Consider the following 144,179-nt stretch of genomic DNA (forward strand, 5'->3'; position numbering starts at 1 on the left):
ATTGCTATAAATAGCATTTCAGGATATACTCCAACTCTGTTGGAAATAGAAAAAAATAGAAATGCTAAAAATAGCATTGCTATAAATAGAATTTCGGGATAGATTCCAATTTTAATTAGTCCCTGAATTAAAATTGAGAATTAAAATTCGAATTTGGTCTTAGCAACTGTTTGAAAAATAATTAATTAATTCATCTTGAGCTAATTAGTTGGAGAAAATCAAACATGAAGTCTATGTGAAGACATGCAACAGTTATCCCTTTGATTGAGGAAGTTATCCCTTAATTAAGGAAATAAGGATGAGTTTTATTTGAGTTGTAATTAGCTAGCTCAGTTAACTGAGTTAAGTCCAGTTAAATTAGTTCCAAACAGTTGGAGGAACTAATTGTGAGTTCAGTTAGTTAATGCATGCATGCATGCAACTAGTGTTCTCCAGATAACTGAATATTCTCTCATAAATAACTCATGCATGTCAGTTTAGAGAAAGATCTAGTTGAGATTAAAGGAAGGAACATTGTACTATCAGTTAGAGGAATTTTCCTATAAAGGAAACTCATCCATGAAGAAGGAATTATTTCCTTCAATATTGTGCAGTTATTTTAGAGGTCAGAGTAGTGTGTGAGGTGATTTACACACAGGTGGCAGCTTGAGGACCCAGGAGAAACTACACAAGGAAATAGGAGGCTTGGAGGATTGAAGGAAGGCATATGTGTTGTCTATTCTGTCTATGAGCAATAGTGAGGGATTGTACTGAGAGTTGGATAGCTTGTGAGCTAAAGCTTTGTGTAATCCGAAGATATTTTCACTTGTATGATAATACCGATAGCAGGGTTTTTTAGTTGAGGTTTTCCCCAAAGTATTTTTCTGTGTTTCATGTGTATGATTTCTTCTTCTCTATTATATGTGTTTTGTTTGATCTTGCTCAAAATCGATTAAGCTTCCGCAAGTTTGATAATAGAAGTAGATCAAGTATTTTGCTTTAGTTACATTGCATTATCAGATGATCTACAATGAGAATTTCTACATGGTATCAGAGCTAGGTTGATCTACGATGAAATTTCTACATGGTATCAGAGCCAGGTTGATCTACGGTGAAATTTCTACATGGTATTGGAGCAAAGGTAATCAAAGCAGTGAATAGTATATGAAGAAGAGAATTCAAAGTAAAAAAAAAAAAAAAAAAAAATTGGGCTGCGAGTTTTCAGAGTAGACACAAAAATTTTTGTGCAAAATTTTCAGAAAAGAATAGAAGATCTGGATTCCTTGTGGAAAAATACCCAAATTCAAAAAATAAATTGGCTAAATCGGAGTTCGGATGAGGGAGATATCGCTGATTTAAATTCGGCTCTTTTTCTAGAAAATTTTGTGACAGTGGGAAAGATGAAATAGATTGGTGTGCTAGCCAAGAACTTGTATGCACTTGAGGTACAAGATGCATGCAAAGCCTTGAGGAGCAAGGAAAAGGTTAGATACTTGGTGGTTGAGAGGGAGAGTAAATTACCTCTCAACATGCAGTGCTAGAAGAAGTCTCAGACAATTGTGGAGGAGCCACAATTGGTGAAGCAGCTTCAAGAGGTTGTGGAGTAGCCACAATTGGAGAAGCTGAGAGGAGACCGAATGGAGGCATCCACTCATGCAGAGACCTCTAGTAGGGGGGAATTTCAAGCCAAGTGGGCAGAGGGATCACATGCAGCCATACCTCCAGGTGTGAGGTGGGGCGATGTGAAGTGATAGTCCCAAGAAGGCTGAAATAGGGGCAGAATCCTTGAGGTACCCAACCTCTTTGATTATACGTTGCTACGGGAGCCCTGACAAGGAGTAGCAGGACTGGCTGAGTGGGTAGAGATAGATGCAGATGGAGAAACAGAGGAAGCTTTAGCATCAAAGGGTGTTTCTAGCCCAATAGGGAGGTAAATTGGGAGATCAGTTACTTACTTCTCAGTAACTAAGTTGTAGTGCAACAATGGGTAGCATGATGCAACATGATGAGAGGAGATGTAGTGCGGATGCAGTGCTAGGAGATAGGACCAGCAACAACACAGATGCAATAGGAGGAATCAGTGTGATTGATGCAGTCAAAGATCAAACTGACAGAGGTTAGAGAAGTCAGATATTGAAAGGCATAGAGGTGTAGAGTTTTCAGTTGATAGAGGCAATAACAGTTAGAGACTTTGATGACAGAGGCATCATTCTAATTCAGGTTGGATATTTCTTGTTTCAGGGTTGTTGGAGCAACAACACTAGTGAGAAGTGTTGCATGCAGAACATTCCAAAGGTTCAGGATTGGGTTCGAGTTGAATGCCTTTCTTGTTGAGAGGGAGTGTTGAAAATAGCAACAAGAAATGCTAAAAATAACATTGCTATAAATAGCATTTCAGGATATACTCCAACTTTGTTGGAAATAACAAAAAATAGAAATGCTAAAAATAGCATTGATATAAATAGCATTTCGGGATAGATTCCAATTTTAATTAGTCTCTGAATTAAAATTGAGAATCAAAATTTGAATTTGGTCTCAACAGTTGTTTGAAAAATAATTAATTAATTCATCTTGAGCTAATTTGCTGGAGAAAATCAAACATGAAGTCTATGTGAAGACATGCAACTGTTATCCCTTTGATTGAGGAAGTTATCCCTTAATTAAGGAGATAAGGATGATTTGTATTTGAGTTGTAATTAGTTAGCTCAGTTAACTGAGTTAAGTCCAATTAAATTAGTTCCAAACATTTGGAGGAACTAATTGTGAGTTCAGTCAGTTAATGCATACATGCATGCAACTAGTGTTCTCCAGATAACTAAATATTCTCTCATAAATAACTCATGCATGTTAGTTCAGAGAAAGACCCAATTGAGATTAAAGGAAGGAACAATGTACTATGAGTTGGAGGAGTTTTCCTATAAAGGAAACTCATCCATGTATAAGGAATTATCTCCTTCAGGATTGCGCAAACTCATCCATGTAGAAGGAATTATCTCCTTCAGGATTGCATAGTTATTTTAGAGGTTCGAGCAGTGTGTGAGGTGATTTACACACAGGTGGTAGCTTGAGGACCTAGGAGAAACTGCGCAAGGAAATAGGAGGCTTGGAGGACTGAAGGAAGGCATATGTGTTGTCTATTCTATCTATGAGCAATAGTGAGGGACTGTACTGAGAGCTGGAAGCTTGTGAGCTAAAGCTTTGTGTAATCCAGAGATATTTCCCCTTGTATGATAATATAGATAGCGGGGTTTTTTAGTTGAGGCTTTCCCCAGAGTATTCTTCTATGTTTCAGGTGTATGATTTCTTCTTCTCTGTTATATGTGTTCTATTTGATCTTGCTCAAAATCGATTAATCTTTCGCAAGTTTGATAGTAGAAGTAGATCACGTATTTTTCTTTAGTTACATTGCATTATTAGGTGATCTACAGTGAGAATTTCTACAAATTTGAGATGAATATGCTATTTTATGTGAAAATAAAAATTCAGATTACTTTTAAATCATATCAGTGCTCTTCTAAAACTAACTACATCGATGCGTTAAAATAATAAATGCACCAGCTTCTGAGATTTTGAAAATAAAAAAGGAATTCTACCATATCGGTGCATTAAAAAAATTTAGCGCACTGACAAGTTATCTTAATCACTGTGTGTTACTATTAAACACACTAGTGCTTTTTACAATGAAATGCACTGATGTTTGAAAAAATCAAGGAGAAAAAAATTTATTTTATTTTTTTCAAATAGAAAAATGAGCAGTAATTTATTTTTTGAAATCTAGTTTCATAAAGTCTTATAAATAGTAAGAAGTTATTCACTATTTCATTATTTTTCTAAAAAATTCAAGGGAGAGATTTTCAAGAGAGACATATTGGGAGCATTGTGGAGCAGAAGAATACTTTGAAACAACAAAACTATTCAAAAGATTGGAATTTGAATGGTATGATAATTCACTCAAAACCCTGCATAGTAAAAAAAAAATGACTGTTGATTTCAATAATATCTTTTTTACAATTTCTTTTAGATTTAATTAAAATTCAGAGAAAAATGAAAACCCTACATAGTAAAACTTCTACTATTGATTTTAGTAATAAAAAATTAAATCTTTGTTCCTATTTAGATTTAATTAAAATTCAGAAAAGAAAAAAAAATAAAAATTAATCAACACTTACCTTAAACCCTTGTTACTTCTTGCTTATGTGACTGCAAAATGTCACCTTAGGGCTTAACTCACTCTACCACTTCATAATTATGGCTTTTCATTTTAGGAATTTTAGATTTAATGGGTTTGTGCTACTATATATAAGGCATTTGACATGTAAATAAGGGGAATCACTTATTCAATCAGATCCAAACCCTATCATCCATGTCTGATTTTTTAAAAAACAACTTCTATTTATCGATGTTCCCTGTGTAATACAATGAACAATGTGCCTCTGCCAAATAACATCATTAAGTACAAAAAACTTGTGTTTAATTTTTTATGTTTTCATTTTTTACTGTGATGATGGTAATTTTATCATTACATATCACATCGTCAAAATTTAAAGTTATTTAAAAGAAATACTTTTTGTTGTCAGTGATAAACAATTAAATGCCCTAGTGTGTTTACTAAATTAAACACACCGATGCGTTTATGCACATAACCACACTGGCTACCATACCTCTTTTTGGCTAAAATTAAGTGATTTATTGATAAAATATATTTAATAGTTTTTGTATTGAATGGTACATGTAATATTGGTACAAAAATGCCTGAGAAGTTTTCAAATAACAAAAATATTGATCGACACAGTGATAGCACGTTCAAAAAAACAGAAAAGGCGTGTTCTTTGTAAATTCTTTACAAAATTAATATGTTCAAACTATATGTAAGTTTAACTAATATGTGTGCGTTAGTGTTTTTCATGTAGAGACAAAAAACGAGGAAGCTCGACAAGGTTCTTTCTTATCTCAGTGCAGAAGAGTGTAAAATATTGATAGAAAAATTGCAGAAGGATGAATTAGATGAATAAAAATATACTATTCAATATGGGTTTTTTTTGTATGAATTTTCATTAATAATATACTTAATATTATTAGATAACATGTTTCAAACACTCCATTAATTGACATATGTTTAATGTTCTATAGGGACCAACAATGAAGGAAAATAATTTTGTTATAAGAAAAAAAATCATAGAACATGTAAATGACGATGAATTGGTCCTTAGCTCATCTCGAGTGGTGTTGTAGGTTAATGAAAGGGAGGGGACTTTTACAAAAATAAGAGGGATATAGTGGAATGAATTTATATACATACTTTCCACTTACAATACAGAAATCAATCCAATGATTTTAAGAACCTAGTTATATTTAAACTACACAAATCATTTCCAGAGCAATGGTCAATGAGGCCTGTCAGACTTACAATAGAAAAATCATACAATAACAAAAAGACTCATTCAGAAAGTATTAGTCTTAATTGAAATGCTTTTCTATAATTAGATGTATATATTACTACAAATAATTCATTTATTAATATCAATTTTGTTATATGTAGTTTTCATATATCAATATAAAAATAGTTTATTACTTTTTTAGGAAGATTATGAAAATCCAAAAGAATCAACGAGCTGATATTTGAAACATGCCAGGAGGAATTCCCAAAAAAGCATGCAAGGAGATGGTCAAAGAAATGGACATAATTGCATCATAGGAGGAGATATCTCAACGACAATGTGCTTCAAATGTATGTAATCATTGATTTTTTCTATTAGGTACATATAAACAAATAATTTAACATTAAATATTAATTTTCAAGTATTTTCTTGCAGAAAATAAAACAAAATGGAACTCAAGAAACACATAAATTAGGACTACAAGGAAGAAAAGGGTTGATATCAAAGTTTGTGAAAAATTGTTAATATTTCCCTATAGCAATTTAAGATTTCATTTTTGTATATTTTAAGTTGTTTTACAGCAAGCATCCTTGAGTTTCTTCAAATAGGTGCTAACATACAAAGAAGAGCCATCAAAATAATTGATTGACATTGGGTTAAATATGGGTTGTGAGTATATGTTGGCATATAAAAATTTAATTATGGAATTTGTAAGTATCTATTTTGGTTTACTTATCTGAGTTTATAATTAATATAATAAAAAAACCCTTTATATTAAATCTATGATTTATTATGGGGTATAAAACTTGTAGGAAACAAAGTATGGAACCATGCTGATAGAAGAGTTGTTGAAACAATCCATGAGATTTAGTTTTGAAAAAATGTGTATAATTCAGGGCTCACTTCTTTCTATGGCACATTGTTTTTCGATTTATATTGATGTATATTATTTATTTCAATTTTCATTATTCTCACCAATGTAGATACACTCATTACACTTTATTTTTCTGTTCATAGATGGAACTTGAAGAAGACAAAAGTAATCGATTTAATCCAAAAACATTCATCCAAATAACCTAAGTCACAGAATTAGCTCGAGCATTGACAATAGTTCTAGCAAAGAATGATGATATATTTGGGTATCACTGCAAGTTGATATATTTTTTGAAATAATTGTCTGTGAAAATCAAACACTTCATTTAATGTAGTGGACAAAATTTCCCAATTCAAAGACAAGGGGTTACCATTAATTATCCCATTTTGTATGACAAATGGTCTCTTATTCATATATAATAAAATACATTTTAATTTATTATGTTGTGTTGTCCAATGTCATTTTTAAATGTTACACCACTGATTAAATATATGGATGATTAAATATTATAATGAAGAGATGTGAAATCTAATGATATAACAAATCAATTCAAACATCATATACAAATGCACTAATCAAAATTTAATTTATATGAATATTGTTACAAGATATATGTTGATTTTTCAATGAATAACAAATCTAAAAAATCACAATAATTGCATTGTCACAGGTCGATGTTTCTAAAAAAGAGAAAATGGATACTGTGACACTGTATATTAATGTGCACTGCTCTGAGTACGAGTTTTTCAACAATAATGTTTACAATAATAAAAAATGTTATCTCGATGCATTTGTAAAATAAACGCGCAACAGGAAGATATACATTTTACGCATCGGTGTGGTTTTCCTTTAATGCATCGGTACATCGTTACCTTTAATGCACCGATGCATTAGATTACGTAAAAGCACTGGTACTACAAGATTTTTTCACTTGCCCTAGTGCCTTTTGTAAAAAGTACAACAGTGTGGATTTTTCAAACACATAAGCACCAGTGTTGTTTATAATACTCATCAGCACCAGTGCATTGGAGAAGATAAAAGCACTAGGGCTATAAGATGTTTTTCCCTATCTCGATGCCCTTCCTCAAAAATACTTCCAAGGACATTTTTTGGAATACATAAGCACCAAGTCCATATACTTTTCAGGCAACAGTGTTGTTTGCATTCAACACCTAAATGCATGGTATCATATATTGTATGAGCCAGTGCTTTTTTATTATTAAAGCACTGATTCGTTTATAAATTTAATGCACCGAAGCTCCAAATGTTTGTTTCCAATCTCAGTGATTTTATTTAAATTTACAGCACCTGTGCTTTTAGTAGCACACTGATGCAATGTTGCCAGTAAGCACACCACTAAGAAAACATCCACTAAAACCTTCAACTTCCCATATTCTTTTAGTTGTGATGAAGTTTCATTATCAGCTCTGTTAAAACATCTGCTGCCACAAATGGATGTTGTATCAGAGGGATTTTTTGACAATTTTTTTCAATTTTAAAACACTAAAAACCTTTTTTATAACCTTTGCTGGAAGGTATTTTCCTTGTAGTTTTTTCCATCAATAACAACACATTTCTAACATTCTCCCCCTTTGTAATTGATGCCAACACCATGATTAAAAAAAACATCATCATGAAGACAAACCAAATATGTTTGTGCTCATAACTCTCCTTTGGATGTTTTTCCTCCTAAAATGCACTTCTTTTGTGTTGTACTATTGTTGTGAAGTTCTTCTACCTTTTATTTGAGAACCATGAATTCTTTAATACTTCCCCTCCTTTTTATTTTTGTGGGTTGAGACACTTCTTTCTTGTGTTTTATCACTATGATTTATCCCCCTTTGACATCAATGGAAAAGACACTAATGGACTCCACATGAAATTTTACTTCTTCTATCAACAATCTTCCCTAACCTTGTTGATCTTATGGACTTGATAGCTTCATATTGATATGTTGAATATTGTTAGTTGTCTTTCTTCCTCTTGAAGGAAGTTCTAGTGGAGGGATGTGAGAGGAACAACTCCTAGTCTCTGCCTCAAATAATTAAATTGATCTTGTGGGAGCATTTTGATGAAAACATCAGCAACCTATTTTTTTGTATGAACATACTCGGATTCACAATCTAATGGGAAAATTTCTCTCTCAAGAAATGGTACTTGATTGCAATATGCTTTGTATTTTGAGTGAAAAACATGACTCTTTGACATTTTGATGGCACTTGTATTGTCACAATAATGGGAATAGGTTTATCATAAAACACTAGTACATTTTTCCAATTATGCCTCATCCACAATAGTTGAGTGCAATAAGAAGTTACTACAATATATTCTACTTCAGTTGTAGATAAAGAGATTGAAGTTTGCTTCTTGCTCAACCATGAAACTAGACATTCTCTAAGAAAGAAAGCACCACCACTAGTGCTCTTTGGATCATCTAAGTCACATACCTAATCAACATTAATATAAATAGAGAGAAAAATATTTAACTCTTGGGTACCAGAGTCCATAATCCATTATGGCTCTGAGATATCTGAGAATCCTCTTGGCTAGTAGAAGATGGATTGTTGTACGCAACCCAACTTGGTACAAGTTTTGGCCAAAGACTCCACATTTTGAGGAGTAGAGCACATGGAGTTGGTGAAGTTGTATTCATCGCATAGTGTTTAGGGGCTTTGGGGTCGATCAAAGTCCCTTATTTTGTAATGGGTATCAGGTATTAGTCCATTGTTTTTTTTTATCCATGGTATGTGGACCATGGTCTTGTAGTAAGGAAAGTTATATAAAGAATCCAGGTGGCTCCAAGGACACACACAGGACAAGGAGGACTTAGGAAATCTCAAAAATCAAAGTGATCAGAATTCTTTCGAACAAGGACTATATCGTAGACCTCGTCTTCCTGATTGCGGCAGTGCGTACGATTCATAAAAATGAGTCTGTATGTGAAAGTTAGAAGCAGTAAAAGTTGGGTTGACTTTTTGATGATTGGGCAGGCTTAAGGAGGGCACATTTTGGACTTTTTCCGACCACCGAATTCCGACCAGATTCCAGGCGAAATTGTGGGGTCGTTAAAATCACTCCTACGGCTAAAAATTCGAATTTTGTAAAAATGGATATTTTGTTATTGAAAACAAAAAAATAATAATAAAAAGGGAGGTGGGGGCCACCCACCCCACCACCCCCAACTATGCCATACGTATCAAAATTGGTGAGGTCGGTGGGAGCTGAACCTGCCCGACCACGTGGGTTGGCCCACCGGGCAGCCTCATGAATCATAACCAAAAACCTTAATATGGAGCGTACACCTCATCACACTCCATTAACACAAAGCGAAATAGCGAGGGAGGGTATGGGGGTGGGCCGCCCAAGGCGGTCCCAGCCACCTGAAGCTTTTAATAAAAAAACAAAATTTTGTGTAAAAAAGGAGGTGGGGTTTGATCGCCCAACCTCCTCCCTATTAAACCTGATCTTAACCAACTACACTAACCAATTAACATTGATTAATCCGCCCAAATTTTTTATATAAACCAAATTTCTTCAGTGCACAGGCAGATGGAGGAATGAGGATTGGGCACACATTTTGAGGCGGTAATTTTAATTATTTTTTTATATAGGTAGAACCATGAATTTTGCAGGAGCGCTGAATTTTCACTTTGTCAAAATTTGACAAATTTTATATGGATTTAACACCTCTCATCGCCACGAACGCAATAGCGATGTCCGTTTCTCCATCATAGTTCTGCATTTTTCAGACATTTTCAATATGAGGGTGGAACCATGATTGCTGCAAAAATAGGGAGTGAAACCATGAGCCTTGAAATTTTCCCGAGGAGGTAATTTTTCTCCATGTCAGAATATAGTCAAGTTTATACTCGTTTTTCACAGTTTTCCATAGGGATTGCAATGGTGAGGTTAGATTCACCTTTGGACATGTAGATTTACAGTCCACCCATGGAGAATAATCTTTGAGGAATCTAGGGTGAATCTAAAATATTCCTTGAGCCCAGATTCTCACCTTTTCAAAATTCAAATTTTGGACTGTCAATATTGCACTATTTGACGCCACAAATCTGATGGTTCATTCAGATTTCTCATTCTCTAATTCTATTCTTCATCCATTTTTCAAAGTGGAATGCAGGTGTCAACATGCAGGGGTAAGCAGTCATGCGATTGATGTCATGAGATCGACGGTCCGAGCGGCTTCAGAAATTTGACATCCGCTTCTTCAGATGGCCCTTGGTTGTGAGGTATATGATGTGTTCATGTACTTGTTCTTTATGCAGTATGCTGCATAGATCCTTGATTGATGTTGATGCAGGATCTTGTTTATTACATGTTCTCATGAGTCCTTGCTTGATGTGATGCGGAATCATCTATGTGATGTACTCACTGTCATGATTCATCATGTTATGTTTTGAGATCCCTTTGTTGTATGTTGCTGGGATACTCTTGGTTTCATCATGCATGTTTTTGCATTGAGATCTCTTTTATACCATGTTGGCGAGATGCTCATCATGCATGAGTTTTGTGTCATACTGATAGGAGTCTTTTGACTGAGAGTTCCTATACTGGAACATCTCTTAGAGCCACTCCTGCGTCAGGGAATTTTCCTTGTATGATCGGAACATCATCTCTTGTGTACATCATCACTATCGACAACACTTAATGCAACAGCCTACACCATCTTGACACCGCGGCCCGAAGACGTAGTCCCTCTTGGACAAACTCCGTTATCAATGGCGTATGTTTTTTATGTTGCTGATGATTGACATGTTCCTCTTCTTTACAGCATGCAAATGTATTCATTAAAGTTCTTTTAAAAAGGAAATTTAACACATCACGAAAGTAAAAGGTCTTGGAAGGGTCCTTCATCACACCTGGACCTAGATCAAGTGGTATCAGAGCGGTCTTTGCGTTGATTTGAATTGCAGCGTGAATAATGGAACGTGCAGCGACAGAGGATGAAAGAGCGATGTACGAGACCATGCTCAACATTTCTAGAAGAGTGGAAATCATGTATGAAACTCTACAGGAAGAGACAGAGGAAAAGGAGCAATTGCAGCTTGAGTTGTGAGCCATGGAAGAGGCCCTGGAAGAACTGAAGCACAACAACCAAAATATTCAAACAGAGAATGCTGAATTGAAGATGCATCTACATGAAGAGAAAGAGGACAAACATAGTTTGCTACGACAACTACAAGCAAAGTACTAGGCCTTGGAATAGCTGCATCAAGACCCATGTGAGGTAAAAAGTAGTTATCCATCTTTATGTATGTTTCTTGATGATGATTTCGTTGTTTTTGAAAATCATACCACAGGAATTTGCTCCAAACTGTTGAAGAAAATGTGGTATGAAGGAAAAATCTTGGGCATTAATGCCCAAGGCATTGTCAACCCCATCAAAGTAGAGGAATTACCATGTCGAACAGGACTTAGGTATGTCAGAAAGGAAGTTGGGGAATGCGCCACGACAGTTAGCAAACCACCAACAATGGATGATGAGAAACCCTCATCAGTTCTTTCCAAATCAAAAGAGGAGGTAAAAGATGTTGATTTCCTTTCAGTTTCGTCTTCACATAGTATGCTTTCTATTGGAGATTTGGAGATCCCAATTACAGTGACAAACATGAGGCTCCTTACCAGGACGAGACACGAGAAGGAAAAAGAACTTGGTGTTAATAACCAATGCATAACTCAACCATTGGAGGTTGTGTAGAGATATCAATTTGCAGGTTCGAGATACACCAAAGGAGAATGCTCGAAGGTGTCAGATTTGTCTGAGACATCGTAGAAATGATCAAGGAAAGAGAATGATGGGAAAACATCCCCAACATCCCATCACAGTTTCCATTGCAGGGAAAGAACCAAGGCAAGCTCTTATCGCCATACTTATGCCAGAGACAGCAAGGAAAGGTATAACCACTCTCAACATTCAAATGTTCATTTTGGTTATGATCATGTTGTTAATGATGAACGAAGAACATGGCATCAAAAAACATGTACCTTTTGTGGATTACAAAACCATACATTTTCTAAGTGTTGGAAAAGAATGGCAGCACACAAAAGGATGAGGCATGAAAGACCCTCTCAAAAGCATGTAAAGAAACAAGTTAAACAAATCTAGAGGAAGAAGATGTATTGCAATCATTGTGACAGAAATGGACATCAAAGAGCCACTTGTTGGAGGCTCCATCCAAAGCAGCACCTTAAAGACAAAGCATCGGTGCTTGAACCAGGTGAAGTAGTTGTTAGACAAGAAAAGTTGCCACAAGGAGGAGACCCATTCACATTGATAAGTGAAAAATGGTTTCTAGAAATGTTGTCATTTCATGGTCATGCTTTTGTAAATCATTTCTTGCATTTTAAAATGTAAAAGTGATGATGTGTTTTCCATCACTTGTTGAACAACAATGATGTCTGGTCTTATTTGGTGTCACATGTTAAACAGTGAAAGTGATGTTATGTTTCCATCACTTGTCAAAACAATAGTGTTTGTTCTTATTTTTTTAAATCATGTGTTGCAGTGATGATGCATTTTAATCACTTGTTGAAGGAATAATGATAGGTTGGCCTTGTTGTCATAGCTGAGGTCTTGCGTCCATCTTGATGTAAACTTGACCAGCGAATATGTGTTATAAACTTGTGGCAAGTGTGGGATGCTTGGGTTGTTAGTTGGTCAGTTAAGATTGACATGTAACTTGAAAATAATGTACTATAGGTTGCAGGTGTCGTCTCATTGCTTAAGGCTCTGAAGAACAAAGGTGAAAGAAATGGAAGTGAGACCTTTTCAGGACGCCTATGATGTAGACATGGTATAGAGAATTTGTAGATTATTTTTCATGCTTTTGGAGAACCAAAAGCTCCTCAGTGGGGAGGATTGATCCAGGTGGCTCTAGAGACACACACAGGACAAGGAGGACTCAGGAAAGCTCAAAAATCAAAGTGATGATAATTCTTTCGAACAAGGATTAGATCGTAGACCTTGTCGTCCTGATCGCTGCGATGCAAATGGTTTGTCAAACCGAGTCTGTTTGCGAAAGTTAGAAGCAGTCAAAGTTTAGTTGACTTTTTTATGATTAGGTAGGCTTAAGGAGGCCACAATTTGGAATATTTTTGGCCACCGGATTCTTGCCAACTCCAGCCAGATTTCGAGTGAAATTGTGGGGTCGTTAAAATCACTCCTATGGCTAAAACTTCAAATTTTGTAAAAATGGCTATTTTGTTATTGAAAAAAAAAATAATAAAAGAAAAAGTGGGGTGGGGGCCACCAACCCCACCACCCCAACTATGCCATACATATCAAAATTGGTGAGGCTGGCAGGAGTTGAACCCGCCCGGCCATGTGGGCCAGCCCACCGGGCAGCCTCATGAATCATAACCAAAAACCTTAATACAGAACGTACACCTCATCACACTCCATTAACACAAAGCAAAACAATGGAGGAGGTTACTGGGGTGGGCCACCCAAGGTGGGCCCAACCACCTGAATTTTTTTATAGAAAAACAAAATTTTATGTAAAAAAGGAGGAGGCAGGGTTTGACCACTCGACCTCCTGCCTATTAAACCAGATCTTAACCAACTACACTAACTGGTTAACATTGATTAATTCACCCTTTTTATATAAACCGGATTTCTTCAGTGCACAAGAAAATGAAGGAACCATGAGTGGGCACGCATTTCGAGGAAATAATTTTTAATTATTTTTTTATGCAGGTGGAACCATGAATTTTGCAAGAGGGCTGAATTTTCACTTTGTCAGAATTTGACAAATTTTATATGGATTCAACACCTCTCGTCGCCATGAATGCAATGGAGTTTTTCATTTCTCCATCAGAGTTCTACATTTTTCGGACATTTTCAGTATGAGGGTGCAACCATGATTGCTGCAAAAACAAGGAGCGAAACCATGAGCCTTGAAATTTTCTTGAGGAGGTAATTTTTCTCCATGTTGGAATATAGTCAAGTTTATATTCATTTTTCATGATTTTCCGCAGGGATCACAATGGAAAGATCAGATTCGCCTTTGGAGTTGCAGATTTCCATTCCATCCATGGAGCAGGATATTTGAGGAATCTAGGGGAATCTAAAAGATTCGATGAACCTAGATTCTCAACTTTTCAGAATTCAGATTTTGGACAGTCGGTTTTGCACTATTCGACGCCACAAATCTGATGGTGCTTTCAGATTTTTCATTCTCTAATTCTATTCTTCATCCATTTTTCAAAGTGGAATGCAGGTGTCAACATCCATGTGTGAGCAATCATGCGATTTATGTCGTGAGATCGATGGTCCGAGTAGCTTTAGTAGTTTGACATCCACTTCTTCAGATGGCCCTTGGTTGTGAGGTATATAATGTGTTCATGTACTTCTTCTTTATGCATTGTGCTGCATAGATCCTTGATTGATGTTGATGTAGGATCTTGTTTATTACATGTTCTCATGCTTTCTTTCTTGATGTGATGCAGAATCATCTATCTGATGTACTTACTATCATGATTTGTCATATTGTGTTCTGAGATCCCTTTGTTGAATGTTGTTGGGATACACTTGTTGTCATCATGCATGTTTTTGCATTGAGATCCCTTTTATGCCATGTTGGCGGGATGCTCATCATGCATGAGTTTTGTGTCATACTAATCATAGTCTTTTGACTGAGAGTTCCTATAGTGTAACATCTCTTAGAGCCACTCCTACGTGAGAGCATTTTCCTTGTATGATCGCGACATCATCTCTTGCGTACATCATCAATATTGATAGCACTTAATGCAGTAGCCTACACCATCTTGACACTAGGGCCCAGAGACGTAGTCCCTCCTGGACGAACTTCGTTATCAACAACTTATGTTTTTTATGTTGCTGATGATTGACATGTTCCTCTTCTTTACAAAATGTAGAAGTATTCATTAATGTTCTTTTAAAAATGCAATTTAACACATCATGAAAGTAAAAGGTCTTGGAAGGGTCCTTCATCACACCCGGACCTGGATCAAGTGGTATCAGAGCGGTCTTTACGTTGATGTGAATTGCAACGTGAAAAATGGATCGTGTAGCGACAGAGGATGAAATAGCGATGTACGAGACCATGCTCAACATTTCCAAAAGAGTGGAAATCATGTATGAAGATCTACAGAAAGGGACAGAGGAAAAGGAGTGGTTGCAGCTTTAGTTGCGAGCCACGGAAGAGGCCCTGGAAGAACTAAAGCACAACAACCAAAATCTTCAAATAGATAACGTTGAATTGAAGATGCATCTACATGAAGAGAAAGAAGAGAAACATAGTTTGCTACGACAGCTACAAGCAAAGGACGAGGCCTTGGAAAAGTTGCAGCGAGACCCATGTGAGGTAAAAAGTAGTTGTCCATCTTCATGTATGTTTCCTAATGATGATTTCGCTATTTTTGAAAATCATATCACGGGAATTGGATCCAAAATGTTGAATAAAATGGGGTATGAAGGAAAAGGCTTGTGCTTTAATGCCCAAGGCATTGTCAACCCCATCAAAGTAGAGGAATTACCGTGTCGAAGAGGACTTGGGTATGTCAAAAAAGAAGTTATGGAATATGCCATGATAGTTAGCGAACCACCAACAACGGATGATGAGAAACCCTCATCAGTTCTTTTCAAATCGAAAAAGGAGGTAAAAGACGTTGATTTCCTTTTAGTTTTGTCTTCACATAGTATGCTTTCTGTTGGATATTTGGAGATCCCAATTACAGGGACAAACATGAGGCTCCTTACCAGGATGAGGCATAAGGAGGAAAAAGAACTTGGTGTTAATAACCAATGCATAACTCAACCATTGGAGGTTGTGCAAAGATTTTAATTTGCAGGCTCGAGATACACCAAAGGAGAATGCTCGAAGGTGTCAGATTTGTCCAAGACATCATCAAAATGGTCAAGGAAAGAGAATGATGGGAAAACATCCCCATCATCCCATGGAAATTTCCATTATAGGGAAAGAGCTGAGGCAAGCCCTCACCGCCATACTTATGCTATAGATGGAAAGGAAAGGTATAACCACTCTCAACATTCAAATGTTCATTTCAGTTATGATCATGTTGTTAATGATGAATGAAGAACATGGCATCGAAAAACATGTACCTTTTGTGGATTACATAACCATACATTTTCTAAGTGCTGGAAAAGAATGGTAGCACACAAAAGGATAAGGCGTGAAATAGCCTCTCAACAGCATGTAAAGAAACAGGTTAAACAAATTTGGAGGAAGAAGATGTATTGCAGTCATTGCGACAAAAATAGCCATCAAAGAGCCACTTGTGGGAGGCCCTATCCAGAGCAGTACCTTAAAGACAAAGCGTCAGTGCGTGAACTAGGTGAAACAGTTGTTTGACAAGCAAAACTGTCACCAGGAGGAGACCCATTCACATTGATAAGTGAAAAATGGTTTCTAGAAATGTCGTCATTTCATGGTCATGATTTTGTAAATCATTTGTCGCATTTTAAAATATAAAAGTGATGATGTGTTTTCCATCACTTGTTTAGCAATAATGATGTCTGGTCTTATTTGGTGTTGCATGTTAAACTGTGAAAGTGATGTTATGTTTCCATCACTTGTCAAAACAATAGTGTTTGGTCTTATTTTTGTAAATCATGTGTTGTAGTGATGATGTGTTTTCATCACTTGTTGAAGCAATAATGATAGGTTGGCCTTGTTGTCGTAGCTGAGGTCTTGCATCCATCTTGATGTAAACTTGACCACCGAGTATGTGTTATAAACTCGTGGCAAGTGTGAGAGACTTGGGTTGTTAGTTATCAGTTAAGATAAACATGTAATTTGCAAATAATGTACTATAGGTTGCAGGTGTCATCTCATCACTTAAGGCTCCGAAGAACAAAGGTGAAGGAAATGGAAGCAAGACCTTTTCAGGACGCCTGTGATGCAGATATGGTATAAAGAAGTTGCAGATTATTTTTCATGCTTTTGGAGGACCAAAAGCTCCTCAGTGGGAAGGATTGATCCAGGTGGCTCTAGAGACACACACAGGACAAGGAGAACTCAGGAAAAATAAAAAATCAAAGTGATCAGAATGCTTTCGAACAAGGACCAGATTGTAGATCTCATTGTCCTGATCGCGGTAGTGTGAATGATTCATCAAATCGAGTCCGTATGCGAAAGTTAGAAGCAGTCAACGTTGGGTTGAATTTTTTATGACTGGGCAAGCTTAAGGGCCACAATTTGGACTTTTTCTGGCCATCGTATTCTGGCCAACTTCGGCCAAATTCCGGCTGAAATTGTGGGGTTGTTAAAATCACTCCTACGACTAAAAATTTGAATTTTGTAAAAATGGATATTTTGTTATTAAGAACAAAAATATAATAAAAAAAGGGGGTGGGGGCCACCAACCCCACCACCCCCAACTATGCTATACGTATCAAAATTGGTGAGGCCAGCCGGAGTTGAACCCGCCCGGCCACGTGGGCCGGCCCACTGGGTGGCCTCATCAATCATAACCAAAAACCTTAATATAGAATGTACACCTCATCACACTCCATTAACACAAAGTGAAAAAATGAAGGAGGGTACGGGGGTGGGCTGGCCAAGGCTGGCCCAGCCACCCAATTTTTTTTATAAAAAACAAAATTTTGTGTAAAAAAGGAGGAGGCGAGGTTTGACCACCCGAACTCCTCCCTGTTAAACCAGATCTTAACCAACTACACTAACCGGTTAACATTGATTAATCCGCCCAAATTTTTTATATAAACCGGATTTCTTCAGTGCACAGGTAGATGGAGGAACTAGGAGCGGGTATGCATTTCGAGGCAGTAATTTTTAATTATTTTTTTATGCAGGTGGACCCATGAATTTTGCAGGAAGGCTGAATTTTCACTTTGTCACAATTTGACAAATTTTATCTGGATTCAACACCTTTGGTCGCCACGAATGCAGTGGCACTGTCCGTTTCTCCATTAGATTTGTACATTTTTCGGCCATTTTCAGTATGAGGGTGGAACCATGATTGCTGCAAAAATAGGGAGCATAACTATTATCTCTCTAGGAAACTCTCCTAGGTTGCAGCTCGGAGATGCCTGGTAACATATAATTTTCAATCTTGTTCTTTGAACTATTGGAATGAATGATGGTTTGGATCAAGCCAGATAACCATTTCAACTCTATTCTCACTCAAGACATGCATGAACACCCTCAACAATACAAGGCTTTAGACTACTAATGCTCAATAGTTTATAGATTCAATGGATAGATGGAGAATATTGACAGTACCAGCAGATGCATACATAAACATATATGAATGGCCAGCGACAGGAAGCAAATGAAATTTTCAAGTCTAGTTTATCAATACAAAGATGAGATGACAGTTATCTGGCATTAGACACAACAGAAAACATGAATATCCTATTCATGTGCAAACATAGAACAACAGAGAAACTGGAATTAAACATGTAACAACAAAAGAAGCTTATATTGTTAGAATGAAGATGAGAAGCTTGAAGGAATAGAGTAGTAATAATCTCTAGAAGTTGAACCTCTATTACATTTTGCTTTCAGATATTTATAGCACTTTACAATGCTCTCAAGCCTTCTTAGGCTCGAAAGGTCTTAATCTATCCTTATGTCTCTTCAACAACTTTGATGCCCTGACTCGGCAAGCATGGCTCAGAGGTTCCTTCTTCTCACAGCAGAATAACCTCATTATGGTATTTTTTAGTGCTGGCAGGGAGCTCTCTCGTGCCAAAGATACTCCATGATGTTTGTTTTGATGAGCTGCACTAGGCTATTGATGCTCCATGATCATTTCTTATTGTGGATGTGTTGCATTGTGGCCCTTTTTATTCTCTTTCCAGCTTTCTGTCTCTGTCTTGAAATGGCTATTCAAGCCTTTTTTTCCCTTTAACATGTTTAATAATGATCGTTTTCTGTTTTACACAAAAAACACTGCAATATTGTAAAATCCCGCCAATATCTGTTCCTTTCGGACTTCAAAAGTCCTTAAACATGACATATATATCTATCAGGTCTACCCTTTGGGTCATTTTCGCCTATTGCAAGTGGCCTAGCCCTGTGTTTCCCTTTGTATTGTGAAATACTTAAAAACATGAGAAATACACTAAAATATGGCTTCTTATGGACTTCAAATTTTATAGATTTCATTTTCGAACCCTTTAGGGTCTGGGACTCATCACAATCAGCACTGCCAAGCTTCCCTTTGTATTTCATTATATAACGAAAATAAATGAAAATACATTAAAAACGGCCTTCCCGCGGACTTGAAATATATGCATTTCCCTTCCCGAATCTTATCACATATCGCAAATCCTTGGCTCCCTGTGTCTTTCGCTAAATAACAAAAAGCATTGAAAATGCATTAAAACTGGACTTCTCACAGACTTGAAATATTATGTATTTCATATTTATAATGCCATCGGGTCTGGCTTATCGGGTCGCCCATATGGATGTGTAAAGGCTCTGCCCCTTGGTGTTGCTCTGTTGCGATATAGCGATGCGATCTGATCGCAATCGCTTATCGCTTATGCCCAGGGCCCATGTGCTGGTGCTCTTTGTTTTTTCTGACTGCGATATCGTGATGCGATGTGGGCCATCGATCTGCGTGCTTGATTGATGGTCCATGTTGAATCATCGATCGCCATCACAAGTTCCACCTGGTCTACGCTGATACCTTCTTGTTTCCTTCATCGATTGTGACCCGCCGATCCAATCGTCATAGATCACTGATCGGCGGTGCCTTCTGCCTAGCCTGAAGTCGTCTCTGCTTGCCGATTTGTGATTTGCCGCTTAGATCTGGGCCATTGTTCGGCCAGATATAACGGCTGCTATGCATTGCTATGCTCAAGCCTGTGATTCATGGTTTTTCTTTGTTTTCCTTTGGTTTTTTCCTCCCGATAGTGATTTTCCGCCCTTCCAAGGGCTCTTAGCATGCGACTAGATTTTTAAATGACCCTTAAGTGAATTTCGAAGCCTTCAGTAGTGTTTTGGCTCCTTTTTTGGGCCAAATGCTTCCAAGGCTAACACTGGCTCCTTCTGGGGATGAAATCCTCCCTGTGAGGTTTCAAGAATCACAAATTAATGCCTTTCCTATAAAAACAAAATCAAATCTTCCTCCTAGTGTTCCATTGGGCATGGAGTCTATTTTGTAATGAAAATAAAAACTGGAAAAAACATATTTACAATAACAAGGCTTTAAAGCCTTAAATGAAATATAGTTTCAAGAACCGCCCATTGACTGGGCTACCAAAATTATCTCCTCCTTCCAAACTATGCAGAATGAATGTATTGTTCTGCTGAATTTGAGCAATGACAAATGGACCTATCCATAGGGAGTAAAACTTGCCATGATTACCTTTCTTTTCCTTAAATGCATCCCATTTAAGCACCCAGTCACCAACTTGTAAATTGTCCACTTTTCCTTTCTGTCAAAGGTTTCTTTGATTTTCATCTGATGAGCCTTTGACTTCTCAACTAGCTGCTCTCTGATCTACTATAGTTCAACCATGTTGTTCATTCTTCTTGCCATGTCATTCTCTTCATCTTGTTCTCCTTGCAATAATTTAGCCATAGGGAGGATCAACTGGATAGGGACAACAACATCAGCGCCATAAACCAACTTAAATGGAGAATTCCCTATGGACTTTTTGATGGTAACTCTGTCAGCCCATAGTGCAAACTTCAACTTGGAATCCCAGCTCTTTTTGTTGTCCTCTAACAGTTTTTTATTACACTTACCAGAATCTTGTTAGATGATTCAACGAGGTCGTTGCCTTGAGGATAATATGAGGTAGAATGCACCACTTTAATGTCCACAAATTCAGTCATGTCCACCAATTCTTTTGCCATGAAAGTTGCTGCATTATCAGTGTCTAGTTTGGTTGGGCAACCAAATCTAGTGAAAATATTCTCATTCAAGAGCTTTATGACAACTTCATGATTGGATTTCTTAGTGGGTATAGCCTCAATCCACTTGGTGCAATAATCAATGGCTACTAAGATCCATTTGTGTTGGCCACTGGAATGTGGGTTGATCTCACCTATAAAGTCAAAACCCCACTTCTGGAAGGGATCATTGACATGTACTAGCTTTAGGGGCAGAGACTTTTGCTGTTGTCTTCCTACAAACCTCTGACACTTGTCACAAGATTTCACAAAAGAAAACACATCAGAGAACAGAGTAGGCCAATAATACCCAGCCCTCAGGATTTTATGAGTTGTGGTTTTCCAATAATGATGCCCTCCACAGATGCTAGAATGAAACTGGTGTATGACTTCTGCAAATTGTTCTTTATCAATACATCTCAAGAAGATTCCTGATGGGTCTTTCCAATAAAGCCAATTTTTATTAATGAATAATTTGGTTGATATGAGTTTAATGGCCCGGGCTTGACTTGAGCTAAGCCCTAGAGGGACTTCTAGTTTTTGCAAAAAATGAACTATGCTGGAATACCATTCACAGGTGGCTAGATTTTCAGCCAAAGATTGATTCTGCTTTTACTCTTCTCCTACTCCCTCTGTCTGCTCATCATTTGAATTTAGACCCATGCAATTTATGTCTAACAAGCTGCAATTTTCTTCATCCATGAATTTAGCCAAGCCCTGGCCTTTGACAAGCTTAGTGGGCTTCACCTCTATGTTAAACTCTATGAATTTGGCAATCCATTTAACTTTCTTTCCATCAATATCTCGTTGAGTTAAGACATCTTTTACTGAGGCTGAAGGTACATATGCAACCACTTTGGAATGCAGTATATAAATTCTAAATGCATTTAAAGATTTTATGAGAGCATAAAACAATGTAAACTTTGAAACGAGAACTGATACTGTTACCTGTTTCGTAGAGATAGCAAAAAAGTGACCTCATTTTGAAAAGGGGTGATGCAGAACACACATGTTTTTTTAGAGCATAGTTTTTGGCAATTTAATTTCTTTTATGTACATTGCGTTTTAGAATGGTAGTGATTTTCATGCTGATTTAAAAAAGTGGTAATTCTGCATCAAACCCTTTTTTTAAAAGATCTATTTTTTTACTTTAAATTTTCTAATGTATGAAATGTAAATAATTATTTTGTAAATTTATAATTTTTGAAGTGGTCGTTTTCTTCATATTTTCTTGTTTTTATTTTAATTTTAATTTTTTTTGTAGTGAGGTTTTTATTGTTTTTCATTTTTAAATTACAAGGTCAATATTTTGAATTTTCGATATTCTACATATTTATACATTCTTAATTAATTTTTCAATCCACATGAAATAATTGTTTCTAAAAAACAATATTTTTTAACAATGGACATAAAAATAACCATTTTTAACATAAATATAACTAAAAAACTACACGTTTTGATAATTTTTTGCTAGAATTGACATGTCAAAATCACAATTTTTATACAAAAATTTTAACTAAAAATGGTTAAATAATAGTTTTTTATTTTTTTTATTTTTTTATTTTTTATTTTATATGAATTTCATGTCAAAAAAATAATAATAATCATTTTTTTTCAAAAAATAATGATTAACTTAAAAATTAATGCGAAAATCACATATTACAAATATTGAACGCATAACAGTATCAGTTCTCGTAATCAGAATCGAATAACCACTACCCGACTGCCATGGGGGTGGCTATCCGATTCTCGGAATCGGATAGCCACCGCCTGGCCACCCCCACGAGCGACTGAGTGGTGGCCATCTGATTCTAAGAATCAGATAGCCACCGCTCAGCCACCCCCACGGGTGGCTGGGCGGTGGCTATCTGATTCCGAGAATCGGATAGCCACCCCCATGGGCAATCGATCGATGGCTATTCGATTCTGAGAATTGGATAGCCACCCCCACGGGCATCTGGGAAATGGCTATTCAATTCCGAGAATCAGATAGCCACCCCCATGGGCAGTCAAGCAATGGCTATTCGATTCCGAGAATCAGATAACCACCCCCACCGACGATCAGGCGGTGGCTATCTGATTCTCGGAATCAGATAACCACCCCCAGACCGCCCTTGAGGTGGATATTCGATTCTAAGAATTGGATAGTCACCGCTCGACCGCCCCCACAGGCAACTGAGCGATGGCTATCTGATTCTAAAAATCAGATAACCACCACTCGACCACCCCCACAGGCAGCTGAGTGGTGGCTATCAGATTCCGAGAATCAGATAGCTACCGCCCAACCACCCGTGGGGATGGTCGGGAAGTGGCTATTCGATTCTCGAAATCGAATAGCCACTGCCTGGCTACCCGTGGGGGCGGTGGCCAATAAAATTGTTTTTTTTTAATAAAAAATAAATTTTGTTAAATATGTTTATTATATATATATATATATATATATATATATATTTTAAATGTTTTTTTTTTTATATATATTTTAAATATTTTAAATTTTATTTTAAAAAATATCAAAAATATATTTAGTTTTTTTTTAATTTTAATGTTTTTTTGAAAATGATATTTAATTTGAAAATATGTATTTTTTTTAAATTTTAATTGTTTTTTGGGTTTTTATTTTATTTTTAATTTCAACATATTTTTGTTTTTTAGGGTTTTCTGAAAATGTTTTTAATCTTAATTTTTGTAGTTTTCTAATTTTTTTCATTATTTTTGTTGATGATGATGATGATGGTAGTTAACGTCCACTGAGAACAAATTTGTCTATCGGACCTATAATTTTCTTAGTTTCTAATTGTCTGGCTCCTCATCTTTCTTGGCAAGATTGGTGTTATAGCTTTCTTTTTTTCTCTACGGTCTTCCAACTTTCTTTATCTTGCATCTCCTTCATCTCTTCTGGTTCTTGAGACATTGGTGTCTTAGCTTCATGATCTACTGTGTTCATATTTTTTAATATTGTTGGAGAAGAAGTCTGGTCTAGGAGATCTGCTTTGCTATTAAATGAAGATTTATTTTGTGCGGTATTTGAGTCCTCATAATTGTTGATGCTTGAGGGGTTGTCAAGTTCACCCTTTTGTTGTTGGGCAGGGCTTTCCCCCTGCTTGTCTTGAGAGTTGTTTCTTTATTACCCAATTTCTTGTGATTCAGAGTTTTCTCGAGAGTATTCCTATTTGATGACAGTGTAGTGTTGTTTTTGTGCTCCTTCCCACCATGTAGATCTGTGGTGATTTTTTCTAGCAGAATTTTTCTGGGAGGTTTTTGGGCAATTTTTGGCTAGGTGCCCTGTCTCAAAGTAGGATCGACACCTGAAGATGACACTTTCATAATCGAGTTTCTGGTTCGACACATAGTCTTTACTTGTTAGGTGTATTTCAACTAGGAATCTGGCACTGAAGTCCATTTCCACAAAAATGCGTGCATAGGTGGTTCTGGCATATTCCTCTGTTTCTGAGCACCTATAGTAAAATTTTCCAATTGCATTTCCAATGGCTTTTAGTGAAGAGAAATTCCAGAGATGTAAGGGTAGGTTTGGCAATCTCACCCAAACTGGTGCTGAGGTTATGACTATTGTTGAGGGATCGAATGATGGGTTCCATGGCCTCATGAATAGGCCTGATTTTTCCCAAAACCAAGGGCTGAAATCTAGAATACATTGTCTGCTTTCAAGGTTTTCAAAATCTACTATAAAGAAACCCTTAGCACAGAGGTAGATATTAATTGCATAAGGGATTAGAGGCTTCCATACCTCCGAGATCCAAGTGTGTAGAGTTGTCAGCCGCGACCAAAAACCATTGAATCGACAGATTAGAGCACTTTCAGAGAACTTCAAAGACTCATCGAGTGAGGCTTGGACCACCTGAACAGTGGGAGTTGGGGCTTCACTGACGATATGGGCTGGAGCTTGGCCCCAGAGGTGGACAAAACTGAGCCAGCAACTATTTTCGCGAAGCTAGGAGCCATCTCGAGAATGCTCTCCTGTTGAGTACAAAAGATTGTCGAAGAGAAGGCCACAGGAGCTAATTAAATCTACGGTGATCTGACATATACTACAAATCTGTCCAATAACTAAATTGTATACAACAACAAGAGCCGCAGATCTGCTCATGCGAAGATGGAAGAAACAATAGAAAACACCTCCAATAGCTAATAGCTCACAGATTTGGGTTCTTCACATGCATATCTAACCAAATCTACGGTGATCTTGCATATAAATGCAGATCTGTCCAATAACTAAATTGTACAAAGTAGCAAGAGCTGCAGATCTGGAGCCACAGATCTACTCATGCGGAGATGGAAGAAACCGCAGATCTGGAGCCCATGCATTCTTAGTGCCCACGTTAGAAGAATTTCTGGAACCGTAGATCTGGAGTCCACGCGTTCGCAATAATTTCTCCAGAGGAAGAAAGCGTTAAAATGCATCTATAGTCGATGGTGTGAGATTATTGCCAGAGTAATCAAAATTTTGAAGTGTTCCAAGCTCAGGCACTAATTCGTACTGCGCAAGATCCATCAGAATTAGAAGATACACATGAAGTTGAAAAGAAGCTTCATGTTATTTTTCTATTTTTTTAATCTAGTTTGTTTTTAATTTTATTTTATTTTTTTAGTTTTTCTTAATGTTTTTTTTTTAATTTCTTATTTTTACTTAATATTATAGTTTTTTTTTTTTTTTTTCCAATTTTTTTTTATGGTTTACCACACTGAAAAAAAATGTTATTTTTTTGAAAATATGTTTTTCGTATTATTTATTTCTTTAAAAAATTTTAATTTTTTAATTCTTATATTTTATAGGTTAATTTTGTTTTTTTTTTTACGTTTTTATGATTGATTTTTTTTTTTTTTTTAATGTTTTGTTTTTAATATATATTTTTATTTACATTTTGGTATTTTTTTTTAACTTTTTTTTTTTTTTTTTTCATTGTTTTTATTTCTAATTTTATGTTTTCATTATTTTTTTGAAATTTTAATGTTTCTCGGAGTCATAACAAAACTTTTTACACCATTATTTCAAAATGTTGAAATTTTACCCAAAAAAAAGTGTTATTCGAGCATCAACACTTTTTGTTTTGAAGGTGTTTTTTGCACATAAAAATTTAGTTTTACTGGCATTTTTTTAAAATGTTGAAAATTACCCTAAAAATAAAATCCATCGTTCCATTATTAGCACTTTTCATTTTCAGGCTAGTTTTTTCACAATTTTTGCACAAAAAATTTGTTCTCATTGCCATTTTTAAAACATGTTCAAAATTGACCCTAAAAAAAAACATCGTTCTAGTATACACACTTTTTGTTTTTAGCACTGTTTTTCATGTTTTTTTGGGGTTTTTTGGGCAGAGTTCTCGTTTTGAGTTTATAGTTCCCGTTTCAAAGTTTACATTGTTATAAGACTATTTTTTAATAAGGTCATACCTCAGTTCAACATCCCTTAGAGTTTTGCTGAAAAAGGCCATGGGGTGTTTTACGCCTTCATCATTTTTCTGCAACAGAACTGCTGCAAGTGTATCATAAGAGGCAAAAGAGAAGATAAAAAACTCCTTAGTGTAATATGGGCTAATTAGAGTGGGAGCTTCCATGATAGTGTTCTTGATGGCTTCAAAAGAGCTTCTTGAAGCATCTGTCCATTTTATTTCTGATCCTTTCTTCAGCATGGAAGTGATGTGCTTTATTAACTCTGCAAAGTTTGGAATGAATCTCCTTACAAAGTTAATCTTACCCAGGAAGGATTGAATATCCCTTTTTTACCTTGGGATGGGCAATGTTTGAATGGCTTGAACCCTTGTTAGATCAATCTTCACACCTTCAGCAGAAACAATATGTCCCAGAAGTTTGCCTTCTTCTAGAGAAAACTGTGACTTCTTTGGGTTCACCGAAATTCCAAACTGTCTACATTTTATGAAGACCTTCTTCAAATGCTGCAAATGGTCTTTGTTACTGTTGGAGAACACTGTTATGTCATCAAGATAAATAAGGACAAACTTGTCCTTCTCTCCCATGAAGGCTATGTCCATGGCCCTCTGAAAAGTAGCCCTAACATTCATTAGTCCGAAAGGCATATTGGAGTACATGAAAGTGCCCCAAGGAGTAGTCAAGGCGGTCTTTTCCCGATCTTTTGGATGTACAGCAATCTGGTTGTACCCTGAAAATCCATCTAAGAAAGACATGACTCTAGCCCCTGAAACTCTTTGCAACAAGTGTTCCATCTTAGGTAGGGGGTAGTTATCTTTTTTAGAGCACTTGTTCAAATTTCTGAAGTCAACACAAAGCCTGATTTCTCCATTTTTCTTTCTTACTACCACAAGGTTATCTATAAACGTTGAATACCTTAAAGGAACTATGATTTTGGCATCCAACAACTTCTTGATTTCTTTCTCAATCAAAGGCAATAAAAGAGGGCTGATAGGTCTTAATTTTTGCTTAAAAGGGATGGTGTTATTTTCTAGTGGAATCTTATGCTGAATGATGTCTGCGTCATAGGTTTTAAGATCGTTGTATTCCTAGGCAAAAATATCAATGAATTTCTTCATGAGGGTGTAATACTCGGAATTTTGGGCAGAGGACAAATGAGTGGATAGATTTATGTATTTCAGATGGGTTGCGCTCCTTATATTGTGTTTATGAACAACAGACTCATTTTCTCTTTTGGAATGCTTATAAGGCACATCGTTATGATCAAATAACTTCTCTGGAGGCACCAATCCCTTTGGTATATGGTTACTAGGCAGTTGGACAATGCTTTCTCAGCCGATCTCATTTTTTAGCTTGGACTGGCTGCGTTCTTCCATGGTTTCATTTTTTTGGTCGATGTGCGCTTCAGAAAATTCCTCAACGACTTATAAAAACCTGTTAATTTCATCGTCATCTTCAAACACTTTCCAGTATTTGACATTTTCAGGTAGAGACGGTCTATATTTAACCTGAACTTCATACGTCAATTTAGGAGGCAAAGGAGGAATAAACGTGCTAGCGGACACAACAAGGGAGTCAACAAGCTAGTTCTTCATTCTCAGAATGTAAGAAATGTTGAAATTATTAAAATAATCCTTGAGCATCCATACCTCATCTCTGTATGCTTTCAGTCTTGGATGCTTTGCTTGGAAAGTTTTATTGACCTGTTGAATGATGAGGTTTTCATCTCCAAACACTTTCAGGCCTTTGATGCCCATTTCTTTAGCAGCGCTTAAGCCCAAAATCAAAGCTTCATACTCTGCTATGTTGTTTGTGACCTAAAAGGTTAATTTGAAAGACAAATAAATGTATTCCTGTGTGGGGGACACAAGGACTACACCTGCCCCTGTAGCTTCCTTAGAGCAAGCTCCATCAAAGAACATGTCCCAAATCTTTGGGCCTTCTTCCTCAACGATCTGGCGAAATGGTTTTTTAAGCTGTGTGGATACCAACTAGGATTTTTCAATATGAAGAATACATGCTCCAAAATCAGTGTCAACATCATAGATGGGATGATTAGTGGGATTCCTTTCATCGTTGATAGCCAACTGAGCTTCTCTATATAATCTCTTACTCTCACCTTTGAAAACTGGGACAGTAGCATAGGATAGATCATTTTTTAATGATCCACCTAATCTCTTGATCCAACCTCTGGAAAATAACACGCCAAACTTGGGGGGTACATTTTCTACCACTATATCCATCATCATGCTCTTCATGGGCAGCTAAGACAAAGTGATGGCTAGGTCCTTGATTAATCCCAGGCATTTCACTTTTCTAGAGTCAAAAGAAAACAGGTCATGATAAGGCTTGGTAATGTCAAGACCCAACTCATCCATGACAGCCTTGGGCATTAGATTATGGCTGGCTCCAATGTCTAGAAGGTAGTTGTGAAGGATTTTATCATGAATAGTCAGAGAGACATAGAATGATGGGGAGTTGTCTTCACAATTTTCAATCATTAGGCTGAGAATAATAGCTGGCTTGTCATCTTACAGATTTACATAGTTAGTGGAGGCTTGGATGGCTTTAGGCTCAAGGGCCTCGAGGATGGATCTTTTGAAGGACTCATTCTTCACTAGTTCAATCAGAGGCATAGGTATTCTTAGCTTCTGAATTTCTGATTGAAAATTGAAAGGAGAAGGAGACTTGTCAAGACCTCTTACCTCATGAGCTGGAGCTTTGAGGATGATAGGATCAACTGTTGGTCACTTCTGCTTATTAGCTTGCTGTATTGCAGGGACAATAGCTCTTTGAATAGGGGTTTCCTTGGCATTATTCATCTTCGACCTTAGATTATATCTTTGCTAATCTTCAGTTTGTAGAAGAGCTTCACCATCCCATTCTTGGTTAATCTGGTCATTGAATAATGACTTTTCATAGGCAGCTGAGGTCAAAAAGGAGGCATTGCCTTTGTCTTCCAGACAATGGATCTCATCGCCTTCTTCAAATTGCTCTTCTTCCATGACTACATTCTGGAAAGGGGTCTTCACCCTTTGGTCTTCATTGGCATCTTTGCTTCTTTGCAAAATATGCAACTGCTCATTAGTTCTTCTATATGGATTTGGATTTCTAGGAGAAAAGGTATTAGGAACTCTTCCTTTCTGAGGGTGTTGTTCAACTTTTAATTTGGAGATTTCAGAGGCTAATGAATCTATCATCTTAGTCATTTTATCTATCTTGGGATCTGAAGATGATGAAGACTCGCCCCTCTGTCTTCTTCTATCAACATTTCCCTTGAGCTTCTCTGCGGCCATGATGTTTGATTCCACTTCCAAGGCTACATCCTGCAAATTAGCCAAAGTAGCACATCGCCTCTCCCTGAATAGTAGACAGAAGTGAGAATCAAAAGCACTGGCATAGGTGAGTTTAGTAGAGGTATGGTGGGTTTTACTTCAGCTGGTATCTTACTGTACATGTAGTTAAACCTCTTATTAAAATCAGATAGCAATTCACCATTTTCCCTCTTTAAGTTCCCAAACTCAGTGTGGTAATAGAGGAGATCCTTCTTATCCCCCCAATGCTTTAGGAATGCATCATCTAAAGCCTCAATATATGCTATAGATCTTGGGGTCAGTTCTCTGAACTATTTTCTAGCCTCTCCATCTAGGCTTTGGATAAAGACTCTCATCTAGACATCATCTTCACTAATGTCTAGGTTATCAGCATAGCTATAGAATGACTCAAGATGTTCCTTAGCTGTAACACCTTCAATCCCAGTGAACTTAGGCCTATATTTCTAATATTCTCTAGTAGGCATGGCATTCAAAGGAGTGGGTAGTATTATAGGTCCATACCTAGCATCTATGATTCTTTCCATTTTGGTGGGTGCTTGTGGTCCTGCCATAGCTGTGGTGGCTATAAGAGAACTGACAATCTGAATGATAGAGGGCTAAGGAGTGACCGACAAGAATAAAGGAGTATGATGGATAGGAGGTGAGGTTTCCTTTGGGCTTACAACAAGAGGAGAACCTAAAGAATAAGGAGCTTTATGGATCTCTGAGAGCTTTTCTTCACTGCTAGTATTAGATGCTATACTATCAACATGTATTTGTTCTATTGCAGGATTTTCTTGAAGAGACATAGAAGATTGTTTAGGTTTACCTGAACTTGATGCTCCTTTTTTCAATCCCTTCCTTTCTCTGATGATATTTCAGGATCAGATACTGGATCAACTTGTAGCTTTTTAGGATTTCTCCGAGTATGCCCCACAAACTGAGCCAGAACTATGAAGTGGAGTCACCAAGAGTTTCGTCCTTCAATAGAGTCGCCAGATAGATGATTACAACCAAAACACATGCCCAAACTTTGTCTATCATCAAAGCTGGATCTGTGTCGTCTCCCAGGGAAGCTGGGCTTAAGTTTCCTCTCCCCAACAATGGAGCCAATTATGTTATCACTCCAGGAAAATCTCCTAGGTTGCAGCTTGGAGATGCCTGGTAACATATAATATTCAATCTTGTTCTTTGAACTATTGGAATGAATGATTGTTTGGATCAAACTAGATAACCATTTCAACTCTATTCTCACTCAAGACATGCATGAACACACTCAACAATACAAGGCTTTAGACTATTAATGCTCAATAGTTTATAGATTCAATGGATAGATGGAGAATAGTGACTATACTAGCAGATGCATACATAAACATATATGAATGGCTAGCTACACGAAGCAAATTAAATTTGCAAATCTAGTTTATCAATGCAAAGATAAGATGACAGTCATCTGGCATTAGACATAGTAGAAAACATGAATAACCTATTCATGTGCAAGGATAGAACAACAAAGAAAATGGAATTGAACATGTAACAACAAAAGAAACTTATATTTCTAGAATGAAGATGAGAATCTTGAAGGAACAGAGTAGCAATAATCTCCAGAAGTTGAACCTCTATTACATTTTTCTTGTAGATATTTATAGCTCTTTACAATGCTCTCGAACCTTCTGAGGCTCGAGAGGTCTTAATATATCCCTGTGTCTCCTCAACAACTTTGATGCCTTGACTCGGCAAGCATGGCTCGGAGGTTCCTTCTTCTCACAGCAGAATAACCTCATTCTAGTATTTTGCAGCTCTGGCAGGGAGCTCTCTTGTGCCAGAGATACTCCATGATGTTTGTTTTGATGAGCTGTGTTGGGCCGTTGATGCTCCATGATCATTTTTTTTGTGGTTATTGTTAGGTTCCTATACCAATAGGTGTCATATTTCATGATTGATTGTTAAAATGCCAAATATGTTTATCCTTTCCATGCTGCAAAGGTTCCATATTTTCAAAAAATCAAAAATTAAAAAAATGAAAAGAGGGTATGCCATAAAAGAAAAATCAAAGGGCAAAAAGAATGAATTGGTCAAAAAACAAAGAAAATGAACCCCAAAGAAAAGACCAGGAAAGTGTGCTGGTCAAAATGCCACTACTATCCTATTTTTTGAAAAGAAGTCCAAAATATGCGATCAAAGACTTCTGTCACACTTGATGGATGGCCCAACAGCTCAATCTTGGCCTCTCCATGTTTAAATTTCTTGTTTCAGAACTAGAGAATAAGGTCTATTCAAACAGTTGAAGCTTGGCAGATCAGTAGTTAGGTAGAGAAGTAAGGATGCTCAACAGTGAAATCTGAGCGCATAGAAGAAATAATGATAGACTTAGATAGGAGAGCAGCTAAAAGAAAAGAAGAGGGTAAAGGGTTTGCTAGTTCAATTGCACCCAATCAAAAAAGAAGAAAAAAATGTTAGGTGTATTAGGTTGGGTAGGCAGTTTTGATGTTGCAGAAGCAGGCTTGTAAACAATTTTGTCTTTTCAAGATACTGCATCTCATGGATATCATTAGTACCATGGCAAGGTGACTGCAAAGTAGTTGAAGCATGACTAATTTCCCCTCTCATTTCTCCAAGAACATTTACTAATTTCCCTTCCAGTACATTGAGATCTGCTTAGTGTTCCTAGTTCCCTTCATTTCATGAAAAAGACTAAGTGAAATCCTGGTTTTACTTGAGAGAACTAAGCCACATTTCTTGTGTAAAAATCTTTTTCTTCCATTTATGCTAAGTCTATAAAAGTTCATGACTTGGATCCCTTTAATCCCTAAGCCTAAGTTTCACCTTTTTCTTAGTGCTTTGTTTGAAAACATTTCTCATATTAACATCCTAACTCTATTATATAACTCCTATGTAAAGTTTTCCCCGCCCCTATTATATATAAAATACACAAAACCCCAAAGTTTTAATACTCCACCCCGGGCTTGATTAAAGCCATATGTTAACATTTTAGGGGGTCCAAGGTTTATCCGAAACCTTGTGGACAACCCTTCCCCGCGCGCGCATATAACACTGGGTTTTATTTAACATCCGGTTGAATAAATAGCCATACCTGCCCAAACCTAAAGTCTAAATATATTGCAAACCCCGCAAAAACATTACAAACCGTTAAAAAATTAATGTGGGCCACCACACCATACGTCTCCGCCAACTCCACCCATCCGTCAACCGTCCGCTCCGGGCTTTCCCATCGGATGATCCATGTCGATATCGGAACCCCTCCGATGACTGAATGATAGCCTCCGGGAAATTGGTGGTTTCACCGTCGTACAAAAAACACGTGTCACCACCTCGCTTTATCGCGTCCGCTCCACCCGAAACTGCCATTGTCCAATAAGTGGTGTGATAATACCACATACCGCCCCGCTTCCCGCCGCTGACGTCGTCACCCACGTCAGCACCCATGTCGGTTGCCACCTCATCACTGTATCGTCCGCTGTGTCTGCCACATCACCACCAAGTAAGCTTTCGTACCCCCGCTACGCAACAAAGATTACGTCATGCTGACGTCACCTGACCAAGCGCGCCAAAAACCTGCCAAAATCAAATTTTTGTTAAAAATGCGTAAACTATCGTTTTTTGGTCATTTTTCTTCCTTTCTTCTGCGCAACCTCTGCATGGTTTTTTACGTTCAAAACAACATTTACACTGCATAGTCTACCATCCAAAGAAATTGACTCCCCAGCGCGGGCCCTCAACTCGGTCTGCCACCTACATTTTGCACAGGGCGTCCATAAAACAGGTATTTACCCAAATTCTTCTCCCAAACCCTGTTTTTCTATGTTTTCTCTCTAAAAATTTCCTGGAGCACCCAAATTCGAATTGAAATCACGTTGTTTCCTTCAAACCTTTGCATCATAGCCACTATTTTACCCATTTTTTCCAAAAGAAATCCAGTGAACTCTATTCCCCTCTGCAAATTCGCCCATTAAGCTGAATTTAAGCTTGTTTCCGCCTGCAATTTCCGCAGAAAGGACCCAAAACTACTATTTTACCTGCGACTACTCCATAAAACCCACAATTCAAGTTCAAAAATCACCAAAGACTGTATATAATGGAGGCTCTAGTGGCCCTGAATGCTGCCCCCTTGAATGCACCACACAAAGAATTGGAATGGATGCCCCTTGCTGACAGAGATTTCCAAATTAAGGATATGATTGGTGACAAGCCTCACCTTCAAGCTTTTTGTGAAATTAGGAATAGCTACCGAAGCAATACTGATGTCTTTGGAATTTGGGAGTCCAACATGCCCATCTACTACCTCCCTTCAGTAAATGTGCTCCCTGATATCATCCATTTATGCTGTGCCAATTATGACCCCACACAAAGAGCAGTTATGGCTCCATCTAGGACTGTCCTCTTCTATATTACCCCTCAATCTATAAATGAGATGCTGCACTTTAAGCCAACTCAGCCTCTGGCTCCTCTCACTATGGAATTCTTGCTTGACCAAGGTGCCAAACTGCCCAGTTCAGAGATAACCAGAATAGATCAATTATTCATGAGACCAGATAGCTAGCCCAGGCAGTCACCTCCTTTTAATCAGGTCTGGTTCAATGAAGCTGGAATATTCATTACTGACATGATTTCCTATATCTTGGGATTTAAAACTAGTGAGCATATTGATGAAACTGTCTTGGTTCTGATGTCCATATTTACTCCAGGACAGGCCCCTGTTGTCCAATATGATTATGCCACCTTCATAGCTAATAAAATCCATGAAAAATTCATGAGCCTGGACAGAGAAAGAGTGTTCAAATACACATCATACATATATCACTTGCTGCTGTACAATTAACCTGATAATTTTGTAGTTCCCCTTAGAAAGTTGGATCTCAAAGGAGAAAGGAGGTCTGTCATATTTTGGACCTCAATATTCCATGAAGTCCATAACTCCCCTTATACATATTGTGAGTTCATTGACCTGTTCATATATCCAGCCACTTCTTTATTGATTACAGCTCCTCCTGCTGGACTCTCTGCTGAAATGCAGAAAATTTTGCATCTCTCAAAAGACTACAGTATAGGTGACTGGTATTTTTACCAGAATCACAAAGAGATTAGTATTTATGGCTGCGAATTATGCCCCTACAAGCTGCCAAAGTATGTACCTATGAGACTATTTTCCCTGGAATACTTCAGGCAATTTACTAGTTCAGATTTGACTCATTTCTATAGTGCTAGGAAAAAGGCACAACTCAAGATAAGAAATCAATTGGGCCCTTTTATCTTCAATAAAAGGGAAGCCTGGGAGGAGGCTGATAAGATTTTAAGGGAGCAAATTACGCTGAAACAAAGCTTTTATTGGGCACCATATGACCTTGAACATTTCATAAGTTATAGAAAAGTGAAAAACAAGCTTACATCATTTGTTCACCAAAAAATCCCTGAATTTCAACAATACGCTAACCAACAAGAATGGGTAGAAGGCACATTAGTTGAAGAGATAACTGAGGAAGAGAAATTGGAAAAATCCATGAAAGAGCTTGAAAAAACGCTTGACCTGGACTCTTTTGGATAGGTATCCTTCAAGCTGCCTCAGCACACAGGAGGTGATACATCTTTTGCCGGGACTTCTCAGCAGCCCACACAAAAAGCCAGCACAGGGTCAACAAAGGGCAAGGAGGTAATAGGTTCAGAGCAAGATATAATGACAGACCAGCCAGCTACATCAAAAGAACAAGGCCAAGGGCAGGTCCCCTCAGCACAAACAAAGGCCCCAGAAATCCCTATACTACAAACTCCTCTAAATGAGGAGAGAGGCAAGAAAAGGGACAGGCAAGAAGACACACCGATCAGCAGTCCTAAAGAGAAACCAGGGGAGAAAAGGCAAAGATTGAACCCCCTATCAGAGGAGGAATTCATTCAAGATATCACAGACAGTCCAAGGGAAGAAAGAGAAATCAGCCAAGATACATCTCCAGTCACAGAAACATCAGCTAGTTCACACAAACAGGAGATTGGAAGACAACATAGTGTAGAATTCTCTTCTGCCAAGTAGCAAAGTAAGCAAGGATCAGACATTAAGAGAACATTCACTGAAATAAAAGCAAAGAATGAGCCAATAAGGATTCAACTTTACAATCACTTATTGAAGATGGCACCCACAAATCAACAAAGGTTAATGCCAGTGTATGACATCCAAGAAGGAAAGATGATCCTGAGTCACTTCAAGCCCAAAATGTTGCAGCCACAATGAGATTTTGATTACATCAGGACCAATCTAGAAGTACTAGCCAAGGATATCTAGCTAATGGACCAGATTGAACTACATAAGCAAACAGGAGAAATGGTATACTCCACATTGGCAAATAAGGCATTGTTGGCCCACAAATTGCAGAATTCTTTAAATAATATTTTTGCCCAATTGGAATTGGAAAAGGCTTCTTCTTTGGCTAAGGATAACAGAATTAAATCCTTAGAAGAGATTATCATAGAGCTGGGACATGATCCCAAGGATCCCAAAGGTATCCAAGCATTAATAAGAAAGAAAGAAGAAGACATTGCAGCTCTTAGGAAGTAGCTCAAGCTGCCCATTACCATGCATCGCAAAACTACTAAGGTTGTCGAACAAAAATCACAAGAAGATGCAATGGAACTATTGATGAAAATGAATGAGAGATTGGCAGAAACAGAGAAGGCATTGGAGGAAGCACTACAAGGAAAATAGGGAGAGTTGGCCTCTTATCCATCTCAAACAACTCCAATAGTTACAGCTGCTCCTTCTACAGTCACAACAACAGTCCCTCCCACTGTCCCGGCATCAACAGCACCAAGCACTTCAACAACAACAGCAGCAGGCAACAGCACTACCATGACTACTGAAGAACTGATAAAGGCCATGGAGGATCTAAGACTCCAGGTGTCAGAGTTAAAAGGTGCCAAAGAGCAATTGGCAAAATTGGAAGTAAGTTATGATAAATCCAAGATGACTGTAGCAGAAAAAACAAGGGAGGTGAAAGCATTGGAAAACAAAGTAAAGGCATTGGAAAATGACCTCTTATTAGACAAACCTCTGGCATAAATTAGGAGCATTTTGTGGGCCAACATTGGCCAATCCATCACTGATATGTGGAAATCAATATAGATAATTCATGAGGAGATTGATTTGGTGGCAACATCTCAAGAAGAAATTCAAAAGGCCAGGGATTCATTGGGAAACATGCTCGAACAAGCCAATAGGCTAATACATTTCCTGAACACCCACACCAAAGAAGATCTGGAAAAACTAGATATCAGGGACAGGAAAAGCACTATTTTAATAATTAAAAGGGTTCTGACCATGAGGAATTTCATACAAAATCTAGGAAGGAAGTGCCAGGAAATGCAAATGGAAATGAAGGCTTTCACATAGAAGTTTACAACTTTGGAGGAAAAGGGTATGCCCAATTTGTTAATTGATGACTACAGACTAATGTCAGATGCAGCCTATGTACACAAATTAAATACATATGTGGATAGCCAAGCTACAGCATCATCAAGTTCTACAGGAGAGAAGGCACTCCCATATGGACAGAGCCTATATGACAATTTGGAGAATTTGTTTTTTATTGAACATGAAGTGAGGCATCTTTTCACAGTGCAGCTCACTTTTTTCAGGTGCACAGAAGTAAATGAAATTATAATTAAAATGCATAGGCACAAATTACCAGATGATGAATGGTGGCAGAGTATGCTGGAAATTCTGTAAGCAGATGTCAAACATAACAGATGCCATAAAGTGAAGAAAAGAGCAGGTAAAAATCGCGCTGGGTAGTCAATCAAAGTGCAGGAAAAAGCACCCTAGAAAGCAATGCTAGCAGCACGGGTTTTCACTAAAATATCCATCGGCCGACTTACTGGGCAAACAATCAATGCATCTCACCAACAAAACGGCCAACACAACATTTTCTTACTTCTGCATTCATTTCTCTCTATTCCCAAGAGCATTTACTCCTTCTGTAGAGTAGGTGAAAATAGTTATTGCAAGATATTATCTCTTTTGAGATATTTTGTAAACATTTTGTACAAATACCTCCCCAATCTAAGTATTAGGGGTTGGTGAATATCATTCTGGAACTGTGTTGTAAATTTGAGAACTCTTCTGAATAAAGATTGTTGGAATGCTTTGCTGATGAACTCTCTGGTTATGGAATTGATGGCAGAAGCCCATGTTGCAGAATTCTTGAATTATTTCATGGATCAATAAGTCTTTTCTAACTCATGTTTTACTGTTTCTATGTTTTATATATCATTTACATATCATACTCTAAATTGCAGGAAAAAATAATAGCTCAGAATTTACTTAATTGTACTCTGTGTTCAATTCCTATCATTTTTTATGTCTTCTTCAGGACTAGCATAGGAAGGAATTATTAACTGCTCCTGTCTCCTTGGTTCTTACACCCTGAATATAATTAAGGAATTCTTAACTGCTCCTTGGTAATATTTACCCACTTTCCCTCTGTTATCACGATGAAAGATTCTTAATTTCCTTTCATCCCCTGACTCCATTTCACCTTATTCCAGCTTGAAAATTGTTCCATGGTTAATTATCTTGCTCTGTAGTCCCTCCTTCTGTCAAAGAAACCATACCCATAACTTTATTTTCATTGACTCCATTAACCCAATGGTCTAAACTTCTCATACTTTGCACCCCTGTTCTATTGAAATATCACCATCCAAAAAATCAAACAAATACTTGTGCTTCATAACTAGCCTAAGAAATAGCGAAACCAAGCTAAATTATAAAGAGAGAGCCCTCTTTGGCTGTACATTGGCTAGAATCTGCATCTAAAAGACTGGTTAGTGGTTTCCTCGGCCGTATTCCCTTTTCTCACATCTTTTGGGGAACAACCTAAGTGATAACATTATTGGCGACTCCACTGGGGAACTGAATGACTGTGTTTGTTAATGTTGTCTATTTTCTAAAGCTACAGATGGAGCCTGAAGTTAGCCAGGTAGCCTTTGAAACTATTTTTGCTATGCAATTACAGGAGTAAATAAAAGTTGCTTCAGTCTATCTCCTGTCTAGTTTTAGGCTTTAAATAGCTGTCTCAAAATTTCGATCAGTTTCTCTTTTTTAGGAATCTTCAGGAAAATTCAAGACTCTCACAATTCATATTTTCCCAGAAAGATATTGTCAAAAGTAGTCTTCTTCAAATACTTCCAGAAAATACCAAAAACAGATTTAGAATCTGGCTCCAAAGAAGAAAACCCGTTACACTAGATCAAATCCATATCCCAATCCTCCAGCTATTTTGGAAAATCCTAACTTAATCTCCAAGAACCTTAGAAGACAAGAAAGTCTAGAAAATTCTGTTGATTTAAAATTTGATACGCTTCAGCATTATCTTACCCAATCTGAGCTTACCCTCGGAAAAACTGCAGTCCTTTCTACTGTTGCTGTAGCTTCTTCTAGTTCACCATCATCACTTCAAAGCATCTTTTCTACTCCTCCATCCACTCCAGTTGTCTCAGCTGTTATCCCTATGCTTCCAACTGTCCCATTTATACCTGCAAATATGGCAAATCGATATGCTCCCCTGCAATTGCCTGCAAATCCAGGCGCTATGCCTCAAGATTACCAAAGCAAAATCACCTATTTTGATGGTACTAGCACCTACACAGTTCAACAACATACTAAGAAAATGATGGACTATTTTGAGAACTATGAAATTGATGATAATGATGTTAGAATGAGAATTTTTGTCCAAAGCTTAACAGGTGATGTAAGGACCTGGTTTAGGGCACTCGCTGTAAACATAATTGTTGATCCAGATGCCCTTTATCAAACCTTTTTGAACAGATGGGAAAAGAAAAAGGACCCATTACATATCCTATCTGAATGTGAAAGCTTGAAAAGAGGCCCACAAGAAACTCTCCAAGACTACTATGCCAGATTCAATAATGTGTACAATGCTATTCCTCAAAACCTTAAACCTCCACCTGACTTAGCCTTGATCAAATTCCCTGATGGATTTGATTCTGACATGGCATATCAACTAAGGGAAAGAGCTCCTCCGAGCCTAGAAGACATGTAGAGCATCACTGTTAGTGTAGAGGCCAATCTGATCTCTAAAAGAGCTCGGGCTAGAGCTGAAAGAAGGACTCCCTTCAAAGAAGAGCCTTCTACATTTGAGCAAAAAATAGATGCAATCATCAAAGGAATGGATAGATTGGGTGATAGATTAGAAACCATTGAAAGGAAATCTTCTTGGGAAGGTCAACCAAGTAACACTACAAGAAATCCGAACTTTAGGAAAAATCAAAATCCTAATACCGGGAAGGCTAGTCCTGACTAGAACATCAGACCTCCATTCCAAGAAAACTATGCTAAAGCTTCAACCTCTAGTGAGCCAACAGAGGGTACTCAAATCAACCTAATGGGTCTAAACAGTGAACAGTGAATCTTTTTAACCCAAGAGGACCAAGAGGCTCATACTTTCAACCAATTTCAAACCAAATCTGGAGAATCATTTGATTTCAGAGAGGGGTATGATGCATTTGTCTATGAGGTTCATAAAAAATACAAATTGAGAAGTAGAACAATAGATGTCCCTGAACCCAACAAACAGAAAGATACCAAGCAGCCTAAAAAATCAAAGGATAAAACTTCTCCTACAGAACTCCCTGGTAGATAAGAGATCAACCTAAAAGAGCCCACGGTTGAGGATATATCAGATTTACAACCATTAAATAATCAGCCATCCACCTCCTTTCCTCCAAAATCAAATGCAAGCAGCTCTCCTGAAAGTAACTTTAAAGCAGATGCAGCTCATAACAACACTCCTGATAGAGAAAAAACCATTGAAAACACAATAGAGATGGAAAATCTTGTTACCCGAAATGCAAAAATTCAAGTGGAAAAACCCTTCAACCTGGAAACCGAAATAGGCAAGTTAAAATAGCCATTTTATTGTCCGAATTGTCTAAACATGAGGCTTATAGACAACAAATCAGCAGGTCACTTCAAATATCAGAGAATAGAGACGCAGTGAATGTCTTAGATGACCAACCAGAATTGACTTTTGGCCCTGAAGTAAATGGTAAAACAGTAGATGGAGGATTCCTTCCATTCTATGTAAGCTTAAACATTCATGACAAAGTACTACATAATGCAATGTTTGATTTGGGAGCTTCCCATAATCTGATGCCTAAATCTGTGATGGAAAGATTGGACCTAGATATCACAAGGCCATATAAAGACTTGTTTTCATTTGATTCTAGCCAAGTCAGGTGTCTAGGCCTAATCAAAGATTTGTGTGTATCTCTAGTACAATACCCTGCCAAGACAATTCTAATGGGTGTAGTGGTAGCTGATATCCCACCAAAGTATGGAATGCTTTTGTCCAGATCTTGGGGTGCAAAGCTCCAAGGACATTGTAGTTAGACATGTCTTATGCTACCATCTCAGTCTTTTGCCAGCCAAAGAGATTGTATCGGGAAACATTGATGAAATATGTGGTCAGCAGTCAAGAGAAACCCCAAAATTTCCCCATTTATTCCATACATTCTGATATGGATTCTTTCATCTTATACAATGCTAAAATGTGTCCCAAAACTGATGACAAGCTTCTAGAATCAGCACAAGCAAGAAACATAAATGAAGAATCTACTGCTCAAGATCTAGAAATTGTTGAAGTGATTGATGTAACACACACACAAGGCAAACCATATGAGTTACAAAATCCAGATCTGCCCACTGAGCAAGTTTTCAAAACTCCTAATGCTAGTTGTAATCAAGAAATCCTATGGTATCTGGAATTTGATGGGTCAGTGAATAAATTAGGAGCAGGGGCAGGGATTTGGGTACACAATATGCAAAATGATCATGCTGAAGGACATGCATATAGGCTGAATTTTAGATGTACAAATAACATGGCTGAATATGAGGCCCTTTTGCTAGGTCTCAAATTGATTAAAAGTCTAGGGGCAGCTAGGATTTCAATTTTGGGAGACTCTGATCTGATTATTCAACAGATGAAGGGAAACTTTGTTACAAATGATCTCAGGCTAAGGGCTTATAGAGGGGCAGCCATTGAAATACTTAATACCTTTCTAGAATCACAGCTTACCAAAATTCCAAGAAACCACAATTTACATGCTCACAGTTTGGCAACATTTGCCAGCACTTGTAAGCTGCCATTTGAGCCTAACCATCATTTTACTGCTGAGATTAAACACAGACCTGCTGTTCCAGACAATGTTAAAAATTGGCAGGTATTTGACAATGACACACAAATCAACAATTTCCTAACTTTGAAAGAGGAATTTTCAAGCACAAACATAGACACAAGCACCATTTGTGAAGAACAACAAATAGACAAAATAGAAACTAATATATCAGCTGAAACAACAAATCAGATTTTGCATCCAACAATCTTTACCAGCAAAAATTTACAAGAGCTGAAGCAAATGGACTTTGATGAGATTGTTCAAGGAGAGTCTGAAGTAATTGATTTAAAAGATAATTTTTTACCTACAGGCTTGACTCCTCTGGAAGATATTTTTGACTCAAATGATATTCCAAGAAAGCCAAAAATGCAGCCATTAAACACAGAAATTGAGGACTGTAATATAGGAACTGCAGAAGATCAAAAGATGGTAAAATTTTCCAAAGCCTTGCCTCTCGATGAAAAAATGAAATACATCGAACTGTTTAAAGAATTTCAAGATGTTTTTGCATGGAGCTATGAAGACCTCAAGTCCTATGATACTTCTATGATCCAGCATACAATACCCTTAAAAGAAAATCAAAAACCATTTAAACAAAAGCTTAGAAGGGTGAATCCTATCCTCCTCCCCCTTATTGAAAAGAAGTCAAAAGAATGTACCAAGCTGGAATAATTGCACCTATCAGGTTCTCAGAATGGATCTAAAATCTAGTGCCTACTAGGAAGAAAACGGGAGAGATAAGACTGTGTGTTGACTTAAGAAATCTGAATAAAGTTTCTCTCAAAGATCACTACCCCTTACCCAAGATGGATCAAATTTTACAAAGAGTAGTGGGAGCTTCTAGGATTTCATTGTTAAATGGATTCTCAGGCTTTAATCAGATCCTAGTTCACCCGGATGATCAAGATAAAACTGCCTTTACAACACCGTAGGGAACTTTCAAGTATGTAAAAATGTCTTTTGGACTTAAAAATGTAGGAGCAACGTTTCAATGAGCCATGGACATAGCCTTTTCAAAAGAAATCCATGATTTTTTAGTCATATATCTTGATGATCTCACTGCTTTTTCCAAATTAGATCAAGAACATTTAGAACATCTCAGGCAGGTGTTTCTAATTTGCAGAAAATATGGCATATCATTGAACCCAAAGAAATCATTGTTTGGCCTAGAAGAAGGTAAACTCCTAGGTCACATAATCTCAAAAGATGGCATCAGAATTGACCCAAACAGAATACAAGCTATTCTCCAAGTTCCTCACCCAAGAAATATCAAAGAATTGCAAGCTTTTCTAGGAAAGATCAATTTTCTAAGAAGATTCATACCCAACTTGGCTGAACTAATAAGATTTTTGAATAACATGCTGAAGAAAGATTCCAAATTAAAGTGGACAATAGAAGCTAAACAAGCCTTTGAGCAAATCAAAATAGCTTTAACCAAAACACCGGTCCTCACAAGCCCAAAGTTTGATAGAGATTTTATAATCTTTTCCTTTGCATCAGAACATACTATTGCTACTGTCCTGTTACAAAAAGATGATCAAGGATGTGAGAAGCCCATTTCTTTTTTTAGCAAAGCACTTAGAGATGCACCTTTAAAATATCAAATCATGGAGAAATAGGCTTATGCCCTTGTAAAAGCTATCAAGGATTTCAGAATTTATATCTTGTACTCTCATGAGCTTATGTCCCAAATGATGTGGTCAAGGATATCCTAACTCAAGAGGGACTTGAAGGCAAGAGAGGCAAATGGATGGCTAACATTTTGGAATATGACATTGAAATCAAACCAACAAAGCTGATAAAAGGACAAGGATTAGCTAAATTGATGACTGAAACCAATTTTCAAGCCCTTGACATCAATGAACTGGATAACGAACAGGAGATGGCGACTCCACAGATCAATCAAGCCTTTTTACAATCACCTTGGTATGCTGATATAGCCTATGTTTTGTTAAACCTGCAGGCTCCTCCAGGGTTATCCAGAACTAAAAAGAGGTTCTTGAAAATGAAAGCTTCAAAGTTTTGTATTGTAGACAATGTTTTATTTTGGAAAAATCATGAAGGCATTTTGTTGAATTGCTTAACAAAGGATGAAACTGACAAAGTGCTTAAAGAATTTCATGCAGGGGACTGTGGTGGACATTTGTATTGGAAGTCAAATGCTGATAAGATCCTAAGAGCTAGTTTTTATTGGCCTTCCCTGTTTGCTGATATAAATAAATTTGTAGTTTCTTTCCATAAATGTCAAATCTTTGAAGGCAAGAGAAAGTTGTTACCTTTACCCCTAAAACCCATTTCCACTGAAAGACCATTTCAACAATGGGGTTTAGATTTCATTGGAGAAATTCACCCTCCCTCTTCTGGCCAGCATAAATGGATTTTAATTGCCACAGACTACTTCACCAAGTGGATAGAAGCCATCCCTTGTAGGCAAGCCAATGACTTAATCATCATGCAATTCCTAGAAACCAATATCCTATCTAGATTTGGCTATTCGGAAAAGATCATAACTGACAATGTTGCTGCCTTTAAATCCAAAAGAATGATCAATTTTTGCCACAAATACCATATTACCTTAGGCCACTCCACAGCCTATTATCCTCAGGGTAATGGTCTAGCTGAGTCATCCAATAAAAGCTTGATCAATATCATAAAGAAAGTATTGGAGGAAAACAAGAAGAATTGGCACAAAAAGCTCGTCAATGCACTTTGGGCAAACAGGTTAACTACAAAAAGATCCATTGGAACAAGCCCCTATGAGTTGGTTTATGGCATGGAGGCAGTATTCCCTTCATCTTTGGGAATCCTTGTGATAAAATTGCTGCAAAAAATACAGGAAGAACCCAATGATATTCAGAGAAGAATCAATCAAACAATTCATTTACAGTAGACTAGAGAAGAAGTGTATCAAAGATCTCAAATTCTCCAAGAAAAACTTAAGAAGATATTTGACAAGAGAACAAAGGCAGAGGATTTTTTCATAGGAGACAAAGTACTGAAGTGGGATTCCAGAAGGGAAGATAAAGGAAAACATGGCAAGTTTGACTTCCTATGGAAAGGACCTTTTGCTATTCAGGCTGTACAAGGAAACAACACCTACTTTTTGAGAAACCTGGATGGTACAAAAGCAGGAGATGGGCCAGTCAATGGTCGGATGCTCAAGCATTATTTTGATCCACTTTGTTGATATATCAGGACTGTATTTTGTACATAGTAATGTCTATTTTTTGCAGTTTATTACAACAATAAGATAGGGAATAAGATGCAGCAAGTTTTGAGAAAAAAGCAAGGAATTGTGCCACCTTTTGAAGTACCTTTTCAGTTTATCAGAAGACTTGAGGAAGAAGACTTGGGAGCTATAAATATGATGACAATATTCAGACAAACTATCAAAGACAGAGCTGTAATTGTTCAAACCAGCTTGTGAGAGATGTATATATGTTACAGAGATACAATTTGTTTATTTACAGTAAAGGGAAATTTCAGGTTGCAGCCAGAGTTGAACATAAGGCCATCTGACCTGCTGTTCTTGGCTTTTCACCTGGAAAAGCCATCCCCAAGTGGAGCCACTATTAGGTTCCTATACCAATAGGTGTCATATTTCATGATTGACTTTTAAAATGCCAAATATGTTCATCCTTTCCATGCTGCAAAGGTTCCATATTTTCAAAAAATAAAAAATGTAAAAAATGAAAAGAGGGTATGTCCTAAAAGAAAAATCAAAGGGCAAAAAGAATGAATTGGTCAAAAAATAAAGAAAATGAACCCCAAAGAAAAGACCAGGAAAGTGTGTTGATCAAAATGCCACTACTATCCTATTTTTTGCAAAGAATTCCAAAATATGCGATCAGAGACTTCTGTCACACTTGATGGATGGCCCAACAGCTCAATCTTGGCCTCTCCATGTTTAAATTTCTTGTTTCAGAACTAGAGAATAAGGTTTGTTCAAACAGTTGAAGCTTGGCAGATCAGTAGTTAGGTAGAGAAGCAAGGGTGCTCAACAGTGAAATCGAAGCCCCTGGAAGAAATAAGGACATACTTAGATAGGAGGGCAGCTAAAAGAAAAGAAGAGAGTAAAGAGTTTGCTAGTTCAAATGCACCCAATCAAGAAAGAAGAAAAAATGTTAGGTGTATTAGGCTGGGTAGGCAGTTTTGATGTTGTAGAAGCAGGCCTGTAAACAATTTTATCTTTTCAAGATACTGCATCTCATGGATATCATTAGTACCATGGAAAGGTGACTGCAAAGCAGTTGAAGCATGACTAATTTCCCCTCTCATTTCTCCAAGAACATTTACTAATTTCCCCTCAAGGACATTGAGATCTGCTCAGTGTTCCTAGTTCCCTTCATTTCATGAAAAAGACTAAGTGAAATCCTGGTTTTACTTAAGAGAACTAAGCCACATTTCTTGTGTAAAAATCCTTTTCTTCCATTTATGCTAAGTCTCTAAAAGTTCATGACTTGGATCCCTTTATTCCCTAAGCCTAAGTTTCACCTTTTGCTTAGTGCTTTGTTTGAAAACATTTCTCATATTAATAGCCTAACTCTATTATATAACTCCTATGTAAAGTTTTCTCCGCCCCTATTATATATAAAATACACAAAACTCCAAAGTTTTAATACTCCGCCTCAGGCTTGATTAAAGCCATATGTTAACGTTTCAGGGGGTCCAAGGTTTATCCAAAATCTTGTGGACAACCCTTCCCCGTGCGCTCATATAACACTTGGTTTTATTTAACATCCGGTTGAATAAATAGTCATACCCACCCAAACCTAAAGTCTAAATATATTGCAAACCCTGCAAAAACATTACAAAGTGTTAAAAAATTAACGTGGGCCACCACACCATATGCCTCCGCCAACTCCACCCATCCGTCAACCATCCAATCCGGGCTTTCCTATCGGACGATCCATGTCGATATCGGAACCCCTCCGATGACTGAACGATAGCCTCCAGGAAATTGGCGGTTTCGCCGTTGTACAAAAAACACGTGTCGCCACCTCGCTTTATTGCATCTGCTCCACCCAAAACCGTCGTTGTCCAATAAGCAGTGCGATAATACCACATACCGCCCCGCTTCCCGCCAATGACATCGTCACCCACGTCAGCACCCATGTTAGCTGCCACCTCATCACTATATCATCCGTTGTGTCCGCGATGTCACCGCCAAGTCAGCTTCCATACCCCCGCTATGCGACAAAGATTACGTCATGCTAACGTCACCTGACCAAGCACGCCAAAAACCCGCCAAAATCAATTTTTTGTTAAAAATGCATAAAATATCGTTTTTTGGTAATTTTTCTTCCTTTCTTCTGCGCAACCTCTGCATGGTTTTTTATGTTCACAACAACATTTCCACTGCACAGTCCACCACCCAGAGAAATTGACTCCACAGCGTGGCCCCTCAGCTCAGTCTACCACCTGCATTTTGCACAGGGCATCCATAAAACAGGTATTTACCCAAATTCTTCTCCCAAACCCTGTTTTTCTATGTTTTCTCTCTAAAAATTGCCCGGAGCACCCAAATTCGAATTGAAATCACGTTGCTGCCTTCAAACCTCTGCATCATAGCCACTGTTTTACCCATTTTTTCCAAAGAAATCCCGTGAACTCTGTTTCCCTCTGCAAATTCGCCCATTAAGCTGAATTTAAGCTTGTTTCCGCCTGCAATTTCTGCAGAAAGGACCCAAAACTACTATTTTACCTGCTGCTGCTGCATAAAACCCACAATTCAAATTCAAAAATCACCAAAGACTGTATAATGGAGGCTCCAGTGGCCCTGAATGTTGCCCCCTTGAATGCACCACACAAAGAATTGGAATGGATGCCCCTTGCTGACAGAGATTTCCAAATTAAGGATATGATTGGTGACAAGCCTCACCTTCAAGCTTTTTGTGAAATTAGGAATAGCTACCGAAGCAATACTGATGTCTTTGGAATTTGGGAGTCCAACATGCCCATCTACTACCTCCCTTCAGTAAATGTGCTCCCTGATATCATCCATTTATGCTGTGCCAATTATGACCCCACACAAAGAGCAGTTATGGCTCCATCTGGGACTGTCCTCTTCTATATTACCCCTCAATCTATAAATGAGATGCTGCACTTTAAGCCAACTCAGCCTATGGCTCCTCTCACTATGGAATTCTTGCTTGACCAAGGTGCCAAACTGCCCAGTTCAGAAATAACCAGAAAAGCTCAATTATTCATGAGACCAGATAGCCAGCCCAGGTGGCCACCTCCTTTTAATCAGGTCTGGTTCAATGAAGCTGGAATATTCATTACTGACATGATTTCCTATATCTTGGGATTTAAAACCAGTGAGCATATTGATGAGACTATCTTGGTTCTGATGTCCATATTTACTCCAGGACAACCCCCTGCTGTCCAATATGATTATGCCACCTTCATAGCTAATAAAATCCATGAGCAATTCATGAGCCTGGACAGAGAAAGAGTGTTCAAATACACATCATACATATATCACTTGCTGCTGTACAATTAACCTGATAGTTTTCAAGTTCCCCTTAGAAAGTTGGATCTCAAAGGAGAAAGGAGGTCTATCATATTCTGGACCTCAGTATTCCATGAATTCCATAACTTCCCTTATACATATTGTGAGTTCATTGACCTGTTCATATATCCAGCCACTTCTTTATTGATTACAACTCCTCCTGCTAGGCTCTCTGCTAAAATGCAGAAAATTTTGCATCTCTCAAAAGACTACAATATAGGTGACTAGTATTTTTACCAGAATCACACTGAGATCAGGATTTATGGCTGTGAATTATGCCCCTACAAGCTGCCAAAGTATGTACCTATGAGATTGTTTGCCCTGGAATACTTCAGGCAATTCACTAGTTCACATTTGACTAATTTCTATGGTGCTAGGAAAAAGGCATAGCTCAAGATAAGAAATCAATTGGGCCCTTTTATCTTCAATAAAAGGGAAGCCTGGGAGGAGGCTGATAAGATTTTAAGGGAGCAACTTATGCTGAAACAAATCTTTTATTGTGCACCATATGACCCTGAACATTTCATAAGTTATAGAAAAGTTAAAAACAAGCTTACAGCATATGTTCACCACAAAATCCCTGAAATTCAACAATATGCTAACAAACAAGAATGGGTAGAAGGCACATTAGTTGAAGAGATAACTGAGGAAGAGAAATTGGAAAAAGCCATGAAAGGGCTTGAAAAAACGCTTGACCTGGACTCTTTTGGACAGGTATCCTTCAAGCTGCCTCAGTACACAGGAGGTGATACATCTTTTGTCGGGACTTCTCAACAGCCCACACAAAAAGCCAGCACAGGGTCAGCAAAGGGCAAAGAGGTAATAAGTTTAGAGCAAGATATAATGACAGACCATCCAGCTACATCAAAAGAACAAGGCCAAGGGTAGTTCCCCCCAGCACAAACAAAGGCCCCAGAAATCCCTATACTACAAACTCCTCTAAATGAGGAGAGAGGCAAGAAAAGGGACAGGCAAGAAGACACACCGATCAACGGTCCTGAAGAGCAACCAGGGGAGAAAAGGCAGAGATTGAACCCCCTATCAGAGGAGGAATTCATTCAAGAGATCACAGACAGTCCAAGGGAAGAAAGAGCAGTCAGCTACGATACATCTCCAGTCACAAAAACATCAGCCAGTTCACACAGACAGGAGATTGGAAGACAACATAGTGTAGAATTTTCTTCTGCCAGGCAGCAAAGTATGCAAGGCTCATACATTAAGAGAACATTCACTGAAATAAAAACAAAGAATGATCCAATAAGGATTCAACTTTACAATCACTTATTGAATATGGCACCCACAAATCAACAAAGGTTAATGTCAGCGTATGACATCCAAGAAGGAAAGATGATCCTGAGTTACTTCAAGCCCAAAATGCTGCAGCCACAGTTAGCTGTTGATTACATCAGGACTACTCTAGAAGTACTAGCCAAGGATATCCAACCAATGGACCAAAATGAACTACATAAGCAAACAAGAGAAATGGTATACTCCACATTGGCAAATAAGGCATTGCTGGCCCACAAATTGCAGAATTCTTTAAATAATAATTCTGCCCAATTGGAGTTGGAAAAGGCTTCCTCTTTGGCTAAGGATAACAGAATTAAATCCTTGGAAGAGATTATCATAGAGCTGGGACATGATCCCAAGGATCCCAAAGGCATCCAAGCATTAATAAGAAAGAAAGAAGAAAGCATTGTAGCTCTTAGGAAGCAGCTCAAGCTGCCCATTACCATGCATCCAAAAACTACAGAGATTGTTGAACAAAAATCACAGGAAGATGCAATGGAACTACTGATGAAAATGAATGAGAGATTGGTAGAAACAGAGAAGGCAGTGGAGGAAGCACTACAAGGAAAAGAGGGAGAGTTGGCCTCTCAGCCATCTCAAACAGCTCCAATAGTTAACAATGTAAACTATGAAACGGGAACTATAAACTCAAAACGGGAACTCTGGCAAAAAAACCTCGAAAAAATATCAAAAGCAGTGCTAAAAATGAAAAGTGTTGATGCTGGAATAACACTTTTTTTTTTTTCTTGGGTAAATTTTCAACATGTTTTAAAAATGGCGGTGAAAACAATTTTTTTGAGCAAAAAATATCCAAAAAACACCCTCAAAACGAAAAATGTTGATGCTGGGAGAACATTTTTTTTTTCAACAGTAAAATTTCAACATTTAGAAATAATGGTGTAAAATATTTTATCATGAACCCGAAAAACATTAAATTTTAAAAAATAATGAAAACATAAAAATAAATAAAAATTAAAACAATGAAAAAACACAAAAAAAAAAATAACAAAACATAGATTAAAATATATACTAAAAAGAAAATATAAAATAAAAATAAAAAAAGAAAAAAAAAAGTCAATCATAAAAATGTAAAAAAAACAAAATTAATGGTAAGAATTAAAAAACTAAATATATATATATATATATATATATATATAACAATTAAATAGTAAAAAAAATATTTAAAAAAATGGAGAGAAAAAAGAAAAATCATTTATCTTGTAAAACATAAAAAAAATTACCCAAAAAAAAATGGAAAAGAAAAAAAAAAACATTTAAAAAAAACAAAAAAAATTAAGTAGGTGAAAATAGAAAAAAAAAAATAAAAAAAAAATTAAGGAAAAACTAAAAATTAAAATTAAAAACCAACTAGATCTACAAAAATAGAAAATTAACAAAAAAAAAATAAAAATTACTAAAATTAAGATTAAAATGTTGATTACTTAAAAAACAAATATAAAAATATATATAAAAGATAAAAATTAAAAATAAAAAATGTTAAAAAATATTATCTAACAAACCATAAAAAAATTTGGAAAACAAAAAAAAAAATATATATATATATATATATATATATATATATATATATATATATATATATATATATATATATATATATATATATAAACTAAGTGAGTAAAAATAGAGAAATTAAAAAAAAAAAATATTAGCAAAACTGAGAAAAAAAAAAAAAAAAAAAAAAAAAAAAAAAAAAAAAAAAAAACTAGTTTTAAAAAAAAACATAGAAAATTAACAAAAAAAAATTGAAAAACTACTAAAATTAATATTAAAAAAAACAAAATTAAATTCAAATTATAAAAAAAAACAAAAAAATACCTAATTTTTATTAAAAAAAAAATTAATTATTTTTTATTAAAGATACCTATTTTATTTAAATAAATAAATATATATATATAGATATATATATTAAAATTAATTTTTTTTTTAAACAACTTTTTTTATTATTTAAAAAAAATTATAATTTTTTTAAAACAATTTTTATTTTTATTTTTATTTTTTTCCTAAAAATACAAATTATTAAATCTACGTTTTATATTTAAATAAATAAATAAATAAATAAAACTTAAATTTAAAAAAAAAAAATTACATTTCTTTTTTTATTTAAAAAAAAATTAATAAAATTAATTTTCTTTTTTAAACAATTCTTTTTTTATTAAAAAAAATTATAACTCTTTTTTAAACATTTTTTTGTTTTTTATTTAAAAATATAAATAATAAAAAAATGATTTAAAAAAAAATTATATATATATTTTTATTTAAATATTAAAAAATTATTAAAAAAAATTTAAAAATTAACATTTTTTAATAATTAAAAAAAAAATTTACGGGCCGCCCGTGGTGGCGCGGCGGTAGGCGGAGGGACTGCACATAAAACTTTTTCCATCTAAAGGTATGGCCCCTTTAATACCGAGAGGATTTTACACAATTTTTAGTTTGAGAAAATTTGCATTGCGTTACAGTTTTTTAGAAATCATAAGAAATATTTATAACGAGCATAACAACAATTTCAAGACCTAGTCCCCTATTAGGATTTTGAAGTTTTTAATGAATTAAGCTATAAAACTCTTAGATTTTGAAGTGGCATCGTTGCCAAGTGGCGAAATTGAAATCATACATAACTCCAAATTACCCATAATTTCACTTCAAACATTTAAATTAATTTTTAAATAACCATGAGATCATTGCTAACGTTACTTAAAAAATTCGATTTTTTTATTATTTATAAGCGAACTGAAATCATTTTTAATTTCAATTTGTCATAGAAAACATAGACTGGTGGAGCATATTCGATTACTGATAAATTTGAAGCTCAAAGAGAGAAAAGCAACGATGATACCTGCATCACTCTCAGTGGAAACGAAAGCAAGAGTTAACCTGCACAACGTGGCCATTAATAGAGTTAGTATGAAATTAGTTAATGGATTCGCATGGCATTTTATCGGAAAATTGTTCTGAGTTGAGGCGAGAGTTATAAAATACCACTGTAGATACTCTCCTCCAGGAGCGTCAGGATCCGTGATCATCTGATTACGGTTTTATGAAATAGTTAGTAAGATATGAATTTCTGTTTCACGAAGTAAATTATTATCGCGGAACTGCATGTTGATTAAACTTACACATGCTACTAATTTGGGGTTTCTGAAGATTTCCTGTAGCTCTAGATCATGAACATTGTGATACTGATCAAACCAAGGAGGAAGGCGTTGCGATTCAGTAGAGGTTATTTGGTCACCTATGTCGATTTCCCTATCGCCGTAGGGTAGAATGATCTGCAGACTGGTGGATCCTTCTGTGCAAATTGGCTGGTGGTTGTTTTTTTCACACTTATCTGTGCAATAGGCCTAGAGAGACGAACCTCTCCATCGATCGTTCCCCAAGTGGAGAATGGTACCTGGATTCAAAGCGGCTTTTCACCAGATTGTTTCGTCCGTGGAGCGATGGTACCCGGATTTAAAGCTGTTTTTCACCACATCGTCTTGTCCGTCCTGCATAAGAAGGAAGCCCGTCGATTCCAGCCCCTCCGCCCACCGCCGTGCCACCACGGGCGGCCTGTGGGCGGCCCGTCGATTCTGGGAATCAACGGGCCGCCCACCGGCCGCCCGTGCCACGCCACCACCGGCGGCCCATAAATTTTTTTTTTAATAATTAAAAAAATGTTAATTTTTAAATTTTTAATTTTTTTTAATAAATTTTTAATATTTAAATAAAAAAATATATAATTTTTTTTTAAAAATCATTTTTTTTTTTTATTATTTATATTTTTAAATAAAAAACAAAAAAAATGTTTAAAAAAAAAGTTATAATTTTTTTTAATAAAAAAAGAATGGTTTAAAAAAGAAAATTAATTTTATTAAATTTTTTTAAATAAAAAAGAAATGTGATTATTATTATTATTTTTTTTTTTTCGTTAATACTATGCTATGCTATTATTTACATTAAAAGAAAAACAATTACAACCATGAAGTCATATGCCAGAGGCTGGGGATGGCACTCTGGACTTACAGTGCTAAAAAATCCACCCATACAGGGTCCACACCACTAGATTGATTACCCACGCAGGGGCCTTAACATGAAAACAAATCCCCCGCGCAGGGGCAGCATCCTTGAGACCAGACACCCACGCAGGGGCGCTACCACAGAGATAGAATGCCCACGCAGGGGCTTTAAACCTTTGAGGAGCAGTGAGAGTAGAAGTAGTCATTCCATTCAGGGGCGTGGAAGAGAAAAGGAGAATCTTCATCAAACTCCCTCGCAGGGGCGTGGAGACACACTAAACATTAGAATTCGCATACAAAACAGAGACGTTCAAAACATACCGGCTGCCATAGCGGCTTACATGACGTTTCATAGCAAAACCAGAGCATCGTATGAAAGGAAGAGACTGAGCGAGCGGACGACTAATCGTCCGGCTCCTCTTCATATATCCAGCACATACCTTCCGGGGGGGGCCCCAATCGACCTTGGCTTTCTCTGACGAAGGCGCTTCCTGAGTCGCAGGAGGGTCGATGTCTGGCTTTGGGCGGTCTTCTGGCATTCCCTCAGCAGCCCTGGAGCTCTCAGCCTGATGAAGCTGTGGGCGGGGCTGCTCCCCGACCTCCTCCACCGGTTCTTCTAGAAAAAGGACAGAGACATGGGCATTAATACACGAATTGGCCTGGGAGCTGTTAAAGGAGAAAACCACGGTTCCAAACGCAGGAAGAGGATTAGAGCCCGCATCAGGATTGCCAGAATCCATGAACTGGCTCGATTGCAAGGGATTAGCTTCTGCAACTCGGTGACATAAACAGCGGCAACAACGAGAAGAGGCATTATCGACGGAGGGGTGTGAAGTTCCTAAAATATATATTTTAAATAAAATATGTATGTTTAATAAAAAATAATTACTTTTTTTTTTAATAAAAATTACGTATTTTTTTGTTTTTTTTTTTTTTATAATTTGAATTTATTTTTGTTTTTTTAATATTAATTTTACTATTTTTTCAATTTTTTTCGTTAATTTTCTATTTTTTTTTCTAAACTAGTTTTTTTTTTTAAATTTTTTAATTTTTTTTCGAGTTTTGCTAATGTTTTTTTTTGTGAGATAGTTTTTTTAACCCTTTTTTTTTAATATTTTTTTTATTAGTTTTTTTAATTTATTTTTTGGTTAATTTTCTATTTTTTTTTTATGCTAGTTTGTTTTTAAAATTTTATTCCTAGTTTTTGCTAATGTTTTTTTTTTTTTAATTTCTCAATTTTTATCGACTTATATATATATATATATATATATATATGTAATTTTGTTTTTTTTTTTTTTCCAAAGTGTTTTATGGTTTATAAGATAATTTTTTTTAACACTTTTTTATTTTTTATTTTTGTCTTTTTTTTATATATAATTTTATATTTGTTTTTGAGAGACAATTATTTCATTTGGATTGAAAATTTAATTAACGATGTATAAATATGTAAAATATGGAAAATGCAAAATATTGACCTTCTTTTTTAAATATGCAAATCAATAAAAACCTCACTACCAAAAAAAATAAAAATAAAAACAAAAACAAGAAAATATGAAGAAGAAGACCACTTCCAAAATTATTAAATTTACAAAATAATTATCTACATTACATACATTAGAAAAGTTAAAGTAAAAAAATAGGTCTTTTAAAAAAAGGGTCTGATGTAAAATAACCACTTTTTAAAATCAGCATGAAAATCACTACCATTCTAAAACACAATGTACATAAAAAAAATTAAAAAAAATTAAAGTGCCAAAAACTATGCTCTAAAAAAAACATGTGTGTTCTGCATCACCCCTTTTCAAAATCAGGTCACTTTTTCTATCTCTACAAAACATGTGTATTCTGCATCACCCCTTTTCAAAATCGGGTCACTTTTTTGCTATCTCTACAAAACGGGTAAAGTATCAGTTCCCGTTTCAAAGTTTACATTGTTAGTTACAGCTGCTCCTTCTACAGTCACAACAGCAGTCCCTCCCACTGTCCCGGCATCAACAGCGCCAAGCACTTCAACAACAATGGCAACAGGCAGCAGCACTACCATGACTACTGAAGAACTGATAAAGGCCATGGAGGATCTAAGACTCCAAGTGTCAGAGTTAAAAGGTGCTAAAGAGAAATTGGAAAAATTGGAAGTAAGTTATGATAAATCCAAGATGACTGTAGCAGAAACAATAAGGGAGGTGAAAGCCTTAGAAAACAAAGTAAAGGCATTGGAAAAGGACCTCTTATTAGACAAACCTCTGGCAGAAATTAGGAGCATTTTGTGGGCCAACATTGGCCAATCCATCACTGATATGTGGAAATCAATACAGATAATTCATGAGCAGATTGATTTGGTGGCAGCAGCTCAAGAAGAAATTCAAAAGGCCAGGGATTCATTGGGAAACATGCCCGAATAGGCCAATAGGCTAATACATTTCCTGAACACCCACACCAAAGAAGATCTGGCAAAACTGGATATCAGGGACAGGACAAGCACTATTTTAATAATTAAAAGGGTTTTGACCATGAGGAATTTCATACAAAATCTAGAAAGGAAGTGCCAGGAAATGCAAATGGAAATAAAGGCTTTCACACAGAAGTTTACAACTTTGGAGGAAAAGGGTCTGCCCAGTTTGTTAACTGATGACTACAGACTAATGTCACATGCAGCCTATGTACACAAATTAAATACATATGTGGATAGCCAAGCTACAACATCATCAAGTTCTACAGGAGAGAAGGCACTCCCATCTGGACAGAGCCTATATGACAATTTGGAGAATTTGTTTTTTATTGAACATGAAGTGAGGCATCTTTTTACAGTCCAGCCCACTTTTTTCAGGTACATAGATGCAAATGAAACTCTAATTAAAATGCACAGGCACCAATTACCAGACAATGAATGGTGGTAGAGTATGCTGGAAATTCTGTAAGAGGATTTCAAAGTTTTGTCTATTTTTTCAGAACATAATAGATGCCATAAAGTGAAGAAAAGAGCAGGTAAAAATCGTGTTGGGCAGTCAATCAAAGCGCAGGAAAAAGCACCCGAGAAAGCAACACTAGCAGCACAGATTTTCACTAAAATATCCATCAGCCGACTTACTGGGCAAACAACCAATGCATCTCACCAACAAAATGGCCAACATAGCATTTCCTTACTTCTGCATTCATTTCTCTCTGTTCCCAAGAGCATTTACTCCTTCTGTAGAGTAGGTGAAAACAGTGATTGCAAGATATTATCTCTTTTAAGATATTTTGTAAACATTTTGTACAAATACCTCCCCAATCTAAGTATTAGTGGTTGGTCTAGAACTGTGCTGTAAATTTGAAAACTCTTCTGAATAAAGATTGCTGGAATGCTTTGCTGATGAACTCTCTGGTTATGGAATTGATGGCAGAAGCCCATGTTGCAGAATTCTTGAATTATTTCATGGATCAATAAGTCTTTTCTAACTCATGTTTTAATGTTTCTATGTTTTATATATCATTTACATATCATACTCTAAATTGCAGGAAAAAAGAATAGCTCAAAATTTACTTAACTGTACTCTGTGTTCAATTCTTGTCATTTTTTATGTCTTCTTCAGGACTAGCATAGGCAGGAATTCTTAATTGCTCCTGTCTCCTTGGTTCTTACACCCTAAATATTATTAAGGAATTCTTAACTGCTCCTTGGTAATATTTACCCACTTTCCCTTTGTTAGCACAATGAAAGATTCTTAATTTCCTTTCATCCCCTGATTCCATTTCACCTTATTCCAGCTTGAAAATTGTTCCATGGTTAATTATCTTGCTCTTAGTCCCTCCTTCTGTCAAAGAAACCATACCCATAGCTTTATTTTCATTGACTCCATTAACCCAATGGTCTGAACTTCTCGTACTTTGCACCCCTGTTCTATTGAAATATCACCATCCAAAAAATCAAACAAATACTTGTGCTTCATAACTATCCTAACAAACAGCAAAACAAAGCTAAATTATAAAGAGAGAACCCTCTCTGGTTGCAGATTGGCTAGAATCTGCATCTAAAAGACTGGTTAGTGGTTACCTCGGTCGTATTCCCTTTTCCCACAGCTTTTGGGGAACAACTTGAGTGATAATAGTTGTGTTGCACTGTGACACTTTTTATTCCCTTTCCAGCTTTCTATCTCTATCTTGAAATGGCTATTCGGGCCTTTGTTTTCCCTTTAAAATGATTAATAATGAGCATTTTCTATTTTACAGAGAAAACACTGCAATACTATAAAATCTCGCCAATATATGTTCCTTTCGGACTTCAAAAGTCCTTAAACATGGCATATATCTCTATTGGGTCTTCCCTTTGGGTTGTTGTTGGCTATCGCAAGTGGCCTGGCCCTGTTTTTCCCTTTGTATTGTGAAATACTTAAAAACACGGGAAATACATTAAAATATGGCTTTCTCTGGACTTAAAATTTTATAGATTTCATTCCTAAACCCTTTTGGGTCTGGGACTCATCGCAATCGGCACTGCCAAGCTTCCCTTTGTATTTCATTATATACCGAATATACACAAAACTACATTAAAAACAGCCTTCCCGTAGACTTGAAATATTATGCATTTCCCTTCCCGAACCCTTTTGGGTCTTGGTCTTATCACATATTGCAAATCCTTGGCTCCCTATGTCTTCCGTTAGATAACGAAAAACATTGAAAATGCATTAAAACTAGATTTCTCGCGAACTTGAAAAATTATGTATTTCATACTTATAATGCCATTTGGTCTAGCTTATTGGGTCGCCCATATGGATGTGTAAAGGCTCCGCCCCTTGGTGCTGCTCTGCCGTGATATAGCGATGTGATCTGATTGCAATCACTTATCGCTTATGCCTAGGGCCCATGTGCTAACGCTCTTTATTTTCCCGACTATGATATCACGATGCGATGTGGGTCATCAATCTGCGTGCTTGATCGACGGTCCATGTTGAATCACTGATCGCCATCACAAGTTCCACCTGGTCTGCGCCGATACCTTCTAGTTTCCTTTGCCGATTGCGACCTTCCATCTAGCCTGAAGTCCTCTCTGCTTTCCAATTTACAATTTTCCACTTAGATTTGGGCCATTGATCGGCCAGATCTAATGGCTGCTGTGCATTGCTATGCTTAAGCCTATGATTCATGGTTTTTCACTGTTTTCCTTTGGTTTTTGCCCCCCGATAGTGATTGTCTGCCCTTCCAAGGGCTCTTGGCATGTAACTGTTGGGAATTTTAAATGATCCTTAGGTGAATTTCAAAGCCTTCAGTAGTGTTTTGGATCCATTTTTTGGGCCAAATGCTTCCAAGGCTAACAGGAACCATGAGCCTTGAAATTTTCCTAAGGAGGTAATTTCTCTCCATGTCGAAATATAGTCAAGTTTATACTCGTTTTTAATGGTTTTCTGTAGGGATTTCAATGGCGAGGTCAGATTCACCTTTGGATTTGCAGATTTCCAATCCACCCATGGAGCAGAATCTTTGAGGAATCTAGGGGGAATCTAAAAGATTCCTTGAGCCTAGATTCTCAACTTTTCAGAATTCAGATTTTGGACAGTCGATTTTGCACTATTCGATGCCACAAATCTAATGGTTTTTTCAGATTTCTCATTCTCTCATTCTATTCTTCAACCATTTTTCAAAGTGGAATGCAGGTGTCAACATCCATGTGCGAGCAATCATGCGATTGATATCATGAGATCGATAGTCTGAGCAGCTTCAGCAGTTTGACATCCGCTTCTTTAGATGGCCCTTGGTTGTGAGGTATATGATGTGTTCATGTACTTATTCTTTATGCATTGTGTTGCATAGATCCTTGATTGATTTTGATGCAGGATCTTGTTTATTACATGTTCTCATGATTCCTTGCTTGATGTGATGCGAAATCATCTATGTGATGTACTTGCTGTTATGATTCATCATGTTATGTTTTGAGATCCCTTTGTTGTATGTTGCTGGGATACTCTTATTGTCATCATGTATTTTTTTGCACTGAGATCCCTTTTATGCCATGTTGGCGGGATGCTCATCATGCATGAGTTTTGTGTCATACTAATAGGAGTCTTTTGACTAAGAGTTCTTGTAGTGGAACATCTCTTAGAGCCACTCCTGCATGAGGGCATTTTCCTTGTATGATCGCGACATCATCTCTTGTGCACATCTTCACTATTGACAACACTTAATGCAGCGGACTACACCATCTTGACACTGGGGCCCGGAGACGTAGTCCCTCCTAGACGAACTCCCTTATCAATGGCTTATGTTTTTTATGTTTCTGATGATTGACATGTTCCTCTTCTTTATAGCATGTAGATATATTAATTAATGTTCTTTTAAAAATGAAATTTAACACATCATGAAAGTAAAAGGTCTTGGAAGGGTCCTTCATCACACCCGAACCTGGATCAATAAAGAAGATGTAATACTTTGTCAAAAAAAAGAGAAGCATAGATTGATCAGAATTTCTTCCTTGAGTCTGTGTTTTGGCAAAAGCTCCACATCTGAGTATGCAGAGGCCTTGAAGAGTCTATAGTTGAGTGCGCAGACCACCTGTAATTGGGTGTACAGGTCAGAGAAGTGTATGTATTTAAGATCCAAATTAATAAATAAGAAGTTTTGGTGAAGTATTGAGTATCTTTTTTTCCATTATTTGTTGTTATATATATCGACATGCATGCTTTTTATTGAATTATTTGAAATAATACATGTTATATTTTTCTTTATTATGTTTATGCATTAAGTACCAATCTGTAATCATTAGCGCAAAGTTATTCATGTATGCGAAGTTGTAGATAGATATAAGACATAAGAAAACACACTAGTGCCACAAATAGGATATCCCTTTGGCTACAGAAACCTAGTTCTGTAACCTCTCATAACCACTTCGGGTGAGACTGCGATGTACTTGTAGGTTGTTGACAAAAGGGCCAATGGTTGAGGGTTTTGTTGGTGCACAACACACTCTGAACCTAAGTCAAGACCCTTAAACCAATAAATGGTTCCATTGTCGGGATAGGAATCTATGTAAGGGATATGTTTTGGCGTCTGTCGAAAAAAGAATCTAGGAGTGGGTTGAACAAAAAGAAAGAGAATTTGCATAAAATGAGAACAGAAACCCTCGATTATCAGCTAAAGACTAGTTGTAGAAGTATATCTTCAAGGAGAAATACGAAATCTTCTTTGGTTTGTTCCACATTGAACTATATGGGTGGGTATCTAAGTTTACCAAGCATAAGAATTGTTTCAAGAATGACAAACCTAAGGAGTGGAATCCTGAATTGATATGGTGACTCAAGAACATCAATAATAGTATCTCAAGAGAAGTTTATTTCTCGATCGATAGCATTTTGGGAGGATTTATCACTTAGTTTATGATAGATGAAATTGTTTCCTATAGCGAAGCTGAATGAATATTTTTTAAAGGACCGCAAGGTAAGTTCTTAAGATTTTTTAATCTCTGAATTAAGATGTTATTGTGTGAAAAGGGGATTTTACGAATGCAATCAAATTAATTTTTGGATGAAGAGGAAATAAGCCTAAACCAGGGTCTACATAAAGTGAAAAACAATATAGAACAGATCCGAAGAATTTTATTGAGATTGAATATAGCCCCTTATAGGATCTGAGAGTGAAGAAGAAAGAATTAACCCTATAACCCCACGACATTGCCCCTCCCATCCTGAAGGTGCGTCAAAGTTAGGAATTGAGAAAAATCAAGGCACCTTTTGGATTCCCCATCCATCCACATCCCTTACACCCCATCCCTCTCCCCATAATTCCCCTACACCCCCAGCCCCTCCCCCTCCACCTAGTCCCCCAAAAAGGAAAATGGCCAATGAAAATAAGCTGCCTATCTTCAAAGGACTTGGATCAGAGGATCCTGACTAGTTCTGGTTTGTCGCTGATGCAATATGGACAACAAGACATATCACTAGTGATGATGTAAAGAAGGCACATATTGTCACATCTCTACAAGAAAAAGCACTAACATGGTATATGAAATAATCTATGACTAATCTAACTTCTTCATTGGATGAAATTAATAAAGCACTGGTATCAGAATTCAAGAAGCCGAAATCAGAATCACAGTGCATCACGGAGCTAAAATAAATCAAGCAGACATTGACCGAATCTGTATGGGAGTTGGATCAATGATTCAAGGTGTTGATGGGTCAAGTAATTTTTAATATACCCCCAAAATAGCATATGATATGGTTCATAGTCACGCTATTGCCACATATTAGGTTACCCTTGACACAACAGAAGATTGTGACTCAAGCTTAAGAATTGGAGATTGTGATGAAGTGGGAAGCTTCACCGATTGGAGATACTCATGCAGGAGTACAACAAATACAAAATCAGCTAGCCAATTTGACCTTGGAATTGCAAGATCTCAAGAAAGGTAAAGAAACTTGATCAAAAGTATGGTGTACAAAATGCAAAGCAGAGGGTCATTATAAGGATCAGTGCCCTATGTTAAGAGATTATTTGGCAAGTGGAGCACCTAATCCAGTAGACCCGGATTTGTGGTGCAAGATTTGTAGAATGAGAGGCCAACGTTGCTTTGAAGATTTATACCTATTACAGAAGTATGTGTAGACCTCAAAGCAACTATTTTACAAATTTTGTAGATCAGTAGGCCATGATGAGAAAAAATTTCGAATTTCTGACTTGATGATGGAGCGCATTGCTGATACTTATAAATTGCAATTGAATGACATACACACGAGGAGCCAGGCCAGCACGCTGGTCAAGGAGGATTTCAAGGATGAGGACGACGATGAGGATGAGGAGCTGGTCGAGGATGTGGCTAGATTATCTGTTATAACTGTGGCTAGGCAGGACAATTCACAAGAGACTCTCAGAACCCTACAACAACCTGCAGCTAATGTAAGTCTTTTGATCATGTTATAGAAGAATGCCTAATCCTTATTGTGAAGATGTAGGAGAAAAGAAACTAGCAACCTACAACAAATATTCAAATGATGACCGTTGAGCCTAGGTAAGATGAACCGTGCATGATTATTGTAGCAAGAAGTGGAGCTGCGACTAGAAATGATAAAGCTAATGGGAAAAAGGAAGTTGAAGCTACATGGATAAGGAACAATATTGAAAAGGATCATGCCTTTGATATTCAAAAGGGAAAAAAGGTTTTCATGGAGGCAAGGAGAAGCTTTATGGATTATGGGGCCTCAACCTCTACAACACAGCTAGCTCAGAAGGATAATTGTGAGATAGTAACAGTTGCAACACAAGATGTGGATTCATATATTTTGAAGTCTTTTCTACAGACTTGCATGAAGTTATTGAGAAACCAGAAGGCTGTGGAGGGATTGCAGGAATTGATAGACTCTTGTGATTCTAAAGAGGTACTGCAGAGTCAGATGCACGTAATGAATGATATACATAAACACAAGAAGAGAATTGGAAAAGAAACGAGGCTTACAATGCAGATTGGAGAATATGACATGGATTACGTTATCTTAGATCTAGGATCTGATGCCAATGTCTTGCCGAAGAAAACTTGGTAATTGATGGGTAAACTAAAGATAAAACAGTCAACTATCTAGCAGAAGATGGAAAAATCAACAAAAGATTGTCCCTCTATGAAGATTGTTAGGTATCACAGTAGACATTGATGGAGTGCACACTACCACTGGCTTTGAAGTGACTGAGATTGTGGATGATAGCAATCCCTATTCCACATTGCTTGGATTAGATTTTGAATTTTCTAACATGGTTATAATTAACTTGAAGAAGAGGCAAATGATATTTGAGAGCAACAATACGAGAGTTATTGTTTCGTTACAACCATTAGAGGGAGCGAGGTATACTGAACTTGTCAAAGAAGAGTACAACGCGAATGGCATTGACAACATCAATCAAATAACAATAAAATAAGAAGAATGGATTAATGCTACTACAGATGGAAAACTAACTTAGGAGAACGATAGTTCCTGCACTTGAGATTCAGAAGAGGAATTAGAGAACTAGAAAAATAGGTTGCGTGAAGTGTCTATAAGATGATGTGCAAGGATCACTAAAGAAGTGTGTTGTATGACATATGAGGTATGTGATTTACCTTTGTATGATGGTTTGGGTAATATAAATACTTTCTTTATAGATTATGAAAGCTACGTACCTGAATGTTAGAGATTGTTAGCTCTAGATCAAGCACTAAGGGCTACTTCGGTTAGATGGTGGGGTAATCATAAGAAGAATATAGGAGACTGGAAACAATGTAGAAGATTGATGTGGGTAAGATTTGATCAAGTAAAAATAGAGCTTGTAGAAAAGTATGATGGCTAGAATGATCCTAGAGACCACATAAAACATTGCAAGGTAGATTGGGAAGAAATTCCACGAGAAGAATGGATGCATGGTTTCATCCATACCCTAGAGACAATTCCTCATAATTGGTATGTGGAAACAGATCTTTGACATGGTATTGCTAGTTGGATAGACATGGTTGATGGATTTATAATGACATTTATATTTGGAGATGAATGTCCACATATAGATGCAGCTCTGAATATAGTTAAGAAGAATATTTTTTAGAACAAAGTCCCAGTCATCTCGCAACCTGATTGTGTTGTGTAGATACATAATGTAATGGAATGATATAATATCACTGTGGAAGAGGATGAAGATCCTCACAATACTGAAATCAAAGAATCAGAAGGTCATCATGAAGTAAATGGACCTGAGATAGCGATGCTTGATATAATGAAGCCATTAAAGACGAAGAAGGTGAATATAAGGCCAGAGGCTGAACCAAAGTACACAACAATAGGAGATTACTAGGATGAAGACACAATCATCAATATAACAGATACCTTACATGAATATCGGGAGTTATTCCCCACTAAGTTTTCAAATATGAAGGGAATAGTAGGGGATTTGGGAGTTATGAGGATTCCTCTGAAGCCTGATGCAAAGCCTGTCAAGCAGAGACCTTATAGACTGAATCCAAAATACAAGGAGAAGGTGAAAGAAGAATTAGACAAAATTTTAGCAACTGGGATAATTGAACCTATCGAAGAGTCTGAATGGGTAAGTCCCATGGTGGTTCAGGAAAATAAAGCAAAAGGGGAAATCCAAATTTGTGTTCACTTAAGGAAATTGAATGATGCATGAATGCATGACCCCTTCTCTACACCATTTATAGATGAAGTATTGGACAATGTAGGAGGAAACAAGGCCTATTCTTTCACAGATGGCTTTTCAAGACACCATCAGATCATAATTGTGCCAGAAGATAGACATAAAATGCCTTTTGCTACAGAGTGGGGCTCTTACCAGTACATGGTGATGCCTTCTAGATTAAATAATGTGCCTGCTATCTTCTCTAGGGTTGTAGTTATAGCCTTTAAAGAATATATACACAAGTTTTTGGAAGTTTACCTCGACGATTGGCTAGTCTTTGGGCTATTAAGGAAGCATGTGGCAAACTTAAGGTTGATGTTGGATACATGTAGGCAGTACTGGATATCATTGAACTTGAAGAAGTGTACCTTTTATGCACCAGTTGGTATACTATTGGGAAATGTAGCCTATAAACAAGGATTAATGGTGGATCCCGTGAAGACCGCAGTTATTGTGAACCTTCTAGCACCAAAAACAGTGAGACAAATGCACACGAAACTGGGACACACTAGCTATTACAAAAAGTTTATAAAGGGGTATGCGTAGATAACTGTGCCAATGGAGATATTGTTGAAGAAAGTCGTTACTTTTCAATGGAGCGAAGAGTTCCAAAAAGAGCCCGAATGTACTAAAGGAGTAAATGGTAACCATGCCTATTATAGTTTTTCCAGACTAGAATAAGGAGTTCCATGTACATGTTGATGAATCTTGCATAGCATTAGGTGTAGTGCTAGTGCAGCTAGGAGCAGGAGAAATTGATCATACCATGGCATTTGCAAACAAAAAATTGTCAAGGTAGAAAAGAACTACAACACAATAGAAAGAGAGGTATTAGATATGGTATATGCATTACAGAAGTTCAGGCACTACTTGTTGGGAGCACATTTCAAAATGTTCACTGATCAATCTGCGCTAAAATATTTGGTGAATAAGCATGATTTAGGAGGAAAGATCTTTCGATGATTGTTATTATTCTAGGAGTATTACTTTGAGGTTATAGTGAAGCCAAGGAAATTAAATGTCAAGCCTGATCATCTCAAGAATAGAGACAGGAGAAGAACCCATAAATATTGAAGACAATTGGCTCGATGGACATATATTCACAATCAGAGTCGTAGATGATCACTTCGCGGATATTATTTGGATTTTGGCCACAAGAATGGAATCCACGGAGTACAATATGAAGCAAAACAAGGATTTGGTGGTTCAAGCAGTTGATTTCTCGTTAATTGTTGGACACTTGTACAAGATGGGATTGGATGAAGTGCTGCATAGATACATCCCTGAACACAAAAGACAGAGTATTCTAACAGAATCTCATGGGGGAATTGTAGGTGGGAATTATGTAGGAAAAGCCATTACATAAAAAATATTGAGAGTTAGGCTATGGTGGCCCACTATACATAAGGATGCAAAAGAATTTTTTCAAGCATGTGATGTATGTCGAAGAACAGGAAGGCCATCTAGAAGAGACAATATGTTGCTAGTACCATAAGTAACTTTGTAGACTTTTGAAAAATGGGATATTGATTTTGTTGGACCTATCAGTCTCCCAAGAAAGAAGACTGGTGCAAGGTATATAATCACTACAACTAATTATTTGATAAGATGGGCTGAGGCACAACCAGTGAAGGATTGCAACACAAAACTTGCCGCAAAGTTCATATTTGAATATATAATGTCCAGATTTGTCTTTCTAAAACTTCTGATTAGTGACCAAGGGATACATTTCTTGAACATGACTATTGAAGCACTAATTGAGGAATTTCAGGTTTACCACTAAAAAAACACTCCTTATCACCCTCAAGAAAATGGAACAATGGAACCTTTCAATAAAATTTTGGGAAATGCATTGACCAAGGTATGCAATGCGAATAGATATGATTGGGATTTAAGGATTCCAATGGTGTTGTAGGCATATAGAACAACATGCAAGAAATTGATAGGGAAGACACCGTTTAGGTTGCTATATGGACAAGAGGAAGTTATGCCTATGGAATACATTGTGCCAAGTTTGAGAATTGCAGTTGTCACAGATATGGGAGACCGTGACATTATGAAGGAAAGGATGTAGTAGATACTAGCTCTAGAAGAATATAGGTTCATAGCAACATTCCATCAGCAAGTACATAAAGAAAGAGAGAAATGTTGGCATGACAGGCATATCAAGAAGAAGACATTCTGGGAAGGAGATCTTGTATTATTATATGATAGCAAATTCACAAAGTTCCTAGGAAAATTTAAAATACACTGGTTAGGAACATATGTCATCAAAAACATTTGTGATGGTAGTGCAGTTCACCTCGTGAAGTTGAATGTGTTAGAAAATTATATATTACGGAGCAATGGAACACATAAAATATTGCAGAAATATAAACACAGAAAATGCACAAAACGAGAGAGACACAGATATACGTGGTTCACCTAGTTTGGGCTACGTCCACCCCGAACAGCCAGTCCTTCCTTTCTATTATCTAACAAAATGAAGAGACACAACCTACAGCAAATCCGTTGTAATATCCTTTGTTTTTTCTCACAGTCTCACCTCTCTGTTTCTCGCTCACAGAATACACATATATTTCACAGCCTCAAATACAATACCCTCATACAAAAAGAGGGGTTACCTTCTAGGGCAAAAAACCCTAAACTAAACATAACTTCTACCGTCAGATCATCCGTCTAATGAACGGCCCAGATTGACTAGAAATTACTATACTTTTATAAGGCAATTTTACATTTGTTTTTAGCTTCAGGGGCGCTGCCCCCGAGCCCTCGCCGGGGGACCGCTGGCCCCCGAACCCCCAGTCGGGGGGGATCGGCCCCCCCGGACCCCCGCGAGGGGGACAAGTCCCCCCCGCACCCCCCCCGTGTGGAGGGGTGTACAAACTTCCTGGGGTATACATCCAGCTGAAACAAAGACCTCTGAACAATCATGCTCCACACACAACAATCTCCCACTTGGAGAATGATTGTAGAAACTCCACCGCTGCTTCATTTGCTGGACAATGACTCCTCTTTGGACCTGGTTGTTTCTCATCTTCATCGTCATCCTTGAAGACCAATTGAAAATGAGCATATTCTCAGTTTTGCCCTGGTTACAACTTTTGTTAGCATATCTGTAGGATTCTGGCTAGTGTGTATCTTTTCCAGCTTCAACTCTCCATCTTCCAACACTGATCGTATGAAATGGTACTTGAGCTGTATGTGTTTAGTCCTAGAATGAAATGTTTAGTTCTTTGCAAGATGAATGGCACTTTGGCTATCACTGTATAACGTGCCCATATCATGCTCCTTACCCAATTCATCCATAAACCTTTGTAACCAAATCATTTCTTTACTAGCCTCTGTAGCAGCAACATACTCTGCTTCTGTTGTTGAAAGTGCAACAACACTTTGGATTTTTGAAACCCAACTGACAGCTGTTCCTCCAACAGTAAATACATATCCTATAGTGCTCCTCGTGTTATCTCTGTCACCTGCCATATCTGCATCAACATATCCTTATAGGGAGATGTTTGAACCACCAAAGCATAATGCTTGATTTGTGGTACCTTTCAAATATCTGAGAATTCATTTCACTGCCATCCAATGTTCCTTTCCTGGATTGTTCATGTACCTGCTTACAACTCCCACTGCATGTGAAATATCAGGCCTTGTGCAGACCATTGCATACATTAAGCTTCCAACTGCTGATGCATATGGAACTTTAGACATATAATCCATGTCTTCTTGGGTCTTTGGGCACATTTCCTTGCTAAGTTTGAAATGGCTAGCAAAAGGTGTACTAACTGGTTTTGCATTGTGCATGTTAAATCTTTTCAACACCTTTTGTATGTACTTATTCTGAGACAATGTTAATTTACGATTTTTCCTGTCTCTAGTTATTCTCATACCAAGGATTTGTTTTGCAGCTCCCAAATCCTTCATTGCAAATGAATTTGCCAATTTTCTTTTGAGTACATTTATTTCTTGCATGTTAGATCCTGCAACAAGCATGTCATCCACATACAATAACAATATAACATAGCTGCCATCATTTTGCTTTTTCAGATAAACACAATGATCAGAGTGACATCTAGTATAACCTTGTTCAGACATAAACTTGTCAAATTTTAGATACCACTGCCTTGGAACCTGTTTTAAGCCATACAAACTCTTCTTCAACCTATACACTAGTTTCTCCTTCCCTTCACCTCATATCCTTGTGGTTGTTGCATATATATCTCTTCCTCCAAATCCCCATGGAGAAAGGTTGTCTTTACATCTAACTGCTCAAGATGCAAATCTTCAGCTGCTACAAGACTTAAAATGGTTCTGATTGAAGTCATTTTAACAAAGGAGAATATATTTCATCAAAATCAATACCTTTCTTCTGTGCAAACCCCTTCACCACAAGTCTAGCTTTGTACCTCTGTTTTCCTCCATCTTCTTCCTTCAGCCTGTAAACCCATTTATTCTTCAATGTAGTTTTTCCTGCAGGCAACCTGACTAAATCCCAAGTCTGGTTATGCATTAAGGAGTCCATCTCTTCTTCCATGGCTACCTCCCACTTCTTCCTGCTTTCAACCTGCATTGCTTCTTCATAACATTCGGGTTCACTGGAATCAGTCAACAATAAATAATATAATGAAGGAGAGTATCGTTCAGGGGGTCTACTTATCCTGGTAGATCTTCTAACACCACTTTCAGGTGTTTGGGATGCCTGTTGCTGTTGTGGTGGTTGCTGTTGTTGATTATTATTATTTTCAGGCACCTTTACCTTTTCAGTGCTTTCATCAAAAACTACGTATTCCTTGTTTTCTTTTTCCTGTTTCTTTTCCTGCAACTGATTCTTATACAAGAACTTTTCATTGAATATTACATCTCTGCTCCTAATGATTTTATGATTTTTGTAATCATATAAGCGATAACCAAAATCATTAACACCATATCCAATAAAGGTACATTTCTTTGACTTTGCCTCAAGCTTTGTTCTATTTTCTTTATCAATATGGACAAAGGCCTCACAACCAAAAGGCTTTAAAAAAGAGTAGTTTACCTTTTTACCTGTCCATGCTTCCTCCGGAACACCACCATCCAAGGAACTTGAAGGCCCTCTGTTTATTAGATAAACAGTAGTATCTACAACATCTGCCCAAAACTGTAAAGGCAATCCTGCATGCAATCTCATGCACCTTGCACGCTCCATGATTGTTCTGTTCATCCTTTCTGAAACACCATTTTCTTGTGGTGTTCTTGGAACTGTCTTCTCTCTGCGAATTCCATGCTCTGAATAGTACCTATCAAACTCTTTGCTGCAATATTCACCTCCATTTTCTGATCTAAGACACTTCAATTTCTTTCCTGTCTCAATCTCAACCAAAGCTTTCCATTTCTCGAAAGTATCAAATACATCAGATTTATTCTTAATACAATAAATCCAAGTTTTTCTAGTTGCATCATCAATAAAAGTAACATAATAATGAGAGCCACCGAGAGATGATACCTGAGCAGGTCCCCATACATCTGTATGCACAAGCTCTAATTTTCCGCTCTTCTTTTCTTTCCCAACTCTGAGAAATCTGACTCTCTTATGTTTTCCATAAATGCAATTCTCACAGAAATCCAAATCAACATTCTTCAAACCCGGCAACAAATTCCTTGAGTGAAGAATCTTCATCCCCTTTTCACTCATGTGTCCGAGCCTATGATGCCATAATGTTGCATCTGCTCCTTTGTAAGTTAAAGCATTAATAGAGTTAGAAATACCATTGCATAAATACAATGTACCAACCTTTTCGCCTTTTGCTATTTTTAGGGCTCCTTTGGTGACCTTCCAAGCTTTATCTGTGAAAGTTGTCACAAAACCTTCACCGCCTAACTGCCCTGTTGAAATCAGATTTTTCTTTAGATCTGGAACATGCCTTACCTCCTTCAATAGCCATTGGTTTCCATTTTGCTGTTTTACAAGAACCTTACCCATTCCAACGATTTTACAGGGTTTATCATCACCCAGACGAACTTGTCCAAAATCTCCTTGAACATAGTCATGAAAGTATTTCTTATCAGGTGTGGCATGGAATGAAGCCCCTGAATCTACCACCCAGGAATCAGTAATATTTTCGAAAGAAAGAATCAAAGCATCTTGTAACACCTCACCCGTCACATTTGCTTCATGATTGTTTTCTTGTTGTGCATCTCCTTCTTTTCCCTTCCGAGATCTACAGTATTTCTTTAGGTGTCCTTTCTTTCCAAATTTCAGCACACTATCCCCGATCTGGACTTAGATCTGCCTTTCCTTGATTTACTGCGATATCCTGAGCTCTTTCCTCTTTCCATTTTTCTTCCTCTAGACTCTGCACTCAAAGCATTTCCTGATGTCTCACCGGAGCTTTTCCGTCGCATTTCCTCGTTAAGGATAGCACCCACAACATCATCAAACTTTAAAGTACTAGATCTAGAAACGGAGTTACTAATGGCCATTACCAAACCATTCCAACTTTCTGGTAGTGAGCACAAGAATAACAGAGCTCTAACTTCATCATCAAATTTTACCCCTACAGAACTTAACTGACTTGTAACTGTATTAAAATCATTTAAATGGTTTGCAACAGATCCACCTTCCGACATATTCATATTAAATAACCATTTCATAAGAAATACCTTGTTTGAGGCCGAGGGTTTTTCATATAGTTTTGACAATGTCTGCATCAAACCCTCTGTCGTGGTTTCCTTCGAAATGTTGAAGGCGACTGACGCAGCAAGGCACAACCGTATTGTTCCGAGTGCCTTTCTATCGAGAAGGTTCCATTCTTCATCTTTCATACCCATCGACATCTTTGTTTTTCCGCCCAATGGTAGGTATAGATCTTTCTGATACAGATAATCTTCCATCTGCATCTTCCACAGCGAGTGTTAACGAGAAAAGTGTCTACTCAGAACGACCCTATCCCACTAAGGTGTGACAGTGACCTTAGAAACAAACAGAGAAAACTATTTTCGTATTCTTCTTTATGAACTATAAACGAAGAGGATTAGGATGAACCAACCCGTGTCTTGCGCTAGTCCTTTGATCCAATCTCTCTCCTCTTTGACAGCTTCCAGCTACCTGCTCCCTTACTTGCCCAGCTTCACCAAGTTCCTGTAAGATCACAGAAGAAGAAAACTACACAAAGACATGGATTTATATTCATAAATAGCTTAGGATCAGATTTAAGCTAAACATACAAATGTAACAAATATCAATGATACACAAGCATGTAGGAGAAACTCAAATAGTTTTATTGATATAACAAGAAGATCTAGGAGGAGTTACAACCGATGATTCCTGATCCAGCATCAACCTCCCAGCATAGAATCCCCTTTTCACCTCCAACAAAGCATAAATCACCCAATACTCTGATATCTATCTCAAAACCAACATCAATTCTCTGCAATGTACAAAATTCCCGCCTCTGGATCTCTGGGATGAGGGATCCATATATAGATGTATGCAAAGAGGATGAGTCAGCTTATGATTTGACTAGTGGCTTCTCTTTGTCAGTTCTTGCTTCCACTTAGAGACTGAGAGCCTCTTACTCATCCTTGGTCGAACTCAGTGAGGCAAGTTTCATTGGAGAAGATTCTGGAAGCTTCCATTGTCTTTCCACCTCGCGGAATGGCACTGCCATTTGTCATTTCCCGCTCAACGCACCCTGGTAGTGCATTTAGGTGCGTTGCAACGCACCTAGCTAGTGTACTTGGGTGCTATGCAACGTAGCTAGCTAGTAGAGCAGCTGAAATGATCCTGATTTGACTGATTCTTAGCAATTTCTGGTGGAGAACTTCTGGGAGAAGCTGTAATTTGTTGGCATTGTTCCTTTAGGGGCTGGAACAACACTTTTAGGGACTTAGGATCCCTGGGTTTATGGACATTTCATGCTTAGAGCTGTAAGGCACAAAAATGTCTATAACAGTTGCCCCCTAAAGTATGAGGCCGTTTATCGGGTGAAATGCTTTATTAGGAGGATCCAAAGTTCTTTCAATGCTGGGAGGAGACCTGTAATAAGATACAATACAATACATTATCTTCATACTGTTTTCATGATCTAGCTGAGGCGGGCATTCCCATGCTCAACTTTATAAATTCATTTTCATGTACATAGGACAGACAATCGTCTGATGGTACACTGATGATTCTGATAGAGCCATCATCCTTTTGGTAGGATGATTATCTGTGCTGCAATGCCGTACATTTCAATGTCTTTATTTTCCTGAATATATATCGCAGCTCGGATGGATGAAACTAGATCCGGGGTCTTCAATCTCGTCCGATCTTCACTCGAAGTACAAGTCGATCCATGTGAGAAATGTTTTGAAGTCGAACATGGAAAGACATCGCTTGATTACCAGTCAATGATGTAAACTGTTAACAAGCGCGAGAGGAATCACCGATAATGATGATGACCCTCAAGGTACTGCAGTACAATTCACGTGGTGTGAATAAAGGACTTGGCGTCGAACACCACGCAAAATCTTTTGGTCGAAGGTCATTGATGTATACCTGTCGCCGGAAGTGAGAAACTTGCCATTGAGGCATGCAAGCTTCAAAGTACTGAAGGGGTTGTTCCTAGATCAAATTCTTGGATAATGAGATGATGTCGACAAGAAGCAATCCGTCAAAGGAGGGCCTTAATGAATCCCACATCAATGACATGGAACGGAGCAAATGATTTTGATGGAGGTGAAAACGATCTGATGATATATGGTTCAGGATGGCGGTCATGAAAGAATGAAGTATAATGTATGGTACTGGATGGGACACAGGGGACTTCTCTGGATGAATTCTCTTGAACATGTCGGCGACACTTATGTGATGGATTGGTAGCATTTACCCCAAATGTGGATGGTATGGCGTGACCATGGTGATGTGTCCGGTGAATGAAACAACCCAACCTGACTCAGGCACGGAGTGGAAGTGTCATGTTCAAGAGCGACTCGCTACCAATAAAGATTCTTTGAGTTTTCTTCCCAATTTTTCCCTAGTCATTGTTGACCAGTACCTCTTTATTTTTGTCAAGCTTGAGGAGGATAACATATGCTTGTTCTATAATTTTCCCTTCGGGCAAACCCATCGCTATGTTTTAAGGAGCCTAGCGATAGTGAAACTCGTTCTCGTCTAAAGATAAGTTTGTCGCTATTAATCTTTTTAACGAGTTTAACGACAAAGATAACTCAGTCCTTTTCATTTTTAGAGAGTCTGAAAAGGTACGTAAAGGTAACTCCAAAATTCCTTTTTCGTCATCTAATCCCTCAAGTCCGAAAAAGTATAAAACAATACAGAAGGGATGAATTTTCGATAGCTTTAACGAGCCGAACAAAACAAGCGCTCGATCTTTTTGTGCAATAATCCCTCAGGTCCAAAAAGATTAAAATCTAGAGGAGGGATAACACTTCCGGTCGCTTTAACGAGCTGGAAGGCCAAAACTCGGCAATCTTTTCATATTTTACGAGTCAGTTGAAAAGAGCTTAAAGAAGACTCGTCTTTTGAGGAACGAGTGATAAAATGGGTAGCAGCTGATTCCAGGTAAGGTTTGGAATTTTCCAATCACGGCAGTGTCACAAGGATGGCTAGTGAAATCACTCTTCGCAGCTGTTCCTCAAAATGGGTAAACCATCAAATGGAGGTGAATGATCGGCCAATGGAAAAGTGGAGGTGACGGTGCAAACACGACCAAGGCTTTAATGGCTGATATGCTACATTCACGGTGGTTATTTACCGGGGAATAGTTCATTTTTTAACAAGCTTAAACGCGGGTGGAAACATTTGCTCATGTCTTATGTTTATTTTTTAACGAGCTTGAACTATGTGCTAAAACTACTCGTTTAATCCAGTCATATGATAAGAATGTCTCATATAAAATTGGCAATTTTTAGAGTTTTGCCCCACATCCTTTCTTTATGCAAGTTAGGTGACGACTAATCCTACGAGTTTAAAGGGTTAGAGGTCCTAAAAATTTAAAAAATAAATAGCCGCCCCTCGCTTGCACTCCAAAAGGTTTGCATGCCCCCAGGTATAAAATATGGTTTCAAAGTTACCCCTCAATTTGCAGACAAAACATTTGTTCTATCAGGAAAGGCCTACCTCTTACAGGTTACCCAAAGATTGTTCTATTCGCGGTGCAAACAAAACACTTCTTCGGCGATGTCTACCAAGATAAACAAAGGTGAGTGACGATGTCCGCCAACTCACATAACTTTGACAAGAGAATCTTATTCTAGAATAACCCCTCTTCCACCGACGGACGGGGTACAGACTAGTCATATTCTCCCGCGGAAACCTACCCTATACCCGAAGTTTTCCTGCCGAAGCAGACCAGGACGCATGCCCCTTGGGTTTCAGTCATATCCCTCCGAATTACTCGCGCTCATCGGGAGGACGGACTGGGGATTGAGACATTTCTTGTGTGAAGAGACCATTTAGGGATGGTATATGACTATTTGCTATGCGTGATCCGGGAAATGAAAGCTGGTCCACGAGCTTGACCACTCTTCCTTCGTGCGGAAAACACATTACTCTAAAGAGTGAGGAGACGATGGCTCCCATGCAATAAATATAGTCTCGTCCAAGGAGTAGGTTATAATCCAAGGGTCCTTGAACTACCATTACGTTCATGTGAACTGTCTTCCCTCTCAATGTTATGGGAACATCGGGAAGGATCCCTAAAGGTCGACTGGTTCCTTTATCAAAGCCTGTCATATTTCTCATCTCAGGCAACAGCGATGGCGAACCAAGTGCTTTCCAAGCAATAGAGGAAAGGATACTCACAGAAGCCCCCTCATCTATGATGGTACCAGCCATGACCATTCTATATATTTGAACGATAATTTGGAATGGTACACTTGCTGGTAAACGGGGTCTGCCTAGTTGATTCCAGTCGAAGGAGACAACTAGGTTGCTTGGAGGTGGGACCGAGTAGACGACCGGGTATGGCTCTGACGAACTTCCCTCCTGCGGTAAGGGAATGGGTAGATTGCCCCCATGTTCGTCAGAGTCTGTGTTGATGAAGAGAATTCGGATGGTGTCGTCCTTGTTCTCTTCAGTGACTGTATCATCCGAAGATAAAACCTCTGAAGGCAAGACCGGGTCAACTGCCACCTCGACCTTTTGACTTTCGTCTAGTATGGATTCAGATGGTTTGTCTTCAATGATAGGCGCTTCAGCCGACCACTTGAGCGGGCCAACTGGATTCTCAACTAGCGACAGACTCGGCAAGAGTTTTTTATATCCAGGAGGGAGTCGTAACGGTGACACCGGACGATCATCCAAAACTATTTTCGCTTCGTCTAAGAAGGGACAACGGTGGACAGCATGATTTCCTTCGCACAGTTTGCAAGGAAATATAGATTTCCCTTTTTTTCCTGGGGCTTCACTTTCGCTAGTTGATGGTGTGCTTTCAACATGATCATCAGAGGTTGATGACACTGGATTGTGCAAATGAGGAGACCAGTCCCTTAGTATCCGAGGGACGCAAGGACAATCTCTGTGAAAGTGGTCTCCTTTGCAAATGACACATGGCGATTTAGGCCTGGTCGGTGTAGTGTGTGGATTTTTGTTAGACGACACTCGTTTTCCCCCATTCGCCTTTGGCTCCTTCTTCTTCTTTTCTTTCTTCTTCTTCTCCTTCTTCTCCCGAGGAACTTGACTTTTGGCTTTGCCAGCCCCATCAAGCGAAGAGGAAGGAGGAGAGGAAGAATTAGAGGAAGTAGAAGGTTGGTGGGCAACTCTGGACTCGTCTAATTGCTGATTCAATTGTTCAGGAATGGTGGTGTTCTGAACGACATTGGTTGAGAAGAGCCATACTGGCAAGCCAATTGTCAGTCTTGGAAGCGACAATGTGGCCATATGGGGTGCACCAACATCTCCCCAAGAGGAGAAGGGACTAGGATTTCCACCAAGGGGAATTCCTTGGTTGGTAGACTCCATTTTCTCAACCTAAGATCAATGTAGGAAAAGGGTATGAATATTTCGTTTAAAATAAATTTTTAGACGCTTTGACACAACTTGTTTTTTCAAGTTTTAAGAGTCGAGAAAAAACAAAAGATGACTCTAGTCTCCTTCGATTTTTAATGAGCCTGAAGTGACAAGTGCTCAGATGGACCTTTTCTGTTAAGGAGTCTGAAAAGAAATGAAAGGGACTGATCTAGAGATCTAGGTAGAGGTAGTACCAAACCAATCGCAAAACTGCAGAATACTTTTTACGGTACGGCAGTCAATCTTCCTGAATGCTGTGTTTGGTGCATTGCGATCAGTAGGGTGGCTGACACGGATTCCTATGGATAAAAGGTTTTAAGCCTATAGGGGTCTCCCAATATATACTCGATGGTACGTGGGAGCACAAGTCCGTACTAGCACTTATCGTCTCAAAGTGGAGGAATCACCCAACCATCAGTGAGGACAACAGTTACCAGGTTTTACGACTGTCTAGATATCTTCGGCAAAATCACATAATCAATCTTTTGTCGACGCGTTTCGAACCAACCAGTGTGGTTCATCGTCAGGACAAGTTGAAGAACTGATCAGGCTAAGCTTGATTAAATAGAGTGTGCAGAGACTCCAACGGCTAATTTTGACCTGAGGATCAAAGTCAAACCCTTGATTTCTATTAATAGAAGCATATAATTAATTATTATTAGTTAATTGAGTAATGAATATAATGGTCATTATGTCATCATATTTATTAAATAACCTATATTTAATATTATCCCCAAATTATTTAAATATAATTAAATAGTATTAAATTACTATTATTCCTAGAATTTAGTTACAATAGGTAAGTGTGTATTAATTTAATAATAACTGTTTAAATCAAAGGGTCCAAAGGTAAACTAGAAATATTGGTCATTAATAAATATGGTAAACTAAATATAAAGGTCATTAATAAATTAAATCTTCAAATAACCTAAATTTATTATTATTTAGATATAATAAATAGTATTAAATTACTATTATTCTTATAATATAGTTACAATAGGTTTTACGACGCCGGAATACGTCTCTAGCCTAGACCTCTAAATGTTGTGCGTTAAGTTCCAAAGCGTTGTTAGATTCATTCAATTTATTTTAAGTTGATCTTTCTTATGAAGTTTGCCTTTTGGGTTCACCACGAGATGTAGATGTAATTCCTAAAATGCAATCTAAAGATGATAAGCAAACTTTTATCTCTTTTCAGCAATGAAAATCCTAGCTACAAGGGGAAAAGAAAGACACAATCTTTTCTCAAAGAGCAAAGAGCACACTGTAAATGCACTTTTCCTAAATCAAGCCAAACAGACTGTCAATATGCAAATGCACATGTGCATGTATTTGTTTTTCACTTTCTTAATATTGATGCCTAAAAAGAAAGTTGATGTACAAATCTGAATTTGCTTTCAAGTGACAAACACAAACAAGCTTCTTTTCGAAATCAAAAGGTAGAGATGATTACGACACTTTATGATTTTGAAATAAATACTCGTTTCGACACTAGAAAGTCACAAATTCAAACCAAAGGCAAAAGTAAAAGCATAATCGACTGTCAACAGCAAATAAACTTTCTCCTAAGATCAAAATCGACACTTACGACAGATCTAAATCAAAGGACGACAGTATGACTATTCTACTTTTTCAATGGAAAACTGTAAATGATGTAACAAACACACAAAAACATCTATAGTCTTTTTGTACAAAGGAGGCCGAACTAAGGCAAAGAAAAGGGGTTTTTAAACAGATACATACACTGATCACAGGCTGCAAAAATCAGAGACAAAACTGAAAAAATAAAGCAAAGAACCTCAGCTGCACAAGGCTAGGCTGATCAGTGCACCTGTTACATAGAGAAACTGGATTACAGCGCAGGTAGTCCTCTCGGGAACTGCGTTGAAATGCAGAATATCTTCACAGAGCCTGCGCTAGGGCAGAAACGAGAATTCTATCCGAGTTCTGGGTCACGGTTTGCAGTTTAATCTATGGTTTTTGGCCGAGTAAAAGCAATCAGTAATGCACAATCAGAGGGTAGATTTAAAGGAGGTCTAAGAGCTATCACAAAGGGCAATCAGATCATTTGTGAATCAGCTGTTCAGATCATAAACAGATCCAGTGAATGGATTGAAGTAGCAGATGTCTACTTTGCATTTGTTAATGGCAAATGCAGTTCGATTGCTACTTCTAAGTTTATGAAACAAACAACAAGAGAAACACAAACAAACTAATTAGACACGATCCCCTGCGGAGTCGCCATTTTGTTAACGGGAAAAGTGTCTACTCAGAACGACCCTATCCCACTAAGGTGTGACAGTGACCTTAGAAACAAACAGAGAAAACTATTTTCGTATTCTTCTTTATGAACTATAAACGAAGAGGATTAGGATGAACCAACCTGTGTCTTGCGCTAGTCCTTTGATCCAATCTCTCTCCTCTTTGACAGCTTCCAGCTACCTGCTCCCTTACTTTCCCAACTTCACCAAGTTCCTGTAAGATCACAGAAGAAGAAAACTACACAAAGACATGGATTTATATTCATAAATAGCTTAGGATCATATTTAAGCTAAACATACAAATGTAACAAACATCAATGATACACAAGCATGTAGGAGAAACTCAAATAGTTTTATTGATATAACAAGAAGATCCAGGAGGAGTTACAACCGATGATTCCTCATCCAGCATCAACGTCCCAGCATAGAATCCCCTCTTCACCTCCAACAAAGCATAAATCACCCAATACTTTGATATCTATCTCAAAACCAACAACAATTCTCTGCAATGTACAAAATTCCCGCCTCTGGATCTCTGGGATGAGGGATCCATATATAGATGTATGCAAAGAGGATGAGTCAGCTTATGATTTGACTAGTGGCTTCTCTCTGTCAGTTCTTGCTTCCACTTGGAGACTGAGAGCCTCTTACTCATCCTTGGTCGAACTCAGTGAGGCAAGTGTCATTGGAGAATATTCTAGAAGCTTCCATTGTCTTTCCACCTCGCGGAATGGCACTGCCATTTGTCATTTCCCGCTCAACGCACCCTGGTAGTGCATTTAGGTGAATTGCAATGCACCTAGCTAGTGTACTTGGGTGCTATGCAACGCAGCTAGCTAGTGGAGCAGCTGAAATGATCCTGATTTGACTGATTCTGAGCAATTTCTGGTGGAGAACTTCTGGGAGAAGCTGTAATTTGTTGACCTTGTTCCTTTAGGGGCCGGAACAACACTTTTAGGGACTTAGGATCCCTGGGTTTATGGACATTTCATGCTTAGAGCTGTAAGGCACAAAAATGTCTATAACACCGAGAAGTTTTGGCCATTAAATTTCTCGACCCTAAACTTACCATCTTCCGCCATTGCTCCCACTCGAACCAGGAACCCTTCTTTCCTGCGAGTTTATCAGCCAAATAGACCTTCGGCTCTGATACCAGTTGTTAGAAAATTATATATTACGGAGAAATGGAACACATAAAATATTGCAGAAATATAAACACAGAAAATGCACAAAACAAGAGAGACACAGATATACGTGGTTCACCCAGTTTGGGCTACGTCCACCCCGAACAGCCAGTCCTTCCTTTCTATTATCCAGCAAAATGAAGAGACACAACCTACAACAAATCCGCTGTAATATCCTCTGTCTTTTCTCACAGTCTCACCTATCTGTTTCTCGCTCACAGAATACACATATATTTCACAGCCTCAAATACAATACCCTCATACAAAAAGAGGGGTTACCTTCTAGGGCAAAAAACCCTAAACTAAACATAATTTCTACCGTTAGATCACCCGCCTAATGAACGGCCCAGATTGACTAGAAATTACTATACTTTTATAAGGCAATTTTACATTTGTTTTTAGCTTCGGGGGCGCTGCCCCCGAGCCCCCGCCGGGGGACCGTTGGCCCCCAGACCGCCCAGCCGGGGGGATCGGCCCCCCGGACCCCTGCGGGGGGGACAAGTCCCCCCCGCACCCCCCCGCGTGGAGGGGTGTACAAACTTCCTGGGGTATACATCTGGCTGAAACAAAGACCTCTGAACAATCATGCTCCACACACAACAGAATGGTTAGCTGATTCTGGGATGAGTGAATGGTAGCATATTGAAGATATATAGGGACGACTCTGCCCTTGGAGCTTCGTATTGAAAAAAGAAGGGAGGAAAGTCTTAGTGCCACCTATAATTGAAGGTGGGTGTGGGACTATAAACTACTCTGCAGAAAGGGACTTTGTCGAAGGAAGATGATTGTGCAATACTCAAGAATATGACGAAGTCCAAAGGAACCACGTCAAATAAAAGGTGACTGCACCATGAGGGAAGGTTCATCGATTTTGGTCGTAAATATGACCATTGGAAGGGAAAATGTATTTTTAAAAGGAAATTTTTGTTAAGGGGCACGGGAGAAGAGAATTTAATAAGCACCAGTGGTTGTATCTAACACCATACCTTCATTAAATGAGAACATCTTGAACCAATCTTGGGGCTGGGAATTCAAATTTGTTATAAAAATCATATCTCGTGCCACATTTCACACTTTGTTTCTTGGAGAATTCAAAATTTTCATTTAAGTGAGAAAGAGATATTGAATGTTTGAGAAGATATTTGAAGAACTTGTTAGAATATTTGCAGAAAGAGGATTAGTGGGTATTATGGACGAACAAGCAGTGGTTGTACCCATGAGCCCAAGGCATGTGAGGTCACCGAGAAAGTAGGTACCCACAGAACCACAACCAGAGAAGAAGCAGGAGATGAGACCAGGTGAGGTCTTTGGGGAAGAACTAAGAATATCCTTGAGGAAGAAAACACAAAAGGAAGTGTGCACGAAGAATAAAGAAGATAAGGGGAAGAAGCCTTTGGAGAAAGGAAAGAAGTCAATGCAGCAGAATATGACTCAACAGATTAATGATACTGAAGAGGAGGTTGAATTTCACAAGATGTAGACAGGGGATGAACATGTTCCTATTGTGCTCCCACCTTACATGCCACCATGAAAACCAAGTGCCAAGTTGGTTAAGGATCCAAAGGATGAAAGTTTTCCACGTTCACTCCATTGTTGCTAGAGGAAGCGTTGTTTGAAGGCGAAGCATTGGGGAAGATCCCACATTTGAAAATGGAAGACTGGGATGTTAACAATCAGATAAAATACTCATAGTTTGAATCAAGTAGATATCTGAAGTAGGTTCAGTACCTAGACAGTGGAGTAAGGAGGCTGGAGACGCACCAGTGGGTTGTAGGATTGCATAGAGTGGGCCTCTTGAACATGATGAATGTGCCACACTTTGGTAGAATCAAATCCATTACATCCTGTGTGTCAAAACTCCTCTCACTAGTACATGATTGATGTATCTGGCTAGGGATGAGGATCTTGATCGATGAGATGTTAATCAAAAGAATCACAGTGTTGCCTCACGAGGGAAAATACCCCAAAAAAGATTTTTTGGGAAAAAATAAGGACAAGGAGATGGCACAAATGATGAAGGAACAATTCAGACTAGTGAATAAATCACGTGGATATGATATCAATTCATTTGATGACCAAGGAGTGCGCTTCATTGTGCACATCTTGGTAGGTAATATAATGAGGAAGTGCGCGATAAATTAGGTCCCCACAGATGTATTATCTTTGGCTACGTAGTACAGTGCAGTGGTCCAATTTAACTAGGCCGCATATCTGTGCAAGGAATTTTGATATATTGCAGGGAGTCACAAGAAGAGGGAAAGATGTTCCACTACGCTTGGCTGATAATCCTCATTGCACCAGTTGCTTGGAAAGAACCAGAAGACTCATAGTTTCCATTTGTTGAAGTGGGTATTTTTGAAGAAGTGAGGTATGCCTCCCTCTGGTTTACTAAGGACATGACGCGCACAATAGAGAATAGGTTTTTCTTTGTGGTGATGTCAATTGATCTACAGATGGTGGTGAATCAAAATCTAAGGTTGTCACCTAGTTTATATAAGTAGTATTGTCACATTGCGGACTTCAAATCAGAATTCCACAGAGCCTATGTGAAGTTAATAATGGAATTGACTAGGACATGGCAACCATTTCCATACATAGTAACCAAAGATGATTTTCTCGTAGTAGTGTAGGTTTGTCCGGAAGAATGGATGACTCCACCCAGTGGAGCAGTTGGAACAGAAAAAGGCACCCCGTAGGATGCGGGTACAAGTGGAACAGATGTAGAGATAGAAATAGAGGAAACATAGTAGGAGCATGACAAACCCCTCAGTGATGCAGGAGTATTATAGGAGTCACCTTTTATTGTCGAAAGGAGAGTACCAACATCTACAGCAAGCAAGAGGAAAAAGAGGAAACAAAATAAGTCCAAGGGCACAGTACCATTTGTCCTCACTGATGGGGACATCAACGAGATGGGAGAGATGTTCTAGGAGATCACAACAGAGACCTGGGAAAGAATTGATAATTGCTATAGAGTGATCTTGGATGAGGTACAACTGGGAATCATAGAGATGAAGGCGTTTTCGTAAACAGAAAAACAACTAGAACAAATAACTCAGCCACTCAAGGTAGAGAGAAAAGTAGAGACAAAATTCGGTGTTAGAATTTTGTAGGTGCCAGCTGGGGAACTATAGCTCGATACACCAGAGGACAAAGAATGAGCCAAATCATGGAATACCATCAACATGAATATTGCTGCCTTTCCCATCTAGGTACTGCCTGAATTCCATCAAATTTTAACAACTGAGTTGTAGAAGTGGAAAAAGTGAACCTCGGCGTTGACAAAGTAGGTGGAAAAGGAGAAAGTTGCACTGAAAAAGGAGCTGGAGCAGGTGGCTAAGGAAAGAGACGATGCATGGTAGCGATGACAGTAGTTGGAAAAATCCATCGAAGATACTTGCAACATAGTCCCAGACGTAGAGGTCAGTGAGGAGGAACCACCAACAAAGAAGGTCGTGAAGCTGGCCCACGATCAAGGAATCAAAGAATACACTGGAAAAGATGAAATTTGAGTATGAAGTGCAGATATCAGAGCTGAAAATAAGGCTGTAGCTAACCATGCCACCAAAAATGTGGGAGTAGAGGTAGAAATACTCAAAAGATGCATTGAAAGGCATCTCTGACATAGTGGCAGACTGCGGGAAATTATTAGATGATACGATGCAGATTTGGACCTCATTGCAGGACGACCCAAACATCCAAAATATTGAGGAGGACTTACAGGTGAAGCATAAATAGCGCGATGCAATCTTGGCAACTATAAAGACCCTACCAATCTTACAGAGGTTCACCAGTATTACCGAAGGAAAGAACCTCCAAAAGCAGATAGATGATCTTCAGAGGAAGGAGAAAATTTTGCAAGAGAGGACTCAGCCATGGTAGAATGACACCCTTAAAATTTCTCAAGAAATGGATGAAATCATCAAAGAATTGAAGAAAAGGGGGTCATAAATACTGCAAAACATTGTTGGACCAACCACAGAAGCATTACTGGAAGAGGTGTACCGAGAGGAGAAACAAATGGCAGAGAAAGTCCATCAGTATAATGTAGTATACAATGGAATTGCAGCAAAAATCAAGGGAACTGCAGCTGAGTGACTCGAGATGAGTCACGGGTGAGTGTTAGGTGCTTGTTGGGCACAACCAAACTTGGTCCAAGTTTTGGTCAAAGACTCTCCATTTTGAGGAGCAGAGCGAGCAAACCTGGTGAAGTTCTATTCATTCTGCAGCGTTTAGGGGCTATGGGGTGGGCCAAAGTCCCTTACTTTGTAACAAGTATCAGGTATTAATCCATTATTTCTTCGGATCCATGGTATGTGGACCATGGTCTTGTAGTAAGGAAATATATATAAAGAAGATGTAATACTTTGTCAAAAATAAGAGAAGCATAAATAGAATTCACAGATTGATCATAATTTATGTCTTGAGTCTATGTTTTGGGGAAGGCTCCATATCTGAGTGCGTAGATGCCTTAAAGAGTCTGCAGCTGAGTGCATAGACCACTTGCAATTGGGTGTGCAGGTCAGATAAGTGTATGTATTGAATATACTTATTAATAAAGAATATTTTTTGTTGAGGTATTGAGTATCTTTTTGTGTTCATTATTTGTTGTTATATATATCGGCATCCATGTTTTTTACTAAATTATGAGAAAGAATACATGTTATATTATTCTTTGTTATGTTTATGCATTTAAGTATGCAACATGAGAAAAAGTTTTATCAAAATATAGAACTTCAATTTGAGCATAACCTTTGCATACCAATCTAGCCTTATTTCTCACCACTTCACCATGATCATTCAACTTATTCCTGAAGAACCACTTAGTTCCAATGACATTCTTGTTTTCTATTCTAGGAACATGTTCCCATGTCTGATTTTTCTTGATTTGGTCCAACTATTGATGCATAGGTTTTAACCAATTTTCATCTTGACTATCTTGTGCAACATCCTTTGGTTCCTCAATGTACAACAAAACTACATGTGCTTGCATAGGGGGATTGAGAAACTTCCTTCTTATCTAAACACTTATTTTCAAATCACCAACAATCTAGTCAGTTGGATGGTATTTTTTCACATACCTTGAAGGATGCTTGTCTTGAGGATTGGAGGGCTCTTCATTATCTTCTTTTGAAAGCATCTCATGCTCCTCCTCATAATTTTTGAATGGTTCATTAGAATTGGTATTTACTAGTGGTTTGACTTCAGGTTCAACATATTCATCCACTTTGACATCAATACAATCAATAATCCTCTTGGTATTCTTATTATAACATCTATAGCCTTTGCTTCTTTGATAATATCCAAGAAAAATACCTTCATCATCCCTTGCATCGAACTTACCAAGATTGTCATCATTCCTCTTGATGTAACACTTTCTACCGAAAACTCGAAAATGCTTGACTATTGCAGGTCCGCTATACCAAAGATCATAGGCAGTTTTGTGATTGTTTTAACTGAGATGATATTTGTTGAGTGTCACCATTATTGTGTGAATGGCTTCATCCCAAAATCTCTACTGAACTTTCCTTTCATCCATCATAGCTTTGGCTAACTGTTGTACAGATATATTTTCTCTCTATGCTACACCATTCCGTTGTGGAGTCTCTACTATTGTGAACTGACTCTTGATGTCATGGTTCTTGCAATAGTCATCAAACTATTTTGTAGTAAATTCACCTCCATTATCACATATTATGCTCTTTATTTTACAATCAATTTCAATTTTAGCCATAGATTTAAAATCTTTGAATTTCTCAAAATCTTCAGATTTATCTCTAAGGAAGGAAACCCACATAATCTTGCTAAAATCATCAATTACAAGCATGAAATATAATTTACCTGTGGGTGACTCTGTTCTTCATGGTCCACAAAAGTCCATGTGTACTAGCTAAAATGGATTTGATGATGATCTCTCAAAATTGAATGGTGCTCGAGTTTGCTTACCCAATAGACAAGATTTTCAAATTCTATTCTTTGGTTTCGATAGCTTGGGTAAATCCTTGACAACATTCTTCTTGCTCAATTTGACTATCTATTCAAAATTTAGATGTCCAAGTCTCCTATGCCACAACAAACTCTCATCAATATTTGATAAGAAATATCTCTTTGTTTTCTCTTTCAAGACATAAATATTATTTTTTTCTCACAACTTCAATCACTATTTCACTTGTTATTGCATACTTTATTTAACAATTTTTAGCCTTAAAAATCACATCATAGCCTCGATCACACATCTGAGTTACACAAAGAATATTTTTCTTTAGCCCATCAAAATAAAATACATTCTTAGTTTTACCTCTTCCATTTGACAGACTAACATCTCCTTTACCAACAATCTTACAAGGTGCATTGTTTCCAAAAGTTAAATACTCTTTTCAACTGGTTTCCATGTCAAGAACTTGCTTCTGTCTCCTAACATGTGCCCGGAACAACCACTGTCCACATACTAATGACTACCTTCCTTCGAAGCATACAAAACAATATCACATTGTTATGTATTTTCGTTTTCTTTCTAGACCTTGGGCTTTTGATTAATTTTGCTCAATGACTAGTTCAAGCCTCTTATCCTTAAGTCTGTAATCAGCTGCTCTATGTTAGAAATTTTGACATTTAAAACATTGAATCAAATTTTTCAAGGGAGAAAAAGAATTGTTGTACTTGCGTTAGCTTTTCCTTTGTCTAATTTTTTCATTTCTTCTTCTTGCTTTGAGCTACCTGTAGGATAAATTCACTTTGCAATTTTCTACATTATGTCCATTATTGGTGTAGGTAAAACAATAACCTAGAAAAATATCGACATACTTAGAAAATTATCTTCTATTAATTGGCTTGGCTAATTTTTGTGTGTTTCGATTTCCCTTTCCAATGTTGTTCTTTTGTTGTACAATTTGTTTCCCTTTAATATGTTGTTGCTAATCATTCCTTGATTGGTTATTGGGATGCGTACTTTCTTTTTGTTGTTGCATAGTCCCTTTTTTTATGTAGCTACATAAGTGATTGACTTATTACCATTTATTTCTATTGTTGTGCTAGATTCAGCTCCAAATCCTTGACCTCTTTGATCTTTGGAAACTCACTGTGCTTCCAAAAGATCATTTAAATTATCAATCCCTTTTCTAAATTTCTGATTAAAGCTCAGTTGGGTTTTTTCCTTTTCTATTTTTTTTCTCATCAGAATGTCTCTAGTCTTACACAAGCTTGATTTTTCTCACTCACTTGTTGATTTAAAGATTCTTAAATCTTCTTACCTTCTTCAGTTTGTAGGAGAAATCATTCAACAATTTTAGCCTTTTCTTTGAACAAGAACTCTCTCTCGGTTTTATCTTTCTTTCTCAGCCTTTCAATTTCTTCAAGTGAACTTACCAGCTCTCCTTCTAGATCCACTTCAGCATCTTCTTCATCAGAATTAATGGCTTCAACTTGCAGATTGTCTTTAGCCATAAGCATGAATTATTTTGTAATTTCATCATCCTTGTCCTCATATGTGGATTGGCTGACTTCACTTTTAGAGGAGTTGGCTTCTTGGATATAGATACTCCTCTTCTTAGCCTTCTTTCTATCTTTTCGTACTTTCCTGAATTTTTATCTAGGATCATAGTCTTTCTTCTTCTTTTAAGGAAACTTTGAAGCATAGTGGCCAACTTTGCCACAATTGAAACACTTAAAAGGTAACTTAACTTTATATTTTCTAGAGTCTCTCTCAAGATTCCTTATGAACTTGGATTCATCTTCATTTGATTCACAACATGAATCATCACTTTCTTCCTTAGGCTTCTTATCTACTTTGAAGGTTGATTCTTTTGTTGCAAGATTTCCATTTGATATTCTCATCTCATAGGTAGTAAGGATGCCAAGTAATTTATCTTGAGTGAGAGTGTTAATATTGGCCATTTCTTTAATGGATGAAAACTTGGGATTGAATCTCTCAGGAACATATCTCAATGCTTTTTGAACTTCTATCGATTCATCTAAATTCTCATCAATACCTCTTATGGTGTTCACAACCTCATCAAATCTTAAGAAGTACATTGCAATATATTCATTATCATGCATCTCCAAAGAATCGAATTTCATCCTAAAACCTTGAATTTTAGCTCTCTTTACCTTGTTGTCACCTTCATAGCAGCTACTCGTGTTTTCTCAAATAGATTTGGAAAATGTGTTCCCAGCAAGTAAGGCATTCATGGTTTTAGCATTGCATGTGAACACCACCTTCTAATCTTTTGTAATCACTAGTAGAGACTTTCGATACTCTCCTACCACAACATTCCATATATTAGCTCCAAGGATTTGAATGTAGGTTTTCATCCTTACTTTCCAAAACACATAGTTTGTTCCATTCAACATAGGTGCCCTATTCGTAAACCCTCCTTCCTAGTTTGCAATGGTCCTCGATATTTCTTCCATATATTAAATTGATATGAAGTAAGTTGGCTCTGTAGAAAATCATGTAGATTCACAAGCTCATGCAATGTAATAAAGCATGGGACAAGAATATACTTCTACATTCAACCAGCAGAAGCCAATAGATTGATGAAAAAAATATGAACAATAAGAAGATAAATCAATGGCACATAACACAAGATGTATCTGGGGAAATCCACTGCTCAAAACCACGTTATTTGTATTGCATATATCAGAAATATGAGTGAAGATACAAAGCTTGTTCTCACTAGAAAAATTCTGCACATGTATGCGCAACTCTCTCAGCTCACAAGCTAGCTCAATCCAAACCTTTACCCTATTCAGCAACTCTCCAAGCCCCTAATCTCTTGCATAATTCCTAGGATGAGTAGCTCGTATGCTTCCAAAGCTGTGCAATCCAAACATAGGATCAATATATGATGCATGCATGATATTTACACTCCAGTAAATAATACAACTGATAGTACATTGTCCCTGCACTCTAGTCTCAACTGGATCTTTCTCATAGTCAAAATGCATGATTTTCTGATGAGGGAATATTCAGTTAACTAAAGTGACACTTCTGGATGCACTAGTGCACCAACTGACTGTTAACTCTCTATTAGTTCCTCAAACAATTAGAACTAATTTAACTCACCATAACTCAATAAACTGATTTAATCTAATTACAACTCAATTTAAACTCATACTGGACCCCTAAATTTTTGGGAGAACATATACATGACTACAAAAATACTTCCAAATTGAAATTCCTAAACTAATTAAGTTAATTAAACTTAATTAACTATTTACAAGTTTCTATGAGAAAAGAATTACAATCTAATTCTTAATTTAATTCAAGGACAAATTGAATTGGAATTTTTGGATTCTCTTTTAATATTTCTTGTTGCTATTTTCAACACTCCCTCTCAACAATAAAGGAATTCAACTTGATCCTAATATTGAACCTTTGGAATGTTTTGCATGCAACACTTTTCTCTAGTGTTGTTTCTACAACAACTCCAGAAAAAAACATCTAACCTGAAATATTATGATGCATCTATCATCAAAGTCTCTGACTACTACTGCCTTTGTAGACTGAAAACTTTGTTCTTCTGCTAATTCTACCTTCTTGCACTATTTTCAACCCTTTTGTGCGCTCTTTAGTATCTTCCTACTCTAGCCTCTGTCACTTTGATCTCTGATTGCATAAACCACCATTGATCTATCCTACTACTATGTACTTTGGGTTCCCGTAGCATGGTATGATCCATGAGACAACACCTTTCAATGGACCTTGCCCAATTTCAGTCCTCTTGGGACTATCACTTCACATTGCCCCACCTCACACCTGGAGGTATGGTTGCATGTGCTCTGTCTACCCACTTGGCTCGAACTTTCCCCCTACTGGAGGTCTCTCCATGAGTGGATGCCTTCACTTGGTCTCCTCTCTGCTTCTTCAATTGTGGCTACTCCACAATTGTCTAAGATTGCTTCTAAGACTGTTTCTTCTCTTCTTTAGTGGATCTCTCCACTCAGTCTCCTCTCAACTTCTCTAATTGTGGTTGCTCCACAATTTCCTGAAGTTGCTTCTGAGGCTTCTTTTGGGACTGCATGTTGAGAGGTAATTTACTCTCCCTCTCAACCACCAAGTATCTAACATTTTCCTTACCTCTGAAGGCTTTTCATGCATCTTGTACCTCAAGATCATACAGGTTCTTGACCTGTGCACTGATCTGTTTCACCTATCTCATGGCGATGTGTCTAAGGAAAACTTTTCCCTTACTAAAAATCACATTACAACCACGGTCTTCCAATACCGCGACTGAAACAAGATTATTCTTTAGTCCTAAAACATACATCACATCTATGAATCTAAGATGGGAGCTAGAATCCCTCTAAAGTGTAACCATATCAATCATAGTAGCTCTATACCTCTTGTCATCTCCCAACTCTATGCTCTACTTGAGGTATTTCTCCTCAAAATCACTAAAGAGATACTTGTTCCCCATCATATGGAACGAGGCACCACTATCAAGATACCACACAATTCCCATGAAAGTGTTGGCCATGCATGCAATGAGAGTGAAATCAAGTTTGAATTGTGAAGCTAGAGCTTCACCCACTACAGATACTGCTGACTCCTTCTTGCTTGCTTTCTTCTCTGGGAAATTTATGGCATAATGCCCATGCTCGTGATAGTGAAAACATTTGACTTTTAACAATTCCATCTTCTTGCCACCCACCTCGCCTTCGGACTTCTTTCCCTTAGCCTTCTTTCCCTTACTCGTTAAGGAAAAATCCTCTTCCACTTCCTTGGAAGAGGTCCCATCTCTAGTGTTCCGTCAAAACTCCTTGTAAGTTTTAAACCCATACACAAATTACCTGCATAAGAATTCTAAAAAATAGAAAATAAATAATGACGAAAGAATAACACATAAAACAAATATACCCAGAGATTTTCCCTTGTATCCCAAAACTAGGACTACCAGATTATTTTTTCATTGTGTTCCTTTCAATGTTAGAATACATATATATACATGTTGAAGCATCCGTAAACCCCAATCCATTAATATTAGATTAGAACATAACCATAGTTCCCTTTACTGGATCTACAAAATACCATGGACCGAAAACCATCGTGACGAAAACCATGTGCGAAATCCATGCACAAAACCATAGATAGGTTCGCCCACCTAATATAGTGTCCAAAAAAAATATTCCCCAGGCTGCTACCCTGGACCCCATAGAGGGTGGCTATTGCCCCCCTCAAACCCCCTCCGAAAGGGGGGCTGCTACCCCCCCTCTAACCCCCCCACTGCACCAGGTGCAATGAAGGGGGGGCTTCGCCCCCACTCTCACCCCATGGTTGAACCACTGGGGCTAGTTGTGGAAAGAATATAACACAACCCAACACTCCCTTGTACCAAATCTGACCACAATCATTCCCAATCTGGTAACTTCTCCCTCCCATAGATAGAGTCTTGATAACTATATATGCCAACTCTTGGGAAGTTGTAGAAGAGCTAGGCTCACCATATCATCCTCGGCAACAATGATTCCAACACTTCCAAGCTCATCTAGACAATGAGTGAACTTGGTCAAGTAATTTGGAATTGAGTCACCCACCTCCCTCTTGATTTTTTGAAGTTTATATTTCAGTGCCAACTTCCTATGGTCACTATTGTTATGGAAAAGGTTTATAAATTCTTTTCACGTAGCATATGGAGTCTCCTTCCCATGAAGACTTGAGACAATGTGGTCTTGAACTCCCTCAAGCATTATCTGCCTCGCCCTTGCCACACACTTCTTCCATTCGGCTAGATATTTTGTCTCCAATGTTGGTGGCTTAGGAATGTATTGATCAATGAATTACTTCAAGCGATTATCCTCCAACACCACCTCCATCTTGTCCTTTTAGGCTATGTAATTCGAGCTTCCATCCAAGGCATAGTCGAGCCGCAAATCGTAGAACGTCATCCACCAATCCTGAAGGATGTATTGCAAATTTGAATTTCACCTGTAACCCTGAACTCAAAAAATTCAGAATACCCTCTAGTATACTGTAATCAACTCTGATACCATCTAGAAAATCCTGTAGATTGACAAGCTCATGCAATGTACTAAAGCATAGGAAGAGAATCTACTTCTACTTTCAAGCAACGGAAGCCAATAGATTGATAAAAACAATATGAACAAGAAGAAGATAAATCAATGACACAAAACACAAAATGTGTATGGGGGAAGTCACTGCTCAAAAACCCACTATCTGTATTGTGTATATCAGAAATATGAGTGAAGATACAAAGCTTGTTCTCACTAGAAAAATTCCACACAAGTATGCTCAACTCTCTCAGTTCACAAGCTAGCTCAAGTCAAATCCTTAGCCTATTCAGCAGCTCTCCAAGCCCCTAATCTCTTACATAATTCCTAGGATGAATAACCCATATTTAAAGGGAATTCATGCTTCCAAAACTGCGCAATCCAAACATAGGATCAATCTCTGATGCATGCATGATATTTACACTCCAGTAAATAATACAACTAATAGTACATTGTCCCTGCACTCTAGTCTCAACTAGGTCTTTCTCAGAATCGACATGCATGAGTTTCTGATGAGGGAATCTTCAGTTAACTAGAGTGACACTTGTGGATGCACTAGTGCACCAACTAACTATTAACTCTCTATTAGTTCCTCAAACAATTAGAACTAATTTAACTCACCATAACTCAGTAAACTGGGTTAATCTAATTAAAACTCAATTTAAACTCATACAGGACCCCTGAAATTTAGGGAGAACATATACATGACTACCGAAAGAATTCCAACTTGAAATTACTAAGATAATTAAGTTAATTAAACTTAATTAACTATTTACAAGTTGCTATGAGAAAATAATTACAATTTAATTCTCAATTTAATTCAAGGACAAATTAAATTGGAATTTCTGGATTCTATTTTTAACATTTCTTGTTGTTATTTTCAACAGGCTCTAATACTAATTGTTAGAAACCAAGACGATATTGAGAGGAGGGGGGTGAATCAATATTGTAAGAATTTAAAAAAATTTCTTTCACTTTTAATGATATTAGGACACCAAGAAATGCTTCAGCAATTACTTAAATGAGCATGACAAGAATCAATGTAATTAGCAAAAATAGTACACATAGATTCTTCAAAAACAATATCCAATTCCTTCACAAGGAAAGCTACAACTTGTTGTTACAAAATTCTCTGGATACAACCAGTAGGAGGTAACTATTTCCTAATTTATCAGCTACAACGGAAAGGAGATACAACCCTGTTGATGGTGCTAGACCCACCAACATGTTAAAGGATCTCCTTGGTAAGAAGTCCCAACTAGACCTCAGACCATTTGGAGTAGGAGTCCCATTAGTGGGTAGTAAATCTATGCCTTGATTGTGATATCACGCAGAGGTAAATGCGATATCTTTGTCAGAAGCAAGTGCGTGACCTTGTAATGATTCAAGTGAGATGCATGGGGGTTCTAACACACGAGGGGAAAAAGGAAGTGTGCTCCTTAGAAGCCTATAATAGTACATCACAAGTTGGAAAGAAAAATAGTCGACAATCTAAAGTGATGGGTTAAACCAACAAAACAACTTCAACAAGATTCATACAATCGTATACAAAATAGTCCATACAAAAATGCATAAGTTAAACGTCATACATTGTTAAAGTAACCAGAATAGTTAAACTACAATAACAACATATGCATGAAGATGTGTTGGCTCTATTATATTATATAAAGTGAAAGTTCCATCCATACATACTCCATTGACAGCCACTAGCCCCAATAGTGGAACATTACAGTCAACACCATCTACTCCTCCAAAGAGATGTATTCGCTCTACACTATGGAGAAGCCAAGGCTCGTCATAATACTCTCCACACCTTCCCTAAGAAATACCTATCCAAAATATTGTTCTATGATTTATGACGTTCTATTTATAAAAAAGGGTGGGGTGACCCTTGACATTCCCCTGTGTGACTCTTAGACTACCTTCATGACTCTTAAAATTCATTACATATAACTCTTTACATTACATATGACTATTTTCATTCCACTAATGACACTTGGAGTTTCACTTTAAAACATATTTACAATAATAGTATATTTTCCAAATATACCCATGTAGGAAAAAATAGGCTAGATTCAGCTAGACAAGACAACACTAAGACTTAGACAGTTGTGGGAATACTAACTTGGCAACATCCACTTGGTGATCTTAGGTGACGAACTGATGCTAATCTTGGTAGTGTGCAATGGTGTCCATGTACTGTTTGATGATGTCTTTATGAAAATGAACTCTTGCCTCCATTGCTTCCGGGTATAATAATTTGGAATCTTTGTTCAACTCGTCCTGCAACATGTGCATCTTAGTCTTAAGCACGGCCGGACCGACGACATATCTCTACATGTTCTCTGCGTTGATCTACAAATCTACGATGGTGTCCATGTGCATCAACTAATCAAACTTCATGTCGAGCTCTAGTCAAACTTGGTTCTTCTCTTTGGCTTGAGTGAGTGTTCCAATTGACGAGGTGTCATACTTTCTCACCACAACATCCAAACCCTTAAACAACCATGTGTAGGAATCATCAACATTAGTGATGAGTGGCGAGAGTTCCTCATAGTTCTATATCAGACTCCAAATGTGTGCTTTGTCCAAATCTACCTCTGGCTTCCTCATCTTGTGAAAGTGAAGCGGGGCTCCCTTGTACCTCATTTTCCATGTTTGTACATGATCAACAGATGCATGTATGTTTATGAGTGCATGTGTTATCTTGATGCAGCACTACTCATGACCATGTAGATGGAAAACTACCTTGTGCATGGTGATGAACTTGTCATACAGCCTCCACATGATTGTCTCAAGAGCTAACACTTCAGTAAATATCACTTTCTTCATCTCTGCTTCGGCAAGTCCTGTTGAATGTTCCTCCCTCTTCCTAGCGGCTTGCAATTCCTTAGCCATGCACTCATTTTTTGCTATCAAGAAGTTCACACTTGAGCTCGTGGCTTCGACATAAGCCTTTGTAGCATTGGCCAAGGAACCTGGATGTCTTCACACATTCGAAAAAATCACCCGTTCTTCAAAGTGCGCAAGTGATTCATTCTCATCCGAGATGTGCACTATGTGTGCCTATACAACTCTATGTTGTGACTCATCAAAGGCTATGTTGTACACATCTGTTCTTGGATCATCTTCAAGGAGAATGGTATCCCCTTGTTTACTTGGGACTTTCTATGCTATTGGAGCTGGTGAAGCCTGTGGGGTGACCTCGGTTGATTTTTTGCATGAGGTCAATGTCCTGATCCTGTTCCGATTGTTCCACCTCCATGTCCATCTATTCATCCATCGGTTCATCCTACTGAGCAAGTTCTTTTTCCTACAACTGCTCACCCTGTTCATCATCTACTGCTGGTGGATCTGAGTCTTCAACCTGTATTGCCAACAGTTTTTGTTTTCTGTGAGCCTTGCAATTCCTCCTGTTCTCATTCTTGTTCCTACTACGCTTCCTTCTCTCTTATGTGTAGCTCCTGTTCATCTTTGACTCTCTAGTCTGCCTCCTGCAACTTTCTCTCTACTTCTTCCAATATTTTCTTAGCTCTCATTTTTTGCGCTCGTCTCCAGTCACACTGTCACCTTTTTGCTTCTACCTCCAAAGCTACTCTCTCAACAAGTGGATCTTCCTTACATTGTAGCTTTTCTTTTCTTCCGTGTTTCAGCAATCTTCCTCTTGCCTTTGTCTTGCACAGGTTTGCTACTTGTTATTACTACTCCCTGTGTTGTTGTCGCCTTGAGTGTTGCTAGCCACTCTACTGCCATGTTTATTGGTTCATTGAGCTTCGAGGAGTTATATAAATATCTCTAGGGGTCTTCCTCTAGCCAATGGCATGCCTCGTGGATCCAAGGATAATACACTCTCATACAGTGGCCCTTGTATAAGCCATTCGGATCGTACAGATTGAAACTCTTGGTGCCGAACTTAAACTTCTTGAATTCCTTGACCTCGACATCAACTTCTTTAAAACTCTGGATTGCATACAACACAATCCACAAAGAAAGCATAATCCATGGTGCCTTCTTCTTCCTGTGCAGTCCAGCTGATAACCCTATCGAGATGTGGTATGCAACATCCTGCATGACCAGCTTGTCCATGGAAAAATTTGGCAACAAATTTGGAGCCTTCTCCATGATGTGCATCCTGATGAAGGTGTCATCCGGTGAGGTGTACCAATCTGCAACGTTCAACAATGCCTCTATTGTTGCCTGGGACATGCAAGGTAGATCTTGTTCAAAGATCATCATGTATAGAGGGGCAATGAAGTGGTTAGATAGTCTAGCCATGACTCCTTGGTAGCTACACTCTGAGAGAAACTTGAAATATATCTTTACAACATTTTTTGAAGGTTTCCATGCCCAACTCATGCTAGGAAACTATTGACGGGCACATATTGCATCAAGAAGGTAGGCGGACATGAATAGTTTGCTTGTTGATCCTTAGGTGGAGTCTGGACATTCGCTACATGCACTTTCCGTTGAAGAGCCAATATGTTGGACTAGTTGAAAGGAATTCCTTCACTTGCCATCTAATCCAATAGAACCACCCAACTTCGCAAGAATGTCTTCGTACTCTCTTGGCCATACAGTCAACATGCAAGTATGACCAAGAGTTGGTGAGCCTTCGTGAGTGTCTTTGTCTTGTATATCTAGTTGGGTGTTGTCCTGAACTTTGATGGCTCCCTTACCCAACACTTCAAGATGTATCTTATGTTCATGCTACTATTGGGAGTGTACAACAGTGCATCCATCATCTTCATCGACTGTGGCAAATGATACATCTACTGATAATCTTTTGCCCTTAAGGTAGAAAGATCTACTCCAATGACACTGCTTTGTATCATCGTCACAGGATTAGTGTGTGATACAATCCAGTGGATCATGTCTACGCACGGGAAGGTGGGATACCTGCATGCAACCTTGTACAATAATGACTTATGAATGTTGACATAGACATGACGGTCCCCTAGATTCTCCACAAAATTGCCTACGAATATAATGTTGATTTCTTGCCATGTGATCTTAATGTCTTTCTCAATGAATAGATGTGTGTCTACATAAATGGGCAAGCTCATAGACACCTATTCAACCACATCTCCAGTACTTCTTTAACTGTGTCCTTTGATTCATCTCTCTTGGAGGCCATGTTACTTGTATTTTTGAGAAGGTGCTCAACACCTGTTGTACTTGGAGACAGCGAAGATGCTCACAACAAGCCAAAGTTAGCTAAAAAACGTAAATAAACCCAAGAATCAATCATGTAGTAAACTGAGTGACTGCTAAGCAAGATTATGTAGCATTGACTCTAAGAGGCTGGGAGTTTGCCAGATGGAACTGTGCATTCCATAGTCCCAGCTACTAGTGAGGCCTGTTGCTGAATGGAAATGTGTAGAGCGCATTCCAGAGAGGTTGAATGTGGACTAGAAATGTGCAATTTGTAGTTCAATCTAATTGAGTTGCTAGCTAGAACTGCACATTGTGCAGTCCCAGTGGGAAGGACTAGGCACTTTCTCCCAAAATTGCGCAGAGCATAGCTGGGAACCAATGTCAGGAAACCTCTGTGTAATTCTTGTAGGCAAGGCAGAGCCTTGGCTTCTAGGAATGCGTAGTGCATTCCAGGAGAAGCAAGATCTGGGCCGAGGAAACCCAGATTTGCCCAAGGGAAACTTGAAAATGAGAAGGACTGAATGAGTGTGCAATGATAGTGCATATCTAAGTGAATGGATATGAATGTAATCCAAGCAAGTGAAGAAATCAGTCAAACATAAACACAATGAAGCTCATGAAGAGAGTCACCACAACGACAACTGTTAGTGTAGGAACAGGGTCATGCATACGACACTAAGGAAATGCAATAGAAAACTTGAAACAACACTTATACAAGATAAAATACATTGAAACACTAGCGGTCGTTTAAGAAAACATGGAAAAAAACACTCACACAAGCCAAGAAATCAAAAGCGACAGAAAAGACGACATAATACATGAAAAGGAAAACTTACCCCGAAAAGTTATGTCGACTGTTCTGAAGGTTCCTAGATGCCTCAGGAATGCCACAACTCCAAGATCAAATGTGAAGAATGAGATCTAGGGAATCCATTAAATATATTTTTTAGATTTAGGTTTATAACATGCATGCCACAAATCTAAGAAAAAGCGACACTTGGAGGGAAGTTTCTAAAGTCGACTTTTCATGTAACTGCCAATGCTAAAAATAGATCCCTAAAATCTAGGGATGATTTTTCACTTTTTTCTTTGTGATTTTTTGGGAAAAGATGTCATGCATGAAAGGAATAATTGCATTGTTATGGAAGGAACCGGGCAACCAACTGGCACATTCAACGGACAACCACTAAAGGGAAGTTTTTTCATTATTTCTGGGTTGCGTGGCCCCAGGTGTCCATTAAGTTCTACTCAATTTCCCAGAATAAGTTTGGCTTCTTGTTGGGTCAGTGCAGTTTTGAGGCTTAATTAACTGTCGGGATCGTCTACACAGTTTTCCAGAGTAAGGTTGGGCTTTCTGATCTACGCAATTTCTGGGAGCAGGCCTCCTGGCCTACTCTGCGCAGTTTTCCAGAGCAAGGTTGGCTGCTTGCTCTACACAAATTCTGAGTGAAAGGTAGTTGCTTGGCTATTCTATCCAATTCTTGAAAGAAATACAGACTTCCCTCTAGCATTGCGTATTTTTTGAGACAACACAAAGACCGGATGTGGACCAAGTTGTTGGGTCAGCTTGTGGTTTGTCGACAGAACAAGTGAACACAAGTTGTTAAGAGAAAGATAAAATAAATTTAAACACAAGTTCCTTGTTGTAGCATCCATTGTCGTTTAAATTTCATTTGTAATATTATCACACAAAAAAATAAAAAAAAATAAAAATAAAAATCAAATATTGTGTTATAAAAAATCAAAAGAGAACGTGAAAGTCTGAAAACAATGATTTATTTTTGATGGCATTCAAATCCAAAGTAAGGTGGGTCCCTAACCCATATTAAAATTCGAGTGGTATCACAAGATTTAAGTAAGCGTGGGTTCTAGAAGTGGGTAAAGTGCTCTGCGGGGGAGCAATGAGCACGAGTTATAACTTAGGCACAACCCCCACAGTTGACCATGACGTCAAGGTGTTTAAACGAGATCTACAGCCTGAGATTGTTGTAGGGGTTCAAGCTCGATGAACATCCCATACACTCCCTACCCCCGCAGCGGGCCACCCCCATCACTCCACTCCATCTCATCTCCTCCACATCATCCACCACCCTCATTCATTACCGTCCACCTCATTCACCGTACCCCGTCACCTCATCTGCCACTCCATTAATTAGTTACATTAATTACAAGTTCCCCCCCCGTTTGAATATTATATGTATAAAATACAAGAAAAACCCTGTTGTATTAGTCTTTTGTTTTAGTACTAAGCAACCTTGCAACCAGTTCAGCAAATCTGAGTCAGAAACTGTCCCGACAACTACAATCAGTAGCTGTCACCGATAGACAGTCACCATGACCAAACAAATAGGTTCCTCATCAATTATCCATAACCCATTAATAGATGTTGAAAGAAATATTTTTGATACCCTCTGTACAATTAAACTTCTTTCATTGTATCAATAGGTCATTCCAAACCATAAGAAGTCTCCTATATTCATGGAAATGGTTAGGTCAGGTGTTCTAGCTGCTTTTGTCCCCAAAACTCATTTATTTCTTGAATTTATTCAATGGCTAGCCTCAACAATGTACCCCAAGAAGTTTTTTGTAATCAATCAGTCAAGGGAGAATGTTTTTCAAGTAACCTCACAGTTAATACACCAAGCTTTGAATTACCCTGTGCCTAGAACTTATGCCACCTTTACTGAAGAATCCCCGATTTCTTATTATGATAACATGTCTCCTGAAGATATCTCTCATGTCATCTATTTCTTGGCCCCTAAATCTGGTCAATTCTTGCTAGATGGTAATCTCTTCTCTTTAGAAATATTTGTAGTTGACATAAGACATGTGTTTCAAGTAATTGCCAAGGTTCTAGGGAAAGAAGACTCCAAGCAGGTAGATAAAGTTGTGGGATTTTTCTCCTTAATGATGAAGCCTGATATAGTACTTGACATTCTAGCATTCTGAGTAGATGCTATCAATACTCAATTTATGACTTTGCCTCTCACTAGTTCCTTCAAATCTCCTTCAATCATTACTTATTTATTTATGTACCAAAATGCTGAAGATTTTTCTGATTTGGGGCTAAATGTTGTTGATATCAATAAAAAGAAACAATCAGTGGTATTCTGGACAGACCTGATAAGGGGTGATCCAAGAGATAGTGGTTTATTTGAGTTTACTTCTTTATTCCTTCCATTGGCTTATAAAATTTTGAATGGAAGCCTGCCCCCAACTTTCCTTCCTAAAGCTCAAGAGTGTCTTCAATTGAGTAAGGATGTGAGATGTGGAGATTGGTTCATCTTTGAAGAGTATGCAGAGATTAGGCTTTACGGAGCCTTTGTTAAGCCTTACAGGTTACCTAAATTTGTGCCAATGAGGTTTTTTTCCCTTGAATTTATTAGGAAGAGCTTAAATGTTGATCAAGTTCATTTTGTTCCTATGAAAAAAGCTTCTTCTTCAAGTTGCCTAAAGCAGTGGAACCCTTCATTGTAAACACCAGACAGGCTGCCCAAGAGGTTGAAAGATTGTTGAATGATATGTGTCTTTTACAAGTGGTTGAGTGGGCTTATGACACTCATCAAATTATTTCAAAAAGAATACTAGAGAATGGCTATTCAGCCTTTGTACATGAAAGTAGACCTAAAACAAAGAAATTGGCAAATGGAGGTTTGCAAAACACTCATGGGACAAAGATTGAAACCCCTAACATCAGATAAAAAGGGGTCAAGAGGTTTAGAGAGGAAGTTATTGATCTAGAATAGGAAGAATCTGAAGCAAAAAAATGGACCAAGATTCAGGATGCAATGTCTTAAGCACAACCCAATTTGGTGATTCAGTTAGGAAAGACAGAAGGTGCCCCTGCTTCTCCATCTTCCAGAGAACTTGTTCATGATTAGGTTCCTGTAATTCAAAGTATGTTTTCTCAGATAGCTGAGAGAAATCAGAAGATGAAGTTAAACTGGAGGCTCAAGCTGAGTCTCAAGTAACTCCTAAATGAACTAGATTACTATCTGCCATGGATTTGGAGAAGAGCCAATTTAAAATTGCTTTTTCTCATCCTACTGAAATATCAGTGGGGTCTACTAGCAATTTTAAGACTGTGAACTTAACTGTTGACATTCACAAGCTTCCAATGCTTGACAAGATGAATTTGCATATGCAAACTGGGCAATTGATTGTAAATGATCTACATGATACAAATGCAGTAGCTGTCAAGGTAGAAAAAATGCTAAGTAAGGTGATTCAGTAGTTAAAGTTGGAGAAAGCCAACTCCAAAGCTTTGAATGCTCAAGTGGATGAGCTAAAGAAGATTATCATCAAAATAGGTATCAATCCTAATGACCAACCTGCTATTTAGAGATTATTGTAATCTTCCAAATTAGAGATTGGGGCTTTGAAAAAGAAGTTGAATCTACCTACAGGTGAGCATCCCATAGCTACAGGGATAGCTAAAGTAGAAAATGAAAAGGAAAAGCTCCTACAGGATGTGTTGCAGAAGACTAAAGAAGTTTCTTTACTTAAAGAATCTTTGGACAAGCTACAACAACAGGTTGACACTCATGTTTGTACAATAGTAATTCCAGCCAACACAGATGATCCAGCAGCACATGTTTTACAGTTGGGAATAGAGCTTAAAATCACTGAGCATGATGTTAATAAATCCCAAAGAGAATTAGAAACAACTTGCAAGCTACTGAATTTAAGTGAAGAAGAAGCAAGAAGGGAGAAATATAATGTAAAGAAGTACAGGGAAGATCTCTTGAGGGTTGAAGATGAAATCAAAAGGCTAAAGGAGAAAATAAAGGGCAATCTGTCCTTAATTCAAGCTAGAGAAATCCTATGGGATGAAGTCATTGACGCTATCAAGGGCATTTGGGAGTTTCTGTTGATTATATCTGAAGAAAAAACACTAGTTTGAGATATGGAAGAGGTGGTCATTAAAAATAAGCAAAATGATCTTGATAGATCAAAGTTTAGAAAGAGGATGATAGATTTCATCAACCCTAAATCTACTACGGAATTGAAGGAACATGACATGCCAGACAGAACATCATGTGCAATTGATTTTAATAAAATGATTGTCAAAAACATCTATAGGATTACCGCTGAGAAGAAGATAAAGGAGAAGAAGGAAGCAGTTTCAAATTTTAACATCTTGTTTGATAAAAGGGTTAGGGATGGACTTCCTTCTCGCTGGGATCTACAAGGAAACTTTCTGCCATGGAAAACATATGATACTTTGCTGGTTGAGGCAAAAAGCAAAGTTGATAACACTCATGAAAAGACAACAGTATTAAAAGGAGCCACCATTGTGAACTACTTTGTTAGGGTCCCACCCTAACCCCCTTATTTATGTCTTGGGATCACGTCATAGTCAAGAGTCAATAAAGCCCATATTAATATTTGTAAGTGGTTAACCCGCAATTAATGACGGGACCACAGTTAGTTGCAAATGGGCGGAAGTATTAGATAGATGGTAAATGGGCGGTAGTATTAGATAGATGGTATTAATAAAACCCACGATATTGGCCCGTGGTATTGCATGTATAAGTCATATATAAAGGATAGAGACTCCCTGCGAGGAGCATCGTGTCTTGTTTTGTAATCGAGCTCTGCTCTATTGGAGGTTGCCCCCTTGAAGAGGCCTGTGAACATTTCTCTCTGAATAATAAAATCATTGCTATTCTGTGCTCTGGGTATATTTTCTTCGCATATTTTGTGTTCTCGGTATCTTTTCTTCGCAAATTCTATGTTTGGGTATTACTTTGCAGGTTAAGAGCATAACAAGTGGTATCAGAGCACTTTCCAGGGCTCGGTGGGATCTCCAAATTTTAGCAAAATTTTTTTTGGCTAGAGACGTGTTCCGGCGTCTTTAAACCACGGGATCTGTCGTTAAGCGCATAAACCTGCGGATTTGGGGAGGCATGCACGCAGGAAATACAAGAGGTGGTCACGTCTATTGGACTCCCTTGTAACCCCTGTGGGTACCCCTTCGAGTAGTAGCGCATTAGACATAACCGCGCATGGACTGTCTTCCACGTACCCTCTGGGTATATAGGAAGCCCCCTAGCTCCCTTGAAACCTTGCCATAGATAAACCTTCGGCCATCTTGTGGCTACAGTACACCGAGAATAGCACTCGGAGAGATTACTCGCCCGTACGATAGGGTAGTCGGGTTGTACGGCTAAGGGTACGGTCGATCCTCCTTAGTTAGAGCCTTGAAACATTGGGCCGAGTACTACTGTCAGACCCTTATGTATATTGCGATCTGTAGCACCTGACACTCCTCAAGACCATAGTTCCCTTTCTATCGGGGGATCACACATCACCTATTCCAGATCAGCAAGGGCAGCAGCAGCAGACATTAGTCCCACAGCTCCATCAGATCAGCAGCAGCAGTTGTTCCACCATTCAGATCTCTCAGATCCACCAGATCGGAGTAGTTGTGAAGGGTTCCTGTCCCTGGATATAATTTTCGCAGGACTTTTGGCGGTATTGACATTCTGAGGATTTGGCGACTGCAGTATTGATCAGGAAGGAGTAAAACTCCGTTAGGAGTTTTCCAAAAAAAAAAAAAAGTCTGAGATCTTCCGGGGCGCTTATTGGTGACCTATCCCATCAGAATCAGGACAACGAGCTGAGCAAGGTCGTACCATTCAATTTCTTAGTAAATTTTTTTTCGGCGGTCCCAATTTTTGTCCTCAGGTTGGTGTATGGTAGAAACTCGCACCCAAGCGATGGCCAATGAAAGGATCGACAAAATTGAAGAGCATGTGCACTCCCTCCAATCGGCGGTGAAGCTTATCAAACTTGAGCTTAAAGGAATAAGTAACCAGATAGCTGATGCACTCCCAAAGGGCAAGGAGCCAGCCCACGAGGAGGCGTATAATGGCCATGAATACCATGAGGGTGAGTCTAGCCACTCTCATCACGTCTGGCACACCCATCCACCACCTAGTCAGCGACCTCCCAAGTTGGATATGCATAAATTTGACAGTTCTCACACGTCTGCATGGCTAGCACAAATGGAGCAGTATTTCCAATTGAATCATATCATAGATGAGGGGACTAAGCTTATGGTGGGCACCATGTACTTGGACAATGAACGATGGCAATGGAACGAATGGCATCAGCGTTGCAATGGACAGTTTCGGGATTGGGCCCAATTTGCCAAAACTCTTCGCAGTCGCTTTGAACAGGAAGACTCTTTCTTGGGGCGTCTCACTAAGCTCCGACAGACGGGTGCAGTGGAGGAATATATTACTGCTTTTGAAGCCTTAGCCTTCCGCACTAAGGGTCTCACAGATGAGTTCTACATGGAATGCTTTATCAGCGGTCTTAAAGAAGCCATCAACGCTCAGGTTCTACTCCACCACCCTCCCACATGGACAGAGGCTTGCCAGGTAGCCCGTAAGGTGGAACGTGCATTAACAGCCCAATCCAGCCGCCCCAACTTCCCCGCTAAAGGTCGTCCCTCACAGGCTCCCAATACGACTCAGACACTTAAGATTCAAAAGGTGTCACCTGCGGAAATGGCCGAAAGAAGGAAGTAAGGACTCTGTTACTACTGTGATGAAAAATATTCCCCGGGTCATAAATGCAAAGAGCACAAGTTTTTTCAAATAGATGCCACTGACTACAACTCCACCGAGGAAGATCCACCACTTGAGGAACCGGAGGAGATCGAAGAAGATAACCAAAAGGAAATTGTATCTGATGAACCAATTATTTCATTAAATGCATTGGCAGGAATTTCTTCCCCTCAAACTCTCAAAATCAGGGGTTTTCTTAAACATCGCCCAGTAGTAGTCTTGATTGATAGTGGAAGTACCCATAATTTCATCCATCAAAAGATCGCTGAAGCAACACATTGTTTCGTCCGGGCAGTTTCTAACTTCCAAGTCCAGATTGCAGATGGGAGCACAATGAAATGTGAAGGTCGCTGTGAAAATGTCAAAATTCAAATGGGGGATTATCAATTGAAAACCCACATGTTTGCAATACACATGGGGGGTTGCGACATTGTCCTAGGCGCGGAATGGCTCCGCACTCTTGGGCCAATCACAATGGATTTGCAGGAGTTATATATGAGTTTTAAGCAGAACAACTCCACACATACCCTCCGTGGACTACAGGCGGGAGCCCCCTCTATCATCAGCTCGCATAGAATGGAAAAATTGTTAAAAAAGGGCCATCATGGAGTGGTAGCTCAATTTAATGCCATCCAGGTAGTAGACACCATGTCTCCGCCAATTCATCCTGAGATGCAACAGATTTTAAATAAACATCGGACGGTCTTTGACAAGCCTCATGAGCTTCCACCCTCGCGAGGGGAACATGATCATAGCATCACATTGGTTCCAGGGGCCCAACCCCCAAATGTGCGGCCATACAGATATCCGTTCACCCAAAAGAATGAAATAGAAAAAATCATCAAGGAATTATTGGAAGTAGGTGTCATTCGTCCCAGCATTAGTCCTTATTCATCCCAGTGGTCATGGTCCTCAAGAAAGATGGGGAGTGGCGGATGTGTCCCGACTTCAGGGCCCTCAATAAGTTAACAGTCAAAGATAAATTTCCCATCCCAGTGGTTGACGATTTGCTGGACGAACTCAATGGGGCTCAATTCTTCACTAAGTTGGATCTTCGCTCAGGCTATCACCAAATTCGCATGAAGGAAGTCGACATTCCAAAGACAGCTTTCAGAACTCATGAAGGCCATTATGAGTTCCTCGTCATGCCATTTGGTCTCTGTAATGCCCCCTCTACTTTTTAGAGCCTTATGAATCGCCTCCTCAAACCATATCTCAGAAAATTTGTCCTTGTCTTCTTCGATGACATCCTCATCTATAGTGGCACTTGGGCGGCACATCTTCAGCATGTAGATCTACTCTTGCAACTGCTCCGAACGCATAAATTATTTGTCAAGATGTCTAAGTGTTCGTTTGGCATGGATGAAGTTGAGTATTTGGGCCACATTGTGGGGCGTGAAGGTGTCAAGGTGGACCCCAAAAAGATCCAGGCAATGCAAGAATGGCCTCAACCTAAGACCTTGAAAAGCTTGAGAGGATTTTTGGGTCTCACAGGCTATTATCGTAAATTTTTCCGCAACTATGGCCACATAGCGAAGCCCCTAACGCAACTCCTAAAGAAAAATTCCTTCTTCTGGAACGAGGAAGCACAACAGGCATTTACCGCTCTCAAAACCGCCATGTGTTCCACTCTTGTCTTAGCACTACCAGACTTCACCAAATCATTTGTCATTGAATGTGATGCTTTGGGAACAGGTATTGGAGCAGTCTTAATGCAGGAAGGGCGACCATTGGCCTTCACCAGCCAACAAATAAGTGGGAAGAATCTGGGCCAATCTACCTACGAGAAGGAAATGATGGCCATCTTACATGCAGTCGAGACCTGGCGACCTTACTTGTTGGGGCGACGTTTCCAAATCCGCACAGATCATCACAGTCTTAAATATTTTTTGGAGCAACGCCTATCTTCCCCACAACAAAATAAATGGTTAGCCAAAATGCTGGGATATGATTATGAGATCATTTACAAGAAAGGGAAAGACAACAGGGTAGCAGATGCATTGTCGCGCCAATTTGAGGAGGAAAGTACTCTGCTAGCAATTTCCCTCCCCATTCCCGACTGGATTGAAGAGGCTCGCAGGGAATGGTTTTCACATCCCGGGCTCTCCCAACTCATTTCTCAATTACAGGTAGATCCTAATTCAAGCAAGGGCTACTCGTGGCAGAATGATATTCTTCGCTACAAGGACAGAGTCATATCGCCAACATCCACCCTCAAAAGTCGCATTTTGGCAGAATTTCACTCATCTCCCATTGCAGGACATTCGGGCTTTCAGAAGACGTATGCTCACACCAGGAGATCATTTTTTTGGGCTGGCATGAAACAGGACATCCTTACTTTCGTAGCAGAATGTGATGTCTGTCAACGCCACAAAGGGGAAACTGTCAACACACCAGGCACATTACAACCATTGCCCATTCCGGCGTCAATTTGGACAGAGGTCTCCATGGATTTCATTACAGGTCTTCCAAAGTCTGGGAACAAGTCAGTCATCATGGTGGTAGTGGACCGACTGTCGAAGTATTCTCATTTCTGCGCCCTACCCCACCCATTTACACCAACCTTGGTTGCTCAAACTTTCATGGATCAGATCTTCAAATTGCATGGCATGCCCACTTCTATTGTGTCCGACCGTGACCCAATATTCACCAGTAATTTTTGGCAGGAGCTCTTCAGAATACAAGGCACTCAACTCAAACTCAGTACTTCATATCATTCGCAAACAGATGGTCAAACCGAAGCCGTCAACAAATGTCTAGAAACCTACCTTAGGTGTTTCACTTCAGAAAAGCAACACCTTTGGGTACAGTGGTTACCTCTGGCGGAGTGGTGGTATAACACCAACTATCATGCCACCACCAAAATGACTCCCTATGAAGCGGTCTATGGACAACTTCCGCCTTCCCCTACTTCTTATCTCACGGGGTGCTCCAAAGTACAAGTCGTGGATCAACTCCTACAACACCGCGCAACCATGCTTGCCCATCTGCGCGAGAATCTTCATCAAGCTCAAAACCGTATGAAGCAACAGGCTGACCAACATCGCTTAGAGCGCCAATTTCAAGAAGGGGATCAGGTCTTTTTGAGGTTGCAACCATATAAGCAAACATCACTCAAAGACAAGGGTTGTCAAAAGCTCTCCCCAAAATTCTACGGACCATAGCAAGTACTTCAGTGCATTGGAGAGGTGGCTTACAAGTTGGCTTTGCCACCTACAACAAAAATCCACCCAGTTTTCCATGTATCGTGCCTCAAGAAAGTGATTGGGAACAATTGCCGAGTTCAAACCAGTCTACCTGAATTGGACGAAGAAGGGTCAATCTGGCTTCAACCTGAACAGGTTCTAGACACACGAGACAAGCACCTGCGCGGCTGCATGATTAAGGAGGTCCTCGTCAAATGGAAAGACACCTCTCCGAAAGATGCAACTTGGGAACCAACCACTATTCTTCAGCAGTTTCCGCAGCTTCAGCCTTGAGGACAAGGCTAGTCTTAAGGGGGAGGGCATGTTAGGGTCCCACCCTAACCCCCTTATTTATGTCTTGGGATCACGTCATAGTCAAGAGTCAATAAAGCCCATATTAATATTTGTAAGTGGTTAACCCGCAATTAATGACGGGACCATAGTTAGTTGCAAATGGGCGGAAGTATTAGATAGATGGTAAATGGGCGGTAGTATTAGATAGATGGTATTAATAAAACCCACGATATTGGCCCGTGGTATTGCATGTATAAGTCATATATAAAGGATAGAGACTCCCTGCGAGGAGCATCGTGTCTTGTTTTGTAATCGAGCTCTGCTCTATTGGAGGTTTCCCCCTCGAAGAGGCCTGTGAACATTTCTCTCTGAATAATAAAATCATTGCTATTCTGTGCTCTGGGTATATTTTCTTTGCATATTTTGTGTTCTCGGTATCTTTTCTTCGCAAATTCTATGTTTGGGTATTACTTTGCAGGTTAAGAGCATAACATACTTGAACAAATATTTTAAGCTTCTCTGGATGGTGAAGACTCTGTTTACTAACAAGCCTACTTATGGTAGGATCCCAGCTTGCAGAATAGCACTTGATAAGTTAGAGGAAGCACCAAAGTCAAATGTACCATTATGGAGAAAGTGCAAGGAATGGATGATAGAGCAGACCAAAGATGCATCAACATGACCACATACTCAAGCCACAAATTCAAACAGTGAGCAACAATCACCAATCATACTCTAATTTCTATTACTTCTTGTTATTTTGTTTTCTTGAGAAGAATGAGGTTTCTTTTACCTTCCAATGTAATATTATGTAATGACTTTTAATTTAGACAGTTAGGAGGTAGTTAAGCAGTTTGACAGTTTTGGTAGTTACCAACTATCCCATGATGTATAAAAAGATGCAAAATTATAGGGAAAAGGTCCAAATTTTGAAGAACCTGGAGACTATGCTGTTCTATTCTTGATAAATTGATGATTAATGAAAGAATCAAAATTTTTCCACACATTTTTGGGTATGATTTTATAATTTCTCTGTTATGTGTCATCATGTTTCTTCCTTTCTTTAAATATGGTAATGAAGTTGCAGGTCTTTGTTGACTTATGTGAATGAAGTTAAAATTCCTTAAAAGAGTGCTCCTATATTTAAAGTTCCTACCTCTATATTTCCTCTAAGTTACAGATAATAGTTCATGTTAAACACAACATGTTATCTTTAACTTCTCAAGGCATTCTTCACACATCATTTATATTCAACATCACATGGCATTCTGAGATTTCCATATCAACTAAATATTAAGGGTTAAAAGTTAGGTCCTTCAGGCCCTTCATATGAGGATACATTATACAAATAAGTGACATGCATGATAAAAATTAATATCTTAAGCACAATTTCTACACAGCCAGGAAATTGGTTTCTTAAGGGACAACATTAATTGGCGTCATTGCCGGGGACGAAATCAAGAACATTTTTCTTTGGGTTTTCAATATTTTCCTCTGGTTGTGTAATGAGGATGGAATATTTGGCTATATTGAACATAAAACAATAACTCTAGCTTCAAAGAGGCCTCATGCGAGGTCAAATACCTCACAGCGAAAAGCTCAAACCCTTTTAGACCTTGAGAAACTAGTTTCCAAGAGGGTTGGAAGGCCAAAAACTCCATTTACACCAAGTCCTACACTGTTTACACCTGGCAGTAGTTCAACACATCTTTCACCCAAACATTCACCTTTTATTGACCAAGAGCTACCTTTTACATCCACTTCATTTCAAGAACCCAACTATCAAGAACAGTCTTTAGAGTCTATTTCTTTTTCAGTATTCAGAAATATATCTGCTATAGTTGTTCAACCTGAACCTATAACTACATTTCCACCTTTTCACACTCCATTTACTCCTCATATGGGTTTTACATTTGTTGGTACTCGAGGTTCAGTAAGTTGAGGAGAAATGCATTCTTTTTGAATAAGTATGCACCTATTTAGTTGCCACAACAATTGAATCCAATGCCTCAAGAATATTTAAAAATGCTTCCACGTTTCTCAGGGGAGCATGAACAAACAACAGAGAAGCATATAGCAGTGTTTTGTAATTTTGCATAAAATCTCAATGTTGAACACCTGGATGTTGTTTTAAGACTTTTTGTGCAATCCTTGGATGGTGAAGAAAGAGAGTGGTTTAAAGGGCTTCCTAATAACTCTATTCCTACATGGGAAGAGATGGAGCACTAGTTCACCCAGAGATGGGGAGAGAAATGAGACCATGGGTATTCACTTACAGATTTTAATGCTATTAAAAATAAATCTGATGAAAGTGTTGTTGAGTTCATCAGAAGGTTCGAAAAACTTTACAACAGTCTTCTAGTGGAGATCAAGCCCCCTCCTGCTGGTGCAAAAATAACTTTTGCAGGGTCATTTGAATCAAATTTTGGATTCACATTGAGGGAGAGAAGATCCACAACCCTTAATCAAATCCAAACTGATGCTTTAGAAATAGAAGCAAATCTGGTGGCTGCAGGTAAAGCACTAGAGGCACAGCCTACCCAAGATAAGGGAAAGGCTAAAGTGGAATCCTCTCCAAATCAAACATTAGAGGATATGAATAATGTGATTAAAAAATTGTCTAGTAAATTGGTTAAATTGGAAGCGGAGAGTAAGAATTATCATAGAAAATTAGAAGAAAACAAAAACTTTAACCCTCAATATAGAAGACAACCTTTGCAAATTTTGCAGAAGGAGAGAAAAGACCAAGATCAGGTTCAAGCACCACTTTACTTAGAGGCAGATCCTGATGAAGTACCAGAGCATTCCAAGGATCATGATGCTCATATTTCCACATTGTATGTGGGAAATGAAGATGAAATAGGTGTTGAGGGAGAAGAATATATTGAAACAGATGCCATTTATGATGAGAATGAAATTGATGAATATTGGAAGCAGTTTATTGATTTTATGTAGGCAGAATTGCATAAGAAGTATGAGTAGAGATCAAGAAAAAGATCTAGAATTCAAGAAAATGAAGGTGAGCAGCAAGTTCCATCTCCCCTACAAAAGGTGACTCCACAAGAACCACAGCCTGCAAAACATTTAAATAAAGGAAAGCAATAACAGAATACAAATAGCAAAACTCAAATACTGCAAGGTGAGTCTTCTCAAGATAAAAGTGATAAAATTCCTTTAGAAAAAATTGTTTCCATTCCATAAGAGATTTCAGTGATGAAGAAAAGTGAATATTAAAATGAAAGGAATACTAAATAGGTCCATGTATTTAGTCTCACTAAAGAGTTAGAAAAAATAAGAATTCAGGTGCCCTTCATAGAGTTGGTCAAAACACCGGTTTATCAAAGAGAGATTGTTGAGTTTATCAACCTATCTCAGAATGTGAATATAACTGACACTATGAATCTCTAAGAAGATAAACCAGTAGTGGTTTTTGGTCCACATGTGGAGGAGGTAGATTCTTCAACACCTCCTTTCTATATTTCTTTATTGATTCATGATTTCCTCTTGCATAATTGTATGTTTAATTTAGGAGCTTCACATAACCTTATGCACTATCAGTAATGAAAAAACTAAACCTACAAGTTACTAAACATTACAGAGACCTGTATTCTTTTGATTTAAATAAATTCAAGTGTCTCGTGGTTATTAAAGATATGGTGGTGTCATTAGTCCAGATCCCAGCTAGAAGCTTGGTAAAGGATGTAGTGGTAGCAGATATCCCTGCTAGGTTTGGAATGTTGCTATCCAGGTCATGGGGGGCTAAATTGGGTGGTGTTCTAAAATTGGATTTTACTTATGCTATCATACCAATTTTTGGTGGAGAAGAAAGAAGGTTGTACAAAGAAACAAGATTTGTTAAAACAATCACAAAGAATGGAGCAAGTAATTCACCTGTGTATAACCAAGAAAAAGATGACTGTTCTTGCTTCACGTTGCATGACAATGCAGAGTTGGCTAAAGATAACCAGAGGCATCTCACTTCAGCCTGTGTAAATACAGAGCTGCAAATAGAAGGGGTGTGGAAGCGCTTCTTTGATGGAGCCTATTCTAAAGAAGGAACAGGTGCTGGTTTCCTTTTAATTACACCTGGAGGTAATATGATCCCATTTTCTTTTAAATTGGAGTTTGAAGCAACTAATAATGTGGCAGAATATGAATCCTTGATCATTTCTCTGCAAACAACAAAACAAATGGGAGTCCAGTCAATTTCCGTTTTTGGAGATTCAGAGCTGATTATAAAGAAAATTAAGAACCATTTTCAAACAAAACACCCTAGGCTCAGGGCATATAGAAATGAAGTGTGGGATTTAGTTGAGAATTTCTTTGAGGCTTTCAACATACAGTTCATTCCAAGAGATGGGAACAGATTAGCAGACTCCTTGGCTATGGCTGCCAGTACTTTTAGGCCTCCTATAAATCCAAAGCTAAGATATGAGGTTGAAATGAGGCATAGGCCTTCTGATCTGGATAATATAAAACACTGACATGTTTTTGAGGATGATCAATAGATTAAGGAATTCTTGACTATAATTGAAGATTTTCAGGGTACCGAGATTGATCAAGATGGAGATGAAACAATTGAAGGTGTAGAAGTAAGTGGTTTTAAAAATTCCATAGTTAATCAAAAAATTATTCAATTGAAAGATAATATTCTGCCAAGGGGGCTTGTCCCTCTTGAAATACTTTTTAACTCCAATGACGTAGCTGTTAGTTTAGAAAAAATTCCATAGGATAAGCAAGTTCAAGATCATAGTATTGGAACCCAGAAGGAGCCCAAGTTAGTCAAATTATTTAATGGAGTTCCACTTAATTATGAGGAGATATATATTGAGCTTTTCATGGAGTATACTGATGTTTTTGCTTGGTCCTATGAGGATCTCAAGACATATGATGTAAGAATTATTCAGCACAAGATTCCCTTGAAAGAAGCATAAACTCAGGGAGATCAATCCTTTGCTTTTATCATTGATTGAGAAAGAAGTCAAAAAGCTTCTTGACACCAAGATAATAGTTCCACTTCGTTGACTGGGTGGCCAATTTAGTACCTGTAAGGAAGAAAAATGGAGAAATAAGGTTATGTGTGGATTTTAGAAATCTAAATAGGGCTTCCTTAAAAGATAACTATCGATTACCTAAAATGGATCATGTGTTGCACAAGGTAACTTGATCATTCAGAATGTCAATTTTGGATGGGTTCTCTGGGTATAACTAGGTGGTTGTTGATAAAGAAGATCAGAAAAAGACTGCATTCACAACTCCTTGGGGAACCTTCATGTATGCTCGAATGCCTTTTGGGTTGATGAATGCAAGTGCAACATTTCAGAGGGCTATGGACATTGCATTTGTGGGTGATAAGTTTGTAGTGATATACTTGGATGACATCATTGCTTTCTCTAAGTCAGATGAGGAGCATCTGGACCATCTTAAAAATACTTTTGAGAAATGTAGAAAATTTTGGCTTTCTTTGAATCCTAAGAAGTCTATTTTTTCTCTAGAAGAAGGCAAACTGTTGGGGCACATTGTTTCTAGATATGGAGTGAAGATGGATCCAGCAAGGGTGCAAGCTGTGCAAAAAATACCCTTGCCCAGGAGTAAGAAAGACATTCAAAACTTTCTCAGAAAAGTAAATTTTCTAAGGAGGTTTGTGTCCAACTATGCTTAAATTGTAAAAGAGATTACCAATATGTTGAAGAAGGAAAATGAATTACATTGGATGAAGGAAGCCAGAGACTCATGCTCCAGGATCAAAGAAGCATTACAAGCAACTCTAGTTTTAATTAGCCCTGGTTATCAAAAGCCCTTTCAAATTTTTTCATTTGCATCACTTAATTCAATAGTTGTTGTTTTGTTACAGAAAAATGATGAAGGAAAAGAGCAGCCAGTTGCTTTCTTTAGCAAGATTTTCGGAGATGCTGAACTCAAATACAATATCCTTGAAAAACAGGTATATGCATTGGTAAAAGCCGTAAAGGCCTTCAGGACTTATGTACTGTAGTCACAGATCATTGCTTATGTGCCAAATGCTATAGTAAAAGATGTCTTAGTCCAAAGTGATGTGGAAGGAAAAAGAGGAAAATGGATAGCTAAGATCCAAGAGTATGACCTAGACATAAAGCCCACAAAGCTAGTGAAAGGGCAGGAATTGGAAAAGATGTTGACCGAGTCAAATTTTTGGGCATTGGGAATCAACTTGCTAATACCTGTAAATGAGGAAGTAATTGAAGAAGGTGAAGAAAAATCAAACCCAGGTATGAAGATCTGATATAAATTTTTATGTTCAGAATGGTACAAGCACATAGTTAATTATTTATGTTTTCTCTCTTGTCCCCAATCATTGGATAGAACAAGATATAGAGCATTAAAAATCAAACCACAACCATATGTGATTGTAGAGGGCAGATTGTATTGGAAGGATCCTGTGAGAATTTTATTGTTATGTTTAACAGAAGATGAACCTACAAAGACCATTAAATATTATCATGAGAAGTTATGTGGTGGACATTATTGTTGGAAAGCTACTGCACACAATATCCTCTAGACAGGATTTTATTGGCCCCCCCTATTTGGTGATATATAAAAGTTTGTTAGAAGTGGTCAGAAGTGTCAGCTTTTTGCTGAGAAGAAGAGGTTAGCTCCCTTGCCATTGGTCCAATCTTCATAGAAGAACCATTCAGACAATGGGGACTAGACTTTGTTGGAGAAATTAACCCACCTTCAAGTGGACATCACAAGTGGGTTCTCACAGCTACTGATTATTTCACCAAGTGGGTAGAAGATATACCTACCAAAAAGGCAAATGATCAGGTGGTGATGAAGCTTTTAGAGGAAAACATTCTCAACAGATTTGGATTCCCTATCAAAATCATAACTGAAAATGCTCAAGTGTTCAATTCAATTAAGTTTGTTTCTTTTTGTCAGAAGTATAATGTCATTTTATCTCATTCAATAGCTTATCATCCATAGGGAAATGGATTGGCTGAATCCACTAACAAACATTGATGAAAATTCTTAAGAAAACTATTGTAGAGAATAAAAAAGACTAAGATTTGAAATTAAAGTTTGCTCTATGGGCTGTCCAAGTGACTACAGAAAGGTCTACAGAAAAATCACCTTTTGAGTTAGTGTATGGATCTCAAGCTCTGTTCCCTAGTCATCTTGTGAAGCCGGTGATTGCAATGATTCAAGAGGCAAAAGAAAAGATAGATGATCTAATAAGAAGGATGCATAAGGTAGTGGAGTTGAGTGAAAGCAGGGATAAGGTAAGAGATAATTTGGTTATATATCAATCAAAGATGAAGGGTATTTTTGACAGAAAAGCCAAAGAAATTGATTTTAAAGTCGGAGATTTGGTATTAAGGTGGGATACTAGAAGAGAAGATAAGGGAAAACATGGAAAGTTTGATTCACTCTGGTATGGCCCATTCAGGATCATAGAAGCAAGGGCAAATAATTCGTTCTTCCTAGAGAATCTTGATGGTGAAACTTTACAGCTGCATGTCAATGGGCAGTACCTCAAACATTATTTCCAATTCTAAAGCACAAGCATCCTATCATTGTAGATACCAGAGTGAATTCATTGTACAAATTCCATAGAATTAAAATTGGCTAAGCAATATATTACTCCATGCCTGAGGTGAAGGCACTGATCTGCGGTTCTTAGTGCTTATGTGGCAAAAGCACTATCCCCAAGTGGAGCCAAATGATGTAGCATCCATTGTTGTTTAAATTTCATTTGTAATATTATCATAGAAAAATAAAAATAAAAATAAAATAAAATATTATGTTCTAAAAAAAAAAAGAGAATGTGAAAGTCTGAAAACTATGATTTATTTTTTATGGCATTCAAATCCGAAGTAAGGTGGGGCCCCAAACCATATTAAAATTCGAGCGGTATCACAAGATTTAAGTAAGCGTGGGTTCGAGAAGCAGGTAAAGTGCTCTGCGGGGGAGCAACGAGCATGAGTTATAACTCAGGCTCAACCCCCGCAGTTGACCATGACATCAATGTGCTTGACCAAGATCTACGGCCTAAGATTGTTGCGGGGGTTCAACCCCGATGAACATCCCGTACACTCCCTACCCCCGCAGCAGGCCACCCCCATCGCTCCACTCCATCTCATCTCCTCCACGTCATCTGCCACCCTCATTCATTACCATCCACCTCATTCACCGTACCCCATCACCTCATCTGCCACTCCATTAATTAGTTACATTAACTATAGGATTTGCCCCCTCGTTTGAATATTAAGTGTATAAAAGACAAGCAAAACCCTGTTGTATTAGTCCTTTATTTTAGTACTAAGAAACTTTGCAGCCAATTTAGTAAATATGAGTCAACAACCGTCCCAACAATTGTCATCAGCAACTGTCATTAGGAAACAGACACCACGGCCAAACAAATAAGTTCCTCATCAGTTAGCCATACCCCATTAATGGATGTTGAACGAGATATTTCCGATACCCTCTATGAAACTAAAAATCTTTCAATGTATCAATAGGTCATTCTGAACCATAAGAAGTCTCCTATATTCATGGAAATGGTTAGGTCAGGTGTTCTAGCTGCTTTTGTCTCCATAACTCATTTATTTCCTGAATTTATTCAATTGCTAGCCTCAGCAATGTACCCCAAGAAGTGTTTCGTAATGAATCAGTCACGGGAAAATGTTTTTCATGTAACCTCACAGTTAATACACCAAGATTTGAATTACCCTGTGTCTAGAACTTACACCACCTTTACTGAAGAATCCTTGATTTCTTATTATGATAACATGTCTCCTCAGGAGCTCTCTCATGCCACCTCTTTCTTGGCCCCTAAATTTGGTCAATTCTCCCTAGATAGTAATATCTTCTCTTTAGAAATATTTGCAATTGACATAAGACCTATGTTGCAAGTAATTGCCAAGATTCTACGGAAAGAAGACTTCAAGCAGGGAGATAAAGTTGTGCTGGGATTTTTCTCCTTAATGATGAATCCTGAGATAGTACTAGACATTTGAGCATTCTGGGTAGATGCTACCAATACTCAATTTATGAATTTGCCTCTCACTGGTTCCTTCAAATTTCCTTCAGTCATTAATTATTTATTTCTGTATGAGAATGCTGAACATTTTTCTGATTTGGGGCTAGATGTTGTTGATATCAATAAAAAGAAAATTTCAATGGTATTCTAGACAGACTCGATAAGGGGTGATCCAGGAGATAGTGGTTTATTTGAGTTTACTTCTTTATTCCTTCCAGTGGCTTATAAGATTTTGAATGGAAGCCCGCCCCCAACTTTCCTTCCTAAAGCTCAAGAGTGTCTTCAATTGAGTAAGGATGTGAGATGTGGAGATTGGTTCATCTTTGAAGAATATGTAGAGATGAGGCTTTATGGAGCCTCTGTCAAGCCTTACAAGTTACCTAAATTTGTGCCAATGAGGCATTTTTCCCTTGAATTTATTAGGCAGATATTAAATGTTGTTCAAGTTCATTTTGTTCCTATGAAGAAAGGCTTCTTCTTCAAGATGCCTAAAGTAGTGGGACCCTTCATTGTAAACACCAGACAGGCTGCGCAAGGTTGAAAGCTTGTTGAATGATATGTGTCTTTTATAGGTGGTTGAGTGGGATTATGACCCTCATCAAATTATTTCAAAAAGAATACTAGAGAATGGCTATTCAGCCTTTGTACATGAAAGTAGACCTGAAACAGAGAAATTGGAAAATGGAGGTTTGCAAAACACTCATGGGACAAAGATTGAAACCCCTAGCATTACAGAAAAAGGGGTCAAGAGGGTTAGAGAGGAAGTTATTGATCTGGAAGAGGAAGAATCTGAAGCAGCAAAAAGGACCAAGCTTTAGGATGCATTGTGTTCAACACAACCCGATTTGGTGATTCAGTTAGGAAAGACAAAAGGTGCCCCTACTTCTCCATCTTCCAGAGAACCTGTTCATTATTAGGTTCCTTTAATTCAAAGTATGTTTGCTCAGATAGCTGAGAGAAATCAGAAGATGAAGTTAAATATGGAGGCTCAAGATGAGTCTCTGGTAACTCCTGAACAAACTAGATTGCTATCTGCCATGGATTTGGAGAAGAGCCAATTTAAAATTTCTTTTTCTCATCCTACTAAAATATCAGTGGGGTCTAATAGCAATTTCAAGACTGTGAACTTAACTGTTGACACTCACAATCTTCCAATGCTTGACAATATCAATTTGCATATGCAAACTGGGAAATTGATCGTAAATGATCTACATAAGACAAATGCAGCAACTATCAAGGCAGAAAAAATTCTAAGTAAGTTGATTCAACAGTTAAAGTTGGAGAAATCCAACTCCAGAGCTTTGAATGCTCTGGTGGATGAGCTAAAGAAGATTATCATCAAAATAGGTGTCAATCCTGATGACCAACCTACTGTCCAAGAATTATTTCAATCTTCCAAATCAGGGATTGGGGCTTTGAAAAAGAAGTTGAATCTACCTGCAGGTGAGCATACCATAGCTGCAGGGATAGCTGAAGTAGAAAATGGAAAGGAAAAGCTCCTACAGGATGTGTTGCAGAATACTGAAGAAGTTTCTTTACTTAATGAAATTTTGCACAAGCTGCAACGATAGGTGGACACTCATGTTTCTACAATAGTAATGCCAGCCAACATAAATTATCCAGCAGCACAAGTTTTACAGTTGGGAACAAAGCTTAAAATCGCTGAGCATGATGTAAAGAAAGCCCAAAGAGAATTGGAAACATCTTGCAAGCTACTGAATTTAAGTGAAGAAGAAGCAAGAAGGGAGAAAGATAATGCAAAGAAGTACAGGGAAGATCTCCTGAGGGCTGAAGATGAAATCAAAAGGCTAAAGGAGAAAACGAATGGCATTATGTCCTTAATTCAAGCCAGAGAAATCTTATGGGATGAATTCATTGAGGTTATCAATGGCATTTGGGAGTTTCTGGTGATTATATCTGAAGAAAAAACACTAGTTCGAGATATGGAAGAGGTGGTCATTAAAAATAAGCAAAAAGATCTAGATAGATCAAATTTTCCAAAGAGGATGATAGATTTCATCAACTCTAAATCTAATGTGGAATTGCGGGAACATGACATGCCAGACAGAACATCATGTGCAATTGATTTTAATAAAATGATTATCAGAAACATCTACAGGATTACTGCTGAGAAGAAGATAAAGGAGATGAAGAAAGCAATTTCAAAGTTTAACATCTTGTTTGATAAAGGGTTAGGGTTGGACTTCCTTCTTGCTGGGATCTACATAGAAACTCGCTACCGTGGAAAACATATGAGAATTTGCTGGTGGAGGAAAAAATAAAAGTTGATAACACTCATGAAAAGACAACAGTATTAAAAGGAGCCACCATTGTGAACTACTTGAACTAATATTTTAAGCTTCTCTGGATGGTGAAGACTCTGTTTACTGACAAGCCTACTTATGGTAGGATCACAACTTGCAGAATAGCACTTGATAAGTTAGAGGAAGCACCAAAGTCAAGTGTACCATTATGGAGAAAGTGCAAGGAATGGATGATAGAGGAGACCAAAGATGCATTAGCAAGACCACATACTCAAGCCACGGATTCAAATAGTGAGCAGCAACCACCAATCATACTCTAATTTTTGTTACTTCTTGTTATTTTGATTTCTTGAGAAGAATGAGGTGTCTTTTACCTTCCAATGTAATAGTTTGTAATGAATTTTACTTTAGATTGTTAGGGGGTAGTTAAGCAGTTTGATAGTTTTGGTAGTTACCAACTATCCCATGATGTATAAAAAGATGCAAAATTATAGGAAAAAAGGTTTGAATTTTGAAGAACCTGGAGACTACGCTATTGTATTCTTGATAAATTGATGATTAATGAAAAAATCAAAAGTTTTCCACACATTGTTGGGTATGATTTTGTAATTTCTCTGTTATGTGTCATCATGTTTCTTCCTTTCTTTAAATATGGTAATGAAGCTACAAGTATTTGTTTACTTATGTGAATGAAATTAAAATTCCTTAAAAGAGCTCTCCTATATTTAAAGATCCTACCTCTATAATTCTTCTAAGTTACAGATAATAGTTCCTGTTAAACACAACATATTATCTTTAACTTCTCAAGGCATTCTTCACACAACATTTATATTCAGCATCACATGGCATTCTGAGATTTTCATATCAGCTAAATATTAAGGGTTAAAAGTCAGGTCCTTCAGGCCCTTCATATGAGGATACATTATACAAATAAGTGACATGCATAATAAAAATTAATGTCTTAAGCACAATTTCTACACAGCCAGGAAATTGGTTTCTTAAGGGACAACATTAATTGGTGTCATTGCCGGGGTTGAAATCAAGAACATTTTTCCCTAGGTTTTCAATATTTTCCTCTGGTTGTTTAGTGAGGAGGGAATATTTGGCTGTATTAAACAGAAAACAATAACTTTGGCTTCAAAGAGGCCTCATACGAGGTCAGATACCTCACAACAAAAACCTCAAGTCCTTTTAGATCCTGAGAGACTAGTTTCCAAGAGGGTTGGATTGCCAAAAACTCCATTTACACCAAGTCCTACACTGTCTGCACCTGGTGGCAGTTCAACACATCTTTCATCCAAACATTCATCTTTTATTGCCCAAGAGCTACCTTTTACATCCACTTCATTTCAAGAACCCAACTGTGAAGAACAATGTTTAGAGTCTGTTTCTTTCTTAGCATTCAAAGATATATCTACTATAGTTGTTCAACCTGAAGCTATAACTACATTGCCACATTTTCATACTCCATTTACTCCTCAGGCGGCTTTTATATTTGCTGGTACTCAAGGTTCAGTAAGTTTAGGATCAAACATTACAGGACTTGCATTCTTGTTGAATAGGTATGCACCTATTCAGTTGCCACAGCAGTTGAATCCAATGCCTCAATAATACTTGAAAATTCTTCCTTGTTTCTCAGGGGAGGATGAACAAATAGCAGAGAAGCATAAAATCTCAATGTTGAACACCTGGATGTTGTTTCAAGACTTTTTGTGCAATCCTTGGATGGTGAAGCAAGAAAGTGGTTTAAAGGGCTTCCTAGTAGCTCTATTCCTACATGGGAAGAGATGGAGCGCCAATTCACCCAGATATGGGGAGAGAAACAAGACCATGGGTATTCACTTACAAAGTTTAATGCTATTAAAAATAAAACTGATGAAAGCGTTGTAGAGTTCATAAGAAGGTTCAATAAAATTTACAACAGTATTCCAGTGGAGATCAAGCCCCCTCCTACTGGTGCAAAAATAACTTTTGTAGGGGCATTTGAATCAGATTTTGGATGCACATTGAGGGAGAGAAGATCCACAACCCTTGATCAGATCCAAACTGATGCTTTAGAAATAGAACAAAATATGGTGGCTGTAGGTAGAGCATGAGAGGCACAGCGTACTCAAGATAAGGTAAAGGCTAAAGTGGAATCCTCTCAAAATCAAACATTAGAGGATATGAGTAATGTGATTAAAAATTTGACTAGTAAATTGATTAAATTGGAATTGGAGAGAAAGAATTCACAGAGGCAAGTACAACAAAACGGAAACTTTAATCCTCAATGTAGAAGACAACATTTGCAAATATTTCAGAAGGAGAGAAAAGACCAAGATTAGGTTCAAGCACCACTTTACTTAGAGGAAGATCTTGATGAAGTACCAGAGCATTCCAAGGATCATGATGATCATATTTCCACATTGTATGCAGGAGATGAAGATGAACTAGGTGTCGAGGGAGAAGAATATACTGAAACAGATGCCATTTATGATGAGAATGAAATTGATGAATATTAGAAGCAATTTACTGATTTTATATAGGCAGAATTACATAATAAGTATGACTTGAGATCAAGAAAAAGATCTAGAATTCAAGAAAATGAAGGTGAGTAGCAAGTTCCAGATCCCCTACAAAAGGCCACTTCACAAGAACCACAGCCTACAAAACAATTAAATAAAGGAAAGCAACAACATAATACAAATAGCGAAACTCAAATGCTACAAGGTGAGTCTTCTCAAGATAAAAGTGATAAAATTCCTTTAGAAAAAATTGTTTCTGTTCCACGAGAGATTTTAGCGATGAAGAAAAGTGATGATGAAAATGAAAGGAATACTAAACAGGTCCATGTATTTGGTCTCACTAAAGAGTTAGAAAAAAATTAGAATTCAGGTGCCCCTCACAGAATTGGTCAAAACACAAATTTATCAAAGAGTGATTGTTGAGTTTATCAACCTATCTCAAAATGTGAATATAAATGACACTGTGAATCTGCAAGAAGATAAACCAGTAGTGGTTTTTGGTCCACATGTGGAGGAGCTAGATTCTTCAACACCTCCTTTCTACATTTCTTTATTGATTCATGATTTCCTCTTGCATAATTATATGTTTAATTCAGGAGCTTCACATAACCTTATGCCACTATCAGTAATGAAACAACTAAACCTTACAGAGACCTATATTCTTTTGATTCAAATAAAGTCAAGTGTCTCGAGGTCATTAAAGATATGGTGGTGTCATTAGCCTAGATCCCAACTAGAACCTTGGTAATGATGTAATGGTAGTAGATATCCCTGCTAGGTTTGGAATGTTTCTATCTAGGTCATGGGGGGATAAATTGGGTGGTGTTCTGAAATTGGATTTTACTTATGCTATCATACCAATTTTTGGTGGAGAAGAAGGAAGGTTGTACAGAGAAACAAGATTTGTTAAAAAAATCACAAAGAATGAAGCAAGTAATTCACCTGTGTATAGCCAAGAAAAAGATGACTTTTCTTGCTTCGTGTTGCATGACAATGCAGAGTTGGCTAAAGATAACTAGAGGTAGCTTACTTCAGCCTATGTAAATACAGAGCTACAAACAGAAGGGGTGTGGAAGTTCTTCTTTGATGGAGCCTATTCTAAAGAAGGAATAGGTGTTGGTTCCCTTTTAATTACACTTGGAGGTAATATGATCCCATTTTCTTTTAAATTGGAGTTCAAAGAAACTAATAATGTGGCAGAATATGAATCCTTGATCATTGCTCTGCCAATAGCAAAACAAATGGGAGTCCAGTCAATTTCCGTTTTTGGAGATTAGAGCTTATTATAAAGCAAATTAAGAACCATTGTCAAACAAAACACGCCAGGCTCAGGGCATATAGAAATGAAGTGTGGGATTTAGTTGAGAATGTCTTTGAGGCTTTCAACATATAGTTCATTACAAGAGATGGGAATAGATTACCTGACTCCTTGGCTGTTGTTACCAGTACTTTTAGGCCTCCTATAAATCCAAAGCTAAGATATGAGGTTGAAATGAGGCATAGACCTCCTTTTATAGATAATATAAAACACTAGCAGGTTTTTGAGGATGATCAACAGATTAAGGAATTCTTGACTATGATTGAATATTTCAGGGCATCGATATTGATCAAGATGGAGATGAAACAACAAAAGGTGCAGAAGTAAGTGGCTTTAAAAATTCCATAGTTAATCAAAAACTTATTCAATTGAAAGATAATATTCTGCCAAGGGGGTTTGTCCCTCTTGAAAGACTTTTTAACTCCAATGATGTAGCTATTAGTTCAGAGAAAATTCCACAAGATGAGCCAATTCAAGATCATAATATTGGAACTCAAAAGGAGCCCAAGTTAGTCAAATTATTTAATGGAGTTCCACTTAATTATAAGGAGAGATGTATTGAGATTTTTAGGGAGTATACTGATGTTTTTGCTTGGTCCTATGAGGATCTCAAGACATATGATGTAAGCATTATTCAACGCAATTTTCCATTGAAAGAAAGGATTAAAACATTTAAGCAGAAACTCAGGCAGATCAATCCTTTGCTTTTACCATTGATTGAGAAAGAATTCAAAAAGCTTCTTGACACCAAGATAATAGTTCCACTCTGATACTCTGATTGGGTGGCCAATTTAGTACCTGTAAGGAAGAAAAATGGAGAAGTAAGATTATGTGTGGATTTTAGAAATCTAAATAGTGCTTCCTTAAAAGATAACTATCCATTACCTAAAATGGATCATGTGTTGCAGAAGGTAACTGGATCATTCAAAATGTCAATGCTGGATGGGTTCTCTGGGTATAACCAGGTGGCTGTTGATAAAGAAGATAAAAAAAAGACTGCATTCACAACTCCTTGGGGAACCTTCATGTATGATCGAATGCCTTTTGGGTTGATGAATGTAGGTGCAACATTTCAAAGGGCTATGGACATTGCATTTGTGGGTGATAAGTTTGTAGTGATATACTTGGATGACATCACTATTTTCTCTAAGTCAGATGAGGAGCATCTGGACCATCTTAAAAAGACTTTTGAGAAATGTAGAAAATTTGGGCTTTCTTTGAATCCTAAGAAGTCTATTTTTTCTCTAGAAGAAGGCAAACTACTGGGGCACATTGTTTCTAGAGATTGAGTGAAGATAGATCTAGCAAGGGTGAAAGTTGTGTAGAAAATTCACCTGCCCAGGAGTAAGAGAGATTACCAATATGTTGAAGAAGGAAAATGAAGTACATTGGACCAAGGAAGCTAGAGAGTCATTCTGCAGGATCAAAGAAGCATTACAAGCAGCTCCAGTTTTAATTAGCCCTGATTATCCAAAGCCCTTTTAATTTTTTTCATTTGCATCACTTAATTCAATAGCTGTTGTTTTGTTACAGAAAAATGTTGAAGGAAAAGAGCAGCCAATTGCTTTCTTTAGCAAGATTCTCAGAGATGCTAAAATCAAATACAATATCCTTGAAAAACAGGTATATGCATTGGTAAAAGCCCTAAAGGCCTTCAGGACTTATGTACCATAGTTGTAGATCATTGATTATGTGCCAAATGATGCAATAAAGGATGTCTTAGTCCAGAGTGATGTGGAAGGCAAAAGAGGAAAATGGATAGCTAAGATCCAAGAGTATGACCTGGACATAAATCCCACAAAGCTAGTGAAACGGTAGGGATTAGCAAAGATGTTGATAAAGTCAAATTTTTAGGCATTGGGAATCAACTTGCTAATACCTGTAAATGAGGAAGTAATTTAATAAGGCGAAGAAAAATCAAACCCAAGTATGAAGATCCGATATAAATGTTTATGTTTAGAATGGTACAAGCACATAGTTCATTATTTATGTTTTCTCTCTTTTCCCCAATCATTGGATAGAACAAGATATAGAGCATTAAAAATCAAACCACAACCATATGTGATTGTAGAGGGCAGATTGTATTGGAAGGATCATGTGGGAATTTTATTGTTATGTTTAACAGAAGATGAATCTAGAGAGACCATTAAAGATTATCATGAGAAGTTATGTGGTGGACGTTATAGTTGGAAAGCTACTGCACACAAAATCCTCCAGGCAGAATTTTATTGGCCCACCCTATTTGGTGATATATATAAGTTTGTTAGAAGCTGTCAGAAGTATCAATTTTTTTTTGAGAAGAAGAGGTTAGCTCCCTTTCCATTGATCCCAATATCCATAGAAGAACCATTTAGACAATGGGGACTAGACTTTGTTGGAGAAATTAACCCACCTTCAAGTGGACAACACAAGTGTGTACTCACAGCTATTGATTATTTCACCAAGTGGGTAGAAGCTATACCTACCAAAAAGGAAAACAACCAGGTGGTGATGAAGTTTTTAGAGGAAAGATTTTTTATCAGATTTGGATGCCCTGTCAAAATCATAACTAAAAATGCTCAAGTGTTCAGTTCAATTAAGTTTGTTTCTTTTTGTCAGAAGTATAATGTAATTTTATCTCATTCAACAACTTATCATCCATAGTGAAATGGATTGGCTGAATCCACTAACAAAACATTGATGAAAATTCTTAAGAAAACTATTGGAGAGAACTAGAAAAATTGGGATTCAAAATTAAAGTATGCTCTATGGGGTGTCCGAGTGACTACAAAAAGGTTTACAAGAAAATCACCTTTTGAGTTAGTGTATGGAACTCAAGCTCTGTTCCATAGTCAGCTTGTGAAGCCTATGATTGCAATGATTTAGGAGGAAAAATAAGAGCCCAATGCTCTAATAAGAAGGATGCATAAGGTAGTGCAGTTGAGTGAAAGTAGGGATAAGGTAAGAGATAATTTGATTATGTATTAATCAAAGATGGAGGGTATTTTTGACAGAAAAGCCAAAGAAATTGATTTTAAAGTTGGAGACCTAGTATTAAGGTGGGATACTAGAAGAGAAGATAAGGGCAAACATGGAGAGTTTGATCCTCTCTGGTATGGCCCATTTAGGATCATAGAAGCAAGGGAAAATAATACATTCTTCCTGGAGAATCTTGATGGTGAAACTTTACAACTGCCTGTCAATGGGCAGTACCTCAAACATTATTTCCAATTCTGAAGCACAAGCATCCTGCCATTGTAGATACTGGAGTGAATTCATTGTACAAATTCCATAGAATTAAAATTGGCTAAGCAATATATGACTCCATGCCCAAGGTAAAGGCATTGATATGCGGTTCTTAGTGCTTCTATGGTAAAAGCACTATCCCTAGGTGGAGCCAGATGTTGTAGCATCCATCGTCGTTTAAATTTCATTTGTAATATTATCACAAAAAAAAACAAGCAAACAAACAAACAAACAAACAAACAAAACAAACAAACAAACAAACAAACAAATATTGTGTTCTAAAAAATCAAAAGAGAATGTGAAAGTCCGAAAACAGTGATTTATTTTTGATGGCATTCAAATTCAAAGTAAGGTGGGGCCACGACCCATATTAAAATTCGAGCGGTATCACAAGATTTAAGTAAGTGTGGGTTCAAGAAGTGGGTAAGTGCTCTGCGGGCGAGCAATGAGCACGAGTTATAACTCAGGCTCAACCCCCATAGTTGACCATGACGTCAAGGTGTTTGATCGAGATCTACGACCCGAGATTGCTACGGGGGTTCAACCCCGATGAACATTCCGTATGCTCCCTACCCCTACAATGAACCACCCCCATTGATCCACTCCATCTCATCTCCTCCACGTCAACTGCCACCCTCAGTCATTACCGTCCACTTCATTCACCATACCTAGTCACCTCATTTGCCACTCCATTAATTAGTTACATTAATTACAGCTTCCCCCCCCGGTTTGAATATTATGTGTATAAAAGACAAGCAAAAACCCATTGTATTAGTGTTTTGTTTTATTACTAAGCAACCTTGTAGCTAGTTCAACAAATCTGGTTCAACAACCGTCCCGCAACTGTCACCAACAAACAGTCACCACGGCCAAACAAGTAAGTTCCTCATCAGTTATCCATACCCCATTAATGGATGTTGAATAAGATATTTTTGATACACCCTGTATAATTAAACATCTTTCATTATATCAAGAGATCATTCGGAACCATAAGAAGTCTCCTATATTCATGGCAATGGTTAGGTTAGGTGTTCTAGCTGCTTTTGTCCCCATAACTCATTTATTTCCTGAATTTATTCAATGGCTAGCCTCAACAATGTACCCCAAAATGTGTTTCGTAATGAATCAGTCAGGGGAGAACATTTTTCAAGTAACATCACAGTTAATACACCAAGCTTTGAATTACCTTGTGTCTGGAACTTACACCACCTTTACTGAAGAATCCTTGATTTCTTATTGTGATAACATGTCTCCTCAGGAGCTCTCTCATGTCGCCTCTTTCTTGGCCCCTAAATCTGGTCAATTCTCCCTAGATGGTAATCTCTTCTCTTTAGAAATATTTGCAGTTGACATAAGACCTGTGTTGCAAGTAATTGCCAAGATTCTAGGGAAAGAAGACTCCAAGCAGGTAGATAAAGTTGTGCTGGGATTTTTCTCCTTAATGATGAAGCCTGAGATAGTACTAGACATTCCAGCATTTTGGGTAGATTCTATCAATACTCAATTTATGACTTTGCCTCTCACTGGTTCCTTCAAATTTCCTTCAGTCATTAATTATTTATTTTGTACCAAAATGCTGAACATTTTTATATTTGGGTATAAATGTTGTTGATATCAATAAAAAGAAACAGTCAATGGTATTCTGGACAGACTTGATAAGGGGTGATCCAAGAGATAGTGGTTTATTTGAGATTACTTCTTTATTCCTTCATTGGATTATAAAATTTTGAGTGCAAGCCTACCCCCAACTTTCCTTCCTAAAGCTCAAAAGTGTCTTCAATTGAGTAAGGATGTGAGATGTGGAGATTGGTTCATCTTTGAAGAGTATGCAGAGATTAGGCTTTATGGAGCACCTGTCAAGCCTTACAGGTTACCTAAATTTGTGCCAACGAGGCTTTTTGCCCTTGGATTTATTAGGCAGAGCTTAAATGTTGATCAAGTTCATTTTGTTCCTATGTAGAAAGGCTTCTTCTTCAAGTTGCCTAAAGCAGTGGGACCCTTCATTGTAAACACTAGACAGGTTGCCCAAGAGGTAGAAAGATTGTTGAATGATATGTGTATTTTATAAGTGGTTGAGTAGGCTTATGGCCGTCATCAAATTATTTCAAAAAGAATACTAGAGGGTGGCTATTCAACCTTTGTACATGAAAGTAGACTTGAAACAAAGGAATTGGCAAATGGAGGTTTGCAAAACACTCATGGGATAGAGATTGAAACCCATAACATTACATAAAAAGGGGTCAAGAGGATTATAAAGGAAGTTATTGATCTAGAAGAGGAAGAATCTAAAGTAGCAAAAAGGACCAAGCTTCAGGATGCAATGTCTTTAGCACAACTCGGTTTGGTGATTCAGCTGGGAAAGATAGAAGGTGCCCCTGCTTCTCCATCTTCCAGAGAACCTGTTCATGATTAGGTTCCTTTAATTCAAAGTATATTTTCTCAGATAGCTAAGAGAAATCAAAAGATGAAGTTAAATATGGAGGCTCAAGCTAAGTCTTAGGTAACTCCTAAACAAACTAGATTGCTATCTGCCATGGATTTGGAGAAGAGCCAATTTAAAATTTCTTTTTCTCATCCTACTGAAATATCAGTGAGGTCTACTAGCAATTTCAAGAGTGTGAACTTAACTGTTGACACTCATAAGTGTCCAATGCTTGACAAGATCAATTTGCATATGCAAACTGGGCAATTAATCTTAAATGATCTACATAAGACAAATGCAGCAGCTGTCAAGGTAGAAAAAATGCTAAGTAAGGTGATTCAGCAGTTAAAGTTGGAGAAAGCCAACTCTAGAGCTTTGAATGCTCGGGTGGATGAGCTAAAGAAGATTATCATCAAAATAGGTGTCAATCCTGATGACCAACATGCTCTTCAAAAATTATTGCAATATGCCAAATCATAGATTGGGGCTTTGAAAAAGAAGTTGAATCTACGTGTAGGTGAGCATCCCATAGCTGCAAGGATAACTGAAGTAGAAAATGAAAAGGAAAATCTCCGACAAGATGTGTTGCAGAAGACTGAAGAAGTTTCTTTACTTAAAGAATCTTTGGACAAGCTGCAACGACCGGTGGACACTCATGTTTGTACAATAGTAATGCCAGCCAATACAGATGATCTAGCAACACAAGTTTTACATTTGGGAAAAGAGCTTAAAATGGTTGAGCATGATGTAAAGAAAGCTCAAAGAGAATTGGAAACAGCTTGCAAGTTACTGAATTTAAGCGAAGTAGAAGCAAGAAGGGAGAAAGATAATGCAAAGAAGTACAGGGAAGATCTCCTGAGGGCTGAAGATGAAATCAAAAGGCTAAAGGAGAAAATGAAGGGAAATATGTCCTTAATTCAAGCCAGAGAAATCCTATGGGATGAATTCATTGATATTATCAAGGGCATTTGGGAGTTTCTGGTGATTATATCTGATGAAAAACACTAGCTCGGGATATGGAAGAGGTGGTCATTAAAAATAACTAAATTGATCTAGATAGATCAAAGTTTGCGAAGAGGATGATATATTTCATCAACTCTAAATCTACTATGGAATTGAAGGAACATGACATGCCAGACAAAACATCATGTGCAATTGATTTTAATAAAATGATTGTCAGAAACATCTACAGGATTACTGCTGAGAAGAAGATAAATGAGATGAAGGAAGTAGTTTCAAAGTTTAACATCTTGTTTGATAAAAGGGTTAGGGATAGACTTCCTTCTTGCTGGGATCTACAGGGAAACTTGTTGCCATGGAAAACATATGAGACTTTTCTGGTTGAGGCAAAAAGCAATGTTGATAACACTCATGAAAAGACAACAGTATTAACAGGAGCCAATGTTGTGAACTACTTGAATAAAGATTTTAAGCTTCCTTGGATGGTGAAGACTCTATTTACTAACAAGCCTACTTATGGTAGGATCACATCTTGAAGAATAACACTTGATAAGTTAGAGGAAGCATCGAAGTCAAATCTACCATTATGGAGAAAGTGCAAGGAATGGATGATAGAGAAGATCAAAGATGCATCAACAGGACCACACACTCAAGCCACAGATTCAAATAAATCACCAATCATACTCTAATTTTTGTTACTTCTTGTTATTTTGTTTTCTTGAGAAGAATGAGGTGTGTTTTACCTTCCAATGTAATATTCTATAGTGACTTTTACTTTAGACAGTTAGGAGGTAGTTAAGCAGTTTGATAGTTTTGGTAGTTACCAAATTTCCCATGATGTATAGAGGCAAAATTATAGGAAAAATTTACAAATTTTGAAGAACCTGGAGACTATGTTGTTGTATTCTTGATAAATTGATGATTAATGAAAGAATCAAAAGTTTTCCACACATTGTTGGGTATGATTTTGTAATTTCTCTGTTATGTGTCATCATGTTTCTTCCTTTCTTTAAATATGTTAATGAAGCTACAGGCCTTTGTTTACTTATGTGAATGAAGTTAAAATTCCTTAAAAGAGTGCTCCTATATTTAAAGTTCCTACCTCTATATTTCTTCTAAGTTACAGATAATAGTTCCTGTTAAACATAGCATATTATCTTTAACTTCTCAAGGTGTTCTTCACACAACATATGTATTCTGCACCGCATCGCATTCTGAGATTTTCATATCAGCTACATATTAAGGGTTAAAATTCATGTCCTTCAGGCCCTTCATATGAGGATACATTATACAAATAAGTTACATGCATAATAAAAATTAATGTCTTAAGCACAATTTATACACAGCCAGGAAATTGGTTTCTTAAGGGACAACATACCTGATCAGTGCAAGATGGTTGCCAATATTTCAAGGAGGGAGGCTCCAAAACGAAGCGAAGGAAAACTTTTGGAGAGTGGTTGTAGCCACTACAAAAAACCCCTAATTGTTTACCAACACATATTAGAAGGAGCTACAACCCCTGATCTGCAAGCTATAACTTGCTTAACATCAATGATTCATCTTCCATCCATTTTCACACTAGAACCATGAATGCCAAATACTTGTAAAAAATAAAATAATTGGTCCACCATGACCAACACCTTCAAAAATATTTCATTATTAAATAAACTAGCAGCATCACCAACCCAATTCACACACAACACAATTCATCCATACTCTTACAAAATTTCTCAATCGATTATTCTTATAAAGAAAATTGACTGATATTTTTAGCTTGTTTTCTTTTTAGTTAACTTCACTTTAATTATTTCATGAATATGTTATTTCTAGCTTTTTCATGGTCATCTGAGTCTTTTGGATGTTCTCTTCAAGTTATCATTCACTGATCACCTATTTCCGCGAGAAAAATTGTTTAAATATGCTAATTTTGGAAATTTGTCACTTTATCGGAGTTTATCTGTAGTTTTAACTCTAGTTCCAAATTTGGTGGATGTTATATCTACCCAAATGACCAAATATGTTGCTTAACCCATCCATACCATATTTCTTTTTATCCCTTGGCGCTTAATTTCCTTTGCACCCTCGATCACTCACTGCATGGGGAATCTCACTGGTGCTTGGATCCTGGCACCTTTTATCCCAACACTTCTCTTATTGTGTCCTTAATTCCTTCCAGGGTCATGCCGCAGGGATGATGTGTCATGTGGGCCACCTTTTACTTCTCCCATTGGTCTTTGTTACTGCTATGTAGTATCATTGTGTCCCAACACTCATCATCTCATTGTTATGCTCTACGCACTTCTATTTACCTCTAGGGTCTAGAGATTGGGATGAGATGTCCTGGTGGGTCTACCTACTACATTGTGAGCCAATAAACTGCCAGCCTAGGCTGAGTTGTCTCTAACAATTTCCACATGCACCCGATTCCTTTTCAACTCGTAACTCCTATGCATGCATCATTCAAAGCCTTATGGGATCAATCCTACGGGATGATGTCATGCTCATGTCATCTCTGCCACATGGTGCCATCTGAGTGGTGACATGTTTCACTAAAAAATGACCCACTTGGGTACTTGAAAACCCCAAAAATTACATCCATGTGTCCATCGATTCATACTACCACATCATCTGTGTTGATGTCATCTTGACCAAATAGATGTTCCACACCTCCTATTAGAGAGGAGAGAGAAAGGGTCTCGAAGCCTTGGTTTTGCACTGATTTTCCTTTATATAATTTTTATGGGTCCCCTACCTTTTACTATGATGCCTCTTCTCCTTATGCCACATTTCCTAGCCTTACTCAACTGTCATGAAAACCACTTGTGGTTTGTGCTCTAACACTACCCATTCCGACATCCCTTTGCATTGTTTGGGGTATAGCAGGGGGAGGGTGTCGAAATCAACCTCTGTCATCAATCATGAGATTCACAGTATGGGAAAACCACCCATTTTGACACCCCCCTGCACTTTAATACCTACACATGTTGACCAATCGAGATTTATCAGATGCGATGGTGGGGACGCATGGCAAAAGATCTGTCCTCATACTTGTTTGGTGTTTAAATGGTCACCTCTTCTAGTTATTTCACCAAGTTTGTTCATGCACCAAAATAAACTGCTCCAAAGGTCCTCTTCCCCATTTTAACTCTGCGTTTCAATTTTTGGAGTACTTGAGATTTCACTGGCCTTATCTTCATATCCAAGAGGCCATCTTGAGTCTTCCACATACAACTGGAAATCTATTTCAGAGCTCTTCCCATTTAAGTCAGTTCCACCTATGTTTGAGGTGATATTTTGCACTAGAAATGGCTTAGAAGTCACTACCTATTCTCAATCCATGTTGTCCTTTACCATAAGTGAAAACACATTTCTAATAGACTAGAGTTATGGTGACTAGTAGCTGCTAATGATGTGCCATGTGTGAGAGGTACCAACCATAGTTATGGTTGATTTACCATGTTTCAGGAGTATCGACAAGAATTATGGTGAGAATGCATCATGTGTCAGAGGTACCAACTAGAATGATAGTAGTCTGTTTATGTTGATAAATCTACCATGTGTCAAAGTTATTGACCAGAATTATGGTAGTTGAATGATGTTGATACTATTGATGATTTTTTATAACCTTTTCTTAAAGAAATTTCTTCACAAGAAGAACATATGTCTAGTGATTATGAATACCTCCCTAGCTAAGAGGGAGTGTTGAATTCTGTAGCTATGGTCGATCTTCATAATTTATATTTTAGCCCTTGTAATGTATAAATAATTTGTAAGATGTTCTTCATGTCATTTTGTTTATTTATCCCTTGAAAGAATTATTGTAAGACGTGTTCATCATGTCATATTTAAAAGAGAAAATTTGAAAATTTGAATTTTGAATTTTTGTCTTCAAAATAGTTTAGTTGGCCCAATGAAGAAACACACCCACTATGGACAAGCATAACACTATATAAAGACATTTGGCTCCACAAAGGACCATTCAACCTCTCACAAGAAATACAGTTTTTGAGAATCCAACTGAAGGACAAGAAGGATGAAGATCATCTCTCTCTCTCTCTCTCTCTCTCTCTCTCTCTCTCTCTCTCTCTCTCTCTCTCTCTCTCTCTCTAACTTGCATATCTATATCTCTCTCTAGCTCGCACATTTATTTTTGGGTAGTTTTCTGTGCAACATATTTTGGGTAGCCCAAATTTTTGGGCAGACTGGGAGGCCGAATTTCTAGTTTTTGGATAGTTTCTGGGAGGCCAAATTTCAGCCTAGGTTAGATCCGATCAGGCCGAGTTGCAGGGCAGATTAGGAAGCTTGACTTGAGGGTTGTTGACCAGGTTTGACCATACACATTGTTGGTCAGTTTGGCCTCATGGATGACTTACGGCATTATATGTCTCTTGTTGAATTGAAGAATTTCTTTAAGAAAAAGGTTGCTAGGTTTTTCCCTTAAGTGGGTTTTCCTAGGGTAAATATGTGTTCTCTGTATGCTATGTGATCTCTATTGTCCTTATGGTTTTATGGTTGAATTTATGAAGTGTAATTGCTTAATGATAAACTAAAACTATTAAAATAATATATATATATATATATATATATATATATATATATATATATATCATTAGAAGTAATATCAATATTTCATAAATATGTGCTTGTATTTATTGCACTTGAAAAATCAACATCTCCATTCGCTGGAGCACTTATATTGGCACTTGAGGGATTTATATCATAGATTGGAGAGAAAAGAACAATTTCTCAACATGCGTCATGCAGTGGGGAGAACATCCAAGGACCCAAAAGAGCCCATCCAAGTCGTCGTCTCGGACTCAAATCCCTTAACTTAGTTGTGTTATATTCATATCACGTGTCTCTTTTGCTACAAAATTTATTATGCAAAGCCGCATAGGCCAGTGTTTCAGTATTAGTTTGTTTAATTTTGTATCTTTTAGTACTCAATTATCTCTATCCTCTCTATGAAGAGTTCATTTTTAGATTTGGTCAAGCTCCCTAGAAAGAGATTGACAAAACTATTTGAAAGCATTTTGCAAATCCCATTTTTTTGAAAGTAATACAATTCACTCTACAAAAAAATATAAAAAACCATTTTATTCATGTTATTAGCTTAATTTAATTTTTTCTTTATTATTTACTCTCTCCCCTTTACCTTCTTTATACTATGTTTTCAAAAAAAATTTAATAATACTAATGTTTTATTTTGACAAAATTATTATTATTGTTATTACCTATAACTAATGTTGACCTTAATTCAAGATTTTTTCTTTCTTACCTTAGTATTATCCTTCCTTTGTATATTTTCCCCAACACTCTCACATCATTATTCAAACAACTTCTTTTGTCCATGTCATTATTCAAAAAATTTCTTTTGTCCTTGAGGATGGGTAGAGTGTCTATCGAAACGATGAACATTTCAAGCTACATACACAATTCAACTCTAGAAGTTTATCTACAAAATGCATCCATTTCCCAATTGTTCTACACTCAATAAATACTAAACCAGCCTAGATTCATCTTAAATCTGGATCTACAAAGCACTCGTTGATATCAAGTTTGAAGTTAAATATGTATCTAAATTGATACTCTTGCATTCCATAATGGATTTCCTTAAACCTCTAAATAAACATCATTATAACAAATACCATGAAAAATTCAATACCATAAGTTTGTAAAATAAGTAATTTTAAAATGTAATTTAATTTTATAGTTAATTTTTTATTTCATTTTATTTTTTATTAAGTTAAAATGTATATGTCGCTCAAGATCTCTCAACACAATCAAATATAATTATATTTTTAATCTAAATAATTATATAATATTATAGTATTAAATTAGAAAATTTAATATCACAAATCTTAATTTTATAATAATATTAAATTAAATTAAATGTTTCACAAAATCAAATATATATTTTTAATATTATATTAAATTAAAAGTTATTACAATGATTTGTATAGATACTCTATTTATTCATTAAGTAATATTAAAAAAATTATTACCCATAAGGCAAACCTAAACTTGGGATAAAAAATAGTTGCCGGATTTTTATTTGATGTGAAGTGTAAATTGCTTTTCCTAAATCACTGAACGTCATTTAAAAAAGAAGTTAAATGGGTTGCATTAAAAGAGAAGAAAGAGTAAGCGATAGTGATTGCGTTAAATGGGTTATATTATTATTGAAGGTTTAGATTTTATAACTAGTCAAAATCTTCGGGGGCAAAGTTTTATAGGCAAAATTTCTAATATAGAAATGGAGTTTTGATTTTTAATGTAATTTTAATTAACATCAAATTTAGTAAATTTCCTCTTATCTTAGTTTTGATTTTAATATAGTTTAAGATTAAATTTAAGTGGAAAAAGTGGGATGATTTGATTTCAATTTTCTTTTTTAATATTTTATATAGTTTATTAATGCTTGTGTTTTGAAATAAAATATAGATATATTAAAGAAAAACACTTAAGAGGAAAAGTTATACTATGTGGATATACAGAGAGACAAAAATTGAGCATCATTTTCTTTTATATTAGAAAATATATTTATAAACCAAATTTACATTCTCAAAAACTAGTAATCAATGTTTCAAATGGATCTAGTAAGAAATACAACAAAGTTGATTAAGAAAATGATGATTGTTAAGAGCATAGTTAAGGATGTAGTTAACCATTGGTGCAAAGCACATGGCTCAATATTCAATTGAGTGAACCAAGTCCATAATTTAAGACCTCTATAATACAAATAATCCTAATTTTTATACTTTATTCTCTTGAAAACTAACATACAAAATGGAAAACTTCTTGTCCATATAAACATTAAATCTTGTGAATAATGTAATAAATTTTATGTATCTAAACATTAAATGTAAATATTGTCTTTGTATCATAAATAAGGAGGTTCTAAAACACCACTTTAGCATCTCGCTTGGTTGTGACCTTATTATTATTATTATGATTATTAAACTTTATATATTTAGTTTGGTATACAAGTGTTCTATTATTTAATTTATTTTTCCTAATTTTGTATCTTTTAATTTATCTTTTTTATTTTTTTCCTTTATTAATGTTGTTGACTAAAAATAGAGTATGGCTTTACCATGGTTGGGATATGACTTCCTTAACTATACCTTTAATGTGTATGCCATTGTTTAGTACTGGTTGGTATGCAAACCCTATGGTTGACAAAGTTTTGTAACAACCATAATCTAGGTGCTCTTGTCATCATGCTAAGGGTTAATAGTTTTTATTTTTTATATCTCTCTCTTCATTATAAGGTTAGTTTATGGGGTCAAATTTCACAAATTATTATGGATTCTTGGCATTTTATTTTCCTTTCTTTTCATGATTTCATAACAAGTTGTTACTATTTAGTTTTATAATTAATTTTTTGAAATAAAGTATTAAGTTCAAAATATTCTTATTTTGAATAACCCCAAAACTAAATTATTAATTTATTTTTTTAAGCTAAATAAAGGCACATTTTAGATTCATCAAAATAGGGCGTTAGGCACTAGGACCAACAAATCTCCCATACCTTATAGGACCTTAGTTGGTATGCCTACATGTGTTAGCATTATGAGAAGGCATCGAGGATTAAGAACAGTGGAAGGTTTCATTGCAAGATTAATTCATTCAATGACAATTTCAAGGATGATTTCAGTAGGACGATGAGGATGTGCTCATCATGCAAAAATAAAGGTTTGTTTTTTTTTAAATATAACTTCTTATCCAAAGAAGTAGAGTTTGTGGTAGTGGAAGGAGACTTATGCACTTATGTGGGTGTTGGAATTGATCCCAAACTTGGTACCTATGTTTTGATTACAATTGTGTTGGTTAGTATTTAGGTTTCTACTTTACAACACTATGTTTCTAAGTATCATTGTTTTGTTTCTGTAAAACTTGATCTATGTCATGAATAATTTGGAAGTCTAAAAGCACTTTAGGATGAGAGCTCGGTGTTGTACCTAATAGTCTACATTTTCGTACCTAATGCATATAGCCTACCCTCTACCCCTGTACCCAATCAAACCTCACTAACATTGTCTCTGGTTTCTTATGTACCTAACTACCCTTGGATCTTGATAACATAATCCCAATTAATCATTTTATGCCATTATTAGGCTCAACTCCTATAGCTTTCTTATAACTTCATTTTAATGCCTAGAAGTTACCCAATTTCCATATCGCTATGGAATTACAAAACCCTTTTGAAGGTTCACTTGTTCATTTATAACTTGAAAAGGCCTTCCTAAAAGCATTCCCCTATTCATTATCCATATGTCTTGCATGCAATGGCTCCTCTGCCTTTTAGTTGTCCCTTTATACCTTCTATCAATTTTGAGCTTCACCTTATGAGGATTGCGGGTAAAGGATTTACCCCTTATGTGCAACAAACATGGGCTCAATATAACCACTTCATCTTCTATCAAGCTATATACTTCCTTTCAAACACACCAATGCATCATCAAAGCCAAAATGGATGCCATGACAGTGGTTATATATTTCCGCTATGAATTCCCTACAAATATAGAAGTCAAGGTGGCTAACATGGATTAGGAAATCAAGTTGAAAATATGAAAACTCTCCAAGGAATAGCTACTAGAAGCTAAGTTTAAAGAATGAGTCCTTGAATTTGGTTATCTAAAACTATAGAAATATTGTAGTGCATATGACCTATGGTTGGGTGGAGATTTGAATTCCCACCTTCAGTTTCCAACCTTCTCTATCCATTTATATAAGTGACATGGCTTATGTAGACTTGAATGTGAATGATTAAATGACTGGTTTGTTATTTGTTAATGTATGGCTCTATGTTAACTCGTGAATGGTCATTGAAAAGTACTACATGTCCTTGATGGGAAATATGCTTTGTATGCTCTCTTGGAAAAAGTTGGAATACTAGCTTTATGAGGATATGAATATTTCTTGATGTTATATGCAAATGCCACTAGTTGCTTGAAGACATGCATTTAATTGCTAACACCAACACTTTGATGGTTGGAAAGCTTATGAGATGAGAAGTTCATTAACATGCTTAATATTTCAATGTATTTTGTTTATGAAAATGATGGCTTATGTTCTGTGTGTTGCATAAGGATCTTGCTCAAGCTATGGAGCTCTAATTTTAAAATAATGTAAATAGTCTACACCCTTAGCTCTGTAGAGTTAGAAAGGATATGAGTTTTCCAGTGAATGTTATCCTGAGAGCCTTTCCTTTTCTTCTTTCAATAAGAAGTTGACCAAGAAAAAACCCATAGAGATTTTGTTTTCAACTTATTTTGAAGATGCCCATTAACTTATTAAAGTTAAGACAAAATTCCTCAAAAGGAGTCAAATGTATATGTGTATATATATGTGTGTGTGTGTGTGTGTGTGTGTGTGTGTGTGTGTGTGTGTGTGTGTGTGTGTATGTATGTATGTATGTATGTATATGTATATGTATATGTATTTGTATTACTTACTTGTCCATGCCCCAAATCTCTATGAAATTTGGTGTTGGAAGAAGTTGTTGACGAATAATGGAGGTTTTCTCGTAATCACAGATTAAAACCATTAATCAAATTTTTTACTGATTAATGATTGAAATTAGCACTAATCCGTACCACGCCTCCCTCACCAGACAAAATGCATGAATCAATTTGGGAATGGGTGTTGTTTATAGAGGGTGTGGAACATATATTTCCCTGTCATCCAATGTGAAAGTTCATGTCACCCCGCACCTCCCTTACCAAGTGCTATGTGAGACCTAAATAGAGATGGGTGTCATTTATTGAAGGTGTAGGGGCATGATATGAAAAATATTCCACCACTAAATGTTAATTCATGTGTTAATAGAGATGATCATTGGGAACCAAAATTAATATAATGAGAAAATGTGGTTTTGCATGAAGGGGCTTGGCCCTATGGAAACCACGTCCCAACATGAGGTGGAAAAGGCCATGAGGGTCTGAAAAAGTTACATGAATGGGTGATATGGATTTAATCCTGATGATGCACCTATGTGGCATGAAATGTGGCAAGTAGAATTAACCTGGTTTAGTAGCTAAACAATCCATTTTCAGATGACATGTGGCACTATTAGAGGATGTCACATGCCACTGTGTCATCACCCTAACATCATCATGATATTAGAAAAGATCAAAGGAGATAGGTGATGTGGCACTGGATGACGTGGTTACCAGGTGGCACAACGGGTCATGCCACATTGCAGGAAATAGATGTCGTAACATCAAATTTGGCATCCATAGGAAGATAAGTTTCTGTTATGCCTTCTGTCTAGTGCCAAGTTCAATATGGTGCTTTTTAGAGGTGGGCATGATCTGACAAAGAGAGATAAACATAAATATGTCTGTTAAATGCTGTACTACAACTAACAGAATGCATACCCCTCCACGATTAATTGTCGAGAAGGAAGGGGGGGTCACAATCCACACAACTGCCCATTTATAAAGGAGGCCATGCATCATAGACTAGATAAAGGGTAAGTGCATGGGGTTTATTTTCATAGTGACAAAATTTGGACCCCCCCCTAGATCCCCTCCCCCTCATTAAATTTCGGAAGGCAAGGGGACCCTATAATGAATATAAGTTGCTTATTTGAGCCTGATTAGTTGTGCCATGGCACTAAGATGTGAGGGATTTAATTGTTTTCCATGTGGGTTCCATGTGGCATTGTTTAATTTTTAAATATTTAATCGAACATTTTTAGGATCTAAGAATCAGATTGAGGTAAATTTTATATCACCAGAAAGCTCTTAACGATCAGAACATAATGGTGGATTTGTTTTTGAGTTTTAAGGAGGTTGGAAAAAGAGGATTTTTGTGATCCCATCTTCATAATAGACCTTGAATATTGGGTTAAATTTTATGTAACACCTTCCTCTACTCGAGAATAACCCAAGGGGTTAGAAGGATGTGTTACAGTTCTTCCTTTTGGTTCCACTTGGTCTCCAACTATTTGGCAAGGATTTTCTTTGTCATTTATTTTGGTACAAATCTGATGAATTTTCAATATTTGATATCATTTTCCTTGTTCACGGAGGGGATAAGGTGTAGCACCAATTAGTTAAGGCCTTCACCATATCGTCTTATTAATCTATTTATTAAGACGTGGCGTATGATTTCTCTAATATTTGGTATGAAGTAGCCCATGGTTTCTAGTCTTGGGGTGCTAAGGTGTAGCTCCTAAGGGCTTAGAGCCTCAACATATTAACTATCAGGAGTGTTAGAGGTGGAGTCTTCTTGAATATTATGAGATCTCGAGCCCTAGTAAAGCATTCAATCCTAATTCTTGGTCACAAAGGTGTTTGGTTATAGAACCTAGGGATTTGAACCCTCAACATATTGGCTATATAGGAAATCAAAAGTGACATGGTTGTTGAAATCCTCAATATCCTAGTTCTTGAGAATGTCATTTAACAATGAATTAGCTAACAATTAACATAAGTATTGTTGTTATTTGTACTTGAAAGAAAATTAGTTTTACAGATTTGGAAGTGTAAGGAAATTTGAGGTTCCTCCTAATATAATCATATGAAGCTAAAATTTTAGGTTTGAACTCAAGTGCATGGTCCTGACACCCAGTCACAAAAGTGTAATGTTATAATCTTAGAGCTTATAATCCCCAAACATATAAACTATTGGAATTTCTAAGTGCATAGAGTATTGAATACTTTTATTCCACCAATTTCTTGGTGTCTCGAGACTATCAAATGATGAAAACATTCACAACATTAGAGAGAAAGTGTTGTTGTTGACCATACCTAAAAATCCTTGGTTTTGTGGGGATATGTAGTGTTAAATAAATTCAAGGTTCTTCTCGATATCATGAAATAAATCAAGAATTTAAAGTTTTTCTCTCCTAATTCCCAATAACGTGAAATTTGATGCTTTTGTGGTTGATAGCATTTGAATTGGATTTAAATCATTGAAAGCTCTAAAAGCATAGAGCCTATTCATATGTATAATTTAGAGTAAAGGGAGCTAGTCTGCAAACACTCAAATGTAAGAGCATATGTTTGAAAATTGGGACTAAATGAAGTGCCTACTCTGATAGTGTGAAGGTATTATGCTGATAAAACATAGTGGTGTTTGTTTGGATGAAGGAAGCACCTAGTGCAATGAAATATAAACCACAAAGATAAATAATAGATTAGAATATTTTCTAGTTGACGAGTAAAGTAATTCAGAGGCTGATGCAGATAACAGAGCTAAGAGCTAATTGCAAAGCATATTAGTGAGAGCGTTGAGTAGGGTTTACAGAATCAAGTGAACTAGTGCAAGATCGATTACAAAGTTTTGAAGAGAATAGAAGAGTGAATTGTAGAATGAAAAATACTATAGAATTGACTCAAAATAGATCTTAATGGGGATTGGCATCTCTTGGAGGCTGGTTCCTGTGAATCAAAGGGGAATTGTGTCTCTTGTAGGTTGATTCCTACAAAGAAATAAATGGGGATAGGTATATTCTGCAGGTTGGTGCCTACAAAGAAAAGAAGGGGATCAGTGTCTCCTTCAAGTTGGTGCCTACAAATGAGAGGGAATTGGTGTCTTTTGTGGTATGGTGCCTACAAATTTGAAAATTAAGGGTATTGGTGTCTCTTATAGGTTGGTGCCTACAAATTGATGTAATAATATACTGGTGGCTACAATATATTTCATATAAAGAAGATTAGTGGTTTTCTGCTACAAGGGTTTCCACACATATCTTTTGTTACATGTTCAGTTTATGAGATTGATGCTTTATGGTGTTTGAATGTTTAAATAAGTAAAAATTGTCATATATTTATCCCATCTCCTTTATTTTGTATATTTGCTTTTCCAACAATTAGAATTAGAGCAAATTCCTTTGAAAGAAACTTAACATCTGGAAGGAAGAAATAAGAAGGACCAATGGCTAGCCAGGATGGTTCTTTCTCAAATAAAGTCCCACTATTTGATGGAACAAATTATACTTTCAAGAAAATAATGATAAGTATGCATACTTATAGTAATTAGCATCCAATAGTTCCCCCAACAAATTTAGATGGTAAAATTGCCTACGAAAGTAACACAAAATCAATGAATGTCATTTTGTCTGGCCTAGAAGAATCAAAATTTGTAAAGTTAGTGCAATGCAAGTCTGAAAAATACATGTGGTACAAGCTTCAAAGAAACTATGAAGGATATGAAAAGGTAAACAGAGAAAAATTGAAACTCATAAAATAAATTTGATACTTTCAAGATGGATGAAGATGAAAACATTGCATCCTTCTTTCTTCCTATAAAAACTATTGTTAATATTGTTAGAGGGCTTGATGAAAAGATTGAAGAATAAGTAATTTTCATAAAATGTGGAGATATATTCCCTTGAGATTAATGCAAAATTCTAAGACATTAAAGAAATGGGAAACCTAGATACTCTAAAGATGGACGAACTCAATGGAATTCTCACTGTATATGAAATCAAAAACGAAAAAGAGAAGTTAGAATTAAAGTAAGTGGCATTCAAATTAGGAAAAAAATACAAAAGGACATAAGGCCCATTATTACTCCAACTATGGAATAGATAAAGAAGAAGATTATTTTGTGAGAAAGTTGAAGAAAGGCTTTGGAAAGTACAAAGGTAAGCTTCCATAGAAATGTTTTAATTATGGAATAATAGCATATATAGTTTCTGAGTGTCCATATGAAAAGCTATAAGATAGTAATAATGAATAAGAGCAAAAAGATAGAAGTAAATGTCATAAATACAAAAAGGAAGGATATCTCAAGAAGAAAAGTTTATATTCTAAAGAGGATAATAGCTCATCATAGGAAGGTGATGGATGTTCATATGATGATAAAAAGGAGAATTTATATTCATAGTCTTTTTTGCTT

The sequence above is a fragment of the Pinus tabuliformis genome, chromosome 1_2, assembly GCF_031772625.1.
Source record: "Pinus tabuliformis cultivar Carrire ecotype Pingquan chromosome 1_2, CPIR1, whole genome shotgun sequence".
Taxonomy (NCBI): domain Eukaryota; kingdom Viridiplantae; phylum Streptophyta; class Pinopsida; order Pinales; family Pinaceae; genus Pinus; species Pinus tabuliformis.